Source organism: Phoca vitulina, unplaced genomic scaffold (assembly GCF_004348235.1).
Source record: "Phoca vitulina isolate PV1807 unplaced genomic scaffold, GSC_HSeal_1.0 scaffold4, whole genome shotgun sequence".
NCBI lineage: Eukaryota > Metazoa > Chordata > Mammalia > Carnivora > Phocidae > Phoca > Phoca vitulina.
Genome location: NW_022589707.1, coordinates 37620939 through 37765117, shown reverse-complemented (window position 1 = coordinate 37765117; position 144179 = coordinate 37620939). Strand labels below are relative to the sequence as shown.

The 144179-nt window shown below is 39.2% G+C and overlaps 1 protein-coding gene and 1 pseudogene across 2 annotated transcripts; one reads left to right on the top strand and one right to left on the bottom strand.

Moving 5' to 3' along the window:
- Nucleotides 1-33624: 33624 nt before the first annotated feature.
- Nucleotides 33625-121822, top strand: ITPRID1 (ITPR interacting domain containing 1). 2 transcript variants are annotated; one of them, XM_032401824.1, is made up of 14 exons: nt 33625-33979; nt 45449-45630; nt 47043-47088; nt 47402-47445; nt 56954-57005; nt 59630-59716; nt 61744-61946; nt 65424-65998; nt 70780-70837; nt 108478-108560; nt 108956-110257; nt 116871-116998; nt 117755-117866; nt 118336-121822. In XM_032401824.1, exons 2-14 carry the CDS (start codon nt 45471-45473, stop codon nt 118639-118641), a joined length of 3156 nt encoding a protein of 1051 aa, XP_032257715.1. In that variant the 5' UTR covers nt 33625-33979; nt 45449-45470; the 3' UTR covers nt 118642-121822. The 2 variants fall into 2 exon arrangements, with proteins under 2 accessions (XP_032257715.1, XP_032257716.1); XM_032401825.1 differs by lacking the exons at nt 33625-33979; nt 45449-45630 and adding an exon at nt 46332-46599.
- Nucleotides 63840-63954, bottom strand: LOC116631196 (annotated as a pseudogene).
- Nucleotides 121823-144179: the final 22357 nt, after the last annotated feature.

Below are 144179 nucleotides of genomic sequence, written 5' to 3'. Positions count from 1 at the left end.
ATTATAGATGTTTCTTATATCCACATCACTGAAAAGAACATCAATGAATAATGATGGTAGAGTAATGGAGGAAGATGATCCATTGATCAAAAATGCCATCACATGAACACATGAGCTATGACTATATCCAGAGAAATCATCTTTGCTCCTAACCCCAGGCTGAACTGCCAAATCCCATTCTAGAGAAACCAGACTGTCCACTCCTGCCAGGGGTTGAGGGATATTCATGAATGACTTGCCTCAAAAACTAGTTGTTCCCTCATTGTCCTTTGCACACTGCAAAAGAAATAGCTTTTTCATGACCAAGTGTCAGGAAAAAACAAGACTACTCCAGACTACTCATTTTCTATTTGCCTCTGGGAGTAGAGACTCTACCATTTCCTCTACACATTCTTATCATTCTGGCAAAAGGGTAGCACATGTTGCACAGAAGCTTTTGCTCCCAAAGAACCGGATGCATCTTGGCAATAACAACAATACTAGTAATCCCATATACTTGTGTAAAGTGCTTAGCCATCATGCTTTAATCCTGATGACACTACCTATGGGAGAAGTGCTATTTTCTCATTTCTTAGCTAAGAAAGTTGAGGCTCAAAGAGGTTAGGTTAAGTTGCCCTGTAGGCAAAATGGAGCTTGGTCTCAAACTCAGTCCTCTTGGGAGCTGGTTCCTATGTCAATATCACTGAAAAGAACATAGAACTCTACTGGCAAAACCTGTCACTGACAAGGAAAATCCACGAATGGGAGATCTGAAAGAGTCTTATCTAGCAACTGACATGAATTCATTCAGCATCTGTTAGTTGATCAGAGAGCTTCGTCAAGTAACAAAGAATGGATTTTAGACTCAGACTTAAGAACTTATCTTGGAACACATTTGTTTTTTGATTTTAGGTAAGTCACTTCTCTTTGAGTCATAGTTTTCTCTTCTCTAAGTGGGTTATCAACACATGTCTTCCAGAGGCATTTGTGAATTAACTTGGCCCAAGTCACACCATTAGCAAAGGGCAAAACTGGAATTTGAGCCCAGCCCTGAAGCTAACAATAGCATTGAAATAATAGCTTTGAAAATGAGACTGGACATTCCCCAGTCCTCCAACATCTCATTTGCCCTCTCAGGCAACCCAGTGATTTGCCCACCCACCATTAGAAAAATGAGGGGAAGGCGGGGAAGAAAAAGAGACTTGATGTAATAAGTCCTTGACCTCCAAGTGGGGGTTGAGTCTGAGCATAGGGAAAGCAAAAGATAGGAGCAGAGGCGGAGCATTCACCCACATTCATCCTGGTAGAAAATTTATCTTAAATAATCCAGGACTTGAATCTGTCCCTTCCAAATATAAAAGAAAGAATTTTCCAAGATCCTTAACGTGCCGATTCCATCCCCTCTACCTTTGCCTTTCAGTGCCCTCACTGAGGAGAAAATAGAAATCCTGTGGCTCCTTTTGAGGCAGGCCATGGGGACCCAGATGAAGCTAAGGACTGGCCACTCTCCTCCTGCTGTTCCTGCTGGACAGCAATAAACAGTCAACCGTCCCCAAGGGATGTGGACCTCACCGCTGATGTGAGCATAAACTGCCAAGGCTGCACCCTGTGATGACAATGGGAAGGGAGTCCTTGCAGCTCAGGAGGGCAAGTGGAATTTGCAGTTAATCAAGCAGCCGAATAGACATAGTAGTTAATCATGCCAGATGTTGTGGCATCAGCTCTATTTGAAACAAAAGGAAGGCGGAGGTCACTAGTGGTACCAGGCAAAAGGAATGGCAGTTAAAGAGGAATGTTTTGGCTAAGAATTACTGCTTAAAAAAAGACAGGAAAATATGCTGGCTGTGATTTTAACATGGGTCAAGGTTATTTGAAATGTGCATGGAAGTTATTTTTGTAAAGCACAATTGGCCGTGTTGGTTACCTGCATTCCCCCTAAGAGAGGTGATTCAACCATTCCAGCCTCTGAAAATGGAATCAGCTATCTTGGAAAATGGGGAGATCTTCCTCGTCATTCACAAGTCCAGCAGAGCCTGGATGACCTGTAGGGAAATAGGTGGAGTAGATTCGATCACTGGATGGATCACTGGATGGGAGAACACAAATTAGAGTGACCTCCAAGGCTTGGATGACGTAATATTTCCTAAACAATGCCTGGACTTCTCAGCAAACACATCCCTGTAAGGAGAGCAGAGCAAGAACTGTCCCCCCAGTGCCTGGCCCTGAGTAATTGCTCACTTAATGAGTGTCTAATTATAACAATCCATACATCCTTTTTAAATTAAGTACCTATAATTCATTAGGCATTGCACTAAGATATTCATACATCATTCAGTCCAGTCCTATCCCCAGCCAGTGAGCTGTAGGGCAGGGATGCAAAACCTGCCCCCCTAACGTAGGCCCTTACACACAATACCTATCAGCCATTGCTCTCCTTCGGGGCCTTGTTGGTCAGGAGATGTTAATCTGAGAAGCTGACTCACACAGTGGTACTAAGTGTTTTCGTGGCTTCACAAGAGCCTCTGCATTTTACATGGTCCTCAATGCTCTCATATAAATGTCCAATATATGAAGTGTTTGGACACTTTGGCAACCTCATGGATGTTTGGGGAACCATGAGAGATTTTCTTCAGTGACCAACCAGTTGTTGGAGATCTGTGCCTTTTGGGTAGGGCCAATCAAGTTCATTATCATTTTGAAAATGTTTTATGAGAAATGAATCTTCAGGGGAAAGGAGACAAGCCTTCTGCTAGGCACTGGAGTGGACTTATCATGTAATCCTCACAATGACCTAGTGAAGCACATTATTATTTAAATTCTGGTGGAAAAGGAAACTAAAGCTCAGAGTGGTTTACCAACTTAACAGAGGCCACATAGGGGCGAGCAGTATCTGGTTTGAAATATAAGCTTTCGGGACTCCAAAGCCCCCAAATCTAGAAGCTTTGGGGAAAAATGGGGAAGGCGTTTAGTCCACGCTTCTAAAACTTGCTCTGGGTAAACGCTCTGACCCCTGTGAAATATTCATAGTTCAGTAAGGTGGGAAACACTTTTTACTTTGCCCTGGTTTTAGAGATTCTCAGTGCACATCAGCTCAGGAAAGATCTTCAGAATTCCTGCTACAAGGACTGTTCGTGCTTAGTCAGCACTCCCCAAATGTATTCCACCACCAAGCCTTTCCCCATGAGTCTTCATTGTTGTTGTTGCTGTGCAAGGATTGGTCTTGGTTTCCATGTAATATGGATGAACATTCCATGGACCTTGGACTATAATTTGTGAAACTCTGGTTTATTCTGCTTTTATGAGAGAATCAAGGCCATGGCAGGAACAGCCAATGATTAATGCTTTCTTTGCGTGTATGCACGAGTGTATGTGTGTGTGTGTGGTGTGTCTGTGTGCATAACAGAAACAGAAAGAGAGAGAGAGCCTGAGAGTCTGAGCACTACCACCACATCTAATTGGGAACAAGAAGAAAGTGAATACAGATAAACAAATTCTGTCACTTCACTTGTTTTCCCTACTGGGCTCAATGACCACCCCAGCTTTTCTTCTTACCTTTTGTTATATGAATATTGCAAATGGGAATGTAACAGGTAATCATTTTGTTACGGATTGGCATGTGTTGCTGGAAGTGCCGGGAATTGGGATGGGGGGGAGGAGGAAGGTAGAAACATGAATCCACTTCCTGGTATGGAAAGATCAGGCTAAAGGCTGGGATATGAGAGAATGTACCAGCTTCTCTTAGGAAAGCTGCCAAAGAGATAGTATCTAGCTTCTCTGAGGCATTGTATATATGCCCCTCACCTACAGCCAGGGGTAGAGATAGAGGCTAATAGGAAAATTTACGATCTCCTTCAGTGGAATTGCAGATTTTGGAGAGTCTGCTGGGGCATAGGTTCTTCTACCACAGTTTGGTATCTCAGATAGATGGACCAGATGGTATTTAAGGTTTCTAACAGATTAATGCCCAATGACTCAATGATTTTAACTATCTTTCCCAAAGGGTTACTAAAAATTGATCATTACGGAATTGTTCAGACTGTTGCTTGGTAAGTAGCTCCCAATATAGTCTCTCCCACCTTCTTACTAAAATACTCATGAAGAGGCAGAATAAGAGAAAATCCAAAGCATTAGAAACTGAGATTTATAGACAACTTATTTTCAAGATTTGGAATGCCTTGTTACTAAATAAAACACAAATGGAATTATTTCAGAAAAAAAGAGACCAGTTTGTGTCATGCCCTGGTTTAATGTTATGAAACTGTATGATTAAAGAAATAATAGATGTTTCCTTCCTTCCATATCATTTCATGCAAATTTAAGAACTAGGACCTGTACCCACAAGACCAGCAGTGTGTATACTCCTCAATCCTTCATTTTCCACTTTTTAAACTCTAAGGCAAAGACTATATATCTTAGAACTCAAGTAGGAGATGCAGAGGGCAGGGCTTGGGCGGAGTGCATTCTGGAAAGTTCCATACTATGAAGAAATAGTGAATGGGACACTGGGTGACTCAGTCAATTGAGCGTCTGACTCTTGATTTTGGCTCAGGTCATGATCTCAGGGTCATGAGTTTGAGGCCTGTGTTGGGTTCCATGCTGAGCTTGGAGCTTGCTTAAGATTCTCTCTCTCTCTCTCTGCCCCTCCCCCTGCTCTTTCTCTAAAAAAAAAAAAAAAATTAAAGATTAAAGAAAAGGTATCTTATAAAGAAATTAGTGAGGCTCGGGGCTGAGGAAGGAAACTTACAAGGCAAAGCAAGTTTAGCATGATCAATTTTCACATACTGTTTGGGCTCGTAGCATGAAAGAACTAAGGCAGGAGAATAGCAGGAAGATTATCCACTAGCTAAAAGCTTGGAAGAAACTGGTCAGGGATCTGGAAGATGAGCTCGTCAACCTGCCCTTGCACTTTAGGTTGGAGAAGGGAAATCAATAAGTAGAAACACCCTGTGTGAAAATAAATATGACTAGATCTCACCTATCTTGAAGGATAGACAATAGCAGTAAGAGAGCCGTGTGGGGACTATGAAAGCAAATAACAGCCAATGACACATTTAGCATATCATTGGAGAAAATAAGGAAAGGAAGATATTTCTACAAATCATTCATGATCTGAAGGAAAATTTGGGGAAGCGGTTAGGCTATATTCAGTATGGAACAAAAAAGACATGGTCTACGTGAAACATGAGCAGAGAGCCATAAAGGGAGAACAGATTGAGGTTAAAAGGTTGGAGTGTGGGATTAAAATAGACTTAAATGAGATAATATAGAATTTTAAAGAATCTTAGAAGATGGTAGCAGCATTAAATCTAACATTGGAGAAGAGTAGAACTGATGTGTAAAAAAAATTAGCAGTGATATGAATGACAAATTTGTAATTTTTTTCCGGAATGCAGAGTAATATGGAAAAAAAAGGAGAAAGAAAAAGAGACTATAAACACTAATGACAAATATAGATGGCCAACTTGAAAATTATTATTATTTCTGAATGAAACCCTGGAAAACGCAGAAAAGACACAAAATTATAATAAAAGAGCATTTTCTGCATATTCTATGTGAAGTCAAAGAAATAACACAAACATCTAGGCATTTGGATAAAGACAAACAACTAGGATAAAGATAAAAATCAATTATGATCCAAATAAGAGAAACAGATTTTCCGCAAGGAAACAAACGTTAATTTAGTTCAGTTTCTCATTTGTAACCTAAAATGCCAGTAGACGATAAAGCAGTGCTTTTTTCTCTGTCAATGAACAGTTTTTAGACCCAAGAATTTTAGATTCAGTCAATTGTGAGAAGGCAATAAAAATATATCTTCTGATAAACAGAAGCTCATAAAATATACTAAAGACACATGTACCCCACTTGATAGAATTATTTGCTGACCCATTCCAATTAAACAAGAAGGTAAGAAAATTAGGAGCTCAAGAATAAAGAAGACATAACATAAAAGGAGTGAGTCTGGAGACAGCCTGGCCTATTTAATAATTCTTCATCAGAACAAGTGAACGATATAGTATATATATATGGTAAGTTATAAGCAAGATTTTAGGTGATGTGAATAATATAACTAATACAGACAATTTTCAATATATATTTCACACTTACATCCTTACAAACTGAGAGTCTGAGATCCCCATGCCCATAAACCATGTACACAAATCAATTACATGTAAACTCATATACAGAGTATCGAAAATTCCAAAGAAGCCGTAGTATAGGCCTCAGCATCCTGACCTCTGCCTAATGCAATGATACTAGGATTTAATAACAAAAGTTAATGTATGAAGGCACCTGTAAATGAAAAGCAAATTTTCCAAATAAACCAGGTTGAGTTTTTCAATTTTGTTTTTCAGCTCAAGTGCCAAGTGTTCCAAGTCTTTGCAAGATGACCACTCTGGTCTCAGGGATGGATAGGTGTTGGAGAGGATGTCACAGTGCTGGCTTAAGGAAAGGTCAGTTATAAAATTTACAGAAGACTGTTTTTTTGTTTTTGTTTTTTTCTTAATAGCTCCTATTACCATGTGGTGCCTCACCCTTCAGCTCAACTTGCTTTTGTAAGAGATGTAAAATACTTTATAAACTGAGAGAAATTTGACTTCAAAAGAGCAGGTGTCCTATAGAGAATGAAAGAAACAGCAAACATTTGCCCAATTGCCACCCATCTTATAAACATTCCTTTCCCGCCCCCAAAGGGTGAGCCCTGACTGGTAAGGGAAATATGGGTCACCTCCCCTTGGCCTGCCATCCACAAACTTATCTGAACCATTTATTGTTCTCTATTTAAGCTGGAAACCCAGTCTGTCGAGGACTGTCAAATCTTCCCAGAAGTTCAGGCCCTGACTTCTGGCTCTTCTCCAAGTCCAATGTGATAGAGATGTCTGCAGGGTGGGTCCCAGGCCTGTGGGAGCCGACATGCCATGGACAGCCCCTTGGCTGTGCTTGGGCTGGGTAGTTTGGGGTGACTTTGCTTCCTTTCAGCTCAGGTGTCCATCAGCTTTCCACTGTGGTCTTGATGTGCTACCCCATAGCTCATAAGCCTAAAAGGAGTAATTCCACTGAGTTTTTCAAAGCAGAAGAACGGTTTGATTCTTAAACAGCTCTTGAGCACAGAGCTGATACATCATGGCCCTTGAAAGTTCTAGAGATACTGCTTTGTTGAACCATAATGCTTAGTGATTTGTAGAGTGAAAAAAAGTATTGTAAGTTGGCCTTGAATTGCCGTGCAGTTTCTGTTGCTAGGCCCCTTTGCCAGGACTTGGGTGTTGGAACTCCTAAAGCAGGAAGTGAAAACCTCAATTTTTGCCTATGACTGGCTCTAATTGCTTGTATTTTGAATGTATTTCTCTCCTAACATAGACTGAGGAAAACAGTAGACATTTCGTAAATGTTTACTGAAAAAATTGCAGCCTAACAAGAAGGTGTGTGGTGACCATACTTACTCAATTTTTCCAGAACCTTCTTCATTTTAAACATCCTGCGTCATTATGCATAGAGGTACAATTTTGTCTTGATTATCAAGTGAAGAAGTATGGTCACTTTGGTGTGGGTGTCAGGTAGCTAAAGGAAGAGAAGCTTTGGACATGCTGTTGACCTGTGTGAGCCTCACACATAAAACACCTATAGCACAATGACATCATGGGAAGCCTCTCAGCTTTGGAATCAGAAAGGCCTGGGTTTGCACCCCAGCTTCACTAGGTATTACTTGCAAGACCTCTGGCAAACTCGTGGTGGGGAGAACTGATGTTCCCAAGGCCATCATCATGGAAGACGTACTGGGAGTGGGGAGGGAGAGATACTGTGGGATCCTATTTCCTTGGACTGAGAGTCAAAAAGCCCTTGTTCCCCTATACTGCTCACATTGTCTTCATAGTCAGCTCCGGGCCTTCAGCTCTGCTTCTATGAGAAGGGCTTGACTTCCCGAAACAATGGGAGGGGAGAATGGAAATCGGTAATGTCTCAAGGCCTTTTCCTGGAAAACGTTTACTGCTACTCCTGCTCTTTCAACAAACCTGGAGGATATTCGCAGGGTGGCCTATGATTCTGAAGTTGTAAAGACATAGTTTACTCAACATCACCACTGTCTACAGAGGTTGCAGGTTCATTCCAGTTTAATGGGAGCAGGGAAGGAGAGAAGGAAAGGCTGTGCATATGGGAAAAACTTTCACAGGTAAATCCTAGGAACATGAAAGCCCCGGGGTAGCCTCTTTATTTAAATGGGCCAACAACTTTTTTCTTTTTCTGGTGGAAATGTAATGCATTCTGTCATCAGACAGGGCTGCTCCCTACCTCACCAGGATGGAATAACAGCATCATAGCTGGATTCCACCTGTTCCATTCTCTCACCACAATGTTTGGCCAGTGGCCTAAAATACTTGGCTGCAGATGAGGGAAATTAGACTGTGAGTAACTGGTGTGATTAACTCACCTCTAAACTCAGGGTAAACAAAACTCCCTTTGGCAGGGGGGAAGGGGTAGGGGTTGTGAGAGTTATAGCATGTGTTTTCAGCCCTGAAGAAGAAATTGGCAAATGAACTTGAGCCCAGCGATCAGGGATTCATCAGTAATTAAAAAGTACCAAATTCAACTATGCAGTCTGACCATGTTCAGGATTTAGAGACACCCTCCGCTGGTCCATAGCACACCATGGGTCTCTGTTCCACAGTAAAATCCTCCAATGCAGGTGCCAAGCTATCAATACAATGCATTTGGACTGTTTTCAAAGCAAGTGAATTATCTCTTGATTCTTTTGCACCTCAAAACCACCCTCTGAGTTAGGCAGGCATGACATTATTATCCCCGTTTGGCTGATAAGGAGCCTGAGGATCAAAAAAGTTAGACAACTTGCCAATGCCACAGAGCTAGAAAGTAGCTGGTCCAGTTCTTAAATCCAGAACAATTCCATACAATCCAAATTTATGGAGTCCCTACTGTGTTCCAGATTTCATGTCTCTCTCTTGTCTGTCTTCCTGCTCTTCCCACCAAATCACAATGTGGTATCCTCAGGTCCAACATCAGTGTCACTTTGGGCATCCGTCAGACTCTCTGGTCACAGTTTTGGCCCTGCTTTTCCTCAAGACAGATGCTCATGGCTGTCAGTTGCATCTCCGCCAAATCCAGTAAGAGATATTGGCAAACTCACAAAGATCTTAAAAACCCTGTCCTTTCTGAGGCTTCATGGACCCTCTCTGTTCCAAGTGGGTGCATGCCCCTTCAGCTGTGCACATTGAAATACTCAGTAGTTTGGGTCATGGGCCACAGAGCAAGGGCTATGTGGAATACATCTTGTATCTTTTCATCCAGAGGGGAGTCTCAAATGTTGGTGAAAGTATTTATTATTATGCAAAATTAAAGGTTATTATGAATTATGACATGATAATATTCATATAATAATACCAGTAGTGGATACCATTTACTGGTGACACACTGTTTTCCGGGTGCTTTTATATAATGAATTCACTTAATCCTCATAAAATCACTACACAGGATAAAAACTAACATGGCCTGTGTCTCCCTTTCTGGAACTGAGCTCTGGAACTACCCCAGATGATAAAGAAAGATAGAGACAGCCCCAACCAACTTACAAGAAACCCAAGGCATTCCTGGACAACAGAAGGACCAGCAACCATGCATGAGTGACTAGATAGGGAAGAGGATTTCACATGTGCTCTTTTTTTCCCCTACTCTACCCTGGGCAGACTACTGCCCACCCCACTACCTCTGAAAGATAAAATCAGCAACCAACCCAGTGAGGCGAGGGGACACCTGGGTCAGGGTAGGGCTGGAGGAGGCCACAGGGCCAATAGCAACAGATACATGACAACTGGGCCAATCAGTAATTGAGCTTTTCCTCCTTAATCACCACCTTACCTGACCCCAAGTTGTTGGTTAGATGATGACAAGTGAATGAGAGAGCCATTGTAAAGGAGCAGAGTGAGCACACAAGTACAAAGGTAGCTCAGGTGACTCATCTGACTAAGGGGCATTCTTTCATCCCCACCATTTAAACTCTTATGGACCTAAGGAAGAATCCAGGTTTTTACTCTTTCCCATTGGTTCATATTACCAGTCAAAATGTCCACTATATCCAGAGGACTATGAGCTCAGAAGGAAAAACATCAAGGTAGCTAAAGAGCAAACAACATTAAAAGGAAGACAGCAGGGGCGCCTGGGTGGCTCAGTTGGTTAAGCATCCAGCTCTTGGTTTCTGCTCAGGTCATGATCTCATGGGTCATGAGATCGAGCCACTTGTCAGGCTCTGTGCTCAGTGGAGGGTCTGCCCAAGGAGTCTCTTCCTCTGCTCATCCCCCCACTCTCTCTCTCTCTCTCTCTCTCAAATAAATAAATAAATATTTTTTAAAAAATGTGTGTCTATTCACCTAGCAATTACATTTCATGATCTCACATGAAACCAAGAGTCAGTTGCCCAACTGACTGAGCCACCAGGAGCCCCCCAGATTCCTTATTCTTAACATTTACCACATTTGCTGTTCTCTCTCTCTCTGAGTTTAGTTATCTTTATTTACCTATCAATCTACAGATATAGGTAGATTTATAGATATATAGGTCTAAATTATCTGAGAGTAACTTATGGACATGATACCTCCTTATCCCGAAAGACTTCAGTGTTAAATGTCTAAAAACAAGAACAATCTCTTACCTACTACCATACAGTGATCAAAATCAGGAAATTAACACTGATAAAATACTGTTATCTCATCTATAGACCTTACTGAGAATTCACTAGATGGTCCCAAAATGTCCTTTATAACAAAAGGAAATTTTATAATTTTAAATATATGATCAATAAGCCAGATAGGCTCAAAACAAGTGATCTAATATATAAGTCAAGAAGGTAGATATAAAGCAAGAAAGTAAACTAGAATGAGGAAAGAGGAAATAATAAAGATTAGAGCAGAAATAAACGGAGTATAGAATAAAAGAGCAATACAGAAGATGAATAAAACCAAAACTTGGGTCTTTTCAAAGATTTATAAACTTGAGGCATTTGGTAAGACTAACCAGAACATTAAAAATGTTTATCTGCACATTAATTATACTTGAATTTTTAAAAAATGCTTATCTGCAAAATATTTCAGAAAGTTGAGAAATAACTATGGACCAAATGGAAAGCTTTTACAGTTTAAAAGAATATCAGAAACAACTACAGCAACAATTTGAAAAGCTTGAGCCAAATGTATAAATTTCAAAAAACATACTAAATACCAAAATTAAACACCACAAGAATAAATAGAAAATATGAATAAATCCTATTATCAAAGAAATGATTAAAGACTTCTACCTCCACCCTGCTTTTACCAGCAGAAAGCCCCAGGCCCAGATGACTTTTAAAAAGAGTTCTATCATTTTTAAATAAATTTTTTTTTAAAAAAAGAAGGAAAGGTAAATAACTAATTCATGAGGCTAGTATATTTGCAATTTCAAGGCTAGAGAAGAACAAGAAATGGAAATTATATGGACATTTCACTTAAAAACAGAAGAAAAGTTCAAATTAGATATTTCTAATGGAATACTTAATGTATTTTTAAGGTAATATGCCATAATCAATTGAGGATTTATCTTAGGAAAGTAGTACCTAAAAGAAGACTAACTCAGAGAAATTTATTAGAAAACTAGAATTAGAAGGTAGTTTCCTTAACTTGATAAAGTCTACATATTAAAGACATCCAGAAAACATACACAACAGAGAAATACAGACTTGATCCTTTTAATGTAGGAAATAACACAAGGGTATACCCACTATCACTACTACCATGTTATTTTTTCTTTTTTTTAAATTTTATTTTATTATGTTATGTTAGTCACCATACAGTGCATCATTAGTTTTAAATAGTGTTAGAAGTTCTGGCCAATGCAATGAGAAAAAAAAATAATAATTAAAGGAGGAAGAAAAAGAAAGAAAAGCTATGAAGATAGAAAGAGACAACATGGCTATTATTATAAATTACAGGATCATCTGCACAGAAAGTGTAACAGAATTTTCAAAATATGGTAACAATAGAGTTCCACAAGATGGTCAGATACAAACTTAGGTACTATATATCAATATCAGTCTTCTATACTAGTTTATTAGTCAGGGTTCTTCAGAGAAACAGAACCAATAAGATGTGTGAGTGTGTGTGGTGTTGTGTGTGTATCTGGAAATATACCTCTCTCTCTCTCGCTAGACAGGTATTTATAGAGATGGAGTTATGAGATATACGCACATATCTATATCTATATACATATAGTATCTATCCATATAGACAGAGACAGGCAGAAAGACAGAGACAGAGAGAGACAAAGAGGGAGGCAGAGAGATAGACACACACACACACAGATTTGATATATTAAAGAAATGCTTCCACAAACAGGAGTAAGGGGAAGTGGAGTGACTGAAGATTATTCAGTAGATGGTATTCAGAAAACTGGCTCACCATATGCATAAAAAATAAGTTTGGGTCCACACTTTATACTGAATATTAGATTGAACTCCAGGGGCATAAAAGACCTATATATTAGAGGTAAAGCTATAAAATGAATGGGGGGGCATGGTAATTTATTTACTCACTGGGTGGAGGAGTACTTCTTAAATAAGAACCCCAAAACACAAACCAGAAGGCAAAAATTGGATTTGACAACATCAAAATTAAAAACCCTGTTCAATGAACCACACTATAGTTTATGTTAACATATGGGTGGCAGATTAGGAAGAACATATTTGCAACCTCAAAAACCAACAAGGGATTAATCTAGAAAATACAAGGGACTCTTATGAATCAACCAGAAACAAAAATGAACACAGTAGAAAAATAGGCAAAGGTTATGACGATACAATTCAAAGAAAGGGAAGCATGGAAGGATAAAAGTATTTGAAGGGATTCTCAACTTTGTTAGTGAAAGTGTAATAAGAGAAGTAAAAATTAAAATAATGCAGACATACCACCTTCTGCCCATCTTAATGAAAATCAGATACCACCCAGAGTTAGCAAATGCTTAGGAAATGAGATCTCTCCTGAACCGCTGGTGAGAATACGGACAATGCAGCACCATTCTGGAGAGCAATGTGGCAGAACTGGGTGAAATAAGGAATGCAAAAACCCTCTAGGGTAGGTAATGGCCTGATCTGTAGAGATGAGAAGGAGCACTGATACCATAAGGGAAAAATGACAGAAAAGCAACCAGATCATTCAATTCTTCTATGGCGTAAAATTCCCTTTGTGGTAATAAGGTGGACCATGGATGTTGATGTTAGTCACACCCACTCTACATACCCACTGAAAATAATGAAGAAGATAGCCCGAGACTCTGGGCCTCTCAGCTATGTTTTGGCCTTCACTCTTCAAGGCAAGCTGAGACCTCAAAACTTTGGAGGTATCATCCTGAGTTAAAAAGAGACCCCAGGGAGCTGTGATCATTCAAAACACCACAATCCTTGATCTTAGGTATATCATTTACTCAAAAACAAAGTAAAAATGTAAGGCTTGGCTATACCTGAGTTATCATTCTCACTAATCCATGACTCTAGACCAGCCTTTGTGACTTTGCCTAACTGACTCTGATCCTGAAATCTGACTACAAGGTATATATCCCAGACAAACTCATATACAACGTCATGAACGCCTAGTCATGAGAGACATGAACAAGAATGCTCATAATTTCACTGTAGGTGATTGGGTAGTGCTGGAGCCCGGCTGAGATTTTATCAGTGTTGGAATGGATAAGTAAAATAAATAGAGTTGAGTTTTATATGATGAGTAGGAACTCTACCAGCAAAGAAGTAAGGGAAGTTCTTCTTGATAAAGGAAGGAAGCAACATCTACATGGATGTGATGTGTTAGAAAAACAAAAAACAAAAATGACCTTTCGGGTTCTTCACCCGAGTACAATGCTGAGTAAGTGAGTAACATGGTCAGATGGAGACTAGCTGTGAGGATAGACGGGAAAGAGAGGAAGTAAGGAGGCGAGAAGACCAGCAAGGTGGCTGATACAATGCAGAAAAGCCTAGGCTTATAAACAGGTGGTAGTGGTGGAGAGAGAGGAAAGGATAAACTTGAGAGGAGTTAAGGAAGAAGAATTGACAGGGCTTAGTTGTGATGCGAATGAGGAAGAAGGGAAAAATCTAACATAATCCCCACATCTCTGGCTTGGAATTTGAGTTAATGGTTATGTCATTAACTGAGATCAGAAGACAGGAAGTACAGGTCACTGTTTCCTGGGCTTAACGAATATAAGGCTAGGAACAAAAATAATTAAGTCATTGGCTCTGCTGTCCAGAATCTTCAAGTTCAGTGGGGAAGAAAGCCACAGAGACAATGACATTGTAGGAAAATTGCAAGGTACAGTAATGGTATCAGGGAAGGGAGATTAGCTGCCTTGGGGGGCATATTGGCCGTAGTTAAGAGTACAGACTCTGGAGCCAGCTACTGGGGTTTGAATCCTAATTCCTCCTTTGAGAGGTTGTGTTCCTTAATCTTTCCAGGTCTCAGGTTCCTCATCTGCAAAATGGGAATAACAGTAGCACCTACAATATGCAGGTCTGATGTGAGGTTTTAATTAGGAACAGTGTTGGGAACATAGTGCTTAAACTGGTAAGTAAGGCATGTCCTCGAGGCAGTATGATATTGTGAAAAAGGAATTCAGACTCGGAGGTAGAAGCATCCATTTTAGTTCAGGAGTTCTGGTCATGTGCCCTTGGACAAAGCAGTCACCTTTCTGAGTCTTAGCTTCTTACATGTTAAATATAGAAGGAAAACAAAAACAAAAAACAAAAAAACACCTTTCCTGCCCTGGGTATCCAACAGGTCTTTAAAAACAAAGTAAAATAATGGATGCATTTAATGAAGCTGTAAAACCAATACTAATGGAGCAAATTATAATCATTAATGCAATTTCACTGGGGGGAAGAAATGGTAACAAGAGAATGTACTTGCTGTTTTAAAGGTTTACCAGTCTGTGGGAACAGGGAAATACTAAGGACGGGATCTGACCTAGGGATAGAATTACCAATTCATTCCACCTTCTTTTCAGGGTTCTTATGACAATTAACTTGCCAAGTTTCAACCGCAAGACCATATGTTTACTAGATCATGTGGGGAAATGTGGTTTATTCTGATTATTTGTTTGTATTTACATTATTAGTGCAGTGCTTCATTTATTACGTTGGCCCAAATTCAATCTGTCAGGAGGCTTCACAGCACATAAAGTGTAAAAATATTCTAAATGCAAGTGATTTTTAAAATAGGAGAATCCTAAGCTCACCTCCTCCTTAGCAGACCTGGTTGGCAATCACCTTGGACCTCACACAGAGTGGGAGTCATGATGATTACAGTCCTGACACTTTCTAAAGTCTTGAAGATCCTTCTGAAGTGTTAAAGGAGTATTCACATGTACTAATGACAGCTTTAATATTTAATGGACTTTAATTATTCTAATTATTTGGAAGCTGGTATTCAGTGACCTAATTCAAGGTAGGTTGTTTGACCAACCAGACCACCCATTTTCTGAGCACCCAGAGTAACTAAATATACATCAAACTCCTCTCTTCAATGCTTCTCTCTCGCAATTACAAATAATATACTAAGTTCAGCCAGTAAAGTGTAGAATCGTTATAGTACCCAAATTCACAATTGTTATTTTCTAAGTCGTAAATCAGCCCATGAGGTGAGGCTTCCTACTTCTTCGGCCTCATCTCTCCCCTTTGCTTCCACATACTTGGGTTCTGCCATACAGATGACTTTGCAGTTCCCCAAATGTATCATCCTGTTCAATAATTTAGTACCTGTGTATGCTGCTCTCTATGCTTTCAACGTCCTTCCCACTGCCCCAAGCCTAGCTCAATCCTCATTCATCAGGAGAACTCCTATTCATGCTTCAAAACTCATTGCAGACACTACTCCTTGGTGAAGCCTTCCCAAATTCCCGGTTGATAATATATCCCCTCTCTGTCTGTGTCCTCAACATTTCTCCATGGGAGTTTCTGATTGTGGCCCCCAAAAGGCTGCAAGATTCTTGGGGAGAGGAGAGTGATCTGTTTTTCACGTCTCCTTTCTCCAGCCCTGGGTCCGGCAGGAAGTAGACCTCCCAAAATCTTGCAGTGCCCGTGCGTACAGGAAGTCTCCTCTAATTTGGCTCATTTGTCTGAAGGAGCCCCACTATCTCAGTCCCCTGTTTTGAATGTTTCCTGATACAAAAAATGATCAGGAAAACAGGTTTTTCCTTGGGACAAATGGGCGTGGATTATGAAAATGTTATGCAAGATTAGTCAAATGCTACACTGTTTCCCTTAGAAACTGTCCAGGTACACAACTTTCGGTCAGTTCAGGAGTGGAGCTTTCGTTGCAGATGGATGGGGGCCGGTGGAGGGGGTTGTGACGATCGGCTTCTTTCGGGGATGGGCTTTGCTTGTCCCCTGAGCTCTACTCCACTAGGCAAAGGTAAGACTGTTTGTCAAGAACTTTTCTTTGTGCCTTAGCAATCTAAGTGTTCTTCCTGATCACTACAGAAAGTCTCCTTCCTCTTTCCCTCTTCCTATTTATAGGTACTTTTTATTTGTAAGTATTTATAAGTCTCTTTTGACTGTGACCAAGCTAACAGGCTTGGGTTGCATGCAGGTGACATTGATGAGACTGCAGTTGTTAGAAATGAGTAGAACGATGAGAAATGCTGTCAGTGATGGTGGCTGAGGAGTTCCCTGAGGAGGAGACAGAAGGAGGAGAATGAAGTCTGAGTCTCTCTGTGGACAGAGGCACATCACTAATAATAATCTAGAGCTGTAGCTAGGAATTGACAAATAAATGGTGTGGTCATGAGAGCTAGCTGATTCCAGGGGAATCCCTCCAGAGAGAGGGAGAGAGAAGTAGAGAAGTCGAGAAGTCCAGGAGATAAGAACCACTTGTAAGCATGATGCTCCATTTCTGGTTTCCAGATGGTGATATTTTTTGTGTGAGGATATCATTCAGAACAATGTTCAGCAAGCCCTAATCAGAATCATGTTTTGGTACCTCATCTTTAACAGATATAAGTTGTTAATTAATGAAACATAGCTAAAACTAATGAAATTGAATGTTCTAATAGGACAATAGAACAGGTTTATATATATATTTATATATCAACATTTGGAAATACAAAAGCTTTTATTTTATATATGTATGTGTGTCTGTCTGTCTTGCTATATAATAAAAGTAACTGTATTTTCAGCAGATATTTTTCTAAAGTCAGCACAGGGCTCCCTCTCACTGCTCCTGGTTCCGACATCACCATTACTGAGGTACTCTCAGGGAAGTGCTCTAGTAATTGTTTATTCGTGTTTGATAATACATTGTTAAATAGTAACTTTCCTGGGCCACTCCCCCAACTCCTCCAAGATGAAAGATCAAGAAGTGAGGGAGTTTGGGGAAAAGGGTTTTGTTTTTTTAAGGAAATAGCTATCGGGTTGCTTTTTCATTCCTTTTTGGTACTTCTCCACTGAAAAACACATATAGTGATAAATGCAATGAGACAAACAGTCTGCTTTCTGCTGCAACAGTAAAGAGAGAAGTAGAGAGAAACAAATTATGATATGTCCATACAATGGGCACCTATGTGGTCATTAAAAAATAAGTCAGATCTACACGCTTGGTCATGGCATGGCATCCAGCAGGTGTTTACAGATGAAACATCCTGGAGGACAAAATTGGCCACACTTTTTATAATGATTACTTCACAAGATTGAGAAGATGGGAACATTTTCTCACTTCATGTTATATACATTGTGTTGTTCAAAATGTTGGCAATGAACTGAAGTGCTGCATTTCATATATAAAGAAAAAAATGACTGAAAGAGGGAATGTGAATGAGAGAATGGGAAAAGAGAAACAAGAAATCAGGGAGCAGATCCCAAGAATGTGATCGAGGTGTGCTCTTTTGCAGATGGGGCTGATTGTTTTCTATTTCATGTTGTAAGATGCCAAAGACATTGTGTTAAGAAAAAAAAATATTATATATATACATATATATAATCAATCCTTAATAAAGTATTGCTAAAAATATACTAGGCTCCTAATTAAACATTGAACTTTTAACCAATTCAATATAATACTAATAAAAGGAGACATTGGGGAAGGAAGGGGAATACTTTGGGAACTTAGTTTAATTTTCTTTTCAAAAAAAGGAAAAAGGAGCTGGATTCCCAAAATAATTGGGCACACAGAACAACTTGAACAAGTTACAGAGAACCACAGAGACACAGGCTGGGGCAAAGAGAGAAAGGGTCCAGAAGATTAATAGTAAACCCCTTTCTATAAACATCATATTTTATAATGTGCATAATATTTCATCACCTTAGAGTCTTACTGGAACTTTAGGTAGTTTTTCAAAGGTTTTTTGGTATGTGTTTATAGGTTCTAGAAAATAAGAATTAAAAAAGTTTTCAGAGGAGAGACTTAAATAAGTTAAACTTTAGACTTCATGGAAAAAGCCCACCCAAATTACATGATCTTGTTTGTTTTCTGCTTATTTATTTCATTTAAGTCTATGATAAAGTTCAACTCTGCCTCTTACTATATAATTTAAGACACCCTGGCTATCCTTCAAATCTCAATAGAGAAATCTCAGGGATGGTGGGGTATAGTATAAGGATGACAGGAGTTGTGGTTGAGTCAGAGATTGCAAAGCTTGGAAAAAAGCAAGCCACCCACTCTAAGTGACAGAGATAGTAGAGGATGGAGCCCAGATTTAAATCTAAGTCTGTCCCACCAAAGCTATACTCTTAGGAAAAAAACAAATTTTGCCTGATAGAAAAGTATCATATGCTCACAGAGCTATAATTAGAGCCTCACGTATCCTTTTACACTTTTTAAAAGGGCAATCTTTCCAGAACCGACAAAGCAATGACTTCTCTGGGACAAGATGCGATTGGTAGCAAAGGTGCCTGACTCAGAGATTACATGAAAATAAGGCTCCACACAAGAGGTGTCCACTCCATTTACTGGCTAGTAAAAGAAGGATGGGTATAGGCTAGACAGAATGGCCCCCATAGCAAAGATGTCAACATATTACCTTACGTATCAAAAAGGACTTCAGAGATCTGATTCATTTAAGAGTCTTGAGATGGGAAGATTCTCGGGAATTATCTGGGTGGGCCCAGAGTGATCACGGGGTCCTTGTCAGAGAGAGGCAGGTGAGTCAGAGTTAGAGAGGAGATGTGATGACACAGGCAGAGGGTCCATGTAAGAGAGATCCGAAGACGCTACCCTGCTGGCTTTGAAGCTGGCGGGGGCAGCCCTGAGCCAAGCAATGTGGGAAGCTTCTAGAAGCTGGGAAAGACAAGGAAATGGATTCTCCTCCAGAGCCCCCAGAATGGAACGCAGCCTTGCTAACACCTTGATTTGAGGCCAGTGACACCGATTTTAGACCTCTGACCTCCAGAACTATAAGATATTAAATGTGTGTTGTCTTAAAGCTAAATGTGTAGTAATTTGTTACAGCTCAGTAGAAAGCTAATACTACTGTCACGGGCTTTTCTAGGTGAACTTGATGTTCCAAGCAATCAGTGTCACTGAGGAACAGGAGTGGGCTAGCTAGAGAATATTGCTGATCAAGACAAGGCAGAATCACTGATCCTGGAAAGGCCTCCGAGTGTGACTTTTAGAGGTGTAGACAGAATCATGCTTTTCCACCATTCTTCCTTAATCTCGGGTTCAAGGAAAAAGCAGCATCATTCGAGTGACACACATATAGCAATATGCTCACTTCATCACACAGGATCTTTTCTGCATAGTGGAGAGAATTTAAAAAAAAAATTCATGAGGATCTTACAAAATCATTATCTTCGTATTTAATCCTTTCATACTTTAACCATTCTGGTTTGTTCAGACATTTGTAAATTTTCAAAGACAAATTTAACTGCAAATAATAAATTATTTAAAACTTACAGAAAAAGGCTTTCTGAACCCATTCCCACAGAGCCGACATTTCCTGAGTCTCGATCTTCCATCACCTTCCAGAAGATGCAAAAGAAGAATTTGGGCAAGTCACATAATCTCCCTAGAGTTCCTGTTTTGTGAAATTATGCCCAATTCATTGAGATGGGAAAAGAATCTTGAATCCTAGATCTGGAAGGAACCCCAGAGATGGCAGTGGCCCACATTTTTCATTTTACATGTGAAGAAACTCAAGCAGTTACTTGTCCAAGACTTCACAAGGGCACAGCATGCATGCCAGGCTCTCTGCAAGATGGTAGGAGCGCAGATTTGTTTTCCTTGAAAATTTGGTAATTTCAGAAGGAAGATGGACAAATAACATAAACGTATAAAGTGGTTTCTTGTAAATACAATGACAGAGGTAAGGCAGGAGGCTAGTTGAGCTTGGAGGAAGGACACACAGCCCAGACAGACCTCACTCATCATAGATACTCATTGATTTTAAAAATAAAAAATTCTATTAATTTCTGTTTAGTTGACAAAAATAATTGTGTCCTTGGTAAATTGTTTTTAAAATATGGTCACAGTGAAATGAAGAAAATAAAAATTGTCCATAATCGGAGATGATAGTGTCCAGAGATTACAGTGTTGTTATAGCTCTACATAGATGTATACATACATGTGTATGTATACAAATATATGCATATGGATTTCCAATCTCTCTCAATAATGTATAATTTTATATCTATATATATCTATATCCTGCTACTAGTTGTCACTTAGCACATTATCACAGATACCTTATTTAAAGTCACTGAATCTCCGCATTGGAGTGGATATACTAAATGCCATCTAGGCTAATTTCCACATAAGTAAAACTTTTTATTTTTTTAATAGTTTGAGATTTATAGAAAAATTGCAAAGGTAGTACAGAGTTTCCCAGATCTACTTTTCCCTATTATTAACATCTGACATCACTGTGGCACATTTGTTACAATTAATGAACCAATCTCGATACATTATTAGTAACTAAAGTCCATCTTTTAAATTCCCTTAGTTTGTACCTGATGCTCTTTTTTCTGTTCCACGATCCCACGCAGGACACCACATTACATTTTCTTGTCACATCTTCTTAGGCTCCTCTTGACTGACACAGTTTCTCAGACTTTCCTTGTTTTTGATGACTTTGACTTTTTTTTTTTTTAAGAATATTGACCAGGTGTTTTGTAGACTGCCCCTCAGTTGGCATTTGTCCAGTGTTTGTCTCATTATTAGAGTGGGGTTCTGAGTGTGGGGGAGGAAGAACCCAGAGGTAAAGTAGCATGCTCCTCATACCGGATCAAGGGTACGTAACCGTCGACATGATGCCGCTGCTAATGCTGCCCTGGATCACCTGGCTCAGGTACTGTCAGGTGTCTCTACTGTAAAGTTACCCCCCACCCACACCTTATACTTTACTCTCTGAAAGAAAGTCACCATGCATAGCCCACATCCAAGGAGTGGGAAGTTAGAAGGTGGTGTATCGACCTAAATTATTTGGAATTCTTCTGCATGGGAGATTTGTCTATTTTCCCACAATTATTTATTTATTCAGTCATTCATTTATATCAGTGAGGACTCGTGGCTATTTATTTTAAACTTTCGGTTATGATCTATCACTGTTTTATTTAGTATGTGCTCAAATTTTACCAGCTTTGGCCATTAGGAGCTTTTTCAGCTGGCTTTCGTATCTCTGACATACCACATCATTGTGTGTGTGTGTGTGTGTGTGTGTGTGTAGCACTTCCATACCTTCTGGCACTGTCAGGAGCTGTCAGTTCATGTTTTATATTTCCTGCCCTAGACCTAGAGTCAGCCATCTCTCAAGGAGCATTGGTTCCTCTTATTGGAGAATGGTATCAGAAACCAAGATCTAGGTACTAGGCATGCTTATTAATGGTAGGGTGTTTTGCTTCTAGGCCCTCTCAGCTGACAGAGGGAGGAAATATATATGTGTATGCTGACCCATGTGTGTACACATACCTATAAGTATGTCCATATGTAACCATCTGTACCTCGGTAAGCTAATCATGAGCTAATACTGATGTCCCCAAGTCTAATCCCTTACCACCTGGGGCACTGCAGCCTCTTCCCCTTGCTTACTTCTAAATTTCGACTCCAACTGTGAGAAATCTGGCTCCCGCATTACATTTGTGTCTTTTCCCTTTTATTCTAGGCCTGGCTTTTATTAAGCTTTTCAAGGAACTGGCTTTGGTTTCATTAATTTTTCTCTAGTGTTTTCCTGTTTTCGACTTCATTGATTTTCACTCTCATTTTTATTATTTCTTTTCTTTTCTCCTGCTTGCTTTAGGCGTATGTTGCTCTTCTTTTCCTGGTTTCCTAAGGTAGAAGCTTAGTCTGTCGATTTTAGATCTTTATTTTTTCTAAAATAGGTGCTATAAATTCCCTTCTAAGCACGGCTTTTTGTACTTTTATGTTTTCATTTTCATTTAGTTCAAAATATTTTAAAATTTATCTTGAGATTTCTTCTGTAACTCATATTGTGTTGCTTGGAATTGTGTTGTTTAATCTCTATTTTAAAATTTCCCAGGTTTTTTCTGTTATTAATTTCTAGTTTGATTCCATTGTTCATGAGAACATATTTTGTGTGATTTCTAGTCTTGTAAATTTATAAAGTCTTTAAATTTATCTCATCTTTAAATGTATTTTATAGCCCAGAATGTGGTTGATCTTGCTGAATGTCCCATGTGAGCTTGAGAAGAATGTATATTCTTCAGTAGCTGGATGCAGTTTTCTGTAAATGTCATTTGGATCAAGTTGGTTAATGGTGTTGTTCAGGCTGTCAATACCCTTACTGATTTTCTGCCTACTTGGTCTATCAGTTACTGAAAGAGGAGTGTTGAAGTCTCCAACTATGATAGTAAATTTGTATATTTCTCTTCTAAGCTCTGTCAGTTTTCACATCATGTATTTTGATGCTCTTGTATTCGGTGCATACACAAGATTGTTATGCCATCTTAGAGAATTTATACCTTTATCATTATATAGTGCCCATCTTTATCCCTGATAATCTCCCTTGCTTTGAAGTCAGCTTTGTTTGAAATGAACATAGCTAATTCAGCTTTCTTTTGATTAGGGTGGTATGTCTTTTTCCATCCCTTTTACTTTTAATTTATCTGAGTCCTTATATTTAAAGTCCATTTCTCGTAAACAGTATATAATTAGGGTTTGTTTTTTTAATCCACTCTGACAGTATTTGTTTTTTAACTGGTATATTTAGACCATTCACATTTGAAGAGATTATCGATATAATTAGATTAGTATCTACTGCGTTTGTAATTGTTTTCTATTGGTTACACTTGTTCTTTGTTTTTTCCCCCTTTTTTCCTGCTTTCTTTGGCTTTTATTGAGCATTTTATATGATTCTCTATTTCTTCTCTTAGCTTGTCAGTTATATTTATTCTAAAACACTTTTAGTGACTTCCCTAGAGTTTACAATATACATTTTACATGAATCTAAATTCACTTTTATTTTTTTAAAGATTTATTTATTTATCTTAGAGAGAGAGAGCACAGGGGAGAGGAGCAGAGGGAGAAGGAGCAAGAAACTTAAGCAGACTCTGTGCTGAGCATGGAGCCTACGTGGGGCTCAATCTCACGACCCTAAGATCATGGCCTGAGCCAAAACCAAGAGTCCGACGCTTAACTGACTGAGCCACCCAGGCACCTCTAATCTAAATTCACTTTAAATAACACTATACCACTTCATTTGTAGTACAGATACCTTATAATGTAATATTCCCAATTTCTCCCTCCCATCTCATTTGTGATATTACTGTGTTCATTTCAATTATCCTTACATTATAATTACCTAATACATTGTTACTATTATTACTTCAAACATATTTTAGATAAACTAGGAATAAGAAGAACAAAATGTTTTATTTCACCTTTATTTATTTTTCCATGATTCTCTTTTCTTTTATAGATCCAAATTTTTGACCTATATCATTTTCCTTCTACCTGAAGAAACTCTCTTAACATTTGTTTCAGGACAATTCCACAAGTGATGAATTTTCCCAACTTTTGTATTTTTGAGAATGTCTTTACTTTTCCTTCACATTTGAAAGATAGTTTCACTGGATAGAAAGTTCTAATTTGGTGGGGTTTTTTCATTCAATATTTGAAATACTTCCCTTCACTCTCATTTTGCTTCCATGGCTTCTGGTGAGAAGTCTGTTGTGATTCTTACCCTTGTTCCTTTCTAGGTACATTTCCCCTCCTCTGGTTCCTTTCAAAATTTTCTTTTTGTTTTTAGTTTTCTATGGTGTGAAAATGGTATATATAGGTGTGGTTTTTGCACATTTATCCTACCTGGTGCCCTCTGAATTTTCTAAATCTGTGGTTTGGAGTCTGCCATTAATTTTGGAAAGATCTCAGCTATTATTTAAATATATTTTTTCCTGCTATGTTCTCTCTTTCTTCTCTTTCTGATATTAAAATTGTATATGGCACATCTTAGAATTGTCCCATAGTACTTGAATGTTCTGTTTTAGACTTCATTATTTTTCCTCTTTGACTTTCAGTTTGGGAAGTTTCTCCTGACCTATCTTTAACCTCACTGATTCTTTCCGTGGCTGTGTGAGTCTACTAATGATTTCATCAAATGCATTCTTCATTTTTGTTGCAATGTATTTTATTTCTAGACTTTCCTTTCGATTTTTAATTAATGTTTCCATCTCTCTGCTTACATGACCCATCTTTTTTTGCATGCTGTCTACCTTTTCCATTATACCCTTAACACATTAATCATAGTTATTTTACACTCCTTATCTGATCATTCCAGCAACTGTGTCATATCTGAGTTTGGTTCTAATGATTGTGTTGTCTCTTCACACTGTGTTTTTTCTTGCCTTTGATGTGTTTTATAAATTTTTGTTTGAAAGTCATACATGTTGTATCAGGTAATAGGAACTGAGATAAATAGCTTTTGGTATGAGAATTTATGTTAATGTGACTAGAAGTTGGACTATGTTTAATGTTTGCTATAGCTCTAGGTACCAGAAGTTTCAAATTCCTCTAGTGTCCTTGTTTTTGGCTCCTATTTTGACTTTGGTCTTCCCTAAGTAACTCCTCGGAGAAAAAGAGAGATAAAGACAGAGACTTGCAACTCTTTCAGCTGTAATCCACTATTATTATATTGGAACCCTGTTGGTGTGTTGGTTAAATGTTGGGGAGAGGAAGCATTCTATAATCATCTGATTAGATCTCAGTCTTAAATGGCCTATGTGTTAGGGCTATGACTTTCCCAAGTGTTTCTCTAGTGGGATAAGCTTTTCCCTCCTGCCCACAGTTGCAGCTATCCCGGTCTATATCCTTGGAGCCCTGACCACTATTGACTATGGTGCTTTTTTTTAGGTGAGACAAGGCTAAAATTGTCTAATATAGGAGAAATGCTCTTCCACAACTGGGGCAAGGGTCTGGCAAAGGCTTTTTCCCCTGGAAAGTAGGCCTTTGCTGTGGAGAAGGATCTGAACATATTTCACAATGATTACTTTTCCTCTCCTTCTCCCAGAACCATGAAGGGATCTTTCTTACATCTTCACTGTGAGGACCTGGTGGGTTTCCTGGAGGTAATATAAAGATTCTCCTGGACTGCATCCATGAGGGATCTTAGATGCTCTCAAACTGTGTCATATTCAATGTGTTCCTGTTGTGAAATAGTAACACATACACTACCCCTCATTAGGATTGTGTCAGAAACCTGAGCTTTTTTCTCAATTTGTGAGGTTTGTTGACAGAAATGGTAGTTGTAAGGGTGATGGTTCTTCTTGAACTACTGAAGAACACTTTAGACTAAAGTGGCTTGGAACCATTAGAGTGGACAATGCTGAATACATTCATGGAAAGGACTATGACAAGGGACAGTGTAGGAAGTATATATCACTAATATAACAGCTATTCAATGATCCTGATATTTTTCAGTTCTCAAGACAATGTGTAGGCAAGATGACTCCACTTACTGTTTTCTATGAAATGTCTGAATATTTGGCATTCTCCCTTCCAATCAGACATTCAGTGACTTAGTAGAGGAAGGAGTAAAATTAGTGCCCACTTCCTATATCACTGTGTCACATTGACTCAATTTATCAGACATTTATTGACCAGTTATTTATTTCCTATGAACACAGTAAATGGGAATATGATCCTGGACTGCCTGGAGTGTCCTCGAAAACTTTACCCAAATACCATTCATTTGCATTCTGAAAGCATTTTATACCTCAATTACAGGGATAAGCAATTTAGGGTGTATGCAGCTGTTTTGAGTCGTGGCTAGTGGTCCCATTTCAGGAGTAAAGATTAGAGCTGCCTCCATCGTGTTACTTTCCTATATGGTCAGATTTAACATATCCATGGTTAAAAAGCAATTTCAGTTTTCTTACCAACTTTCGTCTTCTGTAGAGTGAGTAATCTAAGTCATAAGAATGTACATTTTCCCCCATGGGGATCAGTAAAGTGAGATAGTAAAGAAAGGGATTTTGTTGCTGTTGTTGCCAGCAATAACGCAGCCCATAAACTTTTAAAATATATTTTGAATTGCTCTGCTTCTAAAAAATTTTATTCACCTATCCTCTGTTATCTTAGGTTATTTCACAAAGTATTAAGACTTTTTGTTTATGACTCTATTTCCATGTAAAAAGAGAGCTCCCTAATTCAGAGAGAATATCTTATTTTTATTTCTGTAGTACCTAGAAGAAAGTTAGCCCAGAGATATTACTCAATAAATACTTGTTGAGATGAAATTAAAATTAATAAGATTCTATTTAGATTTGAAATCCAGCTTCTTTCATTACTGAGCTCTAAACCTATGTATCCAAACTACCTGCATGATTATTATCATTATTGTCATCATACATACAAACGACAATGCATCTAATATGATTGTAGTCAGTTTAAAGAACATTTTTCATACATTATTGCAGCGATACTTACAATAATTCTGTGAGGGAACACCTATGAAATAAATGTTTGCATTTTACTGGTGAGAATACTGAGGATTGAGACCTACACCGTGTCTCACGTATAGTACACATTGGAACCAGCGCTGGAACTAACCACTTGGGGTCCTAAGTCCTAAGCAATTTATGTCTCTCTTTTTTGTAATATGGGGTCTCGACACTCTTTTGATATTTGGAACTGAAAAATTCTTTGTTGTTGGCGGGGGGAGGGTAGCTGCTCTGTGCATTACAGCATGTTGAACAGTATCCTTGGCCTCTGTTCTTAGATTCTATTTGCGTCCTCCACCCCACTGTGACAATAAAAATGTCTCCAGACATGGCCAAAGGCCCGTTTGGCAAAATCAGTTCCAGTTGAGACTCAGTGCTCTAATAGGCACAATGTGGTAAGTGCTCTGAGACCAGCATAAATAAATGAGAATAAAATGGGGGTGGGGGGAAGTCTCCTTCATAGTGGAGGCAGCTTTTAATTTTGATCTTTACTGTGGAAAGATTGAATTGACCTAGCAGGATTTATTGAGATGAGAATGAATACCAAATATTTGTTGAGCAGTCATGATGTGTCAGACTTAGCTCTAAGGGCTAAAATATAATAAGCATTGTTAAATGTCTTCCTAAAATGAAATCCCATCTTAACGTCCATCTAGTGGAATATAGAGCTATTTGGGGTCACTTAATCTCATGATAAGCATTTAGCATTTAGATTTATCATATTATCTGCTAAAGGTTACTTAGGAAAGAATTGCCTCCCATTTATTTTTGTAGCTTACTAACTTATAAATCAGTCCCAATCATCATTTAATTGTACTGTACATGGAGATTATGTTTCCTCGTAAGTTTCTGGCTCATTGGGAATGTCCAAAACTATTGAACTGGAGCGTCTTTGCATAAATGTGGAAGGAAGGAAAGCCTACCTTTAGCTCTTGTCCCTGTTCAGCCAGATTCTTGGAACTGCATAGAAACTCTCTCAGCAAACATGACAACCATTTCTCTGACTCAGCTTGATGAGCCCAGGGCTAAATCTACTTGGAAAACTGACATCTCTGAAGAAATATGCTCTCCTTCCCTGAACTAATCATTTGGAAAGTGTTTGCATACTTTTTTTTGAGCTCTGGAGATATGTATAATTATTAAGAATATGGATTTGAGGGTCAGATAGACCTAGATGTGCCTGTGCCCTGCCTCCATCCAGATGATTTGTGTGACTGAGGACAAATTGTTTTAGTATCTGTGAACCTCAGTTTCCTCATCTACAAGTTGAGGATAAGAATGACTTCTACCTTAGGGCACCTGTGTGGCTCAGTCAGTTAAGCATCCCACTCAGTTTCAGCTCAGGTCATGATCACAGGGTCCTGGGATCGAGCCCCACATCTGGCTTCCACGCTCAGTTGAGAGTCTCCTTGAGATTCTCTCTCCCTCTCCTTCTGCCCCTCCCCCCCACTCTCTCTCTCTCTCTCTCAAATAAATAAATAAATCTTAAAAAAAAGAAAAAAGAATGACTTCCACCTAAGTTTCTTGGGAGACTCTAGTAAGAAAATCTTGTAAAACTTTTAGTGTGGGATTTGGCACAAGTCAATAATAAATAGTGGCCATCATTACCATCATTTTATCGTCTTATTTTTGTCACAACTATTAAATACAGAATTCCTATATGGGAAGGACTAGCTTGAAATGAGAGTGGGTATACTTTTGAAGTTATGTTGACATTATCTTTTTCATAAAACAGGAAACACTTCAATGGGTCTTAGTAAAGAATGTGGGTCTGATGAAGATTCTAGGGAGGCTGAAGCTTTGTCTCCCTACCCCAGGCTCTGTTTCTGAGCATTAATCCACCACTACCATCATCATTCTCATCTTCTCTGTAAGAGTTTTCTGAGGGTGAAAGTGGGAATTGTAGCACTCTTTTAGCCTAATCAGTATGTTTTTTTTAAATGTTTAATAATAGGAGGTGAGTGTGTGTGTAGAAGAATAATGACAAGAGGCAAAACTGGTTAGAGTTCAATCAGGAGAAAGGACACACTAGCCAGAAACAATGATTCTCAAATGCTGTTATTGGGATTCACTACATCAGTTGTTTTGGAAACTTGAGAAAAAAATGCAAATTTTCTGATTTCACCCCAGACCTACTGACTGACTAAAAAGCTCTAGGCTCCTGGAACTCCCAGGTTTGAGAACTCTTTTACTAAAAATCTGAACTGTCTCTTGTCTCTCCCTGTGATAGTTTACTCCCAGTAGACATTTCAACAATACATCTGACTATTATCCACTCCAAGCAACCTGACGATTATAATCTGGCTTCTCATGTGGGTCAAAGGCTTCAGTTCTTCATTTTTTTTAATTATGTTATGTTAATCACCGTACATTACATCATTAGTTTTTGATGTAGTGTTCCATGATTCATTGTTTGCATATAACACCCAGTGCTCCATGCAGAACGTGCCCTCTTTAATACCCATCACCAGGCTAACCCATCCCCCCACCCCTCCTCCCCTCTAGAACCCTCAGTTTGTTTCTCAGAGTTCATAGTCTCTCATGGTTTGTCTCCCTCTCTGATTTCCCCCCCTTCATTTTTCCCTTCCTGCTATCTTCTTTTTTTTTTTTAACACATAATGTATTATTTGTTTCAGAGGTACAGGTCTGTGATTCAACAATCTTACACAATTCACAGTGCTCACTATAGCACATGCCCTCCCCAATTGTCTATCACCCAGCCACTCATTCCTCCCACCCCCCACCACTCCAGCAACCCTCAGTTTGTTTCCTGAGATTAAGAATTCCTTATATCAGTGAGGTCATATGATACATGTCTTTCTCTGTTTGACTTATTTCGCTCAGCATAATACCCTCCAGTTGCATCTACGTTGTTGCAAATGGCAAGATATCATTCCTTTTGATGGCTGCATAATATTCCATTGTATATATATACCACATCTTCTTTATCCATTCATCTGTCGATGGACATCTTGGCTCTTTCCATAGTATGGCTATTGTGGACATTGCTGCTATAAACATTGGGGTGCACATATCCCTTCGGATCCCTACATTCATATCTTTGGGGTAAATACCCAGTAGTGCAATTGCTAGGTCATATGGTAGCTCTATTTTCAACTTTTTGAGGAACCTCCATACTGTTTTCCAGAGTGGCTGCACCAACTTGCATTCCCACCAACAGTGTAGGAGGGTTCCCCTTTCTCCGCATCCCCGCCAACATCTGTCGTTTCCTGACTTGTTAATTTTAGCCATTCTGACTGGTGTGGTTTCAGTTCTTTAGAGCTCACAAGCCTGCTTCTGTTTTAAGCATTCTTAACCCTTTTCCTCATCTTCTCGGTCTAGATTCTCCTCTCACTCTGGACTCTTTCCTTTAGTGAATTCATCTGTCACTTTGGCTTCAACTAGGAACTATTCTGTAGCTGCACATGGATGTTAGCCCAGACTTCACTACTGAACTCTGGACTCAGTATCCAAACTGCACACTGATACTTCCCCTCATTGTTTCCACGGAAACCTCAAACTACATTTGCAAAACAAAACACACTAGATCCATCCATAAACTTACTCCTCCTTCTGTAATCCCTGCTCAATAAAGAAATGGTATTGACTGCTTGCCCAAGTTGGAAACCTGAGAAAAATCTCTGGCCACTGTCTCCCCCCACATAGTTGGCAATTAAAACCTACTGATTCTTTTCTCCCACATAGTCCTAAGTTACTCACATTTTTATCTCTAATCTTGGGGCCATGGTTGCAGTCACCATTTTACCTCACCTGGCTTCCAGCCTCCCACCTTCAGTTTAGTTCCTTCCGCTCATTCCATTCTCCATATTGAAGCAAGAGGACATTTTTAGAATATAAATTTGATCATGCCACTTCCCACTACCCTCAGAATAAAGTTTAAACCTCTTAATAGCATATGACATCTTTCATGATCTGGTTACTCCTTCCTCTCTAGCTATATCACTTGAAACAAGTCTCCATAGGTTTTGCAGTAGCCATACCTAGATTCCTGCAATTCTTCAAGTGGACCATTCTCTCTCTTGCCCAAAGGCCTTTGCACATGTTGTTGCCTCTACCTTCCTCCCACCCCATGTAGAATGTAGGGGCTTACCTTTACTCACCGGCACTTTAAGAAGGCTACCCCATACAAAGGGGTTTACAGGTGAACTCACCTGATTGGGGAGACATTAAAACTGTGCTTCTTTTAGCCTGTTCCCAGGATGACCCATTAACGGTAGAAGTGTTACGTAGAGGATTCCTGACACCTTAGTTCTAGTGCCTAATATACCAAAAATTCATTTTGCAAAACTGTCAAATCACTTGGCTTTTCTGGGTCTCATTTTCCTTTTATCCTTGACATTCCATTACAAGATGACTGTACCAATCCAAAGAAGTCAAGGCTATGAGAATGACCTACTTATTGAAAATATGGAAAATGCATGTCATCACTTTTCCAATCTCACTTTTGCTCTACCCTCACCTCTCTTCTAACTGGAGAAACTCCACCTTTTAGTTTATTTCCCTTCTCCTTCACCTCCTCCACTAACTTCTATTCTCCTTTAGGACCAGGCTTAGACTTGATATTCTCCAGGATGCTTTTTCCAAACCCTCAAAGCTGGGCCAAGAGCTCTACCTATAAGATCCCATAACACTTTCTCTTTTTTTCCAGAAAAACTTAGCAACTCTATTGTCATTTTGATCTACTTTATTGCCTCCTCCCCAAGACAGTGAACTAGTTCACCTTACTATCTAGTGATATCTAGTAAGGTGAACTAGTTCACCTTAGTATCTATTTGTGGCTGAGGGATATTCTTCTGTAAGCTGAAGGACAGACCTGGAAGGAAGTGTTCTATTTGGGAGACTGTTCTTAGAATAACAATGTACTGGCTATCAGTTGCCAGTTTCAAAGTTTCACAGACTTTGATATATATTATATCTTCTTTAATTTTCATGCAGAAAAGTTTTTTTAATTCAGTGATGAACACATTACTTTTTCTGATTTAACTATGGCTCTGAAGAGGAATTGATTTTCCCAAGACCATTCTAGTAGGAGCTATGCTTAGATAGGCTCCTGTTCTTCTGTTTTCAAATGCAGATTTCCATGCATGTGTACTGCAACCTCTCAAAAAATGAGCTACACGAATAAATACATATGTAATTAATAGATAACCAATATGGGTAATTGAGGGTTTCTTTGTAGATGCAACTGCATGCCCATTTTTACTTAAAAAATCGCTTTTGAAAAAATCTTCTGAGATGAAAACTGTTAAAATAAGGACTTCATCTTTTAAGTGTAATTCTGGACATGATATTTCAATTAAAATATGTTTTGTCAATTAGCTTTTGTCCAAGACCGTCATATAGATAAGCGATGTAGAGGTTTGAGGATAAGTGGGCAGTGGGCGCCACAGGAGGAAAAGGAGATGGTGTTACCTCAGACCTTAAGACACTCCTGGGCTCCTGAGAGTAAAGGTCTCAGATGCTAGTGGTAAAGAGGTGAGATAAATCCTAAGAGACAAGGGATATCTCCCAGGTTAGGTTCAAAGCCAGTTTAGAGGGGTATTCAGACACTAGGAGCTCTGCCGAGGAACTCACAAGCTGTCGTAGAGAGAGGGCTAGGGGAGTTATAATAAGGCCTTTCCCTTCATTCCCCTTGAAGACAACCTAATCCCTTCACTTTTATATATTAGGGTTCCTGGTTGTTGTTGTTGTTGTTTTAAAGGTTTTATTTATTTATTTATTTATTTATTTATTTATTTATTTGAGAGAGAGAATCTGAAGCAGACTCTGCGCTGAGCACAGAGCCTGACTCGGGGCTCGATCCCATCACCTTGAGATTATGACCTGAGCTGAAAGCAAGAGTTGGTTATTTAAGCGACTGAGCCACCCAGGCATCCCTGGGGTTCCTGTTTTTTTTAAATTAAATATCATTTGAAATGCACATGGTTTTTTCTATCATTCCAAACTCTGATAATGCTGCTTATCAAAATGAAAAGAACTGTTGGCATGCATGACTCAAGAACAGAATAATTTAAGTAGTGCTTTAGCATTATGTCCTTTGTAAGGATGCATGGTGAATGTGACTGTGAAATTTAATTTTTTAAAAATGAAGTTGCTATTGTGCCTATTTACCTTTCTAAAGTGGAATTGTCTGACCTTTCAATTAAAATTCTTCATAGATACTGAAATGCCACGGAAAGTAGGGCTGACTGTTAGGCCTGACAGATTGGTCCCCTTCTTTATGGGTTTGGGAATGCGTGTATATGTTTGTGTTTTGTTTTCTCTGAATTTTCCATAGAACTTCCTGGGAATTAAATCTCTCCACCTGGAATATCAAGTTCTACTGTCCTCATCTCCAGTGATGGTTTGCAATGCAAATTGTCGGGTTGGTAGCACACGGTACCATAACCATGGTAACCAAATGAAGACAAGTTTGCTTTACTTCTTCAGCAAAGTACTTTCCAGCCCTGCATTCAGACGTGATGGTACTGCCAACAGTCAAGGGCATTAAAGGAACAGCCAGAGGGTTCATAGAAATAAAAGCACAACTAGAGCCATTGTATTCCTTCCCCGCACCCCTCCCCTGAGTCCCAGACTCGTTACTAATTGCTCCTACCATTTCTAACTACTTTCTAACTGATTTCCTGGAGGGGAGGGTAGAGAGATTCACTGTGTATCTTTATCCCCAGCTTGACTGTAGATTTTGGCAAGCACACTGCCCTGGCTTTCCACCTCTAACTTCTAACCGGGAGCAGATAGAAACCTGGTCACTGTTCTGTGGTCACGAGGACTTCTTAGTGTTAGCAGCTGTGATGCTCAAGGAGACAGGGAGGCGTCCAAATAGGAACAGACACTTTCTGAGAACAGCCACAGCAAGCTGTAAGGGCCACTTCTCTGCCAAAATTCCTTTCTTCTGGTAGAGTCATTCTTACCATTTGTTTGTTAGTTTTCCGGCCTGTGGGGGAAGGGTATCAGTCCTCGGTTCTCATTGTCTGTCTGTTGCAATGGGAGGGCAGCTGTGGCATGATCTGAAACTTCTTCACCTGCAGCTGTGTGACGGGGTGATGCCCAGGAAGAAAGACTATAAGCAGGAAGGTAAGCAATCTAATTGTCATGGATTCTGGCCTGGATGATTTCAGCACTCCCATGACTGCCTGGGTGGCTGCCATTAACATGGAAAGGTCAAAAACACAGGGGATGGGAATGCTTGAGGCTCAAAATTCTTAGTTTATTTCCCCTAGGTTGTGAATACCATTTCAAGCAATGTTTCTGAGATAAGAGGAAGAGATTATTTTTACTTTCTATTGTAACTAGTGGGATTTGTGTGTCATTTTCACTGGTATTTATTACTGCGATTTGGTTCATGATTTTCTAAATCTGTCGTTCCTTCTATCATTATTTGTTGGCATTCTCTAAAGAATGGCTTTCCCATCTCCCCACAGGTCTGCATCCTTTAGACATTAGTACATATTATCTGAGCTCTCCAAGAGGTCTCACTCATTAATATTTCCACAATGATGAGTGTCAATTTCCCACCTTCTAGGTGTTCTCACGCTAATGAATTTCTGAGAATCTAATATGGTAACCTATTGTCTTTTTAGTCATTTTTTTGAATATTAATAAGGTTCACTACATTTACATTTTTTAGCCATTCCTAGATTCCTCCCCCTTTTTTTAACTAGGCTCCACGCCCAACGTGGGACTTGAACTCACAACCCTGAGCCCGAGACCTGAGCTGAGATCAGAAGTTGAACACTTAACTGAATGAGCCACCCAGGCGCCCTGATTTCCTACTTTAGAATTGCCTCATTACATTGCTTCTACTTCTATGTGTCTTTTTTTTATTGATTTATAATTGCATGCCATACATCAAGGATATAAAAGCCTTTCATGTCACATATACTGTCAATATTTTTACAGCTTCTTTAACATTTTGACATTCTTATTATTTTTGCCATAGGAAATTTTAAACTCTTAACTGGTTAAATCCATTGTGATTTCTCTTCATTGCCTTTGGTGTCATTTCTCCCCAAGCTTTCACCACCTCAAGATTAGAAAAACATTTACCAATATTATATTCTAGGACTATTTTCATTTTATTTTTTCACATTAAATCCTTAACACTATTAGAATTTATTTTGATGAATTGTGTAGGGCTCTCTTTTTTGTTTTGCTTTGTATTTTTTCCATTAAATTTTAAATTTGGAAATAACTATAAATTCACATGCAGTTCTAAGAAATAAAATAAAGTCTACCTGCCTTAATGCAGGAATCCTTCCAACGATGCATAAATAACCTATTTCTGCATATGTAGATTTTTATCTGGGATAAGATTTGTCTTCTCAACATAATTAATAGGTATAAAGTTGTAATATCAGGACAGTTTCTCATAATCACTTATAAGGAATAATATCTGCTTCCTCCTCTACATTCCCTGAGATTTTTATGGTTATGATCATGGTGGGAAAGCAAAGATGATGACACCTTTGATGTCAGAGGAGTAAAGAATATGCTAGAATGTGCCTTTGTGAATAATCCAGGTTGGAACGAGGATTTAGACCCAGGGGCTGGCTTAAATCTTGATCTCTTCTCCTCACTACTAGCTATTTCTGTGTGTTCTTGGATGGAACACATTCTCATTGTAGTCAAGAATTTAACCATTATGATGGTTTCCTATTGGACTGAAATACAATGCAATTTTTATTGCATAACAAATATGTTTTGAAACGTGAGATGTGTACACCTGAAAATCTTTTAAAATTATATTTTAAAGATTTCATTTATTTATTTGAGAGAGAGTGAGAGAGAGAGAGCACGAGAGGGGGGAGGGTCAGAGGGAGAAGCAGACTCCCCGCCGAGCAGGGAGCCAATGCGGGGCTCAATCCCAGGACTCCTGGATCATGACCTGAGCCAAAGGCAGACGTTTAACCCCCTGAGCCACCCAGGTGCCTTGTACACCTGAAAATCTAAAGCAAATTGCTTGACCAGTCATTTTTTAAAGGTATTAGGAAAGGCGTATTGAAGGAAGGTATTATAGAGCCCAATTAAGAGTATTTTTAAGAGAAATAGCCATCTGCATTGGTCAGGTTCTCTAGAGAAGTGAGCTAGTACATATATATGTATATAATATAAAAATAATTCCATATATTTAATTAGAGAGAGAGAGGGAAAAATCTATATCTATCTATCTATCTATCCATCTATCTACCTACCTATTGCTCACACAATTGTGGAACCTGAGAATTTCTGTGACCTTCCATGTGCAAGCTGGAGACCCAGAAAAGCTGGTGGTGTATGTAGATCCAGTCTGAGTCTGAAGCTTGAAAGCCAGGAGTATCACTGGTGTAAACCCCAGTTCTGTGGCATGAGGATTATGTCCCAGCTCAACAGTCAGGCAGAGAAAAGGAGAAATTCCTCTCGACCTTTTTCTTCTCTTCAGGCCTCAACAGATTGAATAATTCCTGTCCGCACTGGGGAGAGCAATCTGCTTTACTTAGTCTACTGATTTAAATGCTAATCTGTTCTGGAAACACCCTCATAGACACACCCAGAAATCATGATTAGCCAGATATCTGGGCACCCCCTGGCCAAGTCAAGTAGACACATAAAATTAATCATCACACATCAGATAAGATGACTTGTAATTTCAGTAAGTTAACATTGAAGAACATCTGTTTAATTGTTGCAAATCCACTGCTGAATAGCCCTTTGGTGAAATTTATGCTATAATTGCTCACATGCATTTTAATCCCCCTGTCTGGAATGTTTGCCTATCCATTACCCATCTTCAAGAGCCAGACCCAATACTTCCCCTTTGAAAAAACATTTTTTATGTCCCTAAATGAGCATTTTCCTCCTTTATTATTTGAGAACAGTTGCTTTATACTTCTCTTAAAATGCATATTATGTTCTACTTCACAATATATAGTTAATAACCACTATTTTTTGTAATCACCTGTAAGCTCCTCAAAGTTTCTTTGTACACCATAGACAGTAAAATATTTCATTGAATTGAATTAGTAGATATTATTATTGCATTTATTTACTTAATAGTTCATGCATACAATGCATTTTTATGAGGAATGACTAGTGCACAGTACTGTCTCTGATGTGATGGAGACTACAAAGATAAGTCACAATTCCCACTTCCTGAGAGCAAAGACAAGGGTCCAGTATCAGAGTAATCATTCATTCATTAACAGTCATTGCTGATCGCCAATTATTACCCATGGTCTAGGCTAAGTGCCACGGATATCAAAAAAATAAGTCATGGTCCTTGCCTCCAGGGGGGTCCGTTTAGTTGGGTGGGAAGGGCAGAAGTGGAAATAAACTACTTGAGTGTGAAAAGTGCTATCATAAGGAGTTGCACAGGTTGCTGTGAGTGTCAGAAGCGGGCTAGGATGGAAGTGGAGAGTGATAAGGAGAAAAAGTTCTACAGAACGAGTTCTATTTGAACTCAGTGAAATGGTATCCAGGAAAGAGAAAAGCAGCACCAGCAAAGGGATCTGCACCCAGTAGCAGCAGAGAGGAGGGCACCTTGAAAACCACACGTAGTTCTGTGCATCCAGAATACAGTGTACACGAAGGAACCTGGATTATGATGCTCTGGGAATGGGAGATAGCCCCACATCCTTTCATTCTCCTTCCCCAGGGTGAGGCAAGGCAAATGCTGAGAAGACAAGAGTAGAAATAATGAAAAACAAAAGAATCATTGAGAAAGAAAAATCTCTTTAAAGTTGGAAAGGGATGGGAACAGGGCTCGCAGTGGGTGAATCAGTTGATTCAATGTTCCCAGCCTCAAAGGCATTTCAAGTTCTAGGAAGCTGTATATATGGTTCTTGACTATAATCTTAATACCCTTTGCTTATTTCACCAGCAAAAAATGAAAACTCCCAGTCTGAGAGAACTGATTCTGGATTCCAACTTAGGCACAACTGCCTTGTCTTTAAATCCAGCTTGCTCCTAAATGGCAGGAGAGAGCCCCCTTCACATATTTCACAGTGGGAGGAAGCCACCCACAGAGCAAGTCATCACAGACTGCGTGTTCCTCCTAGCAGAGTGTTGACAGAACACTCTATTCTCTAGGATCTGCCTTTACTTCGCTGAATCACTTGGAAATCTTTACCCATATTTATGGGGCTTGGATACTTGGACAGGGAGGAAGAGCAGAAGGGCATTCCCGGCCTGACTTTGTTGCTTGAGTTTTTGAGTTGTCTTCCAAGTAGTAGGAATAGTGTTTTATTCTTATCCCTTGTATAGTGTTGATGGACATAGCTTTAAAATATTTTTAAAATGTGAGCTCCATTGGTCAACTAATAGGCTATGTGGAGGCTAGAAATAGAATAATCATCTTATGGAATCATTTCATCCAATTCTCTCATATTCTGTGAGAGGAAATTACATTCCACGACATCTTGAAACCACATGCCCAATGTCATACAACCAATTTGTATTTGTTGATTAATTAAAATAAATTACATTTTGTTTCCCTGGTGATGAGTTAAGATCTTTCATCTGCTGTTAGCTGTTGGAAGGCACATAAGAGAAGGTAAAAGAAGGTATTTACTCAGATAGTTTTGGTTGAAATAGTGGAAGTGAGCATCAGGTGACTACCCAGAAAATTTTGCTTTAAGTGGAGGTAGTATATATATTTATATCATTGAATATGTATTGATATATATGTGCATGTATGTGTGCAAATATATATGTATCTGTATATAATCAGGTCACTTTTCTAAATCAGGTTACATTGTTTCCTGATACCATATAGCTATTCTTGGCAAGTTGTACCTTTCTACAAATTTTTTAATTGCTGAATATCAAAGTTTTATCCATGACTTCGTAACTAAATTTGCATTGATATTTCTCAATTCCTTGTTGACATTCGTTTAAACAGTAATTTATTCAGCAAACATATATTGAGTACCTTTTTCCCACAATTATGATATGAGAGCTAAGATCTCCATCCTGAAGAAAATCCCACAGTGGTTAAACAGAATTGTAAACACAAACTTATAAAACAATGTAAGCATACTTTAATAGTGATTTACACTAAACTATTAGATTACAGAGGAGCAATTAAAGCCATACTCATATAGGGAGAACATGTACATAGAGGAGATAAGAGGGGGCTGAGATTTGAGGTGTGGAACACTCAAAACTTAGAAAAGCCAGGGGTGCCTGGGTGGCTCAGTCGGTTAAGCGTCTAACTGTTGATCTTGAGTCAGGTCATGCTCTGAGGGTCTTGAGATCGAGCTGCATGTCAGGCTCTGTACTGGGTGTGGAGCCTGCTTAAGATTCTCTCTCTCCCTCTCTCTGCCTCTCCCCCCCCACTCTAAAAAAAATTTAGAAAAGCCAACAAAAGATCTTAAGTAAAAAGCCTTGAGTGAGATAGGAGGAAATCTGAGAGAGCATGGTATTAAAAAAACAAATGAAAAGATTGTTTCCATTAAAAGGAAATGGTCAACTACTGAAAATTCTGAAATTATAAGAACTGATAGTTAAGTGTTGCATACTGACTTGGGTGGGTAATAAAAGAGTGGGAGGTGTGCATAGGTCTGTACATGGGAGCATTTGCTGTGATCCAAGTGAGACTACAAGTTCTCATTCACATCAGGTTGACAGCAGCAGAGGAGGTCAATGTGAGATATACTATAAGGGCCCCTCTCTCACACTCTTTTAAGTGAATTGATGTGAGACGTAAAAGGAATAGAGGAACTAAGAAAGACTCATAAGTTCTTGGCCTGAGCAATGGCCTGAATAGTGACACCATTTATTGAGATGGGGAACAGTGGAATAAAGGCAGGGATATAGGGGGTCAAGCAGAAGTCAAGGAAAGAGTAAAGAATTCAGGGTGGCACATATAAAGTTAAAATTGTAAGTATCCAAGCGAAGATGTCAAGTAACTAGGAATATCCATTCTGAAGCTCAGGTCCTCTATTCTAAGATTTGGAAGTGTTAATTCAGGAATCATCATGAGTTGAATAGAAAACTAGAGTAGGAGATAGGGAGAGATTGAAGGGTCAAAGGAGGATTATTTTAAGATGAGAGACATTACAGCATATTGTAAGCTAAAGGGAATGATCCAATAGGGAGGAAAAATGGTGTCTAAGCAAAATTTGTGAGTAGAATAGAGGTGACAAGGGGTGCTTGAAATTGGGAATTTGGAAGTTGTTCATTTATAGTAATGAAGTATGACCATGGGAATTGAGTGGCAGGAAGGAATGTTGAAAGTGGGCAGATTATTGAACTGAGTGAGTGGTCAGGTGTTGATGGATCATCTCAATTGACAATGAAATCTTCCAGGAGGGTGACAGAAATACCATTCCATTTTCAGTAAATGAGTGTAAATGTCCTGGATGTTGATAACAACATAGCCTGATAGCTTATGCTTTAAAGGAGAGAGGAAACAAGATCTGAAAGCATCAATGAGGAACATGTAGGAACTTTACACCATCTCCAAGATTATGGTCCTGATTCAACAGGTAAAAAAGAAAAAGCCACAGCTTGAGAGAGGGGCAAAGGAAACCATGTTCAGGTTTCAATTAGAAAAAGGAGATGAGGAGACATTTGGTGAAGAGCTTAGGATAAAGGGGATTTGGTAAGTGACAGTCCATGTATTCCAGAGGGTAAAGGGGTTGGGAGCGCCTGGGGAAGTTGGGAGATTGGGCCAGATGAGGAAATGTCCACTGCCATATGAGCATGGTTCAAGGATATAATGGGATTAGTCCTATAGTCTCCTAGAGTAAGAAGTGTGAATCAGTTCTCTTAAAGTTTCAGCCTCCCAGGACTGGTCTCTTGGTCTGTGGAGGGAAGTGAGTGATATTGAGGCTCATGGTAATCATCTTTTTGAGAGCATGAGAGGCTCTCAAGGCTTCCTTTTTAAACCTCTATGAGTGACATCACAGCTCGGAAAGGGACAGGTATTCCTGGAGCATATGACTCTATGTAGACTTCTCCTAATTTTTTCTACTGGGGGAAGTCATTATATATGGCATGTGGAGGGCAGCAAGGCAAGCCTGGATACCATTTGAGATCTTAACGGAAGGCTTGAGCAGAGGCAGTGATGATGAGGATCCATTGTAGAGACATAGAGATGGTGAGATTCCTGTGGACCAAGAATGCTTGTGGAATTCTTTTCTCATTATGATGTTCTCTTCTTGACCACAGGTCTCCTTCACAAGTGGGGCCAAGGCTAGAACTACAGCCTACAATTATCAATTATAACCTTGAAATTAAGACCGTAGTTGAAGGAATTTTCAAATTCTGATATGAGTCTCTAGTCTCAGGTAAATCTGCATTCTCATGGTCACAGAAATATTTTATTCTCATACTCTCCAACTGTATCTTCTCAATTATTCAAACTATGTAATCTCAAGATGACACAGGTTATCCACACACTGTGAGGGTCAAATTTATCTCCTGTGGAAAAAGAACCAAACTGTTACATTGATTGGTAATTCCTTTCCTATTCTTTTCCTATACTTGACAGTTCTTGACATGGAAAAGACCTAGAGAGGCAACATAAGAAGGAAAAAGAAAAAAAAACTGATCAGTATGGGTATCGATTATTTTATAGACATTTTTCATTAATTTGTTTCAACAGCCATATCAAGTGATTATTTCATACTCATTACAGAGATGAAGAAATAGATTATCAGAGATGTTTGAAAATTTCCCCAAGGAGATGTCAGAAAAGCAGCAGAGCTGAGATTAAAACCTGGAGTTATCTGACCTGAAAGCACTTACTCTTTTAACCACGTAAGAACCAAGAATGCTGGCTAAACCAGCTGGTATCCCTTTACCAAATAACCAAGCAATCAACTTACAGTTACAGATTATGTACCCTGGGCAGAGTTCTGTGCTGGGATCTATGGGGAACACAGAGATAAATAATGCACAGTCCCTATTCTCCAGTATGAACAAGCTGTTTGGCAAGAGAACCTGTTTGCATAGAGGTGAAAAAAGTTAAGTAACCCCAGAGGACAAGAATGTAACCATTGTCACTGCTTCAAGTATCAAAGTATCAAATTCTGTGATTTCACTGTGGGCTGGCGGCTTTATATATATAGTTGCATTTGCTCAAGTGAAAGAAAATGTCATGTAAAATTAATGTAACAACACCAATTTCTTTCTCGTTTTGAGTACTTTAAAAAATTTGAAAACTTGATAACATTTCAGTACATTTCCCTTTTTTTTTTTTTTTTTTGTCTTCTCAATACACTTTGCTTCAGTTTTGTTTTTACAAAATTGAGTTCTTGGTGCATATATTGTTTTTCATCCTCTTTTTTAATTAAGCATGATAATGTAAGAAATTTCCCACATCAAAGGAAGTTCTCTATACACATAAGGATTAATGGCATTGTAATTAGAATAGAAAGGATCTGAAGACAGGGAAGGGACCTTCAGGCACAGACGGCAACATAATCTCGGATGAAGATTCACTTTGGACCATGTCAGCATTGGCAAGAATTTGGCTCCAAATGGTCCTGGGGATAAAGAGGTTAATCGGAGGATTCTGCAGAGACCACATCCCAAAACTTCTGCCCTGTGGTTCCCCTGGGCAATTCAGGGCTGCCACCTGATCCGTGTCCCTTTGCAAAGAACTGCTCTTCAGGTCAAGCCAGTGGATGCCAAAGGAAGGTCACCCAAGCATCCAAGAATCCAAAGCAGATTTATTTACTAACCAGAAAGGCATCCACTAAACAGACGGGAACAAAAGAGTTTTTCTTGACAAACTGGTCCCTGACCCTCGCCTTTAGCAAGGGTTCCCATTTTTCTTGGCAGGCTTTTTACCACTCTAAAGCCAACTACAACTGAGCTGGCAGGGAGATATCCTCACTGGTTGTGCAAGCCTGGTGGCTGAGGTCAAACATGCCATTTTGGAACGGAAGTTTGCGGATAGACCAATAAAGCAGCACTTTTATCTAAAACTTTGATGATTTTTACAGCGTTCTATTTGAAAAAAGTGGTAGCTCCATTAAAATTGGACATTGTAGTACAGAAGCGCCAATTTGAGGATGTCAGCTGCTTGTTATCTCCTGCTTCCACTACAGAGCAGAATCTTTTGTGCTAAATAGGACGGCACTCTCAGCCGAGGTTGGTGGAGGAGCAAGACTCTTCCGGGGTATCTTATTTTTCCCTAATACATTATTCTTTTCTTCAAACCCTCAGCACTTACCGAGTCTGATATTTCATGAATCTTGTTGAGCACGATTTTGGAGATTTTCCCTCCTTGTGAAATTTTGCATTGTCAGAGTTGAATACACATGCAAGATTCATGGCATTGCCAAAGAAGACTTTTTTAACTCAAAAGATCCAAAGCGTGTGTAAAATTAAATAGCCAGAAATTAAATGTAATTCCTAAAGTTTATTTTATCTAGTGTTACGAATTCTACTACACCAAATAATCCTATAAAGTTTAGAAATTTAATCTTACCTGTATTATTTTTGTTTTGTGTTAGCATCGAAATTTTTATTAACATTTATTTGTTCCCAGAGGATATTCTGAAAGTTAATTTTCTTTTTTTTTAAAAAGATTTCTTTATTTATTTGAGAGAGAGAACGAGAGAACCCATGCGGGGGGAGGGAAGGGCAAGCAGAGGGAGAGAGAGAGAGAGAGAATCTCATGCAGACTCCCTGCTGAGCTTGGAGCCCAAAGCAGGGTTTGATCCCACAACCCTGAGATCATGACCTGACTTGAGCCGAGATACAATTTGAGCCGAAATCAAGAGTCAGACGCTCAACCGACTGAGCCACCCAGGCACCCCCCAAAAATTAACTTTCTAAAGTTGGCTGACTAAAAGCCTCACTGTTTTAACTGTCCACCCTTTGCCATAACTTTCAAATAATTGAAATTTCTTAGTATTTGTTTTTAATCATAAAATTGTCATCACAATTGTCATTGATTTTTGCAGTAATTTACTATTGTAACAATAAATGTATATTTATACTTCAGTTGAATTATAGAACTTTAACGTATAAAGCATGTAAGGAAACTCTGCCCATTGGAGCAAGAATGCTCACCTATGTTTAAATGAAAATATTCAAATCTTTACAATAAATCTGAATGACTTGCCTTGATTAAACACTGATTAGAAATGATGGTTTAAGTCATGTGACCAGTGATTATGGGGAGTTTAGGGATGCAAGTTATGCTGCTGAAATAGGTATTTGACTATTTACTTCTTTCTCTAAACTTGAAGAATAAACAAATGCAAATTCAAGTAGATGTCATGGAAATAATTTAGTCAGAAAGTGTGGTTTTGAACCCTAGCTTTGCTACTTTAGTTTTATATATATTTATTTAACATCTACCCTGGGCTGGGAATTCAAATACTGGAGACACATTGACAAGTAAGAGGGAGACCATCATTCTTAATGTCCTGATAATCTGGGGAGTTTCAACAATTTACTCAGCTGCTCTAAGCTTCTGTCTCCTCCTCTTACCCTGTAAGCCTCATAATGATATTAACAAAGGTTAAATGAGATAATGGGGGTGGTCAATATTTCTTGTGCCATATGCATAATATATTTATTAATATTCTAACTGTCCCAACCATCTTATCGGTTAGATGGTCTAGCTTAATAATCACGGGAATATGCTTGGAGTCCAGTGCCTGGGTTTGAGTTGATGCGTGGCTTTAGGTATGCAAACCCTCTGCTCTTCAATTTACTATAAAATTGTGACAATTAGGGGCACCTGGGTGGCTCAGTCATTAAGCGTCGGCCTTCGGCTCAGGTCATGATCCCAGAGTCCTGGGATCGAGCCCTGCATCGGGCTCTCTGCTCAGCAGAAACCCTGCTTCTCCCTTTCCCACTCCCCCTGCTTGTGTTCCCTCTCTTGCTGTCTCTTTCTCTGTCAAATAAATAAATAAATAAAATCTTTGAAAAATAAAAATAAATAAATAAAATAGAATTGTGACAATTAGACTGCTTCCTTTGTTGGCAATTAAATTAAATAATGGATGTATAGAATTCAGCATAGAATCTAGCACATCATAAGTACTCACTGAGGTCAACAGTTATTAAAACTCAGAACAGTTTATACCCAATTAAAAAATAAGAGAAGTTAGGAAGATTATATAATATACGCAAGGCTACCCAACAAGTTGCAGAGGTGAGACTCGTCCAGGTTGATCTGTTGCCAAAGTCCTTATTTTTTACATTTTGGGTTCTCTAAAAATATTTTTGCAGATGTAACTGTTGGATAAATTTGAAGGATACTGATTATGTTAATCAATACTTCCAATCTTTCTTCCTGGCTGGAGTGCCCTCCCACTCCACAATTTCTTTGTTCTCCATGCACATCACAGACTACCCAATTGGATCCACCAGAGGGTAGATGTGGTCTGACAACAGGTGAGACCACATTAGTCTCCAGTCTCCAGCTGCCTCTCCATTGAGAGGGAATCACTTCTCACTGAGACAGGGAACTTGGCTCGGGTGGGCGCTCCAGGCTCCGGAAGACTGTGGCAGCCTGTTAGCACTCTGGCTTCTCCTTCTCACTGAGTCAAGCCTGAAAGCGGACTCATCGGGTCTGATTTGTTTGTCTCCATGTTTTAGTTTGCTGAATTACTCTCTCACAATGGCGGAGAGGTCTCATGGAAACAGCAACTCCCAAGGAGGCCAAGAAAAGAGCAGGCGAGAGATCCTGAGGTCCACCAAGAGGGCCTGGGCTCCCCTAGATGAGCAGCTGCCTCCTGGTTCTGAAGAGGAAAGTCAGAATGTCACCATCCCCATGCTGGGTGAGAACAGGCCCTCGGGGCTATTTGAAAACATCCTGCTGTGGGTGGTGAGGTTCATGGGGGCTTGGCTGGGGGCAAATGATTCTGGAACAAACACTTGGTTTTGAAGATACCAGTGTTCCTGGCAAAATGCCAGAAACTTCTATGAAATGGGCACTTCTGACTTCCCCCCACAGACATTCGAAATACACACCTTCTTGATGGAAATAGACCAACTTCTCCCTTTCTACTCCAAGGTCTCCTCGTCCCAAGTCCCCCAGGACCCTGAAGTGACATGGAGTCCATGCCAGAGACACGAGGCTTCCTTCAGAACACCAAACATCCTATTGAAAGGCTCTTATTTACTGGGTCTTGCACGAAGCATCCGTAATAATTTGAATAGTTTAAAGAGTCATAAGGAGGAAAACACTTTTCCCTCCACTGTGATATAACTGATGGTTTTTCTTCTTTGCCCACCACCCAATTCATCCTACCTCTCTAGAGTCCCTAAGTTAAAAAACAAGCACCTTGCATGCCTACTTGACCTTTCTGGTTCACCAGACACCTTGTGAGGGGGTAAGTCAGGTACTTCCTTGTTTGGTGGGATAAAGTCAAAGAAAATCAGCCCAGAGTAGCCCGTAGCCAACCAGAAAGGAAAGAAGTATTTACCGGGAAATGCTGCTTTTCTATCCTCTCCTTTTTGCCTGTCAACTATTTGTTAAGCCAGTGACAAAGATCCACCTTAAAAGACGGGTGCCTTCTTAACACAGGGTGCCTTTGGCAATCCTGGGACTCTAGTGCAATTTGTCCCTGGAATGAATGCAAATTTGGTTTAGAACCTGGCAGAGAACTCCTTGCAAATAAACATCACTGGCTAGCTGCCTTAGGTAAATGTCGTGATTCAATAAGGAGAGGGTCCATGGTGATCTATACCCGACAAGAGAAAGACAAAAGTCTGGTATGCTTTTTCACTCTTCATGTCCACACCAGGTAATTTAAAATTTATTCTAACATCTCTTGTACTTCAGTGATTTATTTTTCTTCCTTTTCACATTTTCTTTTCTTTTTCTTTTTCTTTCTTTTTCTTTCTTTCTTCCTTCCTTCCTTCCTTACTTCCTTCCTTCCTTCCTTCCTTCCTTCCTTCCTTCCTTCTTTTCTTTCTTTCTTTCTCTCTTTCTTTCTCTCTCTCTCTCTCTCTTTCTTTCTTTCTGTTTTGGTGTCAATCATTTGGCAAGTTTATACTTCTTTCTCAGGGAAGAATGATTATGGAAAGCAGGACGTTTTGTCTTGGGAAAATAAATGAATATGCTTGTAGAAACATGTGACTTACTATGTAGGATATAGAGCTATGGGTGGGGCCTGGCTAATGGAGTAACATTATTTGAGCTGGTGTGCTTTGATTGACTGATCTGTTTCTTTCTCTTTTATGGAAGATTCGAAACAAGCAAGTATTCAGCAGTGGCTGGACTCTGGATTCTTGTAAGTGTTTCTTCGTGCCTTTACACAACTTTCTTGCAAAATTCCGTGAAAACAATGTCGGTAACTCTTCTGGGGCAAAGTGAGACATGTAGGGTTTTTCATTTTAACTGAGTGCATGAAGGAATGCTCTATTATTACAAAAGTTATTTATCAATTTTAAAGTACACAACAGAATACTGTTGATTGCTTTTAAAAAGTCCTCCCATAATAAAGCCTAGCTCTACATTTACTCTCATCTGTTTAATTAAAATGCAATTTAGTATAATTGAGTTGTACACATTGTTTGACTCGCAATATTTTTGTTTCTTTATAGGGTCTCTGTAGATGAAAACTTTCAGCAAGTCATCGACCACACTGGTAAGACAAGAGAACCAGAAGCATTTAGGCTTTGTGGACTTGATTTGTTAAATTTGTTAAATTTGTTAAAATGTCTATGTGAATAAATCTTAAAATGAGAATTATCAGAGCCTGCTAGAAATGGAACAGATCTCAAAAACTATCCAGCTCAATTGCTTTGTTTGATATATAAAAAGAGGCTCAGAAAGGATAGGGGGGTCATTCAGCAGCAGGTGGGGGCTGTAAACCAGGTCTCCTGCCACGTCATTAGCTCAGACTCAGAAAACTCACTGGGTTCTATGAAGACATTTTGCAAGGATGTAATTATGGAAATGCAATTGTTTAACTTTTCCTCACACTTAATGGTACTTTTATGTCTAAATCTAGTTTCTTCCTATTCTCCAGTCTCAAAATTATATCCTCCCTTTCTAATGGTGCATTTGATCTCAAAAAGAACAGATGACTGAATTCTATGGGAAACAGTGCAAGTATGTATTTCTGACGCAGAAAATGTATGACACTTGTTACACTGAGATTTGACAAGAATATTATAAAAAGAAAAAGAAATTAATTGCAGATCTCACAGTTCCCACCTTCTTTAAATGAAATACTGTACTTCATAGAAAAACAATTATAAAATGCACTCACAGGGCCCCCTACCCCCACCCTGGCTGGCTCAGTTGGTGGAGAATGTGACATTTGATCTCGGGGTTGTGAGTTTGAGCCCCACCTTGGGTGTAGAGATTACTTAAAAATGAAAGACAGAAAGAAAGAAAGAAAGAAAGAGAGGAAGGAAGGAAGGAAGGAAAGAAGGAAATGCGTTCACGTGTTAAGTACTACTCAGGAAAATAAAATAGCAAATGCTGGCAATTATAAATGAAAGGCAACACTGACTGCAAGACACTTCATGATTTCATAGATGTTAAAATGTGAAAAAATGTGTGCTTTAAAACTGATGAAATACCATAAATAATGTACGTAGAAATATGACATAAATTAGGAGTTTAATGATTAGAGGGGAAAACTATTAGTCTAATGGTTACTTACTCAGTTGATCTTAATTATCTCACTTCTTCCACTGACATCTTAAATTAAGATTGACCACTGGCTACAAACCAGTTTAAATTAGGGACTTTTTTACTAAAAACAAAAACAAAAAACTAGGTATATCATTGAAATTTCCTCCTCCAAGTTTATTTATTTTTTTAAATATAAAAGTTCCATGATCCCCAAATCTCTGAAGATGTTTGCCAATAAACTGAATGTAAGTATCTCTGTTTATAGTAGGGCAGAATCAAGAAAAGGCAAGAACTTGGGGTGCCTGGTTGGCTCAGTTGGTAGAGCATGTGATTCGATCTTGGGGTTGTGAGTTTTAGGCCCACATTGGGTGTAGAGATTACTTAAAAATAAAATCTTGACAAAGAAAGAAAGAAAAGAAGGAAGGAAGGAAGGAAGGAAGGAAGGAAGGAAGGAAGGAAGGAAAAAGAAAGGAAAGAAAAACAAGAAAAGGAAAGGAAAGGAAAGGAAAGAAAAGAAAAAAAGAAAAGAAAAGAAGAGGCAAGAACTTAAGAAATACAGCCGGCATGAGATGTCAGATCCCCCTGATGTTTCCTCTTGCCCAGGGCATGGTGGGAGGCCTGGCACTAACTCTGGTGTTGTCAGTAACTGTATTATTAAAAGCTTCACTTCCCAGAAATGAGACAACCATGACCCTTCCACCTCTGAATCAAGTAGGTGAAGCGTAAAGGCACAGACAGGAGGTGCAAAGCTGGAGCAAAGAAGGGCTAGCACATCAGAAATGCACAATTCCCATTTGCCAGGTCCTTTATCTTCAGCGAAGGTTTTAATAATAATGGAATAGCCTCTTAGAAGTTTAATTGAGCCTTCATTTTTACAAGGCTCTTTATGATCTATCATATTTTAAACTCAGTAACCTGTGTGGGAGCAAGGCTGGTGTTCATCTGAGCTTTGCAGGTGAAGAATCTGGGCCACAGAGTGATCAAGCACTGTGGTTTGGGGGCACAGCTGGTTAGAAGAGGTCAGAGGAATTTGAAGCCCAGCATCCTATCAGTCCTCTGCATACTGGTCATAGCCACGATGAGACCACTAAATGCAGAGTTCAGAGAAGCCAAGGGTCATACTGAAAAAATGTGGAAGCTAGAACAGGACCAGCAACTGGTAACCTGAAGGTCATGGTGAGGGTGGCAAGGAGAAGAACTGTGGCAAGATGAAAAGAAATGGAAGAGGAGAGAGAAGAATGTTCGCAACTGGAGGGAAAAATCCCAGAACAGCTCATGCAATCTTAGTATGATGCAGAGTGGTGCATTCGTTCCTAGGGCAGCAATACCAAATTACCACAAACTTGGTGGCTTCAAACAGAAATTTATTCTCTCATGGTTCTGGAGGCTGGAAATCTGAATTCAAGGTGTGTCGACAAGGTCATTCTCTCTCTGAAGGGTCTAGAGAAGAATCCTCCCTTGCCTCTTCCTAGCTGTAGATGGCTCCCAGAAATTCTCAACATTCCTTGGCTTGTGGTGACGGCCTTCCCTTCTCTGCTTCTGTCTCCACATGACCGCTTTTCCTTGTGGAGGGAAAGCTTTTCTCTTTCTGTAAGGACATAGGACCCACCCTAATCCAGTATGACCTCACCTTTACTAATTATATCTACAAAAACCCTATTTCTAAATAAAGGATGCATTCTAAAATGAGATTTCAGGAACGCCTGGGTGGCTCAGTCGGTTAAGCATCTGCCTTCAGCTCGGGTCATGATCTCGGGGTCCCAGGATCGAGTCCCACATCAGGCTCCCTGCTTGGAGGGGAGTCTGCTTCTCCCTCTGCCCCTCACCCCACTTGTGCTCGCTCTCTCTCTCTCTCAAATAAATAAATAAAACCTTTAAAAATCTTTAAAAAAATAAAATGAGATTTCAGATACAGAAATTAAATTCAACCCACTACAAGTAGAATTTATTCTAAGGCTAGATTCCCTCATTGGTCACTCCTGAGGTCTTCATACAATGAAGTAGCAACAAGATCCAAGTGCCTGCTCAGCTTACAGGTGACACAGTACCTCCCATAGAAAGCATTCCAGTGGGCCTCCAGGTCTTGGACTGAGTCCCAGATAAAATGGGGTGGGGGAGGTGGCATAAGGCTTCAGGGGTCCTATTGCTGAATTCCTTCTGAATTTAGAGATGGCCAAGATGGGGTGTTGGCCTTTTATGGTGACTCTTTGGCATTCATGCTGCTCTGTGGCTACCTAAAGTCTCATTTTTATTAAACTGGAATCTGGCTGGCCCATTTCCCATTGTGCTCAGTACCATCATGCGAGATAAAGCCCTTCACCCTTGGCATGTCAGCCTCTTCATCAGTAGAACTGGGAGGGGAGAAATGAATACACACAAAGGGCACACAGCCTAGGTACTTTACCTATGTTATCTCATTTACCCAAACCATCTCCCAAGGTAAATATTACTGTTACTAACTTTTGCAAGGAGGAAAATGAGACTCAGAAAGGTTAAGTAACTTGCCCAAAGTAGCCCATTTAGTAGGTAAGGGGGTCAAGATTTGAATTCAGATCTGTCTGACTCTGGAGCCACATTGCCACTCCAAAGGCCCAGGATCATACTCTATGTGTTATGCATGGGAGCCCCCAGGAGGAAAGCAAGCCCTGCACCAATCCCCCTGCGAGAAAAGTCAAAGTGTGAGCATCGTGGCTGAGTTCACTGGCGTTTGCTTCTCTCTCCAGGTCATCTGGTTCTGGTGCACCCGCCTTCAGAGCCAGGACACAGTCCTCCAGAATTGAAATTTTTTAGAGTAGAATTAATTTTTATGTCAATTGAGTAGTGTCTATGGAAATGTAAAATGACCATATCTGGATCTTAAAATAAAAAAAGATGCATCAAATAACTCCTCTGGAAAGCCACATGAAGGTCGGCTTTCAAAAAAGATGCCCTCTCACTGTCTGCCCTGCCTTCTGACAAATATTTGGCCATCTTAGCTGAGTGGTCTGGCAGTCATCCTAAATATCTCCAGAGCATTGTCTACTCAAGGCACATGCGTGACTTACAGGGAAGACCCTTATGGGCCTCCTTCAATTTCTTTAGCTTTTGCCTTTCTGAGAACCACCACCACTGGTGCAGATCCTCATAGTGGTCACCAACATCATAAGCAAACACAAGTTTGATTCTCGGTTTGTGCTCACTGAGGATCCGTGGACCTTCCATAACCACAAACACAATAGGACAGTCAGAACCTCTTTGGGCTCAGTTGGGGTGCTAAATGGTATGTGGTCATGGATGTGAAGGTCTGTCTTCTCAGGCTGCTGATTCTTCTTCATCTCAGATTCCATATTAAGAAAGCCTGGGGAGAGGAGCTGGTTCTTCTCAGGCTGCTGATTCTTCTTAATCCCAGATTCCATATAAGAAAGCCTGGGGAGAGGAGCTGGTTCTCGACAAGCCCATTCCCACCACTGAAGAACAAATTAGACTTTGCACCATTGCCCTGTGAGAGTGCATTGGAGTTACCCTGCTGGGACAGACACCTACATGAATGCATGTGTCACTGGAAAGCTTTATATAATGTGCCCTTGTTTATAACACAGCGAAGCATAACTGTGAGGGGAAAAAACCAGATCCAACGTCTACAGCAAAAAAAAAAGTTTTTGTCAAAGATCAGCTTGGAGCCATTGATTACTTGAGGGGTGGTTAATTCATTTGTCCTTTTAATATTTAGATATTTCTTCTCCAATCCCCAGAGAGGTCCTTGAAGGATAAAGTTACATCTTTCCAGAGGAATTTATTAAATAAGAACTTACAAGATCAAATTCTAAAATCTGTGGCCTATAAGATGAGGTCGATGTAAATCCAGTTAAACATAATAGATGCTCCCTTAATGCTTATCAAACAAAAGCATTCAGAGCAAAGAACCATGCTAATAGAGGGGCTCCTGGGTGGCTCAGTCGGTTGAGCATCCGACCTTGATTTCAGCCCAGGTCATGATCTCAGGGTCGTGAGATCGAGCCCCAAATTGGGCTCCCCACTGGGCGTGCAGCCTGCTTGGGATTATCTCTCCCTCTGCACTCTCTCTCTCTCTCTAAAAAAAAAAAGAAAAGAAAAGAAAAGAAAGCACTGTGCTAGTGGAGAATACAAAGACGTAGAGTGCATGGCTCCTGCTCTCACCTATGTCATTCTGACTTCCCAGGACCGTTGCAATCTGAATACAATCTGTGCCAATGTTTCACAAGACCCTCTTGTCTTATCCGCTTTCATTGCTATCCTGACGCTTCACCTTTCTTCATCTAATGTCTCCTGTCTTAAAGTCTTTCCTGTTCTGTTCTCCTCTTGCCTTCTTTTGAGCTGTGCCTTGGGTCTCATATTCTCTATAAGGCCCTTCCTGACACCTGCACTAAGAGCCTCAAGTTTTCTTCTGCACACCAGTTACATCCATGGTGGGTTCTACCCATATGGCACTTGGTCCATGCTGCCTCAAATTATTAGGGATATGAGCGGCCTCACTAACAAAATTGTAAATCCCACTGAGGTAGGAATGATCTCTAACACATATGATTTCCCCAAAGTTAGTCAACAAAAGATCTCAGTAAAACTGGTCCATAATGAAGCTGATGTAAGTCAGATTGGGAAATCTTCAAAGAAGAGCAACCTGAGCTAGTCAAAGAGCGATACGGGTTTGAAAAAAAACAAAGAGGCAAAGGAAGACAATGTCACTTGGTTCAAGGAGCTTGAACAAAGGCACAGAATGAAAAGAAAACCAAATGTGTGCAAGAAGGCATATAGAAGGCGGTCGGACTAGAGAAATGGTTTCAGGCTGGGGAACAAAGGTGGAAATTTTTCTCGTAAATAGGGTGTTGTCCGGTTATAAATGCCTTAAAATCCAGAAAGAGGGATTCGCACTTGATGTATGAAGATCATCTCAGGTTCCAGTCAAAGGAGAGGTAGTTGTAACTGGGGTTTGTGTTGAGGAGAATTGCGAGACCGTATCTTTGTTCACCTGAACAGAAGGTCATGAATAATTAGTGATAGCTGCCATCGGTGCATTGCTGGGGAATGGAACCAGGCGTGTTACACACTTGCCATCTCTATTAGAGTGAGTTATGAATGGTTTCTGAGAAGAGAGATGACAGATTCCAATGTTTCTCCTGGCGAGAGGAAGATGGTGCACACCTTGGGAAGATGCTGTTGTGAACTCAGGCTTGAGGTCACGAGGGCTTGGGCTCAGCACTGGAAGAGGGAGGAGGAGTCAGCTGCATCCGGAAAATAAGCAGATATGTGAGTGGAGAAGAGCAGAGCATTACAATTGGCTTTAAGATTCTGAGCATGAGTGTCGGGGAGAATGAAGAAATCTTTTATTTTGTAAGAATATAGATTGTTATCATGTGCAAACTGAGACAAATAAGCCCTGCCGACGGCTTCTACTCCGAGTCTTGGTCACGCAGGAGTTAAATATGCAGAAAGCTGCAGAATGCTATTATTTTAGAGCCCTGTGAAAATGTAATTTGATTAGTCTATTGGACGATATTCCAAAGAACCAAATGTCTTCCATGAATCAGTCAGAAATGCTTAGGAAAACCAAAATAAAAAATGCTTTCTAAGCCAATAAAGGTGCTAATTAGTGCCTTCTGCATATCTCACTACATCTTCTCCAGTAATACATTTTGCAGGGTTAAGTGCGGTGTGTGCTGCTTCAGATGGCAGAAGTCCACCTAACAGTAGGGAGGGCGGTTGGAGACTCAAGTATCTAAAAGGGAATCAGAACTGGCATTTTAACCCATGCAATGGGATGTAGTGAGTACAGCAGAGAACTTTTTTTCTTGCTTTAATTCTCTTCCAAATCACCCCTTATGAGCCTTAGGGATAGGAGGACCTTATTATTTTTTTTCCTTCCTCAATCCACCATTGCTTTTAAAGCGTAAAATCTGGTTTTAAAAGCCTAATAAGGGTATCTTAGAAGGAAAAAATAAATTGGGGAAAATAGCAAGACGAAGCCACTAGAGAAGCGAGAAGGACGTAAGGAGATCCTAGCAGGCAGGGCCTCATGGGATGGATACAGGAACATCCATAGATGGACCACCTTCTGCCTGGGGCAGCCTGGAGCATGATGCCTACAGAAGCTTGAGTAAATTCAGGGTAACAGGAGCAGTTTGTCTGTCCCATGGTGGCATTCCCTCGGTGTCAAATTCTTGTGGTCAGAGGTAGCAGACTCAAATGCTCCCGGGAGCCAGGCAGGTAACCGCTAATGAACCAAGCGAGTAGGATGGAGACTGCAGAGGTTTGCAGCACAAGTGGGCTCTGACACATTGCTCCCTGAAGAGATCTGGGCCAATGCTGCTGTCTCTTCTGAATTTTAAGGAAATTCTAGGAACCCCAGGGCTGGCGAGAACTGGGCCACCAGCTGGTGCCTCTGGGTTCAGGTTCATTACCGAAAACGGGCAAAGGGAAAAAGGACCTAACCCTGACAAGCCCAGGAAGTTTATCTTACAAATTAGCAAAGTGGAAAAAAACAACAACAACTGAACTAAACTAAAACCCAACAAACCCTCCAACAGGCAAGGAATAATAATTTCATACTGTCCTGTGAGACTCTAAATGGCTTGGTCCCAGTGCTGGAAAAGCACATCATGGATTTATATTTTTCACTCCCTATGACTCTTGTGTGACAGAGTTCCATTTGTTTTTGTAGGGCAGATATTTATCGCAACCACGCTCTTGCTACCTTTTAAAATTGTAGTTGTGTATTCTGGGCTTAGTTAAGAACTCACCGTCTGCTCACACCTCAGTGATAGGCTTCGAGGCTTCATCTTTCTAGACCAGTGTTCCTGCCCCATTCAGCAGGGTCACTGAGACTTTGAAAAAACCGCTGGTGGGGTGCCTGGGTGGCTCAGATGGTTGAGCCTCTGCCTTCGGCTCAGGTCATGATTCCAGGGTCCTGGGATCGAGCCCCGCATTGGGCTCCTTGCTTGGCAGGGAACCTGCTTCTCCCTCTCCCTCTGCTGTTCCCCCTGCTTGTGCTCTCTCACTCTCTCTGTCAAATAAATAAATAAAATCTTCAAAAAGAAAAGAAAGAAAAAACAGCTGGAAACTACACGTATTCTAATCTCCACCCCAAAATTTGGCACTCGGAGGCAAGTTCACAGATACCTAGAGATCTATTCGTAGTCTCCTACCCAGACAAGAACTCTGGCTCCAGGCTGAAGAGCCCTTTATTATTTTCAACCCTTTTTTTTTTAAATATGTTTCAATCATTTAGGTTTGTTTTTCCAAAATTTCTCCCCACCTGCATATATTTCTTGTGATGAGAAACTTGACTTTCTCACGGAAGTGCGGGTGGTGAGTCTTCCAGTTTTATACAAGTCACACATTCGCCCCCAGGAAAGCCACCGTGAGAGGAAATGAGAAGGCTGGTGAACTTCCGGAGGAACTGGCCCCTGTTCTGAACGTTTCCCGCTGCAGACGCCTGCCGCAGCGTTACATCATGACACACAGATCCTTCAGGTGGCCACGGCTCGTTCAGGAGCCTCCCAACATTTAGCTCTTCTCATCTGTCCTCAGCACCACTAACCAGGCAAATGGACCTTCAGCATCATCTCTCTCACATTTATTTGTTTGCTCAAAATCCATGGCCCGACACATACATATAAACTCCTCTTTCTGGTTTTCAAATAAGCTACAGGACATTGTGTTGGCAGTGTGGTGTTTTGAAAAGAAACAACAGCAACAAATAAAAATAAGCTGTGGCCTCCTGCTGGTCTCAGTTTGCCTCTCTGTTAAGGGGGATTCGTAATACCTATTCCATAGATTTGTTGTACGAATTAAAAGGGGTGGTGCATGCAACGTGCTTAGCACATTGCCTCCTATAAACTTAATGCTAAGTAAATAGTAACTGTAATTGCTATAATCAATCATCGAGGTAATGATACATTCCTAGATCTGCTATTTTTGACTGTGTGATCACGGGCTCATTACTCAACTCCTGTGAGTCTGTTTCCTCATCTGAAAAATCAGGATAGGTCCTAGATTTAAGACTGTCATAAGGATTAGCAGATACAAATGCATGGCAGACGGTCCACAAATGCGGGGTCCTTCGTGTATTCTTTTGCCTGTCCCCACCCTTGCTCCTCCCCCTTGTGGACCACGAGTGAGTATTCCAAAATGCCCTATGATCTCATCAGACTTGCTACAGACACTCTTCGCGCTTGGCCACACCTCTTTTCCATCCATCGAATTCTGCCCGTTCTTAAAAATCCAAGACAAGGACCGGTTTCTCCGTGAAACCTTTGCTGACTACATCCTTTGCCACCGACTTCCCTCTTGACTGAACAAGTACATTTCTTCAAGTGGTTGTCACACAATTTAGCCATTAATTACATTCTGTCTTGTTCGCTACAGAGATGCCTTGTACCTCACGTCGATACCATCTCAGATATGAAAATCGATCCCCTCTTCATTCATTTGAGGACCAGAAAATCTTCTATGTGCTTAAAGGAAATTAAGCTCATCTCCTCTTTTCTTTGTTGCAGTTTCTTTGCATGAACAAGGAATGGTGCACATGACAGTGAAGGACTACATGAGGTAGGTGGCAGGACCCACATGGCTCCACTCCAGTATTTTACAACCACATCTTTCATAAATGAAATGGAAGTGAGGAGACTCCTTAATACTGCCAGGGAGCTTGGGATCTTGTCACTGGTTTAGCCACAGCACCTAGAATGCTTTCACGAGCCTTGAGAGAAATAGAGGTTCTTTCAACGTCATAAAGGAGTGAACAGATTCAATCAACAAATGCTGGTGTGGGGTGTGGGCAAAGAATTTAATTAAAACATATGCATAAAAGGCATTTTACTATAACACAACGGTTCAGAAGGACCGGTTCATAAAATAGTTGCGTTCGTATTCTCACCTTGTCAATATTATTCATCGCCATGCTGTTCGCTGGGCAATAATACAGTTGACCTTTAAACAACATGGCTTTGAACGTGTGGGTCCACCTATATGCAGACATTTTTAAAATTCAAGTGTAATTACCATACAGGGCTGGTTTCAGGTGTACAATGTAACAATTTAACTGTTCTATATATTTCTCAGTGCTCATCAAGATAAGTGTACTCTTAATTCTATTTCACCCATCCCAGCACCCACCTCCCCTCTGGCAACCACCAGTTTGTTCTCTGTATTTAAGAGTCTGGGGCTTTATGTTTATCTCTTTTTTCTTTGTTTGTTTATTTGTTTTGTGTCTTCAATCCACATCTGAGTGAAATCACATGGTATTTGTCCTTCTCCAACTGACTTATTTCACTAGGCAGATTTTTTATAAGTACAATACAGTACTATAAATGTGTTTTCCTTTTGATTTTCTTAATATCATTTTCTTCTCTCTAGCTTACTTTACTGTATAACACAATATACTATATATGACATACAAAATATGTGCTAATTGACTCTTATGGTAAGGTTTTCAGTCAACAGTAGGTTATTAGTAGTTAAGTATTAGGGGAGTCCAAAGTTATATGTAGATTTTTGACTGTGTCGGGGGTCAGTGCCCCTAGCCCCCATGTTGTTCAAGGGTCAACTATGCATAAGATTTCCAATGTTACAGGTAGAAAGCAGCGAGAGTCTCTAATACGAGGATAGACTAGGTCTCAAGGTAGTGCCCAGCAGTGGCAATAGCATCACCTCAGAACTTAATAGCATTGCCAATTTTTGAGGCCCATCCCAGACATTTGGAGTCAGGAAATCTGGAGGTAGGGTTCAGAAATCTGTGTTTTTACAAGCCCCTCAGATGATTCTGAGAAACACTCTGGTTTAAGAACCACTGGCATAGACTGTGAGCTTTTTGAGGTTGGGAACTCTGCTCCCATACCTCAGCCACCCGTGCATTTTCAAGATAATCTCAACTCGTTGAAAACCAAGTATTCAATACTGTCTCCCTCTGACTCCCACCAAGTCACAAGTAAAACGCTACTTTGTCATAGTTTTCCCCTCTTAGCAGATTAGCTATTTTTGCTGCTCATGGAATCAGAGAGCTCTAAAGGACCCCAGAAATGTCTTAGGCAACTTTCTTATTTTGTTGAAGAGGAAAATGAAAGCCAAGGTCAGTGACTCACTCCTGCTCTCATGGCTTGGTTAGAACCATGACTATACATACAGGGATTCTCCTGGATCCAAGGCCAGGGCAGTTTCTGGGTGGCTCTGCCAAACATTACAAAGTAAGGTGTGATCCTCAAACCCAGAATGAAACAGAAATATGGCAGGCTTAAAACAAACTGAGGGGAGGCAATAAATAAAAGGATATCTTCTGCGTCTCTCTGGGGCTCCCAGCAAACTCAACCATCTGTTAAAACCAGAGTCTTTATTATTCAGAAACATACACTTTCTTCACCTTAACGCAGAGAAGCAATTGAACAAAGAGGCAAGGACCAGCTATTCTGACTAAATGTGGGACAAGGACTAAGGTAAATTCAAGATAACTTGGTCTCCTAGGGAAACTTGATATCTACATGGTGTTCTTTGATTAATTCCAATCTTGGGCCAACTGGTTGTTCTGACTGGTGAGGCTAGATGTACTGATGCTATAACCAAGCTCTATAAAGCTGAACTATATTACAACAGGATTTCATTCTGTTTGGAAGTGCTTTCAAATGACTTGCAATGTAGGCCTATTTGGATAGAGTGACACTCTTTTTTGTGGTAGTAGAGGAGTCGGTTACTCCTTGTTGCACATGGATGGCCACAGGAGCCCCGGAGACAGCATTTGGAGATTGTTAACCCTGCGATATGGAATCCTTCACCATTATGGGAATTAATACAGAGTCACTTCAGTGACTGCTCACCGTACCTCTTTCATCACACAATTTTAACTTCTTTGGAAAGTTGGTGCTTAACAGAGCTGTGTTCCTGAAAGGTTCCCCAATGATTTGCCATCTGTCAAAAGTGAGACATTCTGTCACCTTTATAATGAGCACTGGCGGGCACCTAACACTTAAATTCTCACACCTTCTGTAACACAACGCTCTTGAAAAGAGGAGCAGCTTCTCCACTGCATGCTCTCTCTTTTTCAAAGGTGTGGCCATTATGGGATTATTAGAAATGAGGAGGAAATGGAAATGTTTGTTCTGGAAGGGAAAGATTCACAATGATCTTCCAGGGGACTATCTAAATCAACACAACTCATCGTTGGTATTTTCCCCCAACTGTAGATCTCTGCATCTGTTTTCAGAAACTCCTACCCTTTCCAGAGGGACCAGTTTCAACTCTTGCCATTCTGCTGCAAGTATACCACAAAGGTATGTGATTTCCAGGCACTTGTCATCCAGAGAAATCATTCGGTGTGACAATGGATTTCATGAAATTATAAATAGGCACTTGAGAAATAACTTGTTGAATGAACGGATGAGAGAATAAATAAAGGATTTTCAAGTCTCCAACTTGCAAGAACAATGTAAAAGAGTCAGTGAAATCAAACTAAATATCTGTTGAACTAAATTTGGAGATGGCCAAACAAACTACTGGCCAACACATTTTATGGAATTCTACACAGTGATAAAAGGAATAGGCAGAGAGAACTATATACACGAACTTAGAATGATCTTCGAGTCATATTTTTCAAGGGAAAAAAGCAAGATGCAGAAAGATACATAGAGTATGCTACTATTTATAGAGCGAACCAGTTACAACTAGAAAGCATATATGTAACAGAAAAATATCTAGAAGGATACATATAAATTTAGTAGGAAGGGAGTCAGGATTGGTGGGGGTAATGGCTAAGAGGAAAGAGAGCTTTATGTATAATATAATAATTTTTTAACAAGGTGAATATATTTTAGGTATTTCTTGCATAATTAAATATAAATAAGAGTTAATGGTATTAAAAATATGTTTAGTGACAAATCAATCAATAAATACATTCTTGGACATGAGGTTCTGAACCTCTGGAAGGCAGAACTATGTCCTTGGTCCTTTTTGTGCCATGGGTGCCTAGCAGAGAGCCTGGAACGTGACAGATGTTCCATAAATATTTGTATAAATGGGCAGGATAAAAATTTGTACAGTGAGGTCAATACGACCACAGATTAAATCTTTCATGTGCAATTTAGATTTCTCGCAAGAATTTTTTTCTCCCTTGAAATTTTTTTATTTAAAGGCATCAAGTGATTGGTACCCCTGGTCTCCAGTTGTTTCCAATGATTAGGATATCCAAGCTGAGCCATTTAAGCCCTGCAGTAAGAGTTTTTGGCTTATCTTTTCTTCCTTGATCGAATCAGGAGGCAAAGCACCAGATCTCTATGTCACATAAGAAAGTGTGAACGCGATGTTGGGTAATGTGTGGTAAGTGGGCCAGCCCAAGGAGACTACAGGTGGCTGTTGTTAAATGTGTGAATGGCTAAATAAATGAATTGTAATTAATCCAATTTAAATGATGAAGTCATGAAAATAAATCATCCAAACTATCTCAAATAAGCTCCTTAGTGTTGCATGGAAAGTAGAGGCAAACGGGAACTTGCAACAAAAGAGCCTAGCAAACCTAGGAAAACCTTATCAAAAGTTCTGCTTCCCACACTGTCCATGAGTTTTAAAAGGTCAATAGCACCAGTCACCAAGGAGAAGGGCAGTAATTGGGAAGTAGCTGGTATACATAAATATAATTTCCAGATAACCAAAGTTTATTATTTTAAGTACCAAAACTGAGTCAAACAGTTTAAAGAAACCACTTATTTCTCACCCACGTCCAAAAAAAAAAAAAAAAAAAAAAAAAAAAAAAAATACAGAACATACTTTAATCCTACTTAGGGACTGAAAATCATTACTTGTAAGTATCAGTCCTTGGAGTCTGCCTTTAGTGATTTCATCAACAGATCTGTGTAGCTGACAATGCTCCCAGACTGATTCTTTTTAAAAACATTCTTTTTTGAGTTCCACTGTTTACAGGGTTTTGCTTTTTTTCTTCTGTTTCACATTGCCATGAACTACCATTTCTTTGTGGTTATCAGTGTATTACTTCTGGCTTCTGACCCACAATCTCTCTGCCCTATCTAACTTAACATTTGCCTATTATGAAATGGAAAGTCAGATAAATAAACTCACTGGTCTTGCACAGAAAGTACAGACAAGCAGTCCCTGAGTGGGAGTGATGGACTATCCTTTAAGTAAGTATGTATGAGCTCTGGTAGATGCACCATCTATTTGTCTATTTAGGTTTCTTCCACTCAATTTCTGGAAGATTGGGGTGGGGGGGGCAAGGTGACTAGAAAAAAAAAACAGATTTTGTTAAGTGAACTGTTACTGGATAAAGATATTCATATTTTTACCACAGCATTCCTGAATGGCTGGAGTTTTGGGAAGAAGATCCAGTGGAGATTCTCTTGGATCTGGGGTTTGGTACAGATGAGCCAGACATCTGTACACAAATCCCAGCCAGATTCCTGGGCTGTGGCTCAGCCGCCAGAGGAATCAACATCCGGGTTTTTCTTGAAGCTCAAAAGCAGCGAATGGACATTGAGAACCCTGACTTATATGGTAAGTGAAGGCTGCATGGCTTCCGAATCTCAGCAATGGGGGTGAGTGGCCAGATGAGCCACAGTAGCAGGAGGGACTCTCTGGAAGATGTGTGCAGTAGCAATCAGCCCTCTATTGCGGTGGCCTAGAACAGAAATGTGTACGTCTTGATCACTCTGTGTGTCTGCTGCAGGTTCATGTGTGCGTTTGGGGGAAAGATCTGCTCCATGTTGTCCTCCTATATGGACTTGGCCCCATCATCTGGAATGTCACTGGTTGCAGTGACAGAGAAAAGGTGGAAATGGAGAATCATACTTGACTCTTACCTCTTTCTGCTCAGAATTTACCCAACGATTTCATTGTCAGATTTCACTGGCCAAAATCAGTCACATGGCCATGCTTAACTCCAAAGGGGTGAGAATGTGCAATCTTACCATATGTCCAGAAAAAAGAAAATGCAATACCGGTGAACAGCACTAATGTATACCATAACCACATACCCAGGAGGCAGAGGAACCAGGATCTGGCAAAGCTTATCACCAGTCACAAGGTGAAACCTTAATTTCCTCATGTATGAGGCTTAGAACACTTCCTATTCCACCACGAGCTGTAAGTGGTAGGTGTTAAGCTGTCACATTTCCAGATTTGTGGATTAACTATGCCTTACCCTCTTAGTTATCACGCATGCTGCTATTTTTCCCCACCTGGTGCTCAATGGAATACTTTTCTCTAGGACATTACTAGGATGTTCTTGGAGCATGTGTACTATGCTCAAATAATTTGGGGGAAAGATGACTGGGAGTTAAACAGGTTTATGTACTTCAGAATTTGCTTAATATGCTGAAGTACACTCTGGGTCTCCTAGAGAGGATGCAGGGCAGCATTTTCAAAATCATTTAAATACAAAACCCCTCTTGGAGGAGCATTGAAGAACATCTCCCCCATGGGATAGAGTTTGCAGAATTCTGGACTGGAGAAAATGCCAAAATTCTGTTTCTGAAATTTGTTCTTTAAATAAATTCATGAAAGTCTTTCTCAATCAAATATCTTAGGTTTTTCACTTTAGCCTCTGTTTCCCCCCCCCCATTTTCATGTGGGTGAAATGGGTCTCAAAATCTCAACAATGCAATTTTTAAAAAAGAGTATGTATCCCTGAAGGTATTGCAATGCCATGTCTCTTTACCTTTTAGAGGAAATTAGTATCATTCTTTGTTGTCTCCTCCTGACATAGGGAAATGTGAGGTCTTTGATCAGTTCTTTCTTTGGAGAAAATAATAGCACTTCTCACTATTTGGGGAGTGTTTGACCTGAGCTGTGATGTAAACATTTTACAGATGAAATTGACACAGGGATTAAAGAAGACCCGGGAGATGGGCCCCTAGTCCTGTGATTGTGCCTCACTCTTATTTCCACCATCAACACCGTGCTAATAACGCACAGTAACTGTTCTCACTCAACACTTACCAGGACACCTCTGATTCAAAAAAACTGAGATGATCAAATGTAAAACAAGAAATAATAAAATTAGTTGGTTGTTCTAAAAACAGAAGGGAAAGTATGTCTCATTCAAAGTCCATAAAAAAAGCTTCAAACTTTTTTTTTTAAGATTTTATTTATTTATTTATTTGAGAGAGAGAAACAGCATGAGAGGGGAGAGGGTCAGAGGGAGAAGCAGGCTCCCCGCTGAGCCGGGAGCCCTTTGTTGGACTCCATCCCAGGACTCCGGGATCATGACGTGAGCCAAAAGCAGTCACTGAACCAACTGAGCCACCCAGGTGCCCAAAAAAGCTTCAAACTTAAAGGGATGAGAATCAGTTGCTTCATTGCTCAATCTCCCCAAAGTCAAAAACAAACAAAAAACAAAACAAAACAAAAAACAAAACAATAAGAAAACACTCCCACTCCTCTAATACCACAAGATTGTGTTCTTTGAATTGACTCAACCAGTTAAATGGATAGATTTTTCAATTAGCAATAATCGCGCCTCGGATAAACCTCATTGGCTACGATACTGCCCCTGGGCAAAGCTAAATGGATAGATTTTTATCTTAGTCTAACAATTCTGCTATAGGATGGATGTTAAGACAATCATAAAAGTACAATTATGATTTAGTCATACCCTTGGGCTCACAAAAAAAAAAAAAGATTTAGTTTCAACTAAAGCTGAATTTAGGGGAAAAATGTAATCAGAATGCTTCTGAAAATATTCAGAACCCAAGAGTTCATCTTGGTCTTAAAAAAATATCACCATCTTCTGTGAAAAGTCCATCACAGTTTTTAAAGTAGAAGGATTGGTAGTCACTATCTTCCCTTTTCCGGTGAAGGGAGCAGGTAGGCACAAGGATATGCTCATGGGAAAGTCAGTAGCATTGCTGTGCTGGTGCAAACTACAGAACAGAGGACAGTGTCCTTACCCACCAACGTGGCCTTTGCCCACTGCTGAGCTATGCAACCCAGCATGCTATCACCGGGGTTGAGAAAAGGCTGTGTAATAAAAACAAAGTGTTCTGTTGCCATCATTTTGGTTTTATTATCTGGAGATACCAAAACTATTTTTCACCATTTTCTTTCAAAGTGGCAATGTGTCCCCAAATTGCCCTAGCTGCACTAGGTCCCTTCCATACGTTAATGAAGTCAATACTTGCGAATTGCCTAAATGAACCATCCAGCAAGACTTACAAATCGAGGAGCTGGTTCATTTGAAAAGGCAAATGGATTTTCACATTAATGACTGTCTTCTCTTGGATGATTGAGGACAATATATTTCCGTCCTGAGTCTTACACATTTATAACTCTAACTCCTGATATTTGTACAGCATTGTGCTTTTCACAACAGGTGTGAGAGATACATAAGATGGGTATTATTACCCTCATTCTCCAGATGAGGAAACTGACCATTTCCTATGTGCTTGGCACAGGCCCTAGGCACCATATTTCTATTAATTCATTTACTATGACATCACCCTTCCAGGGATTGGTTGACCTGGGATTTGGATCCAGGCCTTCTGACTCTATATTCCATAATCTTTGCACACTATTAGGTGACAGTATAGGTGGAGATGGTGGAAGTGATGATTAAGATATCTGCCACCTAAAGCCATGGAAGAATATGCAAGTTCACCTCATATGAAAGAGCTAGGTTCACTCTTTACCATTTAGTTTAATATATAAGATTAAATTAAGATTCATCCTCGCCTATAGTTTTTATGGATTCACACATAAACACGACAGGCATATATGAATGTATATAGTCATGCATATTTAACCAAGTATAAAAGGTGTTCACTTTCCCCGTGACACAATGGCATCTCCTTCTGTTGGGGAATCACCTCCATAATAACCAGTGGCATGTACTGAGAAAAACTTGAGTTTCAAGAGCTTGTAGTCCTTCCCATCTTGAAAACACATGTGTCACCAACCTTTTCCATTTTGACCACATGCATGCAGTTTCGTGGAAAAGACGCAGTCTAAAAATTCTGTGCTCCTTGAATTGTTCAGGTCGTTTCAGACAGCTGGAGATCCTGGACCACGCAGTCAGTGCCTTCTCATCTTTGCTGGATAATGTTAACATCCTGCCAAACAAAGCTGAAGAGGAAGATAGAGGGGAAAAGGTGCAAAGAACCTCAGTGAATGAAGCCAAAGAACATCGAAGAAAAATGGGTGAACTTTTCAAGAGAGCTTCAAAGCAGAGCATTAGGAGAGACTGCAGCCCAAAAGCATCAGAGTCATTGAAGATGAGGGGCAAGTTTTTCATCACCTCTGCAAAATCAGGAGAGTGTGGAGCAGAGTTACCAGTTGTGACAAACAACGATGACGAAAGTCATTTGTCTCCTTCGGCAGAGCACTCATCTCTCCAAGCCTGTGATGATTTGGTACCTTGTCATTCTCCCCGAGGTCTTCTGAGCAAGCAATGGTCTTGCTCATCCACACTGGCCAAGAGGGCTCCTCTTTCCTGTATGTCTGAGAGGTCAGTCAAGGATAGAACTCAAAAGGTGAACTCTACTCAAACTAACAAGCACAAGAGCTTGTCTTGTGTCGCAAGTGAAGCACCAGACTCCTTTGAAATGGAAGAGGTCAGTGTTATACCTACACGCTCAACTTCCAAGGGAACAACCCTCCCCAAGGCATTTTCTGCCTCCTACATTCAGTTGACCCCTTAATCTTTCACCCCCTCAGCATTATATCTTATTGTTCCAAACTCCTGTTTTTAGTCTAGGACATTTAAGGCCATTCTAGCATGCTTCCATCCACTTTCTAACTTTCCTTGTTTCACCGCCTTGGAGGGTGAAACAAGTGCTTGCCACTCAATGCAACTTGCCCACCACTTCCACTCTGGCTTCTCACAGCCTTGGCAGGGAGAGCTTATATGACAGAGACTGTACCTGTGTGTCGATGACATCTCCCCCGCTGGTCTGTCAGCTCCCCGATGACCAGGTTTTGTCCTCAAGGAGATGTGTCTTGGAAGTATTTCCCCCCATGATGCCTCATGCAGGGCCTTGGATAAAGAACTAGGGACTTGGGTTTGGTTTTGATTTTACAGGACTAGTATTTTATTTGTTTGCTTGCTTTAGAATTTATCGATACTCACATAACTTGACCTGCATTGCACACATATATATTCACCACTCTGTGCACCAAGAGCTCTCCGCGTCAGCCTCATCCCTAGGCCAGTATACCTTTCTGGGGCTGGTCCCACCTTCTTCCGGCGCCCGTGCAGTTGGCATTGTCCGCCTCATTCTATGCCGCTGTGAGCCGACCCCGGGCAAGTATGAATGCACTTGAGGCTGACTTATTGGGGTAGTTCTCCCACTTCTGGCTCTCCCTGGACTGCACTTTGGCACAGCACCCCTTGGCATGGGTCCTGTGGGCTGACTGAAGTTCACGCATCAGTGGCTGCTTGCCTCCATCCTTTTTACCACATGTTATGCAGCCTGATCACCATACATTCTATTCTTAAAACACAGGCGTGAAACATGGGATAGGGAAAAGATTATACTTTTACAGACCCTTTCCCCACTCATGCCTCTTCACACTGCCTGTTTTCTCCTCTCCACACCATTCATTTCCCATCCACCCAGGGTCAGACCCTCATAACCCCATGCACTTCTCTCTCCTGACTGGGAGAAAGACTAATGTCAGTCAATCAGTTAAAGAGCTTTTGTTCAAACAAAACAACAAATATGTATATATATGTATATATATTAATTCACATATTTTTCAATGTGCTTCTTCATCTTTACCTTCCCTCACTCATGCTAATTTTCACCCTCATTTAGATGACAGCCCCCGCCATGCACTCCTCAGTCTTTAAAAAAAAAAAACATACACACATTTTCACACATTTCTCTTTTCTTTAATATAATGACAAGGAAGAACAAAAGAGCAAAATTTTCCCCTTTATCATGTAAATTATCCAGAAGTGGGACAGGGTATTTTTATGCAAATCCGAGGGTGGGCCCGCCTTTCCTTTGAGCCCTGGACATGCTAGGCACTCTGATGGGCTCTGGGGGGCAGACTCCGCCCTCACAGGAACCTCTGTGCCCTGGCAGAGATGGGTCCAGAAACCAGTAACACGCAGGGAGAGTGCCAGCTCTACTGGTAAACTTTTATATCACTTTAGACACGTTTGGGATCTCTGGGGAGCAAGAAGAGAGGTTCTTAACCCGCTGGGGGCTAGAGGACCAAGGAACTTGAAGGAAGTAAGGCTTACCCATAGCCCTAAAAGAAGAGGAGGAAGTAGGTGAATATGCCTATTTGTAGCCCTCCCCATCCCACAAAGATACAACAGTTGCCTCAAAATCCGTAGCTGTCAATACTCCTAATATCTATGTATATATGCTTATATGTGTACATGTCTTATGTCAAAGTGATTTCAAGAACCTTAAAGTATTTTGAAAAAACCTTAAAATATTAATCTGAATGTAAACCAGTAGCTTACAAATGAATAAAAATTACAAATGGAGAAAAAAGCAGACCTTTGGTCTCGTGCCCTGATCTGAAGATAAACTGAGGTGGCACTAAGAAAAATTATTTTCTTTTAATTCAATCTTGCAAAGATTATTTAATTACCAAGCTACTACTCAAAGTTCTATAATGAATATCAAGAAAATCTGCAAACCATTTGTCAGTCTGCTATATCACCTACGGTCCAAACAAGAAATGTCACCATCTCCAGCCTGTTGGCACACCCCACAGAGGCTACTGTTCCCTTACGAAGTTTTTTATGCTTCAGGCTAGACTGACTTAGAGGAAAATAATGTCCATTGGATGCCATCTATATGTGAGAGTACAGAGAGAGATAAATATCATATTCAGCATAAAAAGGACTGAGGAAAGAATGTCAGTTCTTGCATGGTACACTATCAAATATTCTTAAATGACAATTATTCAAGGAAAAGCTATGTGGTAGTATATGTGGGGGTGGGAAGAAACTCAGACACCAAAATAAAAGAAAACAAACTCACCTGTTTTTAGGCACATAGTAGGTACTCAGTAAATATTTATGAATGAGTAAGTCAACGAGAAAAATATTTGGTAATATTAATTTAGTCTGTGGGTGGCATCCATAGAGAAACAGAATATTCTGTTGAACTACATAGCCAACTTTGTTTATGGTGTTTCTTTAATATTTGCCCAGATTTGTGTGTGTGAGAGGCTGTCTGCATATCTAAGGCAGAGAGAGCCCCGAAAACAATATAAAAGAAACTCACTACTTGAATTTTGTTTTTCTAAAAAATATACTTAAAAAATATTACATCCTCATCACAGACTGGGAGAAAAATATTTGTTTCACTCGATACCAACGGATGAGTAAATGAGGCTTGGGTAGGTTGCATCTTAAACAGGAGCTAATGCCAGATTTAATAGTCATTTTTTAATGGCAAATTTAAAAATCCAATTATAAGAAATGAAAAATATGTGTGAAATTGGCAGATTTTCATGGCATTTAAAACACAAGCCAATGTCCTTAAATATCTAGCTATCAGAATTTCAACTGTGGTTGGCCAAAATTTGCCTCCAGATCAATCTATGATGATTTCCCTAACATCCTATTAAAGGCTGAATTTGGCAATATTTGGCTCACTTTTCAAAACTATGATTCCAAGAAAATTGTGCATAGATTTTTTTTGTGTTTAATTTTACTTAGTAAAACTGAGTCTGTTCCTTTCTTTTTTAATTGCCAAACATATTGAGAATTTAATACTAATGAAGCATCTGCAATTGTAAAGTCAAGGTAGGATGCTTCTTTATATCCACAATAAAGCATTTTAATCTTCTTCCCACTTCCATACAGGGATCCTGCTCTCTAGAACTCATGTGTGAGAATATTGCCCATATTATTAAACAATGCCAACCAGCATCCTGATTAGGTGGGAAGTATTTCCAAAGTTAATAACTATTTCTTTATTTTTAATTTTTAAAAATTTATTAATAAATTTGGCTCCGGTGGACTAACCCAAGAATACATCTGGTTTTCATTTTAAATTGTTGGGATTTTGTTGTTTGAGGGTTATTTCTCGACAGATGAATACATACTTTACATCGCACTAAATGGGCTTTTCTCTATGATAATAATCAGAGCGAAACAATCTCCTTATTGTACTTAAAAACTTATATGCTGAACACTGGTTTGAGTTATAAAACCAATAAAAATAATGTTAAGAAGTATGTCTAATTAATTACAAGTATAAAATAACTTCTTTGAAGAAAAGAGATGAAGGATTAAAAAGAAGGAATAGATAGTTCTTCTCACATTGCTGAGCTATATCCTTGTGGTCCTCTATTCCTGAGTTAAAGGTCATCTTTGGCCACATGTACCACAATGTTTAAATGTCCTTTGATTCAGCTTTCACTATTCAGACACCAGTCCAAATAAATAATATGACATGTAGAAAAAGATTTCTGTACAAGGATACTCATCTCACCATTATTACTTTTATTGGCAAAATTCAGAAAACATTCCACCATTAGGAGAACCATTAAGTAAATTAATGTACCTTCTAAATATGGTCTATTGTAAAGTCATTGAAAATGGTGTTTTCAAAGAAATCTTACAAGTGGGAAAAAATGTCCCCTTCTAAGTTTTGAGTGAAAAATTTTGATTGGGTGAAAAATTTTGATTACATAACTATATTCAGGAAAAAACATATTAAAAAGGAAACCTGCAAAACACACTCCAAAATATTAACAGTCACTGTTTTCTTACCTTCTTTACTTTTTTATTTATCCAGCTTCTATAGTAACCTATATTATTACTTGTAAAGAAATACTTATTATTTTGTTTTATGCGTAATTCTATTCTCAATAGAGTAGTATTTATTAATTTCTGAAAAGAATTTTAAAAATAAATTCTGCTCTATCAATTTGGAAAACCGATTTTCTTTGAGCTATCTAAGCTCTGTATAGCAACTGAATTGTGAATTTTCTGAATTGCTCTCCATAAATTTACCAAGTCATAAATAAATCCCTTAGAGAGATAAAATTAAACGTGGAAAATAACTTGCTCTCTCCAAATATACTTAAAGCTCTTTAGGAGAAAAAAAAAAAGGAAAAAAATCTAGAATAATAATAACATTATTATTTAAGTTTCACTCAAATGCTACATCTTCCAGACAGGGTCTGGAAGTGATTCCCTCATTTCTCTCTCCTGATCTCCTTTAGTTCTTTAATTTTTATCCTGAGTGCCTTGTACATGCCACCAGCCTGCAGCTGACTGTAAGCTATTTGAGTTCAGAAGTCATGGTTAATCCTCTTAGCACTAGCCAGGAGGCACTCATTATATGTTGATTAAATAAATGAAGTGAATTTATTATGAAAACATTCCTAATGAGATTGATGTATTTTGGTGTCTCAGGTCCAGAGCTTTGAGGAAGAGACCGGTAATCCTCTTGACATGATGTCGGGAATTACAGGTAAGATTTATCACGGTGTGCAAAGTCATCCATGGCCTTTCAGAAAGATGAACTAGTACTCAACTTTCTTAATATGTATAGCTTAAATTATCTTCAGAAGATGGCATAGCTACTCCTACTGCTATTTACTACCACTACAATTCCTACCTACTACGATTAGGATGGGTTAGCCTGGTGATGGGTATTAAAGAGGGCACGACGTTCTGCATGGAGCACTGGGTGTTATGCACAAACAATGAATCATGGAACACTACATCAAAAACTAATGATGTAATGTATGGTGATTAACATAACAATAAAAAATTAAAAAAAAAACCCTACTAGCAATGCCAGTGTACATATAAATTTCAGACGACTTACTACAGATATGTCCCACATCCCTGGGCTGATGCAGCATGTGGTTTGTCTCAGATTAACTCTGTGTGATTTGATCAGGAGTGTGGAAGGGATTCCACATAGAACTGGGACTAACTGAGTGAATACTTTCTAACTCCTACTGACAAGTGCTTGATGTGACAAAAGTCATATCATTTTACTGGGTCTTAGGTAAGCGGAGGTAATTTTTTAAGTTCTCTGCTAGCCCTTACATTCTAAATTAAGTGATGGTAGGACCTTCATGTTAACTATCCGTGGAAACAAGTTGCCTAGATGTCACTTTCCAAATAATCTCTCAGAATCCTGTTATAGAATCCTAGACAGCAGAGAAGGAGGGCTTTCTCTACTCCTCATTCTTAAGCTCCCATTCAGCCATCATTGTGATTCAGCATTTCCATGATCCTATAACAGAGCTAAAAGTAGATAGGGATTAGTGAAGCAAAATAAAGCAGATGAAGCTAGTGCATTTCCTGGAAGAAAATATGCAAATTTTTAATTTAATTTAGTGTGGTGTCAAACACATCTTTTTCATTACAAAGTGTATGTATGGGCCTCATTTTGCTAAATGCTGTTTAGAAATTATGCATTAGTAATTATAGGGTCCTGCTGATTACATAAATTGTTATCCTGCTCTTCGAAGTAATTACCACATAACCTGCATTGAGGTTTATAAGACAAAAATAAGCATCTGTTTTCCATCTAATTGAATGTTTCTCAATGAAGCTGGAGGTCCCTGTGCCAACAGGAACTGCCTTCCCTGACATTCAATTAAGAGGTCTGCTGATATCATGTAGGGCACCTCAATCATTCCAAAAAATGATTTGGAAAGTTAGGCAACAGCACTAACCTACATTTAATTTCAAATTCAGAGAGCAAAGTAAGATGAGTGAAGGTTAACCTAATGGAGACAATCCGAACAAAAGTAAAGCAAATATAATTTATTACTTTCAAAAACAGTGTCATTAACCAAAGAAAAAATAGGACTGAGAAAAAAAAATAAGTAAAACTAGTTCTATTTCCATTAATGAGAAAAAGGGGAAAAGATTACTTTTATTTATATGTGAATGAATGAATGAATTCATTATATATATGAACAAATTATATATGAATGAATTTATATATGTATATGAATATCAATGAATGAATTTTGACTCAGAGTTACCAAGATGACTTCATTTGAAAATGAAAGTACATGGACTATTTTGACCAATAGGATATGGTGGAAGTGATGCTGTGCTATGTCCAGTGTGTAGCCCTTAACCCACCTGGCTGCTTCCTGGCTCTTGAGATACCTGCTCTTGGAACATTCCCTCTGGGAAACCAGCCCTCATGTTGAGAAAATCCCAAACCACATGGGAATGTCCACTCTGGTGGACAGCCTTGAACGAGCCTCCGTGTGAGGCATCCTAGATGTCCAACCCAGTTAGACTTTCAGATGACTCCAGGCCAGATGTCATCTGACTGCCACCACATGAGAGAATCCAATCAACAACCACATAGCTGAGCTGAGTCAACCCAAAGAACCATGATAGATAATAATCAACTGTGGTTCTAGGGTCACAAGTATTTAAAGGTTTAGTAATACCAAGTGATAGTAAAAATGTGAAACAAACTTACCCATTGTTGGTTGTCAGTTAAAATCGTCCTAAGTACTTGAAGTATAATCTGTCAATGTCACATAATTTTAAAGGTATGCAACTATTCCAGTTCTGCAATTTGACCCATCAGTAGACTCCAGTGTACACACAAGGATTTTGACTGCAAAAATATATTTATAATAACAAACAGCTAGAGGCAGCCTACCTGCCCAAAAGTATAAATTAGCTTTAAAGAAATATGGTACATTTTTACATTAAAATCTACTCAGACTTTATTTTGAAAAATGAAGCAGATATTTATGTGTTGATATGGAAAGGTCTCTGAGATCTACAGTTGTTAAATGAGAAAAAAAAATATGTGCAAAATACCTTACATAGGCATCTCTTTTTATTAAAAAAGTTATCTATTTCTACTGAGGGGAGAAAGTATGCACAGAATGCTTCTGGAAGAATATATAAGAAACTGCTAATGGAAGTACCTTAACAGAAGGGAGACTAACATGTTTTAAATTAATTGGCATCTTTTAATTTTCTTTTGTTACCGTGTGCATATGTTATTTTCATAACACTACTTAGCAAAAAATTCTGGTGATACTATAGGAAATTGACACAATAAAAGTGGGAGATTTTGTTGTTATTAATTCTCTGCTCCCCATGACAACTAGTCCAAAACTTTTGGACACTTTTTGTTTTTTTAATTTTTAAATATATTGTATGTATTTGAGGTATGAAACATGATGATTTGATATACATATACATATTGAAATGACTACCATAACCAAGCTACTCAGCATATCATCTCTTCACACAGTTTCCATTTTGTGTGTGTGGTAAGTGCGCCCGAGATCTACTCTCTTAGCAAATTTTCAATATTTTATACAGTATTATTGACTATAGTCACCAGGTACCTTAGATCTTTAGACTTATCTATATTACCCAATTGTAACTTTATATCCTTTGACCAACATCTCTTCCAAAACTGGGAAATTTTAATATTCCTCTCAGTTTTCTACAGACCAAACATGACATAGTAAAAGGTGATAGATAATATATTAATATTATAATTGAAAACATGAGCATAATAGAAAAATATTGAAATAAGTATTCTTTCTCAGTGTTCTTGGTATATTTTATTAAAAGAGCTAACAACTTGTAAATGCAAAGACGATCTCATTGATTTCTTACATATGCACACATTATGTATAGGCCACCTTATCATGGATAAATGCAGTAATATTCAAATTCAAAAATAAAAATATAAGTAACACTCCCTCCTCCCAACAAGCAAAACAAAATACTAAATCCAGGACCTGGGGACTGAGTTCTCCAACCTAAAAAATGTGCAGAAGTTGCTCATTTAAAACTGTAAGTTCAGATTATTTCAATAATAATGATGAATATTTCATATAAAATTGAAGACCTGGAACAGAAGCAGTAATCTGAGGCAAATTCATAGCATTAATTGTTTTCATTATCGAACATGTAAGAACTAAAATAAATTATTTGCCTCAAGACATCATCATAAAAACAGTAATATAAACATAATTAGAAGTTAGAGATTAAGAAGCCAGAAATTAATCATGTAGAAAGCAGGAAAAAATAATTTGATAAGTAAAATCAAAGCACTAGTTTTTTGTGTAGGGAATAAAAACAAAGTTGTCAAACCACAGAAGAGAGAAAGGCATACAAATAAAATTAGATAATCAAAATAAAACTAGAGAAAAGACAGAACCACTGATACAGAAAAGAAGTTATATCATTTGCAAAACCCATGTTTAAATTATAAAGGAATACCAATACCAATACAAGTGGTATAATTAAAACTAGGGATAATTAATATGGATGATATTTTAGAAAATGTAAGTATTTATATTACCAAATTTATATTGGTATTATGTTGTCAATATTCATATATACATATCTATTTTAAACCAAAAAAAAATTAAACCAAAAAATTAACAAAGTAACATAATAGAACTGTTAAGTAAACTTATACCATAGAGGGGAAAAATAAACAAAACTTGAGTTTACCAAAAACTATCTCTAAGAGAAGCAAAGAACAATGACAAAGTAAAACCAAAATTGTTACATGAGTAGACAATTTTTCAAGAGATAATTGCTCTTCTGTATAAATCTTCCAGATAATGCAAACATTTGTAAATCTTTCCTGTTCCTTTTAGATTAAAAGAAAAACAACACAAAACCTTGATTTCAAAATTGATTAAGATGGCTCACAAAATTGATGAATTTTCCTTATGAATACAGATGTAAACATTTTTCAATAACGAGGATTTAAATGCAGTAAAGCATTAAAAGTATACTAATCCTTGAAAACTAGCTTTCATTTGAACATTTCAGTTTTTTCACAATGGAAAAACTAATTTATCAACTACAATGATAAGTTATTAAAGGAAATAAATGATATGATCAACTTGTTAGCTTAGGAAAAAGATGTGTATGTTTATAAAATATTTCACCGTTTACCAATAGAACTTTAGATGAATGAAATTTCAGATAGACAATTAAATGCAAAAAACACACCCAAATTATCAAAGGGCTAGAAGTATAAATGTAGATGAATTTTATATAATTTTGGAATAGGAAACTATTTTTAAAGAGTGGCTTAAAATGCAATAGCTAATTCAATTAATCAATTTTTCACTACCTAACATGGAACACCTATGTATGAAAAACAATCATAAAAAATTAAAAGGTAAATGACAAGCTGAGAGTGTATTTTCATCATAAACAATAAAGAATTAACAAAAACTCTTTGCAAGTAGAAATAGAAGGAAATGTTCTTAGCCTAAGAAGCATCTATCAAATCTTGATAGCAACTATCAATCCTAACAACGAAACCTTCAACGAAATCCTATTCAACTACGAACAAAACTTGCTGGCACTACTTTTATTCAGCATCAAACTAAAAGTCAAAGCAGAATGACAACACCATGAAGTAAGATGTATATAAACTTAAAAACTGTCCACCTTTGCAGACAAAATAACTGACTGCATAGAAATCCCAAGAGAATTAATAGGCATAGTAATAGAATAATAATGTTTAGCAAGTTTGTTGAATGCAAGAGCAAAATGCAAAGATCAGTATTATCTCCAAGCACCACCAGTAACAAATTAGGAAGACACTAAAGAAAAAAAAAAAAAAAAGATTTCTTTCACAATTCCAACAACAATAAACCTGTAAGAGTACCTTTGAATATATACAAAGAAGATTCAGGATATTTATTGGGAAAATTATAAAATATTATAAAATATTACCATATCTCATAACAAAGACCTAAATAAAAGCAAAGCTATGTCATGTTCATGAACTGGAACACTCAATATTATAAAGAAGCCAAGTCTTCACTAATAATAAAATTCACAATACAATTTCAATATAAATCCTAATAGGGTTCATTTTTGTTTTGTTTTATTTTTTTTGTGTGGAACCTACAAGATTGTCCTGAAATTCCTATGTACTAGTAAAGGGCCAAGAAAAGCTAAGATAATAATGAAGATCATGGAGGAGGAATTTGTGCTACTAGAAATGAACACTTATATAATTGTAATTAAAGTGTTATGCCACTGTTAAAAATAAATTGGGGGGGGCACCTGGGTGGCTTAGTCAGTTAAGCATCTGCCTTCCACTCAGGTCATGATCTCAGGGTCCTGGGATTGAGCCCCACGTCGGGCTCCCTGCTCAACGGGGAGTCTGCTTCTCCCTCTCACTCTCCCTCTGTGTGTTCTCTCTCTCTCTCTCTCAAATAAATAAATAAAATCTTTTAAAAAAAAATTTTTTTAAGATGATGGACCAGTGAAATAGAGATTAGAAACAGACCCCTACATGTATGGAAATGAAAAGTCAGAGCAAGTTTTTCAAAACCAGTGGGGAAAAGATGAACATGATTGATACAAAAAATTGGTTATCCATATGAAAAAGATTGAAAATTAAACCCTTAGCTTGTCCCATTGACAAAGATAAATCCAAGTATAGCAAAGGTCTAAATGTGAAAAGCAAAGCATTGGTCCTTATAGAAGAAAATAAAGAAGGGTATATTTATGACCTGAGAGCAAGACACAATTTCTTGAATGGGACACCCAAAAAACACACACTATAAAGAGAAATTCTGATAATATGACTTCATTATAAATGTTAATATTGGTTCAAAAAAGACAGCGTAAACAAAGTTCAAAGACCAGTCACAGGTCAATTACACTTCAATTAAAAAACAAAGTCACGAACTAGAAGTTATCTACAATTTATATACAGCAAGGTGTTTATTAAAAAATTAACCTATATAGAAGAAAACATGCTCTACCCTATTATAATCAAGAACAGATAGATTTAAATGATTAGATACCATTTTAGACTGACAGAATTTTTAAAATTTGATTCTACCAAGTTTTGATGAGAGGGGAGAAATCTTACAGGGCTGGGGAGATTATAAATTGGTACAGCCATTTTGCAAAGCAGCTTGGCAAAATCAAGCAAAGTTAAAGATTCACAGACCATTTGACTTAGCCATTTCATGGGTAGCATATGCCCTAGAGAAATCCTCACATAAATGCAGATGAATGAACATATAAAAAACATTTTTTTGCAACACTGAAATAGTGAAAAACTTAAAACAACCTAAAGGCAATCAAATCAGTAAGAATAAGGTTAATGATATCGTAGCATAGTCATAAGAGTAGAATATAATACACCGCAATGATAATAAGCAAACAGGTTAATTTGTCCACATGAAAAAATATCACGACTATAAGGTGGGAGTAAATAAATCACAGTTAGGTGCATACAATATATAAAATATATTTACCTTAGCAACACCTGGTATGCATTATTAATGCACATACCAAGTAAAAGCACAAAAATACACAATGGAAATATAAACACCAAATTCAGGATCCTGGTTAACTCTGGGGAGGAAGGTAAGGAGGAAGGCAATGGGATCAGGAAGGGATAAACCCAGGTAAATAAGACTACTGTATCTATAATGTTTCCTTTAAAAAAAAAAATCTGAAGTATCTATGGAAAAATGTTAAATTTTAATAGAACTGGATAGAACTGGTAGGTGGTGAGAAGAAATAGATACATGTTGTGTTATTTTCTATACTTTGTACATGTTTGAAGTTTCCCAATGCAAGAGAATTGAACAAAAAATAAAGGTGTCAGTAGGAATTTTATTCAATAAGCTAATGCAAACGAAGCAGTTTTCAACCTCAGTAGTAATCTAAGAAATATACACTAAATATACACTAAAATAGGCAGATGAGTTATTAAATTGATAGAGGTTTAAGAAATCATATAATCTAATGTTGGCAAGAATACACATTGCTTTCTGGAAGGCAATATATAACATATGTATCAGAAACTTTGCAACTGTGTGTATCTTCCTACCTGGGTATGTCATTTTTGAAGTTGCAGGAAGGTAATTATAAAAGAGGTGTGAAAAATTAGAACTAGCTTAAGTGTCCAAAGAAAGGATTGTTTAAGTAAATTGTTTAATTAAATCATGATACATTATATGGGGTATCATGCCATCATCAAAAATGAGAACTGGTATTTCATGCACAGTGGTTAAAAACTTATAATTAAGAGAGAAAAACAAAGTCATAAAATAAAATGTGTTTTTACAGAAAAAATATCTCAATTTGCTTATATAAAATTATATATATAATCTATATAATACACATAGAAATTGCATATGAAGGGCGCCTGGGTGGCTCAGATGGTTTAGCGTCTGCCTTCTGCTCAGGTCATGATCCTGGGATCCTGGGATCAAGCCCCGCGTCTCGTCGGGCTCCCTGCTCAGCAGGGAGTCTGCTTCTCCCTCTCCCTCTGCTGCTCCCCCTGCTTGTGCTCTCTCTGTCTCTCGATCACTCTCTCTCTCAAATAAATAAATAAAATAAAATTGCATATGAGTTAAACTAGAGTTAATAGTTTGGTGACCATCTCACAGTGATGGGTCTCAGGCAATGTATTTTTTTCTTTTTAAATATTTTATATGGTACAAGTTAAAATTTTTAATACAAGTTTCTAACCCTCAACCCTCCCACAAAAAAAACAAAAATAGAGAAAGTGCAAGTGTACATGGGATAGACAATGGCAGTCTAGATGATAAGTGACATCTGGTTTTTCCTTCTTTTGCTTCTCTGTATTTGCTAATTTGTCCACAACAGAATAAATAATCACTCAACCAAGATAATGCTAAATGTTCATTTTTACAAATTGAGTATATTTGGGGATTGAGTGAGAGCTCAATTATTAAGGTTTTGCTAATAGGGTTTTTGCTCCAAAGCAGATTTGGAAAAGGTAGCTTTGAAGAAGTCCCTTTTACATCCTGTCTCCCAGTTGGCCTTTTGGTCTTCTTCCTCATCAGTTACCACTATATTAGATTCTGTTTATTCTCTTTCAATTTCTCATTCTCATTCTCTCTCTCTCTCTTATCACTCTGTTATTTCAAAGGGGCTGGTATACTAATTTAGAAGAACACCAAAAAATAGCCCATTCTCTTTTCTTAAGCAGAAAATTCTGCTGTGGAGTCCCTACCACTCTTCCTCCTTTCTCTTCTCTACCTGTAAGCTCTCCCTTTATGCTATTGCTAACCTTAGTAAATAACACCTCTCCAGGACTCATCTGGAAAAACAGTAACCATTTGCTTATGCCTCTCTCCTTTACACTAAATTATGTTCTGCTTGAGAATAGGAATCTTGTCTTATTTACCTGCCATCCCTACGCCTAGCACAGTGCCTGACCCATCAGGGAAGAGCATACATGACACCATCTAAGTTTCTCTTACCTTAGCCAGAAGAGTTTCCATTCAAATTCACCAGTGGTGATTTAATGTTGCGACAGTGCACTGTGGGCAGAGTATAATGATTATCTTAAAATATAGCACATGGTATTTTTAATGATTTTACTGGCATGGATTTCAGTATTTGTAAATTAGGACTGTATCCAATATGTGTCTTCCTTTCAAATCTATGAATTGGTGCTTTCTTTTTGCATGTTGCATTTAGTCCTAAGTAATGTAGACTTAATTTATTTTGGTTTTGCACACATTCCAGCAACATCTCTCAGGAAGTTGTTTTCCCTGAATATACACGGAATCTGTTGCCTAATTCTATAATCCAATCAATTATTATTAGGAAGCAGTTCATCGTTAATTAAAAATTTATATTTGATACCCACATTTGCAGTGTCCTGAGCAGTTTCAATTACATTATTTAATGTAATCACCATAGTAGTCTTTCCTCTTTAAAAATAAGACATCAACAAATTAAGCAACTTGCCTGAGTTTACACAGGTGGCAAAGGAAAGACCAAAATTCAGGTTAAGATCTTTTGAATTCAAATCTAGTTCTCCTTCCATACTGAATTCATTCATTCAATGAATATTTAATGAGCGCTTATACATGTAAGAACCTGGTCTAGGTTCTGGGGATGCAAATGAAAGCAAAACAGAACTTAGTCTCGTGGAGCTTGTGAATTTCAGGAGAAACCAATTAATTATTGAGTTACAATTGCGATGTGTCGTGAAGGAAAAGCAAAAGAGAAATCGAAAGCTACTAACATCTGCGAAAGAGCCAAGTGCAGATTTCAGTGCCCTGCTAAAGCATCCCTTTAAATTCTTGGCAACATTTATTGAGGGCTTACTCCATGCCAGGTGCCATTCCAGCCACTTTACATGTATTAATTCATTGAATCCTCCCTTGGAGGTGGATTCTATCATTACTGTTCCCATTGCACAGATGAGGACACTGAGGTGGAGAGATGGTGTAACGGCCCACAGCCACACACCCAGAGCCCCTGTCTGCCTTTTGTTTCTGCCTGGCTTCTGAATTGACTTCGGGAGAATGAATGCACCTGGTCATAAGCTCTTAGCACTTGCCTTAACTTCTAGCGCAGTAAAGCTATTTCGGCAACAAAATTGCTCAAAGATAAACTTAGATCGCGAGACTCAGAAGATACTGGTTTCTGTAGTAATTTACACATGAATCTACTTTGCCATCTACAGTTTCATACTTGGATTATCGCCACTGGCCTCCCTGATGATGGGGGTTGCTAACTTGGAGGTAAAAATTGAACTCCGCTGGCACGGAGAAGAGGGGCTCGAGTGCCCATCTCTTCTGTTGTTTGTTCGGTTGGGGTAGTGTTACTTGTTTTTAGAGAATTAGCACGCAGGAAAGAGGGAGAGCCAAAATAAAGGGAACTGATCAATCACCGGTGACTGCCTGTTCACAAAACAGATTAGGACCGGGACAATGGGGGAGACCAAGCCTCAGTGGCCCTGTCCCTTGGCTCAGTCACCTGGCCTCCATTTGAGTCCAATTGCTTAATTTTCTACACGCCCCACGAAAGGCAATTCCCATGCTGCTCTGTGTCTTCTTTATATTTCTCCATAATGCCGTCTCTGGCTGTTTAACTGCGGCAGGCTTTATGATAAGGGTTGTTTGCTTTTTCTTCCTTGGCAGTAGGCAAAGACTTAATTTTAAAAGACACACTCAAACTCAAACAGCCCTGAACGACTTACACGGAAAGCAGGGTGTTTTCTAGGCTTGTTTTTGAAATATTACAATTTTTCTTATTAGGCAATTTTATCATTGTTATAAATAAGTAATTGTACTGGGGAGAAGGGATAATCCTTATTTAATTAAATTCATCTATACTCCCAGGTTGGCAGCAACAAAACATATGTGAGACTAATACCCACAGCCTGCCGCTTTGCATGTGCAATTAAAAATTCACTCTACAGTAGCTCTGGCAGTTTAGTGTTGCTTTTGGCATTTACAAATTCTTTTATTTTGTGACTTTTTTTTTTTACCATACACATATGCTGGAGCAGATGTTGCTTATTTGTTGTTTATTCAAATCTGTAGGCTCTGGCAGCTAACTCCATTGTTCTGTAATGAAGCTTTATTCACTGTCCTGTATTAGGACCCAGCGCCTGCACGAGAGGCTGCCTTAGTTCCCAGTAGGATGCCACAGTTATTGCCCTTGTAGTTGGCTGTTTATAGTTGGAAGCTTGTGCTGGGGGAAGGAAACCACCACAACAAAGAGCTGGGTGGTTACGGTCGGGGGGAGTGGGAGGGAACAGGCAGGAAGGTCACCCTGCCACGCTCCGCTCTGTGGTTCTGCCCCGGTGGCCTCAGCCTGGCGCCCGGACTCTACGGCTGTGGGGATCGGGTATCTGAAGCTCCTTCTCTGGCTCCTTCTCTTCCTTGGCTTTCTTTCTCCCTTTCTAGTTATTTAATTCGTTCGCAAGCAGGGCGTCTACTGTGACTCCCCACCCGCACCCACCCCCTTATTTCCAGCGCCCCCATGGATTCCTTAAGGGCCACGTTTAGCCAGAGGAGCTCTGTCCAGTGCAACACTGTTTCTTGCATGTATCACACCCTCATCATCTCCTTCTTCATCCACATACTGTTTCTGGCTGCCCGTGTCGTGGGGGAAGCCACACTTCATAAAGTCGAGAATGTCAGGTCCACGTTGACCAAAATAAAGACCTGCTGATCCCTTGAGCTCCAATGCCAATTTTGCCTTCTGGAAAACCCCTATCTTGGCCAGGAGGCAATCAATCAGAGATGTAACCACCTCCATCTGGCACATTATGACATGGAACCTCACTATTAACACATTTGTGATTCATCTTGTCCCAATGAGTGGTGCCAGGGATCAAACCACATCCTCCCTCCCCGTGGCAGCTGGGAGCACTCTAGCTTCCCAGCATGCAGAGTTCACACATTGGCTCCTGTGACATCGCAAGTAACAATTCTTTTAATTATCACACCTTCCCTCCCTCTCCCCACCCACTCCACAGACATCTTGGCACCATGGGGATATTCTGCAGCCGGCAATCAGTACTTTTCTTAATTGACTGAGGATGTTCCAATAGTGTGGAGCCTGGTATTATCCACTATGGAATGAAAGGGGCAGTTGCTTGATGCTAAGTTCTGTAGATACAACACCCTCCACCATCTTTGGTGGCTTTTACGTCCATAAGGATGCTGTCGTGTTTATTCATATTTTTTAAAAATTATTTCTCTCAATTGTCTCTAAATGAATGTGAATCTCCTTAGGATTGAATACAAGGCCTGTCGCATTCTGGCCTCAGTCCATCCTGGCAGTCTCGCTTCCTCTCCCACAGCCTGCACTGCATATATGGGGTTGCTCAGTGGCCTCCAGCGTTCCCCACCTTTCCGTCTCTGCAATGCATTGCTTCTTTTTCACGGAATCCCCCTCCAATCTCCTTTTCCACCTGCCAAATGTCACCCATCCTCAGTGTCTCGGTTCATTGATGACTTTTCTATCACTTCCTCCAAGAACTCTGTTCCCTGGGGATGCACCTTCTTCAGTGCTCTCCTAAATTTTGACATATGCCTTTCTCTAGGCCTTAACACAGTTTGCCTTGACTTATAATTAGCTGGTGTAAGACACAGGTCCCTAAGGAGACTGTTACTTCTTTTAAGGATTCTCTCCATACATCTCCATAGCTAAGGGTTGGCGTCACATCTACAGAGGAGTCAGCATGAGGAATGAGTTTAAGGAATGAGTGTACATCTTCACTGAGCATTCTGGGTGCCAGGCACTCTACAAAGCACTTTACATTCTTAATTTATCATCAAAACAGCCATGGGGGTAGGTGGATTTTACTCCCATTTTATAGATGAGAAAACCGAGCTCAGAGAGGATAAGTAATTGGGATCAATCTAGCTCAGCTAATGAATGACCGAGCTGGGATTCACAGTTCTGTCTGACCCCAAGCTTTTATTCTTGCTAAAACACTTCTCTGTTTCCCTAGCAAAAATTTTAATGTTGTTATGTTAGAATAGCCAAGATACCACCATAATATAAAAATGTAGGTAGAACTACTGTGATAGTTCCACAGAGAAAGCACTGCTGTATTTCTAAGGAAATATTAAAATCAACATATGTTCACATGGTTGAAATCATCTACACCAACAAAGGGAGCAAAGTGAAGTTTATGACTTAACCAAGGGTTGAGTTTAATATTTAAATTCAGACTTAATACATAACAATAATGGTTATTATTATTATATTAATATTATAATATTATTATTCACACCCCCACAGAACTTGCTAGATATGAAATAAACAGGAGCGTTCCTTGCCATGCCCCTTATAAAATTTTTTGGTTTAACAAGCGATGTGTTCCAAAGTGTTTTCAGAAGACAGTTTATGCCAGATATGAAACCAAGAATGCTTTATTTCATTTTAGCCTGAGAGATTGTTTTGGAAGGGATTTGAAAATCACTCTCTCACTGATGTTTTCAATCCTGGATTGGTGATTGTGCAGGGAAGGGAGGGCATGGCTCAGGTAGTTGATGGAAGCACCAAAGATGAAAGAAAGACAGTAAGGAAGGACAGCGTTTCAGATGCTCTTTCTCTTGTGTTTTATCCCCTATTCTTACCCCAGCTCAGCCCTCCCACTTCTCTACTCCTTTCTATGTCCCTTTGATCACTGGCCAAGTGCTCCTGTAAAACCTTTCAAGGTGAAATAAGGTCATTAATTAACAAGGCCATTAATCAGGAAACCAGGCCATTAATTAAAAGGTGGTTTGTTCTGTTTTGTTTTGTTTTGTTTTTGCCAGAAGTCCCAGGTTATATGAAGTAGTCTGAAGATCAGTGGCTTGGGAAAGCACAAGGGGGAAATCATAGCTTCCCAGCTCCTTTTTCAGTATCTGTCAGAAGGAAGTTCCAATTCTTGTCCAGTGTAGCAAGCATCATCCTGTAGGCACAAGGCTCTAGAAAAGGTTGAGCAAACAGGGTATCCCACTGAAAAGGAAACCAGTGCTAGAAGAGGCTTTGAGTATTAGGATTTTTCCTTCCATAACTGATCATATTCTGGTTGTTCTCCTCACCTTGGAAAGAGAGTTGGCATCTCCCCCTCCCAGCCTTCCCTGGGCAAGTTGAAGCCAGAGGTAAGGCTCATTCTTCTTCCTGGGTAGAGAGGTTAAAGAGAGGCACCGAGCCAGAGCAGCTGAGATTTTGATTGGTTTCTTCCGCTGCCAACTCTAGTCAGCTTCTGGTGCCCACACAGACATCAACGATCATATCCGACATGGTCTGTTTCCTGCAGCATGTGACATTTGCCCACCTGCATGGCAATCCCACAGTTTTAACCTTGATCGGGGTCTGACGCTTTAACCAATGGGCTTTACAATTTATTTTATAAAATACAAAATGGTATGAAGTTGTAGATACTCTATTTTCATTAAATGATTTTCTTTCAAAAATGTGTAGAGTTGGTCTCCAGGGACTTTCAAAGTTCAGTTTCTATCATTATTTTTTCTATTATATTAATAAATAATACCAATAGTGTAAATTCTTGCATTCTGAGAAAGAAGACTATTTCAAAAACCATTATTTGCTCTTTGTTAACTGGAAAGTGAATGAATTATGATTTCCTAGCAGTTGCAAGACCCTGACACACATACCCTTTTAACCTAGTGGGGCACCTGATACCTACTAGAAGCTCAAAACGGTTTGTTCAATGGGTGAATGAGATCGACAAAGATTTCCCAGGAGTTGTACTTCCGCCTATGATAAAAAGACAATCGAGCTCGTCCCGAAATGTCTGCAATAATACAAGACAGAGGGACAGACAGAAACTCGTGATGTCCAATGCGCTAAGGCTTAAATGAAACCAAGGTCACACAGATAAAACTTTGCAAAGATAATGCAATCCACTATCCTAGGTTTCTGTTGATCTGACTTGATATGGAGAAAGAGCTTTGAATTTAGAGAAATAAAAGATTTTTTATGTCCATCAGACACTCATTTTCAAATATTTATATCAACTATCGTATCGATAGAGGAGTTCATCAGGGAAATTGAAGAAACTGAAGGTTTACAATGGAGATACTGAATAAAAGATATGGATCAAGATTTTTCTGGAAAAGCATTTTTTTCTTATTGTTTATTTTCCTTTGTGCATATTGCCAACTCTTTCTACACCTTCCAATACCTTCTCAGTACTTTTTTTTTTTTTTGGTAAAATTTTACCTCATTTAGGCTAGCAAGTCTGATAATTTCAGTGAACTCTTCACATCTACCCTTACGGTAATTTTCATTCTTTTTTTCTCTGGATGGGATGATTTCTAAGCCTGCTATGAAGCAGTCAACCTCGAGATTCTTTCCTTTGCCTTTTTCTTGGGTTAGATTCTCTCTTTCTTAGAGCTCAAGTCTTCTCTCTTTTCTCTCTTTGAATTCTCCTTTTTGTTGTTGTTGTTGCTGTTCATAGAACATCCTCCACTGATTTCATTAGATAAAAAGGATGTAGAATCAGAGCATAAAGCCCTGCCCTCAGTGTGCCGTTCGCATCAGATAGTGGCCCTTCCATGCCTGATGCAGTTATCATTCTAGGATATCTTGGCAACATCACCTTGGAAATTCCTTTGGGTTTTATCTTCGTTGGATCTCCAGTTTTTTGTTTTTGTTTTTGTTTGGTACTTCTCTGTCTTGATGGATGCCTTCACTTTGATGGAAGAATATCTCTAGTAGCTTCCTAAGAAGTATGCGAAAAGGGTAAATTTCTTAAGATGTTGGGTATCTGAAAATGTCTTTATCCTGCCCTCACACTTGATTGGTAAGTTGGCTCAGCATCAAATTCTACATTCATTTCCTGCAGAATTCTGAAGGCTTTGCAGCACTGTTTGCTTGCTTCCAATGTTATAGTGTTGAGAAGTCTAAAGCCAACGTGAACGCTGTTTTATTTTTCTGTCTTGTTAGAAGTTTAAAGATTTTCTCATTGTCTCTAGTGTTCTGAAATTTCATAATGATATGTGTGAGGCTATTTCTATCCACTGGACTCAGTGTCCAGGATCCATTTTAATCACAAATACATGTCCTTCAATTTCAAATTATTTGTTAATCATTTTTAACACTTTTTTCTCATTCTGAAAATTCTATAATTTACATATTGGCACTAACGAACTAAGTCTTCTGCTTTTCTCAAATTTGCTCTCCTGCTTTCCTTTTCTAAAAAGTTGGATTGAATCTTTGTTAGATCCCTATTTTTTTTGGTACTTGTCTGTCTTGAGGGATGCCTTCACTTTGATGGAGGAATATTTCTAGTAGCTTTCCAAGAAGTATGCTATTCTTAAAGTTAGGTGTTTTCGTCTCCTTCTAGTTCTCCCCTCATGCATTTTTATGTATTCTTCAATTTATTTTTATAATAACTTTATTGAGATATAATTTATATATGATAAAATTCACCCTTATCGTATGTACCAATTCAAAGGTTTTTAGTGTATTCACAGTTGTGTAACCATCATCACTAATTTTAGAAGACTTTCATCACCCCAAAAATAAGCCCCATACCCATTATCAGTCACTTCTTCATTTCCGATGCTCCCCTATGACAATTGCTAATCTACTTTTTGGTTCAGTGTCGATTCTGGCCATTTCATATCGTGGAATTGTACAATTTGTGGTCTTCTGTGACTGGCTTCTTTCACTTAGCATGACATTTTTGAGATTCATCCATGTTGTAGCATGTATCCATACTTTATTCCTTTTGCTATGGATGAATAATAACCTATTGTATGGATATGCCACATTTAATTTATCCATTCATCAGTTGATAGACATTTGGGTAGTTCCCACATTTTGGCTATCATGAATAATGCTTCCTTTGACATTTATGTATAAGTTTTTGTGTAGATGTACATTTTTATTCCTCCTGGGTATATACCTAGGAATGAGATTGCTGGGCCATATGGTTGCTTTCTGTTTAACATTTTGAACAATTGTCAAATTGTTTTCCAAAGCAGCTATGCCATTTCACAGTCCTACAAGAGAGCTGCCACACAGGTCCAACAGTGACAATTCTCCAGGAATGGGGCTTTCGCATCCCTTCTGCTTGCTCCAATAAGTGCTAGAGCTGTTGGTTTTCATAGCTCTCGTTACTCCAAGGGTACTGGGTTTTAGGGCTAATGTAGTTAGAGTTGGGGAGAGGATGACAGGATTCAGGTAAGGTGAGATACCACAAAGTGCACTGTTCTTACTTATATACAGCTATTCTTTTCTTGAATATAGTTCCTTAGATTGCTGCAGGACTTTGGTTAATTTCTAGAGTTCTGAATGAGTTAATTTTGACAATTCTTGCCAGTGTTCATGTTGCTTTTATGGAGTAATAGGGTTTGAAGGTCTAGAGGTACTTCTCTCTCTTTATGTCTTTGTAATAAAACACATTTCTTTACTGGAGCTTTCGTAGGATATTTGCAAGAAAAAATTATGTGTTCATTCTAACATTTTAGCCCAGACCCTACATTTGTGTTATTATTCAGTAACAATGGATTTTAAATTTTCTACTAGTAGAATATCAGGGAGAAAGACACACCAGAAGGAAAGATATTCTTAGTCAAGGCCATCTTTCTTTTAAATTCCCATATGATCAGCAGTCTGTTTTGTTTAAGTCTGAAGCCAGATCCAGTAGTTATGTTTATATTTATGTTGTATACCTAATAACACTCTGGACATTCCTGAATTTGAAAAGTGGCTCCTCAGAAATGCAGGTATCATTTTTTAATTTAAATTGCAGGTATCATTTTGAACTCCTTATTGCTCTTTGTACAGCATAAAGATATTAAGTTACATTTGTGTCCTTCTTGTCATTAATAAGAGCTTTGATATTTTCTAGCTCATATGTTTGTTCCCCACATCATCTGTGCAATAGCTCAAGCAGTCAGGCTTATTACCTTTTTTAGATGCTGGACTTTGGCTCAGAGGAGTTAAGTGACTTGCCAGAGAACAACTGGTTAGTATGCACCAAGGTTAGGAGTTGAATCCAGGTCACCTATATTAAAGTTTAGAGACCTCTTCACTACACCATCCAGTGTCCTTGATCCCAGGTAGGATGGAGTGTTTGATCATTGTTTAGTACAAACCATCCAATGCTTAAAGTACCTACATAACCTCCAAGATCTTCTTAAGCATCTAAGATAAGAGGGCTGGGGAGGTGAGTCCAGGGATGTGTCCAGTAAATGATACTTTACAAGGGAATGCAGGAACTAGGTACCTTTGCTTTTGGAGGGGAGGAGAGTGTAGAAGGGACTATGAGACTTAACTTGAGCTCGGTGGCTTATATGAAAAATAATTCTGCGTGCAGGTCTGCGGCTTTATACTTTTTCTAATCATTTAGCAAATATTTATTAAGCACCCATTATGTGTCCAGAGCTGTAAATAATACCAACAAAGCCTCTACAAAAAGAAAAGATGACATATAATTAATTGGTATATACGCCTCATGAATACAGTAATTTTTTCTGTGTGGTTCAACACTGTATGCCCAGATCCTTAGAACATATGCAGATCCTGGTACATAATTGATGTTCAATAAATATTTATGGAATTGATTAATTAACAAGATAATTTCAGATATTTTTAAAGGTTATAAAAAAAAATAAAATGGGGTAATATAGTACAAAGTGTCCTGGCCCAGGGAGCTATATTTTATTGGATAATTAAGGAAGGTTTTCTGAGAAGAAAATATCAGACACCATTGTCATCTGACTTCAGAGAAGTCATTGCTTATATTTTGAAACCAACTTCAGAAAGAACCACTGAGAAAACTCATGACTTAGCACCTACATTTATGCTTTCAGATCACGAGGAATCCTGAACTGTCCTTTCTTGTTCCCTGGACTAGAATGGCAGGGATGGACACTGGACCTCACTGAGGGTCCACTGCTAATAGTTTCCATCGCCATCAGCCAAGGGGCTACATGGATATTTCCTTTTAGCTATAAGATGTAGGCTTGAAAATGTAACTTAGTTCAGGTTAGTTTTATATAAATTTTTGAAAGGAGAATAAGATAGCTTCTAGGACATATATATCGATTAGCAAAATTGTAGAAGTTACCATCGTCCAGAATTAACCCTTAGAAAATAAAGTAATACAGGTTCATCAAACACATACTGCCAATATATTCTCATTTCTTCTTTGGGTGTGGATACAGGACTGATTGGAGAAAACACCAAAGATTTGATATGTGTGCTTTATTGGAAAAAGGTCAGGTCACGTGTATTATTTGTGTGACCTATGGTAAGTTATCTGAGGCCCACAAACCTCAAAGCTTCTATTTTCATGATGGGCATGATAAAATTTACCTAACTTGGCCGTTGTTAAGAATGAGAGACAACATGTACAGAATATCACAAGCAATAACAGCAAGCAGTAAACGGTAGCTATTAGTACTATTGTTATCACTATGGATTCATCCCACAGATCATTTGCAAATCCTCTTCTGTCATTTCTATGGACGAAGATATAAAGACATGATCAGTGATTATCAATGTATTGTCCTTACTCTTTTAAGGAAAATGAAACATTAAACTGATTTAAAAAATGGAAATCCTTTCTCTGATGCTTATGAGTAAAGTATGTGTCATTGCTTATACTCTAATCTTCAGGTAAGATCAAGACTATTACTAGTAACATATTAAGTTCAAAGTAAAGACTAATACAACTAGTATGTTAGAGTGTACTGGGAATTCTAACTCAGTTTTTTGTTAAGAGGCCTGCTTTGACAGCATTACAAGATCCCTATTATACATACAGATGTGTAAATTGTTAGAATTCTTGCAAATTTCAAGAATTGTGGTTTGTTATCAGTATATTAATAGCATTACCTTCAATTGATCATGGTTTTCGATTGTGACTTTTCTGGATTTTTTAAAAATGTAAATCATTGCTAATTTATTTTTCTTTATTTATTATATTTATGGTTAGCCTTTCAGGGCCCAGTGATGAATATTTACATATCTGGGCTTTTTGCTTTCAGTAAATTAGATTTTTTAACATTCAGGTTCTAGAGTTGTTATGAATCATCGTTACCATTTGTCTTAGAAACTGACCTTGGGGAAAGGTTTGTGTTGAAGTGTTTTATTAAGAAGTATTCCCAGAGGGGCGCCTGGGTGGCTCAGTCGTTAAGCGTCTGCCTTCGGCTCAGGTCATGATCCCGGGGTCCTGGGATCGAGCCCCACATTGGGCTCCCTGCTCGGCGGGAAGCCTGCTTCTCCCTCTCCCACTCCCCCTGCTTGTGTTCTCTCTCTGGCTGTCTCTCTCTCTGTCAAATAAATAAAATCTTTAAAAAAAAAAAAAAAAGAAGTATTCCCAGAAAAAAAAAACAAAAAACAAAACAACAACAACAACAAAAAAACCAAACGTAGGAGACTGAAGAGTGGGACCATGACGAGAAGGAGGTAATACACTTTTTAACACACCCTTCCGCACAGCAACAAAGATCTAATTTTTTCATCATCTCATTGAGTCCACAGGCACTATCTGCTATTTTAGCTTTGAAAATAGCTAGTACCTTAAATCACACAGTAGATTCCCCAGATAACCGCAAGAGTAGTTTTCAATGGCTTTTTTCTGATTTCCTCTGTGCCCAAAGCAGGAAACAGCATGAGGATTATGCACAAGGGAATGAGACAAAAAACACAAGATCAGGAAGGTTTCTCAAATGCATATGCTGGCTGCATAAACACATTAGCTTGTCTTTCAAATAATTGTCAGACTCCCAAACTTCCCCGGCCTTCTTTTTGCCTTTTCAAACCTGAGCATTCCATTGATAAGTGGAATGATTTTAATCTTGGTGGTTTGCATATATGGTGGTGTTGGCCTGGTCATGTTCCAATCTAGATAATTATATCTTCTCTTCCTCCAGCCCCCTGTTGCTTGTGCTCTGAGTGGCATTCTTCTTCCCTTTTAAGCTGACTGCTCCTGGGCACTACGGTGAGGTGGGAAACAGCTGCAAGGAGCTGTCCCAGAGATGGGTGGGCATTAGTGGTGGGGGCGCTTCAGTGGTGGGGGTGCCCGTCCCAGCACAATTTGTCTATCAACTTGTTCGATAAGTAAAGCATTTGGCATCTTGCCGGAAGAAAAGCCTAGAGAAGAGAAAATCTTATGATTAGTCCTCTACCCTCAGCAGATGTGCAGCATTGCTCATTAGGATGGGGATAACGCCAACGGTTAAAGTGATAGACCTTTGCGGAGAAGGTGAGTCATGTAAAGGAGTTTCTCAATCCACAGTATTCATTGAGAACCTATGATAAAATCAGCCTTACAGTTAGAGTGCCCAAAAGTACCCTACCTCTGTGCAGTCATAAGGATTTCTAAGTTAAGCAAGAGGGGCATTGAAATAGCAACAAACTACCCCCAACAATTTAATTAAAAGAAAATGTGTTGTCAGCACAGAATCAAAACCATCTTGCTTTTCGTGAAGAAAACTTCATTGTGAGTAGAAATTAAGAGCTCACACAAAATTATTTCAGAGAAAATGCATTTTCGTTGGTCTCCTCCATCAATAGTTGTTCTTTAGGCAAGTTCCTTACCTTCCAAATAATTCAACGTCTCATTTTCTTCCTTTTTTTTTTTTTTTAAGATTTTATTTATTCATTTGACAGAGAGAGAGAGAGAGCACAAGCAGGGGGAGGGACAAAGGCAGAGGGAGAAGTAGGCTCACCGCTGAGCTAGGAGCCCAACGCGAGACTCGATCCCAAGACCCTGGGATCATGACCTGAGCTGAAGGCAGACACTTAACCCACTGAGCCACCCAGGCACCACCAATGTCTCATTTTCTAAGGAAAAAAAAAATCACCATACTCTTGTGATTTTCTGATTTATAGTTGTGTCCCCCTCCAATTTTTGCAGTAGGGACACTACTTTATCTAAAATAAGTTCAGTTAACTTGGTTGAGAGAATGGAGATAAAATAATTGGATTTCAGGAAAAAAAAATTTGACTTCTTCAGAAGAAATGTGCTTAAATTTACTTCTAACACTACAAATCACTGCAGGAGAAGAAAATATAGTCCCTTTTCTATTTTAGCAAGGGAAATGGTGGGAAAAGAATTTCAGAAGCACACTTATATTTATTGTGGTTGCAGAAATTGTACATGCTCTTCAAACATTCCCTGGTTGTTGTAGCCTCCCCGTCATCCTAAGGAAGCCTGGAGAAGGCAGAAGCCATGTTGCTCACAAACTTTTAGGACTTGTCATGCCCTCTTGAATGCCTTAGTGTTATAGGAGCAAGGGCTGTGATGTCTCTACCCAGATCAAAAGTGTAGCCAGTTCTCCAAACTCAAGACCTTTTCTGCTTTGTATATATCTTTCCAGTCACCAACTAATTTGCCCCTCTTCCCCCACAATATGACCAATAGCCCATAACAAATAATTGGGGCTGCTCATGGGAAAATGCAATGAGGGAAGTTTACATTATTCTTTGGGGGTTCCCTCTCATGTCCTTTTCTTCTGAGAAAACAACTCTGCTGGAGGCATCGGGGTGTTTCCACCTCCGGGTACCCACGTTTCACAAAACTTTTGGTCAAGAAAGGGAAGGTACAAATGTTTCTTTGCTGATCCATAGCTCACTTCCAAGACAAAATGCCTCCAGGAGGCTCTTCTCCTTAGAGAAGGTAGAGATGACGTTAACAAAAGGTCTTGAGCCAAGAAAGCCAAAGGGAGCCAAAAAAAGGCCAGAAGCAGATTTTCAGAAACTTGCCCTCCTTAATTGGGTTATAATGTAGAACACCATAATTATAGTTGAGGATCAAGACTTACCTACAATTATTTCTAATTTGTGAACGAGGAAATCAGTACTCATAAAAGTTAAGGAACTTGCTCAAGTTACCCAGCTGGCAAGTGTTGGCATCAGGACAAAGCCCAGAACTCTCTGACTCCAAATGGCATGCTCTGCCCAGATCCCATGCTGTAAATAACTTTATTATACAATGTGCTTTGCTGATGCAGATTGCATTCTCTTAGAGGCCAGAATGGATCAGATGGCTTATTACATGTCTCACGAGGGACTGGGTGACACAAAGCATTTCCGAATTCACTCTGGATGACCTGACCGTCCACTGCCTTATATATATTACGCTGGAGAGAGGAAATCCCTCCTCCCGCTGCTCCCTGTCTCTGTGTTTACCTTTCTCTTCTTCCAGTTTCTAAAATATACTCCTGTTATCTTTAATCTTATATATATTAACCATAATATTTTATTAGTTTTAAAAATAGATTTGGTCTCCTCTCCTTTTCTTTGTCCGTAAATACATGCAAGGTATTCTTTCTCTATCTCCATAGGCCTCGGGGAACCACGTTGAGCCAATATGCATACTCATGTTAGATATTTATAGGTGCAGGATTGGGGTCATGCTTATTTTCAGGCAATCAAAATTTTGTGATTATAAAATAAAAGGCTTAATGACTATATCTCTAGGCCAACCCTCATACTTTCATGTAGAAGAAAAGAAAGGCCCTTGAGGTTAGTGATTTGCTCCAAGTGCCAGTGATAATTAGTGCCAAATCCAGACCCAAGACTGTCAGTTTTGAATCTTCAATTCTAGTTATTTTATGATTTACAAATTCTCTGCGTAACATGGTCCTAATTTATTCTTTGTTTAAACTATATGTGCAAAGCAAAGGTTAAGCAGGTAAATCCACTATACCACAGCATTTTCATGTCGAGAAGAGTGTCTGACTTCTCTTCAGTCCCCAGAATTTACCTTAGTGCCTGGCACAGAGAAAACACTCAAAAATATGTATGCTGACAACCAAATAGGTTTTTAAATAAAGCATGTTCTTTAAATATTTAAAAAATCAGAGTAAGCTTTTCTGAGGATGTCTTTCTAAAAATATTTTCCTTTATAAATTTATGTTATAAATGCTTAATCAAAATAAAATGATCTCACCTTAAATTAAAACACTATAATTCAGATTCAGCTAGACTAAATGTTAAAAGAAGTTTCTTTATTTACAGATATTTAGTGATGATAAAAACCTTCAAAGAACTTTGCTAAGACTTCTTTATCTATGGCTCAATCTGTGATTTTTCCAGTGTTAAAAGGAGCCCAAGTTGATTCTAAAATCAAAGAACAGACAGAAGTTCAAGTGGGTTGTAATCTTGGCAAAAACATGTTCTACCAAGGGAAAAAAAAAAAGAGAATTCAGCCTCCAAATCTGTTACTGTGCATGCATCTTCTGGTTTTCCTTTCGTATGAGCAGAGTCCAGGAAAAAGAATCATAGCATCACATAAAGCAATGGAGTATATTTTGTGCAATCAAAGATATAAAAATTGCTTGTTTTGTAATGAGACCAACTGTATGACTCCTTTTGAAATGTCCATTTGAAATAGGCCACCTTACGACCACAATTCTATTTTAAGTTTGGGTGATAACCTTATGTTCTGAGAACTGCCACTAATAACATTTTAAGTTGCCCTCACTTACCTGGTGCTACTAGGTAGAAATAAGTTTTCCTAATATATTTTTTGTTTGTATTTTACTATTTACAGATCTGTGATTGTCTTTTTCCTTTGTTATCACGCTTCCCTTTGCTATCATGAATGACACAAAGATGGATACAACAGCTTTATTTGAGTTCCCTCCTGTAGTGGTTACTCAGGATTTCTCTTCTGAATAATTTTTAGCTTTTGAATCCAAACAGTTTTCCCATGTCAGTGAAACCATGCTCTACTGGAGAAGCCAGGGCTGTTGGGGCCCCAGATAAAAGGATTTAGTTTTAAATGTGCCCCCAAACTCTTGTTATAAGGCAGCTTATTCTTGGTAAAGGCCACTGACATCCTCAAAGTTCATTCTTAGAATATTAGACTGTGAACTTCAGGAGAGGCATGTATTGCCTAAATCTAGCACGTTGTCTAACACACCGTATGCACTCAATAGAAAAATATTTGTGGAATGAATGAATAAACAGAGCAAGCTTCTTCTAGAAGATAGCTAATCATCAGTTTTAAGATGATTTTTATTGCTTAGGAGGCATATCTTGTGAATTATGTGTTTCTAAAAAACATATGTTGGGAAAGATGTCCTGGGATATTTTTCATTGTTATCGAATTAAATAAAAAGGCAGCCTTAGTATTTTTGTTTAGCATCTACTCTATGCTTAATCTGTGGCTCTTCCACTAGACAAGCTCGTCAAAGGCTGGACTGCATCTTTCAATTCTCACTGTCCATCCTGTGCTTGGCATAGAGCAGCCGTTCAGTAAACAGTTGTTATTAAATGAATGAGAATATATATAAAATAATTTTACCAGAACTTAAAATGACTTGGGAGCAATAAAAAAGAACATTAGTATTGCAAAACAGAAAAGAAAAGAAAAATCTGACATGGAAGATATTCTTTAGAGAATCATCAGCATAAACAGGACAAAGAGAAGAGAGTGGGTAAATATGACAGATATGGAAGATGCTGCCCAATTCTCTGTTTATCTTTTCTCCAAACTTGAGTGAGTTGAGGTCCCTAAAAACCCAAACCTTGTTTTTATTAAAAAATAGATTAATCAGAATTGAAAGGAAAGAATACAATACTATGTCAAAATTAATCATGGCAAGGCATTTTTAGTTGTCTGATTGATTGTATTGAGTCTATCACTCAGGCAGGAAAGAGAAAGTATATTCAAAGGGTTTGACTGAAAAGAGTTTGAAAAGGAACTATTTATTGGGGTGGGCTCCATTCAAGGGACCAAGAAGAGATGGGGAAGCACCCCAAGGCTAGCAAGAGTAGAAGGCCATGTCTGAAAAGACAGTGAGAAAGAATCATGCTACTGGAGCCAAGTAAAAGTGGAAGGCTGAGAAGAGGACACCTCTTCAAGACACTTACTGTAAAAGAATGCAGCCATTTTCAAAAAACACCCATGAAGGAGGTGGGTGAATAAATACACCATGTTATTTCTCCTGCCCTTCTACCTCCTGCTTCTACTGGCATCTCCCAGGGACTGAACACAAGTGCAAACTTGGAGTACAGATTGGGCAGAGAATGACCGGGGCAAGGCAGTGGAGGCAAGGAAGGGCCAGTGGAGAGCAAGCAGCAAACAGCTGGCTTCCCTGAGAGTCCCCCTTTGTCCCTGATGCAGCCATGAGTCCTACATCTATCCCCTAGACTGCAGCTAGATGGAAACCATAAGCTGGATTCTTGAAGAAAATCTTACTTCTCCAGCTTGGTGAATCCAAAATTTTCTTTTCCCTTTTTTAATCCTGGATTATTACTTTTGATGAAGTAGGCTACCATGTAAAAGGACTACTTCCTCCGACTGTCTGAGGATTTGACATAATCACCTGCGTATCAACTGGTTAACTCAAGCAGCAATATGTTTGCTCCCAGACTGCTTCACAAGGAGAAAGAACAAAAACAAAAAAAGACAACATTGGGACTGGTTGTCTCTAGACCAATGGTAGTCGAATCAGTATAGAAATTAAAAGCTCCAAAGAAATTGGTATTACAAAATTTGCAATCCACTCATTGTCTCAAATGGTGATGGGGACAATGGTGATGGGGACATTGTTCATTTCACCCTGGAAACTTCTAATTTTCTCTTTTCAAATATAGGATAAGCACTGGATCTAAATTTAAATGTGTCATTACATTCTTCCAGGACAGTGAATGCAGGTTTGCTCTTAAAACCTGGATCTGTGCCCCTTCTTTTATGACTCAGGAACATCTAATAAATAAGGATCTTTTTAGACAAAGAAGATATGTATATTGAAAAAATACAATCTTTATAGATTCGTAGAAATGTTCTGTTTTAGAAATATTTAATAGAATTGGAATTCTAACTTGTTTCATTCCAAAATTCTGCATGACCCCTAATTACTCTATGCTTCTTAGCTCCAGGCACACTGGCTTCTTTTCTCCTGTGGGTAGAAACATAGCTTGTGGGGGAGGAGGGAGCAGAGAGAAACATCACAAGTCACTCCCTGTGAATATATTACTCTAAAGTGTCCTTTTCAACAATTGTTAAGGTAATTTGTTGATATGACGATTTTTAAGAAAATGGTATTGAAAAGATGCCAGAGGAAGCAGTGTGAATTATGCATTTAAAAATGCCATGGTCAGACCGTGGGATCAATAGAGAGGGGTTTTCATGCTCACTTCCTTCTCAACGAACATCCTCTTATTAGATGCCAGAAAATAGTGGGGGCATATTTTGAAGTGGAAATTTTGTAGTTCAAATATTCTATACTCTTTTGAGTTGTCATATTTTTAGTGAAGCATCATTTCAGAAGAGCAAAGCCTGAGGAATTATAAATTATATAGGCATAATGCAAATAACCATGAAAATTCTTAAAAGAAAAGAAACATGAAAAAATAATATCCTAGATCTAAACTCCTAGATCATATCAGAGAAAGCTGAATGTAGAAGAAAATAAAATTGTCAGCAAATACTGATTAACTGGGGAGTCAATAGATACTGCTTAATTCTTGATGTTAATAATTGCAGTTTGAAATGTTTGGATTTTTTAAGTTATCACCAATTAAATTTAAAAACACTCTACGTGTCTTGTGAATTACCAGAGGGGAAAAAGCAATCATTGAAAATATAGTTCATAATAAAGTAAACATGAAAAATTAATTACATTAATAATACTACCAAATATCGAGGCCAAATAGCCACTTTCTGAATATTCAGATAATAAGGAACTATGCTAAATGTTTTATATCATCCCCTTTAATCCTCATTTAAGTTTCTGAGATAGCTGTTTATGGTGCAGTTCAAAATCAGGTCTATTTAAATGTGAAGTTTGGAGTTTATTAATACAACAGTAAGATAGCAAATACAGATAATAACTTGTATCCCAATTTTCATTGATTTATATGAGCCATTGGCAAGTCAAACTGATAAATATTCTGAGGCTGGATTCCAGCTCAGCAGAAAAGACTGTTATGGACTATTAGTGATGCTTTTTTTCAGATTTGCATCAAGTGTGCCACATATTAGCTATGTCAATCCCAGTTATAAAAATAGAAAACATAAAATTACAAGCAATAAGAACCAATGAATATCTTATGAAAATAGTTATAGATGGAATAAATGCATCTAACAAAGGAAAAGACTCAAAGGTCATTTAAAAATGTTATCCACATTTATGGGGAGCCTGGGTGGCTCAGTCGGTTGAGTGTCTGACTCTTGATCTCAGTTTGGGTCTTGATCTCAGAGTGGTGAGTTCAAGCCCCACGTTGGCCTCCACACTGGGTGTGGAGCCTACTTAAAAAATATAAAATAAAATAAATATTTTTTTTGAAATGTTAGCCACATTTAAAATAAGGAATCACAGAAAAGCTAAAAGAAAAATGAATGGGCAGAAATATATCAAAAAAATATGCCAATGCAAAAAGAAAAGGAAAACAGGAATGACAGCATTACTATTAGATAGAATGGAATTTTTAAAAAAGGGGGGGACCATACAAAAGTTTATGAAATAAGGCCAAAGCTACCTTAAGAGGCATAGACATAGTCTTTTTCTCTTTTTAGAGACTCTAGAATGAAAATAAACAAATTATTTGACTGATGATATTAGAAAATAGATAAGAAAAAGTAAGAAATACCATTAATCTAAGAAGTAGGAATCCTGAAATATCAGTAACTATTGTCAAAATTAAAAGTTGTCAAAGAATTTCATCTTTTAAGATGTACCATGGTCAGTGGTTTTTAGAAATTTAAGGAATTAATACTACATCAGCTCTCCATGCTGCTTGAGGACATAGAAACAAAGACAGAAATCCATCCAGTTATGATCTACACAGTGTCCCAGTCATGACACCACCAGTCTGAAACAGAAATGCACATGCTTGCAAACACACACGTGCATACACACACATTATAAAGAACTTTTGATAAAGAAAAACTCACATATATATGCAAAAGAAGCAAATTATAATTGTGTGTGTTATGATTTTTATTTTACAAAATACACACATACATATGCACAAAGAAACTGGGCTGGATTGAAAGACCTATAGACACAGTATAGTAATTTTCCTGCATCCTTAGATGATAAGTGATTTTTATTTTCTTACTGACATTTTTTCATTTTCCAAATTTTCTTCACCACCACGTACTACATGATCCTAAAAAACAACTAATGGTATCAAGCCAAAAGAAGCAGCTTACAGAAGCAGCTTCTTTTCTTCTTCTTCTTCTCTTTTGTAATGATGAAGGAAGGTAGTTCTCACTAAAGAACAGAGGACAGGGGCGCCTGGGTGGCTCAGTTGGTTAAGCGACTGCCTTCGGCTCAGGTCATGATCCTGGAGTCCCGGGATTGAGTCCCACATCGGGCTCCCTGCTCAGTGGGGGGTCTGCTTCTCCCTCTGACCCTCTTCCCTCTCGTGCTCTCTGTCTCTCATTCTCTCTCTCAAATATATAAATAAAATCTTAAAAAAAAAAAAAAAAAGAACAGAGGACAGACTGCTAAACCTGGAGCAATAAACAAACAGAGGGAGAGAGAAAAGAAGGAAAAAGGAAAGGGAAAGAAAGACAGAGAAAAGAAAAAGAGAGAAAAAATGGGGGAGGGGAGGAAGGAAGGAAGAATTCCCAGGTAATAAGAATGAGATTAAAACAAAAATGTCAACAGGGCACTTGTGGAAATAATAAAACTTTATGTAGAATTCTTTGTAGGATAGGAACTCCTCCGCCCAAGTAGGCTTGGCACAGAAGGAAGAATTAAATTCCTTCAGGAATATTTGCCACAGTCTCGAATGTTCTCAGCCATTCTTCAGTTCTAGGATCAGAGTCAAGATAAATATAAGCTCTGCGAGAGTGGGGATCTTTGTTGACATTGTGCTGGAATTTCTAGAACAGTGTAGGACCCCGCAGGGGCCCAGTAACATTTGTGAAATGTGTAAAACGATAAAATGGAGGTTGGCAGCAGAGCAGCTCCCGGCTCTGTGACATGGCCTATTCTCTTCAGAATATTAGCAGGGCTTGGCCCACAGCAAGAAGGGCTTGCGAGGCCACAGATGACACAAATAGATCTCAGAATGAAGATCAAAATCATCTTGACAGGATAGAAATGTAGTCCCAAGTGAGCTAGATCAAATTTCACGAGAGAACAAAAGAAAGACCCATCTCAGTATTCAACCCAGCACTGAGAGCTCAGCTTCTGACTAGACTCATCTTGGGCTGTGAGTATAAGTGAAATACTCAGAAGTAGGCAAAGGGCAGTCCTCTGCTCCGTGTTGGTCAGACCCTGTCACAACTACCGAATCTAGTTCTGAGTGCTGGATTTTAGAGCAAACAGTACTAGGTAAGTGCTTAACTGAAAAGTCCAAGACACAATACCTTGAAAACTGCCCTGTGAGGGCTGATTTAAAGGATCTGGGGAGATTTAAGCTCAGGAGGAAAGGCCTGGAGAGTACAAGAGCGCTGTCTTGAGGAAAAGGGGTTAAGCATGTTCTGTATTACTCCCTGGATCAAACTGTGACCAACGAATGGAAAACGCAAATGTAGATTCAGCTCAGTATAAAGAAGCATTTTGTAAAAGGTAGGATATGCTCCGACCAGATAGAAGTAGGTCCCTGTTACCACACATGTGTAAGCACTAGCTAGATGGCCATCTGTAAGGAATGTTCTGGAAGGGATTCCTGCCTTGGATGATAGGTGGCACCGTCCTATCTTCCGATCTGGAGGACAGACTGTGGCCCGCAGAGAACTTTTGTTTGTTCTACCAAACATTGAAAATTAATTTTTAAAATGCCTTGGGGGGAACAGATCTTCTGGAGTCCAGACAATCCACACTGTCCCTGTTGTCTCGCATCTTAGCTGCTGCGCAAGCATATGCCACCTGCCCTGTTTCGGTTTGCATCATGTCCAGTCCAGTTCCAAGATAATTTGTTCCTGTGACTCAACTTCACCAGAACTGTCACAGAATTTTCTACCACTGGGGGACAGAAAAGAGGGGACCATGGCAAAGAAATCAGTGCAGTAGAATAGATCAGTGTAGACGGTGAGCCCCAGGCTAAGGCTGAACTATTTCTTTTGCTCCACACAACACCCCCGTATAGTACACCCCCAAAGACTCCTTTTCCTTTTCTCCCTCCCTCATTTATGTTTCAGTTCCATAGACTTTCTTTTTTCCGAGCCTCTAGGAACTCAGACTACATTAAGAGTAAAACTCTCTACTTAAGATTCAAAAGTCTTTATTATCAACTCAGCTCAGCAAAGCAGCCCTTGGGGTGGACTTTTCTGGCGACTTTTAGCCATTCCAGGGACTCCGGGCAGGGCCCCGGCTCCTCGGTTCTGTGGTTGGTGTAATGCTGCCACCTGCTGCTTATTCAGACAAAGTGCCTGAGGCATCTGTCTCCTCACAGGCGGGACTGTTTCTAGACAGTGCTTCTAGACTGTGAAGCCATCCTGCCCAGGCAGGGCCCACCTAACTGGGAGGGTAAAATCTGACTCTGTGAAGACAGGCCTGTGCTGAAAAAGGTAATTTCTAACAAATATTAATATTAATAATGGTACACATGAATGATATTTAATAATGATGTGAATCGTGATTGATTTCTAATTGATAATATTAAGAGGATGTTCTGCAACAAAAATTTATGTATGTAATTAGAACATCTTTTACAGGTGCATAAAGTCTTCACATATCCAGTAGCTATTATTAGATAGTATCCTCATTGCAACCTCTCAAGTAACCCATCATTACCGCATTTATTCTTTACCCCATGAGACAACACTCAGCATGCCCAAAATCACACCGCTAGTAAACAGGAGAGTCAGAATCTGAATCCAGTAGATCTGGTTCCAGATTTTCTAAATGACTCAGTTAAGGGTCCTACTTGGATCTCAGTAGCATACATTGTAGAGAAGCTGGCCCCCCAGGAACTATGGGATTGGCAGAGTAAGGGAGCCAGCAGTCTCAAGGGATATGACAAACCCATAAGGGGGTTAGTGGTGGTTTGGAGCAGGATCCCTCCAGTAGTGGAGGGTTTGAATAATTAGATCTAGCTAGGAGAAAAGGACTGGTAGGTAGACGTAAGGTGGGAAGTCAAGGACCTAATCTAGTGAAGTAAGGAAGAACTGTAACTTCTTGGGCATATTAAGAGCCTGTGGGAAATCCCATTGATGAGGCTTCTAAAATTCTCCCAATCTTGGCCTAGAGAGTTTCAGGAACTGGGTTGCGTTGGCCGGTGGATGCAGGTACTATTTCCATTACTTGCCATACTGTCTTCCCTTAAGTCATGCCCTCCGTGTTACATATTAGGTGTGAGGACGTGGGCATGACAAAGCACATTTGCATTTGTCTGTTTAATCATCTATTGTAACCATCCTGGGCGAGGAAGTGTCTCATCCTTTGTATCATTAAATTGCTATAACCTTAAGAGAATATTTAGAATTTGCAAAACCAATTTCGAGATGTTTATCATCTAGTTGCTGAAAAGGTGGGTCTATAGGCAGGGAAAGATTTTTAGTTCTCTTTAGAAACTAAACCATCTGTAAATTGGCCCACACTTTGCTTGGTAACTCTCCAAATGATTCAGATGCATGTATTTGACTTCTAAAATACAAGATAAACAAGCCTCTAGTCCTGAGAGAACTATGCCCCATCCCACCATTTGACCTCACCATCAAAGAAAGGCTCTCAAAATCTGGTTGTTTCACAAATTCACTTAAATGAGTTTAGGAGGTTATTTTTGTTATTTGTTTTGGTTTGTTGTGCTTTACACTAGTGCAATTAACTGATGTTAACAGTTATAATTTACACATGCCCTTCTTAAAGGAAATCACTCTTTCTATCTTTTAGGGACCCTTTACTTTGGTGGTTGTTTATTTTCATTTGGACCAGATTGGTATGGACCAACCAGCATATGGAGGAATGAACTCTGACCCAGAGTTTTGTTCTGGTGCTCGAATGTATAATTCCGTCTTGGGGTTGTAAGAAGAGAATAGCAACCATTTCATATGAAGATTATACTCAGGAATAGTAATTGCTTAGGGATCATCTAGAAAGTTTAAAGGATAATGATGTACCGGGAGTCCTTCACAGCCTACGGTGCAAATCTTGCACCAAAACATATAGAAAGAAGAAGAGGTTCCAAAGCTGTTTTTTCCAACCTTCAGCAAGTTTCAACTCTGCTGTTGAATATCTCTGGGACCCCTAACATTTACATGTTATGGGGATGGAGAGTGAAGGGTACAGTCAGTCCCATCTTGTTCCCTCCTGTCCCGTGGTCTGTCTACTGCAAAAGGGCTCTGGGGGCTAAGTAGAAAAGCTGCCGTGGGTCCTGAAGCTCGTAAACTGGGATGGGAGGCTTGTGTGGAAAATTCTTGGGTCCCTCACCCCACTCTGTAGGGCTATTCAGTGGAGGGGCTCCAACCAAAGTGGCCGGGGCCCTTTGTATAGTACCAGAAAAATACTTTATATTCTGCATTGAGCATTTGAACAGTTTCTGCCATAATCATCACTGATTTCATACCCATAGTTGTTATAAGGAGAAAAATAGGTGATTTTTTTCTAACTCTAAAAGGAGCCAAAGAGTTTTAATATTGGTTGAGCTCATTATAACAAGAGCAGTGGAGGCTTAAATATTACACCATATTGTGTAAATATCACACAAGTAAATTTCCTATAATAAATATACAATGTGTATACACTATTTCCTTTGACAACAAGTAAACAAATATTCTTCTATCCAGGCTAAAGTCTCTATAAAGATTGTATGTCACAGTTAAAGGAAAACCTCACAGGGAGTTCCTACCACACAAACTACTCAATTTTATAACAGGTGTTTTTTGGGGGTATTGGGTTTTGGTTTTACTCTTCTAAGTCTTTGTTATAAACCTCACACTACAGTGTTATTATTTTTTGTTTAAATTGTCTATTGTTATTTCAAAAGATTTAGAGAATTAAAAAAATCTTTAAAAACGTACCTACATTCAGGGCGCCTGGGTGGCTCAGCCAGTTAAGTGTCCAACTCTTGATTTCTGCTCAGGTTGTGATCTCGGGGTCCTGGGATCAAGCCCTGCATCAGGCTCTGCACTCAGCGGGGGACACTGCTGGAGATTCTTTCTCTCCCTCTCTCTTTGCCCCTACCCCTTGTGCACACACTCTCTCTCTCTCTAAGTAAATAAATAAATATTTTTTTAAAAAACGTACCCACACTTTTTTTTTTTCTTTCGGTACCTTAAAGATGTCACTCCACTGTCTTCTCGCTTGGATCATTTCCAGTGAGAAACTCACTGCTTTCCTTGTCTTTGTTTCCCTTGTGTATAACGTGTCTTTTTGTCTCTGGCTGATTTTAAGACGTTTCTCTTTATCATTGGTGTTGGACAATTTCATTCTGATGTGCCTTGGTATAGTTTTCTTCATATTTCTCTTGTTTAAGGTTTGTCAAACATCTTGAAACAAACTTTTCTTTGAAACATTTCTTCCAATGTTTCTCCTCCTCTTTGGGTCCCTCACCCCATCTGTAGGGCTATTCAGTGGAGGGGCTCCAACCAAAGTGGCCGGGGCTACTTGGATGCCACCTGCATAAGTCACTTCCAGTGACTTATGTGTTCACTACTCGGCTTGTCTCACAGTTCACTGATGATGTTCTTTTGATTTTTTAAATTTTTTTTTCTTTAATCTCTGTTTTTTATTTGGAATAGTTTCCACTGCTATGTCTTCAACTTCACTATTTTTTCTTCTGCAACTTCTAAAATGCTGTTAATCCCATCCAGTATAAATTTTACCTGAGACATTGAGTTTTCATCTCTAGAATTGCAATTGGGTATTTTTTAATATCTAGTAGTCTCCCCTTATGACATAGTTAATCTTTCTTCTAGCTTCTTAAACGTATGGACTGTAGTCATAATAAGTGTTCTAAAGTCCTTGCTTGCTAATTCTAACATCTCTGTCAGTTCTAGGTTGGTTTCAGTTGATTGGATTTTTTCCTCAGTATGGGTCATATTTTTCTGCTTCTTTACATTCCTGGTATTTTTTGTTAGATGCCAGATATTGTAGATTTTACCTTACGGGTGCTAGATATTACTTTATTTCTATACATACGCTTGAGCTTAGGTCTGGGACACAGTTGAGTGACTTGGAAACAGTTTGACCCTTTCAGGTCTCATTTTTAAGATTTGTGATGTGGGAAAAATGCTCATTCTAGGCCTAATTATTCCTCACTCCTGAAGTAAGACCCTTCTGAGTACTCTGCCCCATAAGTACTCTGGGAATTGTGAGGTTTTGGAGTCTGGCTGATGGAAGCATGCTCTGTTCCAGGCCTGGGGACTGTTAGGCACTATGTTTTCTAAGCCTTTCCAGTGATTCTTTCCCCAGCCTCTGGTGTTTCCTCACACACATGAGCAGATCAGCCCTCAGCTAAATACTCAGAAGGGTTTCTGTGAGTTCTCTCTTTGTGAAGATCTCTCCTCTCTCCCACTCTTCCCTGCAAACTCTAGCTGGCTCAGTCGTTCCAGACGTTTAATTTTATCTCTTCAACTCAGGGAGTCTGCCAGGTTCTGCCTGGGTCCGCCTTCCTTCACTACACCACAGTGTATGAACTATCTCAAGGCAGGAAGCTGGGTGATTATAGGGCTCACATTATTTTTTCCTGCCTCTCAGGAGCAGCCATTTTTAATTACCTGACGCCCATATTCTTTTTTTTTTTTTTTTTTAAGATTTTATTTATTTATTTGACAGAGAGAGACACAGTGAGAGAGGGAACACAAACGGGGGAGTGGGAGAGGGAGAAGTAGGCTTCCCGCTGAACAGGGAGCCCATGCGGGGCTCGATCCCAGGACTCTGAGATCATGACCTGAGCCAAAGGCAGATGCTTAATGACTGAGCCACCCAGGCGCCCCCTGACGCCCATATTCTTGAAACCATTTTTCACATACTTTGTCCAGTTTTTCAGTTGTTTCAGGTGGGAGGAAAATCTAGTTCCTATTACTTCAGTTTGCCAGAAGCAGAAGTCTTCTTTAGGTCTATAACCAGTAAATATTTTCCATATTTTACCCTTAACTATATAATAAGAGAGGTAACAAGATCAAAGAAATTGTTTTCTCAAATTTCTTCCATGTCTCTAGGATTCAGCTATTAAAAACATCCTCTGATTTTTATTTGACAGAGAGAGAGAACACAAGCAGGGGGAGGGGCAGAGGGAGAGGGAGAAGCAGACTCTCCGCCGAGCAGGGAGCCCCATGTGGGGCTCCATCCCAGGACCCTGGGATCATGACCTGAGCCAAAGGCAGATGCTTAACCGACTGAGCCACCCGGGTGCCCCCAAAAACTTACATCCTCTGATTTTTAGACGTTCATTTTAATTGAGGCTGAAAAAATGAATTTATGGAATTTATAAATTTTGATTCTACAAAGCTGAGCTTCCTTCTCTTTATTTTCACCACAGGGTGAGGTAGTTGGAATTTGGGCTGGGTAAACAACCTCTGGAACCACGTCTCCACCAGCTGTCTTTGCTCAGACACATGGGCAGTGAAGACTGGTGGGAGAGAGTCTTACAAGGAGATGAGGCACTGTTAATCCTTATTAGTGGGCCTGCCCTTGAAAGTTGGATCCAGAACACTTAAACAGAGCCTGGACTGTGTGTTTGTTTTTTCCTTTGAACTCTTCTGCAGCAGCTAGTTCTTCAAGTGAAGGCAAATTCCCTGTTTCTCACTTAGGTGAGAATAGCCAAATAGCCACGAATAACATCCATCAACAATCAGGTTTTTTTTCCTTTCAGGCCACTCCCCAGACCCACATCCAAACTTTTCTCCCAGGACAAATAAGTCTCCTATTTCTTCTTCTTGTAGAAGGGCTACACCCCAACCACCCTCCTCCCAGGCGACCTTCTCTTCTAATGCATAAAACATTTCTCATTAGGTAGGAGAAAAAAATCTTACAATTTAATCTTCAGTAGGTTCATCCTCTAGTAGCCACCCATATCCCCCACCCCTGCTAATATAACATAATATCTATGGTAAAAGTTCAGATAGATTTAGAATTTTCAGGTGCTCATATTTACAGAGTCGTTACCTGCCTTCACTTAACATTGTTCTTTCTCTGCTCCTTCCAGCCTTTTGCAATGACAAGAGAAGCAGTCTAAAACATGAGCATGGACTTATAGTTGTATAGAGTCCACATGAAGCTAGTAAGGTTCTTATCCAACATTTAGTTAAAAAAAAAAAAAGAATATATATGTCTTGGTCAATTAGGGCTGCTAGAACAGAATACCACAGACCGGTGGCTCATAAAAATAGACATTTATTTCTCACAGTTCTGGAGGCTAGAAGTTCAAGGTCAAGGTGCTGGCAGTTTCAGTGTTTGGTAAGAACCCACTTCCTGGTCCACAGATGGTCATCTTACATGGTAGAAGGGGCAAGGGATCTCTGGGGTCTTTTTTATAAGGTATTTTATAAGGTACTAATCCCATTAATGAGAGCTCTCGTAATACCATCACCGTGGGGGTTAGGATTTCAAGGCATGATTTTTTGGGGGGGTGGGAGGGACATAATATTCAGTTCATTGCAAAATATATACACACAGATATATACATTTTGTTTTTTATTGTTTTGTCAGTGTGGCATTTAAGAGCTATGCATTTCCTTCTGGATTTTCTCCCCCTTATGGAAGAGGCATCCACAATCGTTTGCTATTTCATCTTAAGAGATGGTCATCCTTTCTCCTTTATTTCGTGTTTTACTCCTTGTATCAGGACACCGGTGACACAATTTTACTTGGACACTCTGACAATCGAGAAAATAAATCCTTGGAATTCCCTGTTCATCTCTATCTGCGGGCAGTGGGCATTTATTGAGGATTTGCGGCCTGTCCAGCACAGAGAGGGTTTGATCTCAGTCCTGCTGACGGCCTATTTCCCTTCCCTGACTCCAGGCCTCTTGACTTCTTTCCACAGGTGCCACAGTGAACAGAGACAACAGCTGCCAGTCTGACAGCAGCGGGTTCCTGGATGACCCCCTGGAGCCGCTGCCCCTGCAGGTAGGGGGCCACTGGAGGGTTGGAATAGGGGTAAAAGGAAAGATAAGTAGAAAGCACGCCATGCCACCACATTCGGAAAGGGCAGCCAGCCCTTGGAAGACACGCACCATAGGCAGCCAAGGGACAGGGATTGGAGTCACACTAGACAAGGTGCCAGAAAGCTTAGCATTCCTTTCCTTTTTATTTTCTTTGGATTTTGCCAAACAAGGAAGCTGAGCCTCATAGACGGAAGGGCTTAGTTAAAATAGTGAACTAAAGTAAACCTGAGTTTGTAACCCTTATCTTCTGACTCCTAAGTCAGTGGTAATGATAAGGAAAAGACACATACACGTCTTAAACCTAGCGCCTCCCCCACCCTCCTGACCCATTTGCCTTTATCCTGGTTTCTCACACAGATGCCTTCCTTGCCAAGCAGCCAGAGTCCTGCTGAGAATGGATGTAGAGAGCCAAGGGATCAGAGCCAGTGCCTAGTGCCGCCCCAGGACTGCCAGCAGGAGTCAGATGGCCCTGATCCCAAGAGTATGGTGAGCACAGCCTTCTCAAATCAAGACTGGAGTATCATGGAGGAAAAGGCCTCAACATCTACGGTGGAGAAAGAGTCTCCGTTTGAGGATACAGAGAAGCCACCAGAGCCATCGACCCCGGATATGGCCCTTGCCGAGCCCGCCAGAGGAGAACAGCCAAGGAAAGACAGCCATCTGAGGCAGCATCTGCCCACACCCCAAACGGAAGATGAGGCCATGGTGGGCACAGCTATCTCCAGATGTGACTGCCCTCTGGGGTTTAGGGGGCCCCACATCACAGAAGTGAAGGATGGGTTACTGAAGCTTGAGGGAGCTGGGGAAGCCTACATGCGAACCCACCACTGCAAGTCCCAAAGATCACCTGGAGTTGATCCTGCTCATGACAAGCTCCTTCATGTAGACTCTGAGGCCCCAAGAGGAGCAGAAAACAACAAAATCTATCCGGACACCAACAATACCTCACTGACAGGAGGAAGCCCACCACAGCATGTCCCCAAGCCCAGTAATGTCCTGTCCTATACAGTTGACCTTATCCAAACATCCGAAAAGCTCATTCCCCACCTAGATAAACCCACTGGAGATACTCCCCACACAAAGCCAGTGTGTAGTGCTTTGGGTCACATACCACATAGAGCAGAACCTGAGATGGAGAAGTTTCCTCTAAATGCCGACTCAAACACTGTTGGTTCCAAGTCTGTGACAATCCAGATGTCCTCCAATCTGGCATCAGCTGCTCAGAATGCTGTGGCTTTGGGGACTGATTGTAAAAGAACAACTTTAGAATGCACTGTGCGTGACCCTGCTCCCACAACAGAACCAGGACTGGAGACAAAATTGAGACAGTGCTGTGATGTTTCTGTTCAGACCAATATAAGTGAGCCTAGGCCCTGGCATTGCTGTTCAGCTCCAAGTACCAAGGCCCAGCGCCTCACCAAATCCGTCTCTCTAGACACAGGCTTCCCTCGTATCTACCCAGCGGGCATCTGCCATGCTGTATCCACCCACTGCTGTGTGTGCTGTCATCACCATCCCCACTGCCACTCAGAGAGGCAGAGCCCCGGCCCTGTGCCCTCAGCCTGTAGGCACTGCTCATGCTCACATCATCATCTGGAAACCCAGCTTGTGAAGACTTTGAACATCCTTCAGGACACTACAGTGAAGGAACTGTGTTCTGTAAGTATTCATCTCTGCCAAGAGGGAAGGCAGATGGAGCAATACCCCCTCAGGGATAATGTTCAGGCCCCCTGAATGCAAGCTTTCAGGGCATACCTTTCCATCTCAAATCATGAGTAATATCTGCAGAGTGCTTTATAGCTTACGATATATTCTCACAAGTTTCTTCTTATCTCATACGTCCAATCACCTTCTGAAGTAAGGAGGCAAATTTCATTATTAATCTCCATTTGACAGAGTGATATAGAACAATAAATTCATGTGTAAGTTTATAAACATTAATGCATCTGTACCTCATCTATAATTCAGTCTAACTGAACAATTCTCTCTCTTAAATTCACTTAACTGAATAATCTTGCACAAGCCATTACATCTCTCTGAGCCTAGTTCCTGCTTTGTAAAATAGGGAGACTTTTCATGCCATAGACACAAGATTGTTTTATGATTGAGTGAGAGAAAGCTTGTAAAGCACTCAGCGTGCTTGGACACTTAGCACGGCGCCCAGCCCACAGAAAGCCCTAGAAAATGCTAACTGAGTGGCTCTTATTCTTATTATTAATTTTCATCACTGTTTTATTATTGTTCAGCTCTTGAATCTAGAGCTTCTCTAGAAGCTCTATGTCACATAGAGGGACTCCTGCTCCATCTTGGCTGAGTTTATTTTAAAGTGGACATTGAGTTTACTGAAAACTGAATGACCCCCAACCTGTTCAGCCCCTGATAAATCAATAAGCATTTAGTGAGTCCTTCTAGTGTCCCCTCTTCAGTGATTCTCAAGGTAAGAAATGATCTAGGTTGTCAAGGTTAGCTATTCATTAAAAAAATTAAGAGCATCACACATGAAACCACCTGTACTGAAAGTGAAAAAAACAGAAAGGTGGCACAGATAACAAAGGGCTACTGCTGTTTAAAGGAGAGCGGAAAGCAACTGTAATTTATTAAGCGTCTACTGTTTGATGCCTGACAGGTGACCTTCCCATTCTTTTAATTCCACAAATATTTATTGAGTGCCTATGCTAATTACTTTATTTACCGTATGTTGAGTAACCTTCATTTTCACCCATGCCATAAATCCTGAGCCCCTCATATATATGCCAAGTCCTCCCTCTTTTACAAATGGGGAACCTAGAACCAAGAGAGTGTAAGTTTCCAACTTCCCCCACTAATAAGTGGTTAATTCAGATTCAAATTCAGATCTAGCTGACACCAAATTCTCAGACAACACACTCCAGGCAATGATGTGTCTAACTTTAAAGTATCTAAATCTGTAGAAGTGTAATAGCAAAATGAGAAAGTGATTACGAGAAAGATAAGGCAAGTTACTACATAGCCCTTCAAGATCTAGAAATCTGCATAAATGTTATATAAAAGTAGAAAGAGAATCAATGAAAGATAAGTAATTTACTACATCATTTTTCAAATTGCAAGGTTTGAGACATTTGGAATATTTTTAAGTGGGTTGTTAAAAGGGTTGAACTAGTGAAAGAAGTCATTGAGATTAATTCTGCTTATAATACTATCCAAAAGTTTCATGGGAGTGAAGAACAAAGGCTGAGGTCCATCGGACTTTCAAAAGACCCAGGTTCAAATCCTAGAATGTAGTAGGAGTCATCCCCACCATCATCATCACTGATATTTATTAAGGGATTTTAAATGCTGTAAGGTGGTGGGTTTCAATTGGGGATAATTTGCTCCCATCCTTAGTAATATTTTGCAATGTTTGGAGACATTTTGGTTGTCATATCTGGGGTAGGCATTGCTGTTATTAGTGGGTAGAGGTCAGGGATACTGCTAAACATCCTACAATATGCAGGACGGCCCCCGACCCAACAAACAATTATCTAGCCCCAAATAACAACAATGTCAGGGTTGAAAAACTCTGCTTTAAGGAAATAAACATATACTTGGCTACATGGTTAACATAGGAAAATGTTAGGTATGAAAGATGGCTGGAGAAGATAACATTTTAAGAGGTTGTAGGGGGAAAAAAATATTAAATCCTACAATTAGGTACTCCAGTTTCCATGATGTAAACCGGGTTGTTGGTCCAAAATATCCTGAAAGAAGATTTTTTTCTAATTTACATTTTTAAGGTAAGTTCTACAAGGATATATAAATTAAACCATATTTAGTTTTATATTAGTTTTATTAATTAAACCATATTTAGTTTTATATTTAATTTTATTAAAAATAATAAAAATCAAAATTGTGCTAAAAACTCCAGGAGAAATGGTCTCTTTAGATATACCCAATGTCAATCTTTTAATGGAAATGTTGCAGGTATTTATTCCATAATAAGATACTATCTAGTTTCTGTTCACATCACAACTCTTAAAAACAACCCATTTACTGATTGGGTTAAAAAGAGAAATAGGGGTGCCCGCGTAGCTTAGTCAGTTCAGTGTCTGCCCTTGATTTCCACTCAGGTCATGATCTCAGGGACATGAGACTGAGCCCCACATGGGGCTCCACACTCTGAGCATGGAGCCTGCTTAGCCTGCTTACAGAATCTCTGTCTCCCTCTCTATCTGCCCCTCCCCTCCCCACACCACCCCACCCCATTCCCGTTCATGCTCTTGCTCTCTCTCTCATTCTAAAAAAAAGAGAGAGAGAGAAAGAGAGAAATAACAAACACATATCCACAGACTAAGAAGCTAGATGTCTGTCATCAAATTGTCTTTGGGAAGCACTATCATTTCATTTATTAATATAATAATCAAGTATCTATGGCAATGGCCATATATGATATGCAATTAGCCTATCATTTATTCAGTTATATGGCCACAAATGAAAAAAGGGGAATTCAGCCTTCCATGGCACAAGTGGAAAAGACCTAATGAGGGTTTTTAGCATGGTTGAGGTGACTGACAAATCAGTGCAGACAAAAGGGACACCAGGGTCTGGAGTGGCTCAGTTATTCAAAGGGTAGGCCTGATGACAGGTGCCAGGAAAACCACAGCATCCAGAGAGCATAGCTGACCAGTTAGTACAGCCCAGCAAAACCATTAATATGAAAGGTTTTAATAAGACATAAAGGATTTATAAGATATTTGGGAGTGTCCTCATGAATTTGTAGGAGCATGGTTCTGGAAACTGCAGGAGCCAGCTACAGGGTAAGGACTGGTTCTGGCAGCGAGGCAAGGACATTGATTACAACAGGGACCAAAGATGAAGCCTGGGTCAGCTCCAGGGGTGAGTGACCTTTCATGCAGAGCAGAGCTCTCCCCATTTCTCGCTGACCTTGGGCCGAGGTAGCCCCAGCTGTGTGGGGAGATCTGACAACTGAAAATAGACCTTTTTCTTGCTTTGACACTATGAGACATCAGCTCTTCTGCAGAACATACAGGGGATTTGTGTCCTGTTGTGCACAACGGCCATCTTCAGGGTTGTGTGTAGCTTTCAAATGAGTAGGAGTTTAAATGAGTGTGCATGCCACCATCTCGTGTCTTCTAAAACCTTGTGTCATATTGCCTCTGCCTGCCTTCCTCCTAGAATTCACAATTATACAAAAAAAAAGGTATTTTCGCATCAAATTGATCTGACATTATACACCCTGAAATGCATACTATCTCAGGTTTTATTAGATGACAATGCATTTCTCCTTATTTAGAGTCAAGGGACCACAAACATACAGAGAAAATGGTCTTTTACATGTGCCTTATTATACTCGTGGGCAGGTGTACACGTGGGCACACAGAGAACTTGCAGAAAAGCAAGTGAAAATGGGGGATTGCATTCACCAAGAGCAGGCTGCTTAAGCCAAAGAACAAACTCAGGAACAGAGAGAAAAGGTATCTATGGTGAGTGAGTCTGGGTTTGTAAGGCCTGAAAAATATTCTGGAGAAGAATGTCTCTAAATCAGATACTAGGTGCTAACTAGGGTTACAAAAATTATTTATTAAAAAAACTTATCTGGACAATTAATCTTGGACCAAGTTCAGATTATAGGCAGGGATAGATCCTATCTATTACCTTTCAATGGAAGTTCCAAGCGAGTGTTGAAAGTAAGAGCAATTTTAGGTAAAAGACTCAGAGAAACCTCCCCACCTCCTCCCCTTACAGAGCAGTATGTAACAGTGCAGAGACTCACTTGACTAATTGGTGAATGCTATTTCTGTGGTCTTGTGGGACACCATGGTTTGTTGATATGATTCATTCTTTTGTATATGTGAATTCTTCAAAATAATTTAGTAATTAAAAAAAACTTTCCAGAAAAGAAAATAAGATCATCTGAAATTAGATTTTTGGATATTAGAAAATTCTTCTATGATGTTCATGATTTAGCTTTAAATAAAAAGAAAGCATACACAGCTTAACAAGTCAGATGAGCCAACTCAAAAGTGAAGTTTCAATGTTTTCTGGTGGTTTCTTGCTCTTACTACTAAAGTTTGTTTTAATGCGCTTGAGTCAGTTAAGTAGACCTTGAATTGATTCTGGGTTATAACCTAGCACTTACATCGGAAGAAAGAGTTCGAAACAGCCTCTTATTTTTTTTTTCCTTGCCTAAGGTTTCCTTTTCTCTGAAAACTAATTCTATACCTGTTCTAGAGCTGAAATGTAGTGTTAGTACTTCCAAATGACCAGAAGATGGCAGTGTTTCAGAATCTTCCACCTCACTCCCTTCTCGGGTACCAAACAGCCAGGAGTTACTCCTACATCCCAGCCCCGCGTCCCTTCCAATCACAAAGGGTTACCCCAAAATAACTAGATGAAGCATAAACTTTAATGTTTCTAATGCTCAGCCTACTTGAGCACCATGTCTCCATGCCCCTGGCCTGACCATCCCTAGAACTTGGTCAGCCTGTAGGAATCTACTAGGACCATTCAACCAGCTCAGTCCTAAGGGACAAATAGCTTGTCCCTGTGTCTAGCCACACTGCTGTGACTCAGTTAGATCTTGAGAAGAAAAGAAATGAATCAGGCTTGAAATCTGCCCTTTTTTGACCTTGGACAAGTCAGTTTGCCCTTCTGTGTCAGAACACTTCTCTATAAAAAGAACCCTTCATGGTCTCTAACATCCTTTCTGGTTTCAAGAGCCATAACTGTAGTCACCTTTCAAGCACGATTGCCAACATCAGTAACACTTCAAATACTCCTCTAACTGGTTCAAATGCACTCACACTGAAGCAAATAATTAGAGAGTTTTGCCATGTAAAATATGTTATTCAAATATAAAAATTAAGGGACAGAATCAAACCGAACTCTCAGAGCAAAATGATGAGGAGTTTTCAGTATAAAAGCATCACTTGTAGGAAAGTATTTCTACTATGACAATTCCAGTAAAAGTAGCCATGAAGCTGCCAGGATCTTGGCCATGGGGCTTGGAGGAGAAGAGTAAGAAATCTGGGACTTCCTAAAAACAGGGCTAAGAGGAATTAACACAGCTGTAAGACTGGTCTCCGTGGAAGGAAGAAAAGAAGGTTGAAAGAGGGCTGCCATGAAAATCAGTTTCCTTTAAAGAGCTTTCCACAAGCCCCACTCCATGCTCTCCACTTCCAACTCATTGCCATCCTACTGCAAGGGATGCTGGGAAATGTCATTTGTTAGACACATTGTTGCCCTAAGACATTAGAAGTCTGTTCATGTGAATAAAGGGGGAAAAGACAGTTAGCAGGCAGCTAGCAGCCTCTGCCATGCTACTCTGGGAGGCAGGGAGGGCAGTCAAACCCATGCGCCTGGTAGAGAAAGCATTAGGGTCTAACAAGCATTAATGTCGCTTAAAGTCAGATGGGTGGAGATACTGGGGTCCTGGATCATGCATCTATTCAAAGCATGATCCAACCTGGGCTGGAAAACAAGGGGGATAGCTAGTAAGAACTCAACAAATCATCAGGTACCCAACAAATGGACTGAACTTAGGGGCTGCAGGAAGAGATATATATATATATTAGGATATATATAGGCAGAAGCACAGTCACGCAGAGAAAGTAAGATTTAAAGAAGGGTTCACATCAGGAACAATAAGGAGCAGGATGGGGAGCATAGACAGAGTTCAATTCTAGATTCCAATTCATGAAGGGAGTGGGATGCCTAAATGATGCCTGCCTTACTCTGGATGAGCTTGTTAGCCACATGGAGCCGATCCTGCAGATTTCACCATCAGGGATTGCAGTTAAGCAGGGCTAAGACTGATAAAAAAAAAATATTCTAAGCAGACTTTCTCTAATCAAACACATACCATTGGGACAGATGTGTTCAACGTTATTGAGATTCAGAGTGAGGCAGTATTCAAAGCCCAAGTTAAACAAGATTTAACAGGGCTCAACTTTCCTAAGCACAAGCCCTTACTTTGGCCCTTTCCCTCCTGCTCTCCTTTATCTGCGTCCTTGTACCCCTACATCACCTAGTTCTTCAGACAGCCATCCTGTCTCCGGGACATAATGTCTCCAAGAGCCAATCAACAACCAACTGCCATCCTGTCCCAGCCAAGTATTGCCTGTGCTGGCCTGGAGAAGCCAAAGGCTGGGCTTTCCTCTTTATTCTTCCCCACACATTAGCGACAGGGCTTCATTGCAGACAAGGGAGCCCCAGGGGGAAGGCAGGCTCCGCCGTGGTGAGCTCTTGCAGTGAATCCGAAAGGACTTCCTTTTCAGCTCTTTCTAATTGTTCTCAGCGCACAGTCCACGAGATGGAAGTGATGAAGATGGTGTGCCGGAGTTTCCGGGAGCATCTGGAGGAAACTGAACAGCACCTTACAGGACAGCAGGCACTCTTTTGCAGGGACATGTCAGAGGAGGAATGGTAATTATCGAAGAGAGTCATAAAAGTAGAGCCCACACACCTGGAGCAAGGAAAGGTAATCAGGGCAGGACACATGAGCACCAGGGAGGAGGACTAATGAGAAATGAATCCTTTTCCTTTGCTTTCCTGTTCTTGTTCTTGCTTTCTCAGTGGGAGTCTGTGAGAGCTATTTGCTAGATAGCAACACTCACTCTTTAAGGCCAAGGCTATTTGAGGTCAGAAGATGGGCAGTCAGCTGGGAAGATGGAGATAGCCAGCAGGATATCTTCCATTAATGTGAATGGGACTTATGCAAATGTAAGGATTGGGAGTTCTTAGAGTTTTGAAAATCTGCATTATTTTCACATAGATGAAAAGCATATGTCCCAAAAGTCGATTAGCTGTTGCCTGGGCCTGAGGGGTGGGAATAAGGATTAACTGTAAAGGGACACAGGAGTTTTTACTGGGCAGAGGGAAGTGATCCCAAACTGACTGGTGGTGAGTGAAACAACCTGGCAAATGTACTAAAAATCATTGCATTGGACTGTTAAAATAGGTGAACTCCATGGTATGCAAATTATTCTGCAATAGAGTTGTTTAAAAAAGAAAGAACACCCGCCCTGGTGATATACCATGTCTGCCACTGATAACAAATAAAGAAGGTGACTTTCCCTTGTAAGAAATGTCAGAGGACTGACCTACATTTTGAGAGGGATGATGGAGGACTGCGCTTGGAGGTGATGGGAAATGTGGTCGATTTCTATTCTCTACCTGCAGGGAGGAGGCCGAACAGCTGCAGACTCTCCGCTGGGCCCTGCGGCAGCAAGTAGAAGAGCTGGAGTTTCAATTAGGAGACCGGGCTCAGCAAATCAAAGACGAGATTCTATCGGTACGGGGCAGTGGGTTGTGAAGCTGGACTCTGTCCTGCCGACCGCCGGAGGGATGCATTAAATCAGAAACCTGATAGTGCGATCAGTTCAGATTCTGGGATTATGGGCCAACACCTCCATTTTAAGTATAAAAAAAGTGAAGCCTTTGTTCAAGGCCATGTGGCTAGCTGGTGGCAATTGAGGATTAGAACTCAGGTCGTCTAATTCCTATGCCAATCTTTCCTCCTGCCCTGTAAATAAGCGATACATATTAATAATAATTATTATTATTAGCCATTTTCCCGATGAGAATAAGAAACACAACTTTTGAGCTAGTATGGCTTAGTCATTGCCAGAATCTGCTGCTAGCTCCCAGAGCCCCCTCTAGAGAATTCCCCACCCAGGAGTACCTTTCCCAAAAGTCTGGCTTAGCTGTTTGGTGCAAATATGCTAAGTCGCCCACTCTTTTTGTTCTTATTTTCCTTTTAGCAGCTTGAGCTTCTCACAGAGGAACAACCTGAACACTATCCAAACCTGCATGACTGTAACCGGACAGAAGAAAAGAATGGCCAGACTTCAGGTGCTAAAGTCCACCCAGCCATGGTGCCCTGGGTTGTCTTTCCTCCCCACGATGGCCAGCAGGCTCCCAGCTCAAGGGTGACCCATTTGGCTGCCTTCTCTCCACCCACCTTGGAGAGCAGCACCAGGATGTCTCCTCCAGCTGAGGCAGAGTCAGGCTCAGCCCCTTTGTCAAATTGTCCTATTGGAGAAATGGGTATGAACGTCTTCCTCTAAATCAGAGTGGTTTTGATGACCTTCCTACAAAGTGTAAGAGCACATTCTGGCCAGACAAGGAAATCTAAATTGCCCCCAAGAAGTGTTTATCAACCCTTCTTCAGCTATTTTTAGAAATATTCTACTCTGTGGTTCCACCCAAGAGAATCTCAATATTTCAATATCTATTCAATACAGAATAAGTGAGCACCTACTATGTGTCTGGCACTGGGAATACATGGTAGCCAAGATATAGATAGATAGATAGATAGATAGATAGATAGATAGATAGATAGATTAGAGATAGAGATAGAGATAGAGAGAGAGAGAGAGACAGAGATAGAGATATATAGATATTTAGGTAAAAATGATATACAGTCTTTGCCCTGCAGAAACTTAGAGTCTACTGGGGGAGATAGAATGTGGACACATAAAGACATATGGATTTGAAAACTGTGAAAGAGCTTTGAAGGAAATCACAGGGTTTTATGAAAGACAACATAGAAGGGAGTCTGACTGAGATCAAGATGTCAGGAGGGCCTGGTTGAGAAGTGACAACAGATGAGGGAAAGAAAATCCAGGCCCCAGAAGTACCCGAGGCAGTCGGCCCCTGGAAGCACTGATGAAGCTCTTACCATGTGCCAGGAGATCCTCGAATGCTGGAGACGGCTGTGACACATAAAGAGTTGGATGGGGAGCGAAGAAAATAACAACAACCAACAAGATAATTTCAACATTGACAAATGCCATGGAGAAGACGGTGTAGGAACACTGTAGGGGGTGGTATGGAAGAAAATCGAACGGCATTCGGTGACAGGCAGGGCCTTGCTGAAAGGAGGTTATTTGACTTAGACCTGAATGGTGAGGAAGAGGAACCCATGTGAAATTGTGGGGAAAGAACTTTGAAAGCAGAAGGAATGGAAAGTTTAAAGGCCCTGAGACAGAAGCAGACAGAGTTGCTGAGCACACGAGTGATGGGAGCGTGGAGGGAGAGGAAGTCCAGGGGCCGACTGAATGCCAGAGCCTGAGAGGCAGGACCCTTCTTCCTGATACTTTCTGTCCATGGCATTGCCATTCGCCTTGACGTGTAGACTCAGAGCCACAATTTCACATCGTCTCCTCATCTTCCTTCATCCTCTTCCCTCAGAATCAATTATCACATCACTGCTGAGGGTACTGCCACAATGTCATTCCCAGAAGCCCCTTCAGAACCTATTACTGGGTGACGACCCAACAGAGGGGCTTCCTAACTGCCTCTAGCTTCCTTCTCTCTGAGCTATACTGGCCTCTGCCAAAGTGGTCTCCCTTGGACATCACCTGGGTCATATTACCCTGACCTAGGGTGAGTAGCCACGGAGTCCTTTTAGGCTATCCCAGAGAATTAGAGAGAAGTCACAGGATCATCCTTCCCAGAGCGGTCTTGCACCAAACAACCTCTGTTCCCTGCAATTGTTATGCCCCTCTCCTTATCTCCAGCTGCCTCATTTCCCTTGATCACATCCCTCTTTTGGCTCCTGCATCATGTTTTAGCTTCCATCCCCAACTTGGCTTCTGATATATTGCATTTGTACCCCCCAAATTGCTTTCCTTTCTAATCTTTTTAAACTTTTTACTCTTTCCCTGGGTCAGATTCCAGGCTCCCTTGTTTATCTCCAGTTCTCCAATGTAGATTTTGAAAAGTTTGCCATGGTTTCTGCAGATGACTTCAGATATGATGGAGAAGGAAAAGGAGACCTATTGCCTTCAGATGAAGGGTAGCATATGGAATCCCCAAGGATTGCTAAACATCTCATGGCATTTCCTTGTTTATTCTCCAAACTCTCCAACAAGGAGCACACAAAAGGGGAAGCAAGATGTAGAGGGCTGCCCATCCCACACAGAACTTTGCTGTCTTCAGCCCATGAAGGCTTGATTGCCAATGCTACTTCCAAATACCATCTTCTGTAGTGCATATCCTTCTTCCCATAGACATGAGACCTCTAGAAGCCCAGCCCACCTGGTGATCTATGGATTAACTGTTAGTGTGTCCCCAGTGGTTCTCTATCCTGAAAACTCTTTAGACTCACTGGGGAGTTTTATAAAATACTGACATTGAAGCCGGATCAATTAAACAAGAATCCCCAGGGATGGGATCCAGGGACCTACAAATTTTAAAAGTTCCCCAGATGATTCCCATATGCAGTTAAAATTGAGGGTTGTTGTTCTAGATGAAGAAGCTACCTTACAATTCAACTGTTCCTGTTGTTTTCTAAGGACTCTCTTTTATTTCCCATTTTTCTTTCTATACCACCCCTCTCAGCTAAAGAAGTCTTTCACAACTCATTGATAATCACTGAATAACAAAATTGGGAGACAAGAGAAAGAAAAAATGACATGTGGACTTTATTTCTATTTTTATAGCATTGAATTCTACCTTGCTCATCAGTTCCTACATTTCATCTTCATGGTAGTAAACAGACGACTTTGTTCTGTTTTCCTTCCTTTGACAAACCAGATTAAATATACATATTTGACCAGGTAGGTCAGGGTAAGGATTATTTGTTTCCTCAATTTAACACCTTCCTTCTCTTGCCAGAAATGTCTGTATAAAATAGTCAATTACAAAAATTATGGAAATGTAAGTAGTCTTCTAAATGTACATAGTTGTTTCGACACTAGGACACAGCACAAACATTCTAGAAAGTGAACAATTAAGACAAATTTCCTTTACAGTGTAAACATTAAATGTAAATGTAAACCTGGGTGTTTTGAGTATTATTGGGAAAAGTTTTCAATTAGCAATAACAAGGGGATATGAAGCAAGTCTTTCAAGGATAGAATCTACAACAAGCATTCAGGTAACTCAGATACTCTCACCTTACGATGTCCCCTATCTTTCGTTCTTCTACCTTTTCCATAAATAAGCTTCAAAAATTCATGTGTATATCATAGTATTTATAGTGTTTCACTCCAATATCAATGTACTCAACCTAAAACATCATAAAACATTATGGTTATGGAAAGAATGTCCAAGTGTTTTCTGGAGTTACCCAGCAAAGCAAATGCCTTCCACCTCGAACCTTCAGGCATCCCTTGCTGGCCTATCTCTTTATTTCAGTGTGATACACAGACAATGTCCCGTACCAGGCACTTACATTACAATCTCTTGTTCTCAAATGTGGGTTCACAGCAAAACTGCTCACTAGGCTTGGAAAAAAAAATTTAAGATTTATTTATTCATTTGAGAGAGAGAGAGAGAGAGAGCAGGGGGAAGGGCAGAGGGCGAGGAAGAAGCAGACTCCCCGCTGAGTGTGAAACCCAATGCAGGGCTTGATCCCACAACCCCTAGATGAAGATGCAACCTGAGCTGAAACCAGAAGTCCAATGCTCAACCACTCAACCAACTGAGCCACCCAGGTGCCCCTAGGCTTGGAAAATTTTTTTTCTGAGAACCTAGCTTAAAGCTAAATAGGATTCCATTTTGGAGTATTTTGACAAAGTTCAGACATGTTTTTGACCTGAGTTGCTTCCACACAAACAGATGGAAATGAAGATTTGGTGGTTGTCAGTTTATATGATCAAACTGGATAAAACAGACAGGCAGACCATGCAGGTCCCCATTTGTTTATACAAAAATAAGAGTCTTTGCACGTGACAAACTTTACGTCATTTGAGTCTCACAAAGCTAAAAGAAGTATTTCTTATTTGAATGGTGAGGAAGCTAAGGTATGGAGAGACTGACCTACACAAGCACACACTGAGTCTTGTGCTTTATTAAGAAGCAACTGCATGCTGGGGTTAGGAGCTCAAGCTCTGGAGTTAAATGCAGGCTTTGAAGCTTAAATCCAACTCTACTACTTATTATCTGTGCTGGGTAAACTACTTAACCTCCTAAGCCTCAGTGGCACCATGTGTAAATTATCAGAGTGAATACATATATAGCCCTTTAGAACAAGCCTGGAACATGGTTCAGTAAGATTCCATACTGAGTCTGGCTCATGGCTCAGTATGATTAAGATTCTGATGACAGTTAATAATAAGAATAGAGGCAACTTTCTAATACCTACTTCCATGCAAGGTATTGGGCTAGACATTGTATGTGTATTATCACTTTTCTTCACAACAATCCTGAAAGGCAAGAATACATACACACATACACACATGCTCAAAAAGATTGCAAATTGTCTAAGTTCTGGCAACTAATAAGAGATTGAGTTGACTCTCTGATTCCCTGCTTTGCCGGTAGTTCTGCTTTATGGCCAAGCTTTGGGGCTTATGTGGAGCCCACTGATGGGTCCAAATCAACCAGAGTAGCCCTGCTTCTGACTACATTATATAGTGGGCTTCAGCAGAGATTTTTCTTTAAAAAAAAAAAATCTCCTTACTATAGAAAAGTTTGAAAAGCACTGTACTATGCTAATCACACATGACTCTTACAGTCAGATACAGGTTCTGAGTTGCTTTCATACAAGGAAATGACCACCACCACATAGGACTCCTCAAGAACCTACCACCCTAAAAACTCTCAGCGTATTGCCACTTATCCCACAGACAGGAATAATGGCAAGAGTTCCTTTGCAGCCTCTGAATGATTTTCTGGGGGCATCTTTTTGTTCTATCATCAAGTCCCAAGATCCTAAATTCTCTTTCTTTGAAAGTTGACTGTATTCAAGTTGACTATATTCAGGAGAACCCAGGCCACATGTTTGAAAACCAGGAGATTATTGCAATAAATATTTATAAAAAGTTAAAAACAGCAAACTCTTTAATTCTGAAACCCAATTCAGGGTCGGAGTCATTTCGTTTCAATGAAAAAGAAGGAAAAAGTAAAACCATATTACCTGTTTATTTTCAAATTTAGAAATTGGCAAGGGAACAATTTAACCTGTTCTATATCAAAGGACGAGGGTCGCTTCCCTGTATTAATTTCATTCTATCCAGATTCCATCTCTGTATTCAAAGCCAAAGCTTTGAATAGAGAAGACTGACTTGAGAAACAATATTGGGAACTCAAGTCACATATTTTCCTTGGTTTTGTTATGCATAAGTGAAGACCCAGGTTGCATAATGGAGACAAAAAGATAAAACCTTGAAGACTGCTTTGAACCACAGCGTATGTATAGGCCGTGCAGATTTGTCTAAGAAAATATACTTTTTTTGTCTACAGATAAACATTTCCCAGAAAAGTGTCCCATTAAATTTTGTTTAACAGATATTCCCTTATATGTGGATTTTTGTCTGCAGGACCAGAGTTATTTTGTCTTCAAAAGGAAATAATTCTGTTGAGGAAAAAAAAAAAAGGTCAGAAGACTTCTTAATGACATGAAAATCTGGTCTATTAAACTGTTTTTTCTTTGTTGAGAAAGTAATCCGTTTCTGTGGTATAACACTGGTCAAATAAAATGGGACATTTGTGCAGAGTTTAAAGATTGAAAGTAGTTTCCCTTTGAGAAGAAAAGCTTCAGAGTGTTTTATTGTGGGTTGGTGGGTTGCATATCTAATTTCAAATTGTAATTAAAACAACAAAGAACAGCCATAATTTGAGGGGTTATGGGTTATTAAAAATGATGTCAAATTGCCTTTTTTGAAATTGAGAGAATACAAGCAGAAGCCAAAATATGGATGTCACCTTTCTCTACCCAAACTCATGGCACCTTTCTCTACCCAAACTCAGTCTCTAATAATCTAATTTTAAAACATTAGTAGACCAGAAGTTTAGTATGGGATGTGCCCTTCTGAATCCACCCCCAGTTAAGTAAAGGAAGAGCCTTCCACATCAAAGGTGATTTCTTATTAGAATCACACCTGAAGACTTTTCTCTTTGGGTACTCCAAGAACTCAGTGCTTCACCAGGAAAATGTAAGTGAATGAAAACAATTCTTAAATTGTACCTACACTTTTTTTATTCCTGTTATCCTTCAATGATTGCTTATTTGTTGATGACAAAGTACCAGAGTCACAGGATATCTATGTTTTTCTTTTTTAAATCTTAAGGTATTAGGGACTATTTTACAAGTGTGTAGTTTATAAGATTTAAGAAACACAATAGGTGCCCAGCATTGAGACATATCTTTGAATATTCAACATAATCACCTGTTAAAACTACACCTGGTTCCCTCTTTTTACCTGAATAAAGAGACAATTATGTTGTCCTTTGTGTCTCCAGAGTACCATATATGGACTCCAACCTTAATTCCAAAGTCTACATGGCACTTAATTGCTCACATTTCCACCTTCCCCCAGACTTTAGAGTAAGTTTCTTGAAGAGAGAGGTTGAGTCCTTATCTTTCTGGAATTGCTTATACAGAGAACTGTAACCAGAACATGATAAGGGCATTTGGTGAAAAAATCAACATATTTTAAAATACTGGACCTGGGCGTCTGGGTGGCTCAGTCGGTTAAGTGACTGCCTTCAGCTCAGGTCATGATCCCAGGGTCCTGGGATCGAGCCCCACATCAGGCTCTCTGTTCAGCAGGGAGCCTGCTTCTCCATCTCCTGCCATTCTGTCTACTTGTGCTCTCTCTCTCTCTGTCAAATAAATAAATAAAATCTTTAAAAAATAAAATAAAATACTGGACCTGATCTCAGAACTAAATTCCTGAGTGATATTTTTAGTGGGCATGGAAATCTGCATTGACAGTATTTTTCTTACAACACTTTAAAACGTTATTCCACTATTTCCTTTTCTGTTTTTTTGCTTTGCCTTCATGGTTTCTGATGAGAAAGCTTCCCTCATTTGAATCACTGATTCCTTATGTGTTGTTTTCATCTGGCCTTTTCAAGATTTTTGCTTTGTTTTAGTTTCTGTTCTTTGATTATGATAAGTCAGAGCATGGCTTTCTTCAAGTTTATCTTACCTGAAGTTTGCCGAACTTCTTGCATCTGCAAATATATGTTCCTTTATCAAATCTGGAAAATTTTCAGCCATTATCTCTTCAAATAAATTTCTGCACCATTTCTTTCTCCTCACCTTCCAGGATTACAATAACGCCAAAATAAGAAGCTCTGATACTGTCCTACTGTTCTTTGAGGCTCTGTGCGTATTTTATCAAACTTTTTTTTCTTCTATGTTTTCCAGATTGGATAATTTTTATTGATCTACAGTCAAGTATATTGATTCTTTTCTTTCCCCTCTCCATTCTGCTTTTGTGGTCCGACAGTGGACGTCTATTTCTGTTATAGTATCTATCCATTCAAAATTTCCATTTGGTTCTTGATATTCCTTGTTTCCTGGCTGAGAATTTCTATCTTTCCATTTTCAAGAGTGCTCACCCTTACTTCATGTACATCATTATAAGAGGTTCTTTAAAATCTTTGTCCAATAATTCCCACATTTGGGTCATCTTGGAATTTGTGCTTGTTGATTACTTTTTCCCTTGAAGGTTGTTAACATTTTCCTGATTCTTTGTATGTCGAGTAATTTTGGATTGTATCCCAGACATTTTCATATTATGCTATAAAACTCTGGGCTCTGGGTTTAACTTTGGATTAAAAATTTTCTGGGGAGTGGTTTTTTTGTTTTGTTTTGTTTATTTGTTTGCTTTAGTAGGCAACCAGCCTAGCTAGGTTCAGAGCACAGTCCCTACCCACTTGCACACTGTGGCTCCAGTATCAGTTTAGTATTCACAATCTTTCTGTGGCATCTGGCCTACCCTGTGCATGCACCATTCGGGGCTCAGTCTAAAACCTGGGTAGCGGTCTACACTATGGTTCAGTTCTCAAAGTGTTTGCTATGTTGCTTATGATCAAGTTCTATGCATGCACAACTCATGATGAGCCCAAGACTTTATACACAGATTTAAAGGATCCCTTTCCCCAACTATCTCCTTTCTGTGAAGCCACCACATTCTCTGACTCCTAGGAGCTCCTTTTCATGGCTCTGCCTGGAAAACCATGGCTTTAGCATCAGTGCACTATAAGGACTTCCAGAAACTAGGTCTAACTCAGAGCAAAGTAGCAAGAGGAAGAGTCTGCTGTATCTACTACCCCTATACAACCTCCACCGCTGTTGCTCTTGCCACTGCCATGGGAATGCCACTTCATTACTCGGACACATCCCAAGTAGGGCTTGAAGAGATAACGATCTCTCTTTCCTGGGAGCTCCTTTCCCAGCTTTCTGGCCCAAGAGAGAGGATGTTTCTTGCAGCATTTTCTATTAGCACTTACTGCACAGTTTCAAGATTCAGGCTTCCCTGGAATCTATGCCAAGAAATATGGAAGGAAAGAAGAAGCAGAGACTCTTCTCCATAGGTATTGTTCTTTGAGTTTTTTGGTCTCCTCCCCAGTTTACTTGCTATTATATACTCTTCAGAGTCCTCAGATGGTGTTTCATGTATTGTGTTCAGGACTTTGGGTTGTAATCAGTGGAAAAGATAGGGTGGCATGCATTTACTCCATCTTAACTGGAACTAAAATTTGCCAATCTAATTGTTCTTCATATTCTTTTATTATAGTAAATAATGCTAACACTTGCTTACTATGTGCTAAATACTGTGTTAAGACTATTATATGCATGATTTACATGTAGAAAAACAACAAACATTTGTCATAAACACCATTATCCCATTTTATAGATGAGGAAACAGAGACTTACGGGGGTTAAATGAATTGCTCAGTGTCACACAACAGGAAAACCAAGTTTGATCCTAGGCTGCTCTGACCCCAGAGCCAAACTCTGAATCATTCTGTAATATAGCCATGGCTAGCTCTGTCACGCAGCCTGAACGGGGCCAGAACTGCAGACACTCTGATTACACGTGAGGATCAGGCAGCAGTCTTCTCTGAGACCCATGTTTTCATAGCTTTCAGCATTGATTAGGTCAAGTTGAAAGATGTACTTATGCACAAGGCAGGTTGAGATTTAATATTGCTTTGTGTTGGTTATTGGGTAGGTGTTTGTTTAAAGGAAGCGGAAACAGGTGTGTGGGCTCTGATTCAATTACATGATGGAGAGGAACACACTGATCCATGGCCATTTTCAAGGAGAGATGCTGATTGTGCTAATTAATCATTTGTCTGTCAGAACAAAATAGAACATAATAGAAACTGATGTTCCAGTTACCATAGTATGGAACACAGACTCTTGTGTCTGGCACTCCAGCAACCAGATGCAACTGTTTATGATGACAGCAATTAAGATGCAGTGCCTGAGTCCTCCTGGATTGCCATGTCTGAGATGGTTTGGAGGAAAGGTGTTTTATAGACTCTTGCCAACAGCATGGGACATCATCCAACAGGAATTGTGTCTCAAAGGAACTTTTCCCTCCAAAGAGATTAATTGAGTCCTTTTAGATCATGATGGTATCCCAGAGATATGGCTGAATGGAATATTTTTCCATCCTGCGTTTTGGAACACTCAATCTACCTCACCTAACCAAGACATTTATGCTCATAATAGAGTGTTGTAATAATATTTCATTCTTTCTTTAAGTTATTTACTTGCCACCCAACAGCCAGAGTAGTCCTTTAAAAACAAATCAGGTGCTTTGCTCCCCTGCACAAGAATCCCCAATGGCTTTTCAGTATATTTATAATTAAATCCCAACTCCTTACCAAGATCTACAATGCTCTACATGACCCAGTCCCGCATACCTCTATGACTTCATTTCATGTCACTCTCTCCCTTTCTCACTATGATCCAATTTCATGGATCGTCTTGCCAATTCCTGAACAAATTAAGGCCATCCTTACTTCAGGGGGAATTCCCTTGCTGTTTTCTCTTTGCATTTGCTATTCCACTTTCCCTAGACATTCATATAGGTGGTACTTTCTCATTCGGACCTTCAGATGCCTTTCAGAAAGTCTTCCCTTAATAGCCCTATCCAAAATAGGGTTTCTTCCTGTACATATCTCTGTATATTCTCTATACATTTAATCTACTTTGTTTTCTTCATAACATTTACTATATGGATTTTTAACACTTCATTTATTTGTTCAGTGACTGTCTCCCTTACTAGAATGTAAGCTTCATGGGGAGGAGACTTGTCTGTCGCCTTTCCATATTTTATCCGCAGGCCTAAACCACTGCCTGATACATAAGTTCATAAAAGAATTTGATGAGTAAATGGACAGGAAAATTAATTAACTAATCATATATCTTCACTAATTGATATTGTATGTACATGAGTAAGGCACAATCTAATCCACCAAGGAATTTTTAGTTTGGGGAGGAAAACACATACAGTTAATAATCTGTCTATGTTACCTCTTTGCTTAGACGTTTCAAAACCTCCCCATCCACAGCAAGGTTTCTGAGCCTGGGATCATCATTTTCACCAGACAGCGGAGAAGTTGAGAAAAAAATATTAGGACACATGGCAAGTCTTTAATAAAGTGAATGCAACCCAAGTGACAGTATTCTAACTCTTCCTTCAGGGTTACATCTCCTTTTAAATTAGAGGAGATTCCTCTTGGTTGCAGGTAACAAACCTAACTCCATATTATATAATCTATCTCAAAGATTTTTTTCTCCACTCTAGGCCCCCACTTGCTTCTCTAGCACATGGAACTTGCTATCTGAATCCCCCTTATTGTAAAGCCACTCTCTCCCAAGGTCCTTCTTCAAAGCAGAATGTACAAGTTTTAGGACCTCATGCCTATATGGGTGTTTCAGATTATAGTAAAACATCTAGTCAAACATATAGTGATTCTCAAATATGACTCCATTAAGATAATCTGAAATCTTCAAAAAGCTCCCATTGCTTAGAAAAAAACACCCAGACATTTTTATATAATTGGTCTAGGATGGGACCCAAGGATTGGCATTTTATAAAAATACTCTGAGTAATTTTAATGTATACATGGGGTTGAGAACTATTGGTATAAGTAATCTCAAAGGAATTATATTTATAGGGAAATCATTTTAAACATGTATGCCAAATTTGACTTTTCTCCTAATCTCAAGGAGAAGCATCTCACAAGTTAAGGACTTCTTAGGAGGTCTCTCTTCACTGGATACCTACCAGGTGCTCACCTGTCCTCAGGATTTGACTTGTTCCTCACACTTTCTCAAAACTTCTCCATGAAAACTCCCACTAATTTTTTCAAGAAATTACATCCCTTACCTACAGATGTTGATGTCTCCCCAGGATCCACCTTCTGCTCTAGTCTGCATTATGCAGACTGGTCCTGTATTCTGGAGTTTCCCAAAACATTCAGACCTCTGCTCTAGTCTCATGAATAAGAGTAGAGAGTGGGAATGTGAACTTTTTGCCTGGATTGTGACTCATTTCCCCATGAAATGTTTAAATTCAAAACTAGCTACATTAGGGATTAATTTTTGAGAGATTCCCTTCTTCCTAGAATGCAAAAAAAAAAAAAAAAACCCAAAAAACAAAACTGAATCTTAACAACCTTAACAGTGAGGAAAGCCAGATAAAAATTATAATTTTTGTAAGCCTCTCAGAGAGCTGAGATCACAGGGCAAACAAGTAACTCAAAATTCGAGGCGAGACAACCTCCCACCTTGTCTGTCTTATGACAGAGCTTGGAAGAAAAATCATTTGGGTGGGTTTTTTTTTATAAGAAGGCTATTAATTTTTGTGTTTTGATTTTATAACCTGATTTCAAAAATTTAGAAAAGATATTCCAAGAGAAAAACTACCAATCAATCCAATCAATATCCCTTATAAATGTAGATGCAAATATACATATCTTCATGCCTAATCAGCTGAAAGGACTTAGAGGCATTCTAATAGCAACAATCACACCAAGCATGTAGACCTTAGATCCTAACATCATTCTCCAATGAAAGAAAAGAGGACTGCTTACAGAAATGGCTGATTCTAGGACTGGGGCAAGAAATAGACAAGATTAGCCTGGAGCATCTTGTTATGCCAGAAAGTAAGAAAGTGTTCAAAAACAATCTGATTGCATGGGGAAGTATCAAAGGGCCACAAGATCAATTGAAAAAGTTCTCAGTGGCAAAAGATAGAACAATCTGAGCAACAAAATAAATAAAGTCATCTTGATTATAACTCAAATTATAAAATAAATATCCACAAGTTCAAATCAATATAAATGATTAGAATGAATAAGTAAATGGGAAGAAGAGATAACTCTCCCATGTGGAAGGATTTCAGATAATTTATGTAGACTCTCCATCCTCAAGGAGGTGGACTATAACTCCCTCATGTGCATTTGTGGGCTGTGCACATTTAAACCCTTCAACACAGTACAGAAAAGAGGAAAAAGAAATAACTTTATGTAGAAAAACCTGACACATACTGCCTCAGCCAGGTGATCCAGGTGATACATATCCTTAAATGATATCATGAAAGTGACACTTTACTTCTGTGGTCTTCCTTCTGAGAACACATAACTCCAGCCCAATCACGAGGAAGACATCAGAAAAATGCCAGTTCAAGGGGATTCTATAAAATATCTGACCAGTATTTTTCAAAACTGTCAAAGACATCAAAACAAAGAAACTCTGAGAAACTGTCACAGCCAAGAGGAGCCTATCAAAAGATGAGGACCAACTATAATGTGCTATACTGAATGGGACCCAGGAACAGAAAAAGAACATCAAGTAAACACTAAGCAAATAAAAATGTAGACTTCTGAATAAAGTAGAGGCTTTGGTTCATAATAATATATCAACATTGGTTCATTAGTTGTAAGAAATGTACCCTGCTAACAGAAACTGTTAATAATAGAGGAAACTGGGTTCAGACACATAGGAAGGAACTTTCTGTACCATCTTCACAATTTTTCTGAAAATTGAAAATATTTCTAAAAAATAAAGTTAGAAAGAGAGAGAGAATAATACCAGTGTCCAACTAAAAAGAAATTGAAAAAATAAAAATAAATTTTAAAAAGCACAAAGCAAATGAAGACATGCTGTAGATGGGGAGAAAATACTTAGAAAATACATATCTAATAAAGAACTGGCATTCAGAATATGTAAAGCACTGCCATGACTCAATAATAAGAAAACAAACAGCCCAGTTGGAAAAAACAAACAAACCCATAAGATTCAAACAAATACCTCAAGTAAGATAATATATGGATGGCAAATAAGCGCATGAAAAGAGACTCAAATTATTAGTCATTTCAAAAGGCAAATTAAAAACAACAACACAATGACCTACCAGAACATACCTACTAGAATGATGTCAATAACCGTAACAATGATACTGATAATAAATTGACAAGACCAAGTACCTGCAAGGATGTGGAGCTATGTTTCTGATGGGAATGCACTGCTAAAGCTGTTTTGAGAACAGTGTAGCAGTCTCTTGTAACATTAAACACACACTTCTGAAACAACCCTCAGTAAATTCCACAGATTATACCAAAGGCAGAGTCTCTGTCCCCGGTCAATGTATATTTCAAGGAAATTCTCCCAAACTTGCTTTGATAATCGTATGTTCCTTTACTAACTTATTTTAGTTATTTTACTTACTTTACTGGTCTATTCATTAAATAGCTACTCAGTACATATTATATGCCAGGCACCATTGCAGAGTCTCAAACACACAAAACAAGATAGACAACATCTTTTTTTATGTGGTTTACATTCTAATGGGTAAAGTCAGGGTACAAATAGACTATAGACAAGTGAACAAAAACAGTAACATTTCAAATAAGTGCTTTTAAGTAATCAACACATAAACCACATGATGGTGACTGTAGAAGTTAACTGTACTGGTCACCAAGACGGACTAGCTCCGTCACTGGGGTGCAGACCAGAATAATGGAATAAAACCAATCAGATAGCAAATGTTGGCAAGGATGTAAAGAAATCGGAGCCCTCTTAAATTGCTGGTGGAAATGGAAAATAATGCAGCCACTATAGAACGCTACATCAAAAAAATTTAAAAATAAAAAATAAATAATTAAAAATATGAAAAATAAAAGATTCATATTTTAAAAAGAAAACAATTGCTCAAAATGCTAAACCCAGGATTACCATTTGACCCAGCAGTTCCACTTCTGTCTACCCAAGAAAATGAAAACATATGTCCACACAAAAACTTGTGCATGAATGTTCATAGAAGCACTGTTCATAAGAGCCAAAAAGTAAAAACAGCACAAACTTTTATCCACTGATGAATGGATAGACAAAATATGGTATACCCATACAAGGGGATACTCTTCAGCAATAAAAAAAACGAAGTACTACTAATGTGTACCGCAACATGGGCGAACCGCAACACATACTAAGTGAGAGAAGCCAGCCGGGAAAGACCATATACTTTATGATCCCATTTATGTAAAAAGTCCAGGATAATCAAATCTATAGAGGCAGAACTTAGATTATCAGTTGTCTAGGGCTGGAGAAGGGGGCAAGGAATGGAGGTGACTGTTAATGGGTACAAGATTTCTTTTGGAGGTGATGAAAATATCCTGAAATGAGATTATGGGTGATGGTCGCACAATTTTGTAAATATATTAAAATCCATTAAATTGTTCACTTGTATCATATGTAAATTATACCCCAGGCAAGTGTTAAAAAATAATAAGGCAATTATGCAGACACCTGAGGCAGAATGTTTCCAGGGAGGGGACAGCAAGCAAACCACCTGAGCTGGGAATAAATTTGGCCTATTTAAGGAACAGAGAGAAAGTAAGGCTGGAGCTAGTTGGGGAAGGAGAAACGAGTAGAGACCAGGTCAGATAGGGTCTATTAAGCCAGGGTGGGAAGCTTGGATTTTACTCAGAATGTAATGAGAAGCCATCGGAGGGTTTGAAGTAGGATAGCAACAGGATGTGAGGCATATTACGGGGAGTCTGGCTACCTTGTAGGTGATTGACTCGGGGAGCATAAAGAGAAGCAGGGAGGCCAGCCAAGGGCACTGCCTCAAGTAAAATACCTCAGGTAAAATAACATATGGATGGCAAATAAGCACATAAAAAGAGACTCAAATTATGGCAGTTTGGGCAAAACTCAGAAATGTAGTAGATTTATTTTTTCTTTTCTTTCCTTTTTTCCCCTTATCTATTCTTTTCTGCTCGTCTCTTCTTTTCATCATAAACAAAAAACAAGGTCACTTTATATTTAGCAGAACAGTTCTCATAAGTTATCCCAGAAAAAGACACTAGCCAAAATATTTGACCCTCTGTTAACCTTAGTACCTCTAACAAGTTGCACGTCACTGGTCACAGGAGAACAATCTATTAATAATGAAAAATTTAGACTACTTTTATATAATTAGTCCTTATAAAAAATGGTATTATCCCAATTTAGTATCAAAACCTGCTTTTCATTCCGAATAGCACTGTCAAAGTAAAACATAGGCCACTTCATGTGTCTATGACAACTCTTTCCACAGCAATTTCCTAGCTCACAGCAGCCAAATGATTTTCCTACATCACAAACAAACTACAGTCTTCAGGGTTATATTTGGAAAAGGAAATAAGGCATCTGTAGAAAAACAGCATTTGCAATAGATTCCTCTTCTTGCCTAAGGTGTTATTTGCATTGTGCAAGCTCAAGTGGGTGGCAAAGAATAGGCAGGCTTTGTTAGACCATTATTCATGTAATGAGATTCGTGGTCTGCTATTCAACACAATTTTCAGTGGGCACTTTCCCAATGGCTCAATTGCTGCCTACAGACATTTTGATTATCAAATATAATTTAAAAATAAAAGAGCACAAAATGCCCCTTCTTTTCTCCAGCCCCCCGCCCTGCCCTGCCTTTTGAGTTCTTCAATTTATCTCATAGAGAAGGTTTGCTCCGCCGAATACTATGCTCAACCTTGGAATGTCTGACTCTCACCTGGGACTCCTCCAGCCCTCCTCCCATCCCGCGACAGGTCCCAAGGTATCTCTCCAGTTGACCCAGATATTTCTATGTCAAGAGCCAATCAACCTTGAAATGATGAGTGATTTGACACCTTGGGTTTCAGCCAGCTCCAAACCTTCCTATACCACATGTCCACTCTTCCATAAGATCAAGCCACACCCATGCACTGGTGATTGTAACCATTTTAGAGCCTGTTTATCAATTCTAAATCTGCCCCTGCTTCAGTGCAATTTTCCTCCAGTTTCTCTCTTTTATGATCCTGCACATCTCCCTGTGAACTTTGTTTTGCCCTAATCTCTCTAACTGATAACTTCTGTTTTGTTATTGCTTGTGTTCTAGAGAAATCAAGCTATGCTTTAAAGTAGACTCTCAAGAAACTTGAGAACTTCAGGCCCAGGCCCTGTCCGTGAGCTGCTATGAGACTGTCTTACCACGTCTGTCACGAAGTCCCATGGTACCTCACCGGTCACTCGTTCCCTTGTGCCATGATGATACTCGCTCTGAACCTGCTATGTGTTCCCCACTCTACACCCCCCCACCTCCCATCAGTGAACTGGGGCACACTGGAAATATCTGGCTGTCTTCAACATCATGCCTGGGCTGAAGGGAATCATGAGACTCTGTCTCAGACCCTCTGTCCACCTAAGTCTACCTTACTGGTATTGCTGTTTTGCCCACTCCACATAGCCATGGGACATACAAAGATATAGCCATGGACAGACACATAGATGGTCAACCAGAAGCTCAAATGGGAAGCAAGCTGTAAGTCCCCTGAGCTCTGAGATTCCCAAACCTCTGTCAGGGAATCCCAGAGATCTAACAGGGACCCAACAGGACACCAGAAGTGGGACACAAAACCACACTAAAACTGAATTCATTTCCCCCTCTTATTTCTCTCCTAGCTTCTTCCACTCCTAGCCCCACAAGGGATTTTGTACATGATGTGTGATAGGAATATTCTTATCATAACCTCCACTCTTTCATGCTCCAAGGATTGGTGCTCAATTTGTGAAAATCCAGTTTGAGAATTATCTAGAAAATTAATATTTTTCTTTTCTTTCCTAAAGCCCTGTTTTTACTTTTATCTTGATAGGGACTTTAAAATGTTCAAAGCTGAGCTATGACTTTTTTGTTCTAGGCATTATCAGTCCCCTCTCCTGGGACAAAAAGCCTCAGACTCATGGCCAAGTGTTAATGTAAAAAAAAAAAAACCTGAGCGGTAAGGGGGAGGAAGATACACTTTACCAAGAAGTGAAAGTACATGTGTGATCTTTCAAAAAATCACACAATTGTAAACATGAACATTGCAATTACAAATTATTTTCCAATACTGCTTGTAGAGAGCAAAATGGAGTCACCCTTGTCAAGCAGGGGCCAACGTCAGCAATGATACAAGCTGTTAAGGGTACTGTACTTACCAGATATCATCAAGACCAGCACCAGCTGACGACAGCCCAGAATTGACAATCAGCAGAAGCAGAGGAGGTCTGCAGGGGCCCAAGACTGGGAGGATTTGGGGCAGCAAACTGTCAGACTCTTCAGACACTGACCCCTCTCTGTCTGACCACTTCAAAAAGCAGCTGCTGCAGAAGGTTCTGCCCGATGGATCTCTAACTAGAACTGAGATCCTTCACTGCTTGAACGTCAGAAGCAGTAAGTGCCGAGAGCTGACCCAGACCAGACCAAGGCCTTACTCAATTGCTGGCCCACAGACTGACTTCATGTTTGGTTCCTTAACTTCCTGCCCCCCATGTTATCTTGTTTGCTGTGTGACTTGTCTTGTGTTCTGTGTAAGAAGCCAAGTTAATCACATGGTGAAATGTCATTGAGTTTGGGATCCTGAACCTGCTTTATAATTATGTTAACCTTGCTTTATGACTGAATAAAGCTGACATTGTAGAAAGATACAACTCGTGTATGCACCTTCAGAGCGTGCTCATGACACTGCTAATTCTTTATGTTGATATATAGCTTGCTTCTCCTATTTCCTTCTTAGTAACAATGAAATAGATATCTTTATACATAGGACAGAGTTTTGGCAGGTTAAATTAATAAAAGTGGAATTTCAGGACCAAAATCTGAACATTTTTAAAGCTTTACATACATGTAGCCAAAGTATTCCCTTCTACAAAGTATCCCACATAAACTCACCAACAATGATCCTTCCTCCATAGTCTCTTCATGATAAGTCCATATCATTCATTTAACTTCATCAGTCTGATATGTGAGTTCGGTTTGCATTTATCTGAATAGTAGTGAAATCAAACATACATACTTTTGACTCTTTTTTCTTTTCTTCTTTCTATTTTTTCTCTTTTGGCTTTTAATAGCCTACTCACATTCTTTGTACATGTTTGGGAGTGCGGAAATAAATGAAGAGCACTCACATGAGAGCGAGCAAAGACTATTCACTTCAGAGCCTGCTATAACAAGGGAGTTGGCCACCATCACTTGGGTTTGGCAGTGACTCGAGGGCAGACGGGCAAGTGGAAAAGCTTTGTAGTGAAATAAAGGGAAGCCTTCAAGTGGGCTCTGGGTGGGAGTTGTTGGCATGGTGAACCTGGAAATGAACTAGCTACAAATGGGCTATCCATATGATTGGTTTGGGGAACATATTTGATTTGTCTGGTTGGCCCTGAGTTGAAGCTGGGCAAAAATTAGGGAAAGTAACAGTAATTACCAAGTCATGGCCGTTTGAGGCTGATTGCTGCAGAAACTGTAGATCACAGTTCTTTTTTTATATGTGGTCTAGCCATTGTCCGTCTGTACATTCAGTCCTTTAAGAGGGGAAAGATACCTCTTTCTCTTGATATGTAAGAACTTTTTTTTGGTAAGGAGATTCATTCCTTGACTTATGTGTTGCAAATTGATTCTGAGTTCTGAATTTGTTGAAGTGTGTTTATGTTGTATCAGTTTTTAAATTTTATATAAACTATTCATTTTCATAGCCTCCGCTTTAGTTAGCTTGGAAGGATTTTTCACATTCAAAATTATAAAGCATTTACCTGTATTTTCTTTAATACTTGGACTATTTTTTATTTTTAATATATTTGGAATTTATGTTAGTGTAAGGCGGGTGGTAAAAACTAGTTTTCCTTTTATCCAACTGATAGGCAGTTGCCTCAATATCACTTATTAACAAACCCATCCATTGCCCATCAGTGGATTCCCACAATAGTTTCAGTTTGATGAGATTATAATATCTGCATGTGAATTCGTAAGTGAAGTCTAAGCTTTAAGAGCCCAATGTGGGTTAAGGGCAGGGAGTCCACATCATTGTGAGCAGTTAAAAGGAAATCCAGAACTAATTGCTGAGGTAGGAGGGTGCATCCCATTGATTAAGAGTTTATTATGTGTTTACAGTTTTTGTCCTTTAAACATATTTGAAATGCACAAATCTTAACTACATCATTCAATGACTTTTGACAAAAAGTGCAACTCAAACTATTATCAAGATAATGAACACCAAAATCATCTCAAAGCTTCCTCATGTTCTTTCCCAGTGAGCCCTGCCCTATCCTACAGAGACAACCATTGTTCTGATTTTTTTTCCCATCATACATCAGTTTTGCCTGATATTATCTACAACATGCTTTGAAATGCATCAAAAGTAATATGTGTTGATCAAGGGATAAAAGGATAAATAGATGGATAGCTATATGATAAGGCAAGTATAATAAAATGTTGATAAAATCTGGATAAATTGGGATAATAGGTATATGTATATTCCCTGTAAAATGCTTTCAACTTTTTATATGTTTGGAAATGTAAATAATAAAATGTTAGAAAAGAGAAAAGAAAGGCAAAAGCCCAAAGAAGAGCTAAAACACTTCTGAAAAGGATCAAGATCAGGGAATATTGCTAGATATCAAAAAATATATAAGATATATTAATCAATACAGTGCAGTGTTGGTATAGAGATAGAAAAACTGACCAATAGAACAGAATGGAGAAACCAGAAACAAATCACATGTACACAGAAACTTCACTAATGATGGAAATAGCATTGCAGATCAGTAGAGGAGGAAAGCTTTTTCAAGAAATGGTACTTGGACAATTGGTTATCCATGAGGAAAAATAAAATAAGATTCCTTCCTGACAGCATAATACCAGATGAATTAAGGACTTAGGTGGGAAGGCAAGATTGTACAAGTTTTTGAAGATGTAATTGACTGATGCTCAGAATCCATTTCCACTTTCCTCTGATGTGTATCCCTGCTCTGCAGAAATCTTATTAAAAAAAAAATTCTCAAACTCCCAGTAGCTAAGGAACAGGATACGAATTAGGTTTAATCAATTAGGTGCACTGACATGAGATTTAGAAGGTGGCAATGAGGCTAAGGCCACATACCTGCTGCTTTAGGCTGCCTTCTGCTTCAGGCAAGCCCACGGAGAGCTCAGAGTAGACTCTCCCCTATGTCCTTCCCGCCCCAGTGGTGGAGGGTCTTTGTGTTGTTGCTAATAGCTGGCTTGCTCTGGCATCCTCTACTTCTCGGCTCTTTCATCAACTATATACATCACAAGTGGATCTGAAAAAGCTTTAAAAAAAAAAAAAGCAAATTGCAGCAGAATTCCAACAATATAATTGTACTTACATAGGCTCCATGAGTATGCAAAAAGAATGTATTGGTGATAAAAACATACGCTAAATTTATAAAGAAAAACTATGGGAAAATGTCAGCAGCGGAAGTATAGTTTCTGAATCTTACTAAACTACCCATTAAAAAAAAGGACAAGACATGGCAATAGAATAGCAAAGTCAAAATCCACTGACAACATCTACAACAAAGCAAGTGACAAGGTACCCATCTGGGGAACCACGTACAATGGATGTATCTCAGAATCGACTGCCTGAGACATGGAAGAGAATATTTCACCCCTGTTTCCCATCTCCCAGAGTTGCCCCAGAAGATATGAATGCCTTGTTAGTACCACAATGCTTTCAGGTTTGCACACATGCCAGAATGGCTGAGCAGGCTCCTGCAGATGCTCCTCACGGCAGCGGCGGGAAAGACCATGGCAAAAAGCAAGAGATACGCCAGTGCAGCTGAGCCGAGGGCTGTCAACAGTGGTCAGAGAAAAATGGTGGGTGAACCGGAGTCAAAGACACATCCAATGCAAACTCTGAAGCCTGACAATAAAAAAAGGGTGAAGGGTGAAAGGATACAATAAATAAGTGGAAAAGATGAAATTGGATCCATTTCTTTTAGGATAGCCCAGTTTCTAAATGAATCAGATACTTAAATGTCAAAGAACAAAACCATAAATATATATTTTTTTAAATTGGAGAATGACTCTATGATCTGGAAGTGGAGAAATCTTTCCTATGATATAAATTCCAGAAGCAATAAGGAAAATATTGATATATTTGACTACATCATTTTTTTTAAATTTCTACATTTAATTTAATTTAAAAATAAATGGCAAGCTTGGAAAAAATATTTGCAACTTCTACTGTAGATAAAGACGAAATAATCCTAACATAAGAGCTACTGAGGAAAGTGTCATCAGAAGTATGAATGGATTGTTCACAGGATAGAAATGCAAATGTCTCTTAACTATATAAAAGAATATTCAATTTCACTCAAATGAAAGAAACTAGGAATATGTTGAGATGCCATTTTGACAAAAATCCGTAAATCTGATAGCAATTCTGTTAATTGGTTATGAGAAAACAGACACTTCTTTTAACAGTACCAGTGTGACCATAAATGTGTAATATGGACGGTTCTCCTTTTTCCACATCCTCATCAACACCTGTTGGTGGGAATGCAAACTGGTGCAGCTACTCTGGAAAACAGTAAGAGGTTCTTCAAAAAGTTAAAAATAGAACTACCCTATGACCCAGGAATTGCACTGCTAGGTATTTACCCAAAGGATACAAAAATACAGGCCCGAAGGGATATATGCACCCTGATATTTATAACAGCATTATCAACACTAGCCAAATTATGAAAAGAGCCCCAATGTCCATCCACTGATAAATGAATAAAGACAATGTGGTGTGTGTGTGTGTATGTATGTGTGTGTGTGTGTATATATATATATATATATATATATATATATATATATGGAATATTACTCAGCCATAAAGAAGAATGAAATCTTGCCATTTGCAACATGGATGGAGCTAGAGGGTATTATGCTATGCGAAATAAATCAGTCAGAGAAACACAGATACCATTACCATATGATTTCTCTCACATGTGGAATCTAAGATACAAAATAAATGAACATGGTGGGGGAAAGAGAGACAAACCAAGAAATAGACTCTTAACTATGGAGAACAAACTGCGGGTTACTGGTGGGGAGATGAACAGGGGGATGGGTTAAATAGGTGATGGGTATTAAGGAGGCCACTTGTGATGAGCATGGGGTATTGGTATGTAAGTGATGAATCACTGATTTTGACACCTAAAACTAATATTACACTGTATGTTAACAACTGGAATTTAAATAAAACCTTGGGGGGAAAAAACTGTAATGTAGAGCATAGTGTCATATGTATTTTTCCTTTGATACAATCATGTCACTTCTAGGAATCTTTTCCAAAATAAGATATAGAATATTTACATCACTCCCAGAATGTTTCCTATGTTCATTTAGCAACCTTCCTACCATAAGCAACTTTCTGATTTTTTTATCATAAAATTAGATTCTTGAATTTCATATAAAATATAATCATACACTATGTTAGCTGGATTCTTTGCCCAACAAAACGTTTTGAGGTTCATTTATATTGTTTGGTGTAATAGTTGTTTACTCCTTTTTACTGTAGTGTAGCATTCCACAGTGTAAGTGTGCCAAAATTTCTTTATCCATTTGCCTGTTGGTAGACACTGGGCTGTTTCTGCTTTGGGTCTTTTATGAGTGATGTGACTGAAAATTTGTTGAAAAGTCTTTTCTCATTGAACTGCTTTCGCAGCCTTGTCAAAAATCAATTGGTGATATAAGTGTGTATCTGTCTGATCGTTTTCATCAGTCAATCTCTCTCTCTACTATCTCTATGCCCGTGGTTCTCAACCAGGGTAACTTTGCTCCACCCCTGGAGGGACAGAGGGAGGGAGGCATTTGTGGAGGGTGTGTGGATAAATTTAGTCTTTCTAACAATTCAGAGAGGGGTCGGCTACTGACATCTAGTAAATAGTGGCTGGAGATGCTGCTTAACATCCTACGGTGTGTAGGACAATGCCCACAACAAAGAGTTTTCTAGCCCAAAATGTCAGTAGTGCCAAGGTTAAGTAACATCAGTCTACACCAATAGAACACTGCCTTCATTATAGTAGCTTTATAGTAAGTCTTAAAATCAAGGGGTGCCTGGGTGACACAGTCAGCTAAGTGTAACTCTTGGTTTCGGCCCAGGTTGTGATCTCAGGGTCGTAATCCCATGGTCCTGAGATTGAGCCCTGCGTCGGGCTCCTAGCTCAGGGCAGAGTTGAGACTCTCTCTCCCTCTGCCCCTCCCCTGCCCTGTTCTCTCACTCTCTCTTTCTCTCTCTCTCAAATAAATAAAGCTTTAAAAAAATAAAAATAAAATAAAATAAAATCAAGTAGTGTAAGTCCTCCAACTTTGTTCTTTTTCAAGATTGTTCTGGTCATTCAAACTTTAGGATTTTGAATGGGAATTGCATTGAATCTTTAGATAATAATCAGGGGAAAACAGCCTTCTTAACAATACTAAGTCATCCAATCCATGAACATGTTCCTGGCTGCTATATTGGTTGATAGTTTTCTTTTCTTGTAATGTCCTTACCTAGTTTTTGTATGAAAATTATGCTGGCCTTATGAAATGTTTTGGGAAGTGTTCCCTTCTTTCTATTTTCTGAAAGATTTTATGTACACTCTGTATTATTTCCATCTTCAATGTTGGTAAATTTAGCAGTGAAGCCATCTGGACTGGCAGGTTTTTTTTGTGCAAGATTTTAATTATGAATTAAATTTCCTTATAGATGAAGGGCTATTCAGATTTTCTAGGTTTTTTTCTTGCATCCATTTGGTAAAATTTGTGTCCTCTAAGCATTGCTTAAATGACCCTCTACAAATATTGATATATTTTTATCATTCAGTTCAAAATAGTTGTCTTTGATTTTTATTTCTTTACTAATGGATAATTTTGAAATTTGTGTCTTAATCATCAAATATTTGAGAGTTTTCCAAATATTTTGGGTTATTTATTTCTAATTTCATTCCACTGTGGCCAGAAAATATATTCTGTGTTATTTCAATCTTTAGAAGTTAAGGGTGTGTGTGTGTGTGTGTGTGTGTGTGTGTGTGTGTGTGTGTATGTTTATGGTCCAGCATATAGTCTATACTGGTAATGTCCCATATGCCCTTGAAAAGAATGTGTTGTTGAGTGGAATGTTTTAAAATGTCAGTTAATTTAATTTGGTTGATAGTGTATTCAAATCTTCTGAATTGCTACCTATTGTTTTTCTACATGTACTATCAGTTACTGAGAGAGGGTTAAATCTCTAACTATATTGTTAAAATCTCTAACTATAGTTATGGATTTCTCTATTTTCCTTTTACTTCTTGTTTCACTAAACCCTATTACTAGAAACCTACACACTTATGACTTACGTGTTTTCTTGATTAATTGACCTTTTGTCATTATGAAATGTCCCTCTTCATCTCTGATAATGCTTCTTGTCCTCAAGTCTACTTTGTCTGATATTAATATTCTAATTTGAGCTTTCTTTTTTTTAATTTGAGCTTTCTTAAGCTTACTCTTTGTCTGACATATTTTCCCCAATTTTTTGTTCTTATTCTACTTGTGTCTTTATATTTAAAGTCTGTGTCTTATAAGCCATATATAGTTTGAACTTTTTTTTTTATGCAGTTGGACAATCTCTGCCTTTTAATTTGAGTGTTCATTTCATTCACATTTATTCTAACTACAAATATTGTCCATATTAATTCTACAATCTTAATATTTGCTAAGTAGCCCCTCTGCTCTTTGTTCCACTTTCCCTCAATTCCTGCCTTTTTTTGAATTAATTATTTCTTGGGATTCCATTTTATCACTGCTCTCAATTTATTAGACACACCAACTTGTTTTTTGAAGTTGTTGCTCTATGGCTTATAAGATGCAACTTTAATATATTACAATCTACTTTCAAATTATATTATGTCATTTTACATATAATGTAAGAACCTTACAACACTATTATTCCTATCACCTCCTCTTCAACATTTGTTAGCGTTGTCAGACATTTTACTTCTATATGATATAATCTCAACAATAAATTGTTATTCTTTATGTTTTCAGTATCCAATTGTCACTTTAAAAATTAAGAAATGAGAAAAATATGGGCGCCTGGGTGGCTCAGTCAGTTAAGCATCAGACTCTTGATTTCAGGTCAGGTCATGATCTCAGGGTTGTGAGATCGAGCCCCACTTTGGGCTCCGTGCTGGGGGTGGAAGGCACAGAGTCTGCTTGAGATTCTCTCTCTCCCTCTCCTTTTGCCTTCCCACTGTGCTCAGACTTTCTCTCTCTCTCTCAAAAAAAGAAAGAAATGGGGGAAAAAAAGGTATTTTATGTTTATTCCCATGTTTACTATTTCCATGGGTCATATTTTCTTGCTTTTTTGCATGCCTCACATTTTTTTATTATATGCCAAATATCATGGGTAAAAAGAACAGTAGAGACTGACGTAAGTAATATTTGCCCCAAGGAAAGGGGCGCCTGGGTGGCTCAGTCAATTAAGCATTCGCCTTTGGCTCAGGTTGTATTCCCAGGGTCCTGGGATCAAGCCCCACATCGGGCTCCCTGCTTAGTGGGGAGCCTGGTTCTCCCTTTCCCTCTGCAGCTCCCCCTGCTTGTGCTCCCTT

Bases quoted from the DNA above. Each gene is read 5' to 3' on its own strand.
- ITPRID1 (XM_032401824.1), top strand. From the start codon at position 45,471: ATGGCGGAGAGGTCTCATGGAAACAGCAACTCCCAAGGAGGCCAAGAA. The intron at 65,999-70,779 runs GTCAGTGTTATA...TTGGTGTCTCAG, and splicing joins ACTCCTTTGAAATGGAAGAG to GTCCAGAGCTTTGAGGAAGA. The intron at 70,838-108,477 runs GTAAGATTTATC...TTCTTTCCACAG, and splicing joins CATGATGTCGGGAATTACAG to GTGCCACAGTGAACAGAGAC.